Raw genomic sequence first — 144,179 nt, forward strand, 5'->3', positions numbered from 1 at the left:
GTAGCAAAATGCCAGATCAAAATATTCCAACATGCTCATGGATAAAGGTTGCATTTGATTCCCAACTCTTTCTGACACCTCTCCCTGTTCTGTGTATAAATGACTAACAGTCAAAATGTGTTTTATTGGCAAGAGCCTGTAAATAGTTAATGTAAAAACATTTTTTTAAACTTAACTCTTGGTTAAATAAAATGATTTCTATTAAATGATTAACTGAGGTTGAGGTCAATCCACCCCAAGAAGCCATAGCAATAAAACACCCAGGGGATGGTATTAAGCATGGCACCACAGAACTTTCCTTCTTCACTACAATGCCATCAAGGTTAATAATACCCCAAAACATAAATGGGGTATTAATTCATTGTTGAATTAACCCCAGAGTTATTAAAGCTTAAACAACTATATTGTTCCATAATATAAAGGTAAAAAAGGTAAAGTTTCCCCTTTGACAAAGTTGTCAAGTTGTGTCTGATTGCAGAGGTGTTGCTCATCTCTGTTACTAAGCTGAAGATCAAAAGACAACTTTGTGATCATGTGGCTAATGTGACTGTACAGAATGCTGTTATCTTCCCACTGAAATGGTACCTATTTACCCACTTGTACTTTTGCATGCTTTCAAACTGCTATGTTGGCAGAAGCTGGACTCATTCTGTCATACAACACTTGGGTCTCAAACCGCCGATCTGCTGATCTTGCAGTCATCAGAGTCAGGTTCTTAACTGCTGAGCCACCATGTCCTTTAATGTATGCAAGTCACATGCTCTCAGCCTCAGGGGAAGGCAATGGCAAACCTCCTCTGAACAAATCTTGCCAAGAAAACCCCACAATAGATTCACTTTGGAATCGTCATATGTTGGAAACAACTCGAAGGCACACAACAACAACAAGAACACATGAATGCATTACTAATGATTAAAACATTAATGATCAACACATCTATTTTTGAACTAAGATAAGTTTCTCAGTCTCTGAGGCTAGGAAAGGCAAACCCCTTCTGAAGAAACTTGTCAAGAAAACCCTGTGGTAGGGTTGCCTTAGGGTCACTGTAAACTGGAAACAACTTGAAGGCATACAACAACAACAACAATAACAACAATAACAACAGGTAACACATTAGCGTGAACATTTCTAAATTCTAAATGATCAGTTATTGTTTTCTCTCCAGAACTCTGCAAATGTGTTAGTTTATCAACCATTCTCTGTTCTGAGTTTTGAGCTTGGATATTTCTTTCTTCTTTTCATATGTGTCTGCTTCATAAAAATATGATTTTGGAATCACAACTGCTGGGATCTTACACCATCATTGCCAGTTGGATCATACATACTACCTTATTTTGCAATTTCTGAATGGCACTAACAGTTCATCAATTTTTATTACATAAATTAGTATTTGTATTACTCTGGGTTGGTTACAGAGCTGCCTGAGGACTACTCAAAAACATTTTTTGCAATGTTCTTTCTGTAAGCAGCAGGGAGAGTTTGTCAAAAGTCCTTGATGGAAGAAAGCCATTAAGTTTTGCCACCTGCTGAGGTAAAGGTGAAGCAGCTGCATGCATTCTGAAAATTACTATGATGATAAAAACCAATTTTGCTTAGTCACAAGGAACCCAGGGAATAAGGTAAAATTAATATGGGTTTGTAAAAAGGGCTGCATATCTGTGGGGTACTGTTGATTCTAAAATGGTTTACAATGATATTAATTAACATGAGTAATTTGACCCAGTGTATTGTAGTGGCTTGAGCATTGGGCTGCAACTCTGGAGACCAGGGCTTGAATCCCTGCTTGGCCAAGGAAACCCACTAGGTGACCTTGGACAAGTTGCACTGTCTTGGCATCAGAGGAAGACAAAGACAAACCCCTCTGAAAAAGAACTTGCTAAGAAAACTTTACAATATGCTTGCCTTTGGATCGCCATAAATAGGAAATTAGTTGACAGGACACAACAACAACAACAACAACAACAACAACAACGATTTGTCTAATATGGCCATAACAAAATAATGTATTGTCATCGTTTCTCGCTGGAAAGGGAAAGAAAAAAATTGCTTTAAGCATTCTACAGATTAAGTAGAAAATTAAACAGTCATCTTGACCCATAGCATCTTATGCCTCTGTTCATTTTCTCAGTTATTCCAACACAGAGAACACCAAAAACTTTAAGAGCAATTAAAAAAAAGGTTTCACTGGCTTTGGGAAGACAACCCCTACACCATGTTTCAATGTACCCTTAGTTCTGCTGGTGAAGTATCTGGAGCATGGAATTTTTATTGTATTAACACAGACGTTTAATGAATTTTGTCAGTGGCCCTGATCCTTACCATTAGGTCATATCCAGAAAGCACTGCTGGGGTGCAGTCCCTCTTGGAAGTTTGAGGTCCCATTCTATTCTGTTCCTTATTTTTTCCAATATCTATATGTAGCCAAAGGAATTGGTCATATTAAGTCTGGTGAAGTATCACAATATGAAGTGAAGTGTCACCAAAATGGTAACAATATCCAATTTTATTTCTTCTTGTCATCTAAGACCAAGGAAATAGTCAATAACCCTGAATGCTGGTTGATGTTGAATAAGAGGGGACAAGGTTCAAACATGACAAGAGAAAGACATTGTTGCTCAGTAGAAAGTCTGGGCAAAAAAATGGAATTCAATCCAAAACAGCTCAGGATAGTGTTTACAATGGCCAGAATACTCTGGGACCTGACTGGAATATTCTGGGCCCAGAGATGTCCTTTCATTATGAGGCTCGCCTTTGCACCACCAGGCAGTCATTCAGTTCCACCCCATGGCTGCTGCCATAGTAAGTCTTTCACTCTTGGGTCAGAACAACATATCCAGCATGGTTGGGTGCCTTGTTCTTACCTCAAACTAGGTACTACTAACCATAGTAGTGCCTGGGGGCTACCACATGCATACATGAACAGCTACCCAGCATCTCAATGGAAAGCTCTGGATCTTCCAGGAAGATATGGAGCAAAAGGTAAATTTTTAAAATCCACTATAAGGGGGTATACCCTGGTTCTGGTACCAAACTGGCCAGACATTTATGGACTGTACACATTGAAACCAGGGTTTGGATCATGCATCATCTGGACTCCTCACTGAGAGGACAGGGAAGGATGATATTTTTGGTCAATGCAGGGAAGGCCTAGGTTTGCACTACAATGAAATACATGCCCTGAAGAAGTAACTGCAACACATTTACAGTGCTAAGAAAAATCTGCAGGCAATGGTGTGAGTGTATAGAAGTAGCTACTCATTACTTCAGATGTATCTGTGCATTATGTGAATAGATAATTTAAATGTAGGAACACCATGTCAGGCATACTTAATATCACATTCACCCCATTTGGAATCACTCAGAGGAAAGAGATTATAGTCTTCTGTTTACTGCACTAAAAACAAGTATTGGCATTTCTGCTGCCTCTCCACATGTCTGAGTCAATCAGATGGCACTACAGGGTGAGGAGTGTGAATTGGAGAGTTATGCAAGGCTTGTAACTATGAAGGAAGCCCAGGGGAAGAGTGCCAATAGTGAAATGAAGCTGAAAAATCCTAGCTAGAGTTGGTCCCCGAAGGATGAGTGGGTAGAATGCACTGTTTACCTAACAGTTTACTATACCAAAGCATCTTGGTGAGCAATTACTGCAGTATGGTGTGTTTGCATGTACATGACAAAACACAACAATGTGGGCTACGTGTGGAAGTCTGTGTGTGTGTGTGTGTGTGTGTGTGTGAGAGAGAGAGAGAGAGAGAGAGAGAGAGAGAGGGGGGGGACTTGTACTTTGCTGACCACTCTCTTATCCAAAAGACTTGTGAGAAACTCAACATTATGTCAAGCTTCCAAATGTAAGCAGTTTTGTTAGAACTTGGGAACTGTGCAACAAAATCACAATGCCATCCAGCTAATGAGTTCTAAACATACACATGGATAAGTAAGAGTCAAAGTGCTGCTAATTGTTTTATGCCGATGCATATTGTTGTTACAACTTTCTACCAGATTGGAAGTTTAATGGAACAATCAGTTGGATACAGATGTACCAAATAAAAGCAAAGTTGTGGACTTTTTTGCTGGTTCATATTGTGGGACATCTAGGCTGCTGTTAGTTTTGCATTCTACCTTATAAGTCAATGTGTTTATCCCTGTGCAGTCAGTGATCGAATCATGCCACTATCCCAAAAGGCCTAATTATAATTTGGACATAATATTGTGCCACCCTTATTTACTCAACAGAGTAAAGCCATGGATCATAATCATACCAGAGTTTTTAATGCATTGTGTATGCATGCTTGATAGTGCATGCTTGATAGTGGATATTTTAACTTGTTTTATATGATGTTTTTAATTTGTTGCTTTAACTTTTAGATTGTACGCCATAGGCAGGCTTTTATATTCTTGATTTTACTTGGTTTTGTACAGCGCCGTGTAGATTTATGGCGCTTTATAAATAAATATAATAATAATAATAATAATAATAATAATAATAATAATAATAAGTATCTAATAATTAGGAACTAACAAGTGCAAACATGATGATAATGATGGGATTTCAAAGAGATTGGAAAAGTCCGGGAATACATGCATGAACTCCCTCTATCCTCCATCCAAATAACACAGTTGATTTTACAAAATTGGATTAATCCTTATAATGCATGCACAGCTGTTTTCCTCTATTGATTTCCTGCTGTTTTGCTTGTACATTGTTGGTTTAGAATATTGCTGTGCTTTGTACAATGTTGTAACCTTTCTGTGTAATGATTACTGCCCTCATCTGCATAAGGAGGAGTGGGAATCATGTGGGCCAAATGATGTTGTTGAACTGCACTTCTATTCAACCCTAGCTAGCATAGCCAAGGGTGAGGAATGCTGGGATTCTGGGAGTTGTAGTTCAAAAAAAGGAACATTTTCAAACTCCAAGGAACACACAACCACACTAAATAAGAGATGATTGTTAGCCATCAACAAGAAAGCCTAGCAACCCCCAAGAGCCCTCCTTCAATTACCTTTCTGGAGCACTTTCTGAGCATCCAAGGTGGAATATTACAAAAAATCACTGGATCTATCCTTGTAAGGAAAAGAACACAGATGAGGAATAGTTCCTTGCTATAATGTACTGGCTGCTTTTCCCTCCCCCTACTTATAGTAGTTTATAATGTTGACCAATTATCCCACTAATGGAAACCAAATGTTAAAAGACAGCATAGCACTGAAAAACCACCTCCAAGAGATGTGGCCAGCCAGTGCTTCCTTGCCCATTTCTATTCTTTTTTTATACACTGGCATTTAAAATCACTTAGACAGATGGGACAGAAGTGTCTAATAAAATGTGACATTTCATTTTATTATCTGTATTTGTTAAAGTGAATTCTTACAATCTATCTCATTGCCATCAATGCTGTGAAACGTTCTGATTCTGACAGGCGACAGTTTATACCATTTCAAGATCATTTCCATGGGTCAAAATTGGAAACAGATAAGTATTAATTTTCACACTGTAATGAGGTTTTATGGGTACAGGCAGAGAGCATGCCATGAAGATGCAATCGTGAAAATCTTAACATTGAGATGACTCATTCTTGCCAAGCTGATCTCTAATCCAATTTAATTAAAATAATAATAATCCAATGACTGTTTTCTTGCTCAAACTGATGAAGTTGATTTTCCATAATACCTCCCCTCTAAAAAAAGAAATTCATTGACTGTAAAGAAAGGAAGGGAAGGGAAGGGAAGGGAGGGAGGAAAAGAATAAATGGGATGCTGTGTATGAAGTACTGAACTTCAAATGAAAAAAAACCTCAACTTAAATCCTGGCTGCAACATGAGTTATTATTTACTTAATTATTTAATTTATATCCCACCTTTCCCCTTGTACAGGATCAAGATGGCTTACAAGCATTTTGGAAACAAACAAACAGAGTGCAACTAAAACAGTATTTATACAAATGTTTTTTTTAAAAAAATTAAATGACAGTTCAGTTAAAAACAGAAGATTAAAACAATATAAAATGCAAAGAAGACATAATTAAAAAGATAAAAACACAACTCCATTAAAAATGGCTAAATTATAAGCCAAAAGCCTACCAGCACAAAGAGGTCTTTGTCTGCTGGCAAAAGAAAAGAGAGAGAAGGGTACAACAGAAGTGACTTCGAAGACTCTCTCCTGTTTCCTCACCAAAAGTGCATGCTATGTGTATCACAGAGACCTGTATGGAAGAGCTTGGAGGAGTTGCTTTCACCCAGCTTTGTCAATGTAGGTGATAATTGTACCTCCAATTCCTGCCTGGATAGATATGAGTTATAACTGTAACAGACGGATCTTATCAGACAGCCTCGTGGCTGGCAGTAGGCAGCCCATATCCAATCTGGACTTCTCCCACAGAAAATCTGATGCTTGAAAAGCTGCAAGAGAAGCCCGGATTGGATATGGGTTGCCTACTGCCTGGGCTCAGGGCTGTTATGGTTACAACCTGCATCTATCCTGGCAGGAACTAGTGGTGCGATAATCTCCATGGATAGTGCATCACCAGCCTAGGTTGGAGGACTAAAGGTAAGGATTTGCCATCATCCATAAGTATTCCATTCTTATCATGAGAAAACCCATCCACGAAGACAATAGAGTTTGTATATTGTTTGTGTTGGGCCAGAGACAGAACAGGGATACTGTTGTTGTACTGCTCATCCTACTGTCCAGCACTCTGTTTACCTGAGCTGTCTGAGGTGCTGGAGACCCTAGGACTGTGATCCTGAGTGATTTCAACATACACACCGAGGCTGTCTTGATGGGGCCCAGGACTTTATGGCTACCATGATAGTCATGAGGCTGTCTCAGTACATTGTTGAACTATGTTGTTGTATGTTGTTGTTGTTCCTGGCATCATCTCTTAATTCGATATGGTGATCAAAAAAAGAAGGAAACACATCCACAGATAGATGCAATTTCACTTTTTAAACCAAAAACAGACATTGAAATCCTCCAAAGAGCATTCTGAAATCCTGAAGTATGGACTTTATCGCACAGGGGAAATTGGGGGGTTCAAAAGGCATTATCCAGGGAATGTCACATGATTGCAGCAAAGATTATCATATGACATTGAGATTAGAGAGGGCTTATCCCAGGAATAACCAGCAACAAATCATTCATGGGGAAATCCTGTGAATGATTTGTTGCTGGTTATTCCCGGGATAAGCCCTCTCTAATCACGATGTGTGTGATAATCTTAGCTGCAATCACGCGACTTTCCCTCGATAATTCCTTTTGAATCCCCTGTGTAATAGTCCTATGTTGAGATTATATATTTATGTACAAAACTGGCTGTCAAATGTTATCATTCCTGCCCTCTACCATTTTCCAGATCTGTCATGGTTGGGCTAGGTAGCAATCATACCACTTGGTAGTCGTTTATGAACTAAATTGGGAGACTAGGAGCAGCATATTATTAGCCTTTTAATAAGAAACTTAATTGAAACCAGCCTATCCAATGGCTAAAGTATTACTGAAAACATAATCCACATTAAGCAAGACTGCTTTTTGATGAAGGATGAATGTATGAAATCTCATTAGATGGGATATCAGCACACTAATTCAGTTTCAGGGCATTTCACATTACACAATTATAACACTATGATTCCACTTTAACTGCCATGACATCATCCTATGGAATTCTGGGATCTGCAGTATAGGAAGGAGTATTTGAAATTCTCAGCAAGAGAGCTCTAGTGCTTCAACAGACTACAAACTATAGGATGCAGCCATGGCAGTTAAAGTGGAGTCACAGTGCTATAACTGTGTAGTTTGAAAGGGCCCTTAGTAATTATCTGTACTTGTTTTTCTTTCCTTTTCTCTTAACTATTTTTATATTTTATTATCTGTGGGCTGGAACAACCTAATGTATGTTTTCATTACCAAGGCACAAATACAGTTTCAAGAAAGAACATGAGAGCAGAAACACATTTATTCTTCTTTAATGTGTATGTGTGTGTGTGATTAAAAAGCAAACTAATAGCACTTCTCCCATGTTGGTCCTGGAGGTACTATCTTCTTCTGGCATCTTGGACAAAAGGTTGAATTTCTGGATTTATAGATTTAAGACTCTTAACACCATAAGATCTCAGTCTAGACTAGAGGACACTACCATGATCCACTGAAGAAGGCTGAAAATTGACTTTTCTGAATTGCCACTTGAGATGCAGCTAAGTTTCATTTTTAACAACCGAAGAAGGTGGAAGCCAAACATTATCTATCTATCTATCTATCTATCTATCTATCTATCTATCTATGAAATCTTACCCTCACTTTCCCAATTTTTTCCATAGAGTAAGTCCATTTGTAAGTCCTTTCACCTGTATGCAGCACTAAGTAACATGAGGGGGAGAGGAGAATATTGTGTATTACAGGTATTGATTGATTGATTACATACAAGAGTATTAATAAAGTGAGTCCTCTTTGTAACAATCCGGATCCATCTTTGCCCCCCTGTTATGCTTCAGTCTTTTCCAGTGATCCTCTGCACTGAAGAGACTGTCCAAAAATAGTGGGATCTGGGATGACAACTCAATGACTTCTTGGTTATTACACAATGCCACATTCTATAGTTGAGTAACAACACCTACAAGGAATAGTTGGGCCACTGCAGTCATTTTGCAGTCATGTCTTCACTATGCTCCATCAAGCTAATAGCCACAGAACATGTCAAATGAATCCTCATGAGAATTATGCTTTCTGTAGTATCCAGATCAGCCATAGGGCAGCGGTGAAAAACTCCACTAAGTGAAAAAAGTGAGTGAGCTACATTAGGTATGCTTATCCACTGAATGTGGAGAAATTCAGCATTCATTCAGAAATGTCATTTTCATTTCATCTCTCATTGCCAGTGCCTGGATGTCAAAGTTTAATAACTATGCTCTTTCCTGGCATACTTTAAAATTGCTAACATTTTCTCCTTCCAGTAGGAGGGCTGAGCTGAAGCCATTGTACCTCCCCAATTTCCCTTCTAGGTTTGACTGAGGGAGGGGGGCAATGATGAATGAGACAATCTCTTTAATTATAGCAATTGGTCTTTCTTTATAAAAATGGAAGTTCTTTTTACAAGATCACCATCTAAAATGTCATTTAAAAAAGTGTGAATTCCTTACATCTCCTGGGGAAACATCTAGACATAGAACATGCATTTGTAGCTGTTAAGCTGCCCTGTAATTAAAACATTGTTACTTCCTTTCTGTGCGTGTTGCTATGGGAGGTAGAACAACTGAGATATTCATTTTAACCACAACAACACAACGCCTTTTTAACAGACATCACCAGCTAGAAAATGAAACTAGCATGCTTAGAATCCATACTGACCAAGCATAGATTTTTAATTGGCAACTTTAACTACTCAGTGATGATCTCTGTTCAAAGTGGCAACTGCTGACCACAGCTGAGTAACATCTGGCCAATGGGACACATTAATTGCAGGCCTCCTCATCTGGACTGTAAATTCCTAGGTGGAGGTCTGTTTCCAAAGCCTCCCTATTCCACCTCTCTCAGGATTAAACTAGAGACTTTTGCCAGATACCCCCTAAAATGGTGGAAGACATGTGATTGTCATGGCACATTATTTTCTTCACCTACTTGTCTTGCATTTAGCAGGCACTATTTTATGACTGATCAATAAATAGACATAATTGGATTAAGTTCCTAATTTCTTAATTTGTCCACCCCTATTTCTTAATTTGCAAGTCTGATTGTCGAGGCACCTCTCATTGTTGAATACCTTCCCCTTAATGTCACATTTCCCTTAATGCCTGTTGATGAAGGGGATTCCATATTCTCTCTGAGCATGGAGAAAATGGCTTGTGTGCTTACCAGAGGGCTACTGGAGAAAGAGAAGGAGAGCTATCTAAGGTCCAAAATACACTGCAGCAATAATCCAGTTTGAGACCTCTTTAACTGCCCTGGCTCAGTGTTAGGGAATCCTGGGAATTGTAGTTTATTGTGGCACCAGAGCTCTCTGACAGAGAAAGGTAAATGTCCCACAAAAATGACAGTTCCCAGAATTCCCTAGCATTGAGTCAGCAATGTTAAAGTGTTTGTTAGTTTTTTGGGTTAGAATTGTGTGTGGGAGGATCGTACTTTTTTGTATTTTAGTCGTATATATGAACTGTATTTGGGTTTGTTGTTGTTTTTAATAAAAATTAGTTATATATAAAAAAGAACTCAATCAATTATAGTAAAAAAAAGTTTTATCTTTGTTTGACATAGAAACCTCAAAGGGTTAAGTCTCTCTCCTTGGTTCCCTCTTTTTTAGGATTTGTGTGTGCAACACAAACCTATCTTTTATAGACACGCTTTGGAGCCTAACACTCATGCACTCAAAATTTACATACATATAACAAGCAAATTTACTGCTGCTGATTGTTAGATCAGTCTTGAGAAGGACATGTTTGAATGGACTTGAGTTATAAAATAAGGGGAAATGAGCTTCTCTTGGTTTTACCATATTCCAAAAGGTCATAGTACTAAGCTGGATGTACATACCAATCATTTTTATTGTCTCTGCCAACTAAAAGCACTGGCTCTCAAGAAACAGGACCTGTGAATTCCCCTTAGCAACCTTAACTCTTCCAGATAAAGCAACAACCCAATTTCCTTCCATGAAGCAACACAGAAAAAATGAGGACCAGCTCCCAAGTGGTTAAGAAATAAGAGCTCTGCATATGAACATTCAACTTGAAAACAAATAGTAATTCTAAAATGAAAAGTTCCTTAATGGTAAAATATAGATATTATCATAGTGGCTTGCTCCTTCCTTTCTTCCTTTTTCCTCCCTCCCTTCCTCACGTGTTTTGATGTAATGTTTTATTATATCTCTTCTGAAACTGCAGAGTTCTTTGTGTCTCAAAAATCTGAGCTGGTTGTTTTTAACTGGTGATTTCTGGCCACTATTTGCCACCCCTCACCTCCTCTCATCCTCTCCAATAGTGTAACTAGCAAATACAACAGACAGATGGTTCAGCTGCAGCAACTAATTCTGGTTCAAAGCCCAGGAGTGATAAATCAAAGGAAAAGGAAGGAAGTGGGACAGTGTGAATCTGTGACGTAGGTGTCAGAACCAGCAATGCCAAGGAACAGAGGTGCTCTTTCAATGTTTCTATGAAGAGGGTGCTCAAAATGTACCACGACAAGCTCATTCTCCGAGGGTTCTTTTTTTTGAGTGCTTCATCGTACTGCTGCTTACCATGCATTTTTAATGGGATATCCCTATGGAAGCATCTCAGATTTGCACTACTAGAACTGGAAGCGAGAGGGTAAATGTCCTTCTTCTTCCCTTACCTCAGGCACTCATATAAGTAAACATAATTCAATATTAAGAGACATTCTAAGAGATTTTGCTGCTTGAAGCAAAGGATGAGATGCTAGCCATTCCATGTTGAACTACCACCCTCCTAAACATCGGAAGCCACCACATGTTCAAGCATCTTGCCCAAATACAAGAGTGCTTGAACATGTGGTGGCTGTGCAGCTTCAGATGTTTAGGAGGAAATAGATTATTTGGGCTCATTTCAATATGGTTTCAGGCCAGGTCATAATACAATAGTCTTGGTTACTCTGACTGATGACCTATTCTGGAAGAAAGATACAAGGAGAGCTACCTTGTTGATCCTCCTGGATCTCTCAGCAGCTTTTCATACCACTGATCATGATATCTGGACTAGCTGTGGCAGATGGGAGTAGGAGGCATTGTTTTACAATGGTTCCACTCTTATCTGCAAGATTGTTTCCAGAGAGTGTCACTGGGGGACCGCTGTTCAGTCCTATGGCCATTGTGCTATGGGGGTGCCATAGGGTTCAGTCTTGTCTCCCATGCTATTTAATGGCTGTATGAGGTTGCTGGGAGATGTCAGTTTTGGGGTTGGGTGCCAGAATTGGAACTGAGTAGGTTACCTGCCCTGGATGGGGCTGCACTCCCCTTGAAGAAGCAGGTGAGCAGTCTGGGATCAATTCTAGATTCTTTCTTGTCACTGGAGGCCCGGATAGACTTGGTGGCTCTGAGTGTTTGAGGCCAGTTTTGACAGATCTGTGAGCTATACCCTTTCTTGTACAGGGATAACTTAACAGTAGTCCATCCACTGGTAACTTCCTGCATGGATTACTGCAATACACTCTACATTGAGCTGCCCTTGAAGACGGCTAGCGTAAAATTCAGCAGCTAGACTGAGCAATTCTTCTCATTCCCTAGCAACTCCCATGAACCTCTCAATCTCTCATTCCAGCAACTGTCTTTCTATCATAGTAGTTACATCATATCATATATCACAGTAGTTAGACCACACCATACTATCTTTTATTGTATCGTATCTATTTTCTGTGCATGTTTTATGATTAGCTTTTGGAGTGCCTTTGTATATAAAGATGGTGAACCTCAAAATATAAGCCCATTGATTTTTGTCAGAATTACATGCGCCACCTAAAGCTAACTTTGGCGGGTTATAGACCGCCGCTTTGAGGTGGTCTGCCACCGCCGCTGTTTGCTCCGTAAGGGAGCCGCTGCAGCCAAACCGCGCGGCTCCGTTACGGAGCAAAAAAGAAGCTCCAAAATGGAGCTTCTTTAAGCGGCGCCTCTATGACGTCGCGAGGCACCAGGGGCGGACTCGCGACGTCATAGACGCCGCGACATGTGCGGACGCACAGCGTCCGATACGTAAATATGGCGGCGGCCGTGTGGAACGGCCGCCGCCATATTGTACATACAGAATACGTACTAGGGTTAGGGGGGTGCGGAAGCACCGCCCCTTCCTAACCCTAGTATGTATTCTGTATGTACTAAATGGCGGTCTGTAACCCGCCTTTCTTACCTTTCATTAAAACTCTCCTGGTTTATTATTACCTTCTAACTTCAATATCTCTAGTAGTAGAAGACATCTATCTCTATTGGTTAATCCTTCAGGAGGTGAGACTTCATTTGTCTTAAGAAAATATGCATTAGACAACAGCTCACTGGATAAAGATGCACATTTTAAAAAACTGCAAATAGAACACAGCTACTGCCCTCAGTTACAAAATGAATGAGGACATAATTATTGTTGTATGTCTTCAAGTCATTTCCAACTTATGGTGGCCCTAAAGTGAGCCTATCATGGGGTTTTCTTGGCAAGATTTGTTCAGATGAGGTTTTCCATTGCCTTCCTCTGAGGCTGAGAGCATGTGACTTGCAAAAGGTCATGCAGTGATTTCATGGATGAGCTGGGAATTGAACCCTCCTCTTCAGATTCCTCAACCACTACAACCACACTGGCTCACTAGGAAATAACTAGACATTACCAAAATAGAAATGATAACAAAAATACTATTGAAAGTGGACATAATGTTAAGAGTGTTTCATATATAAATTTAACTCCGTTTGTTCATTATGGTAATAAATGAAGCCATTAGAAAAATGTGTTTTTTGGTCATTTTGTAATTCAGATTTATTTATTCGTTTTCTTTTTTTAAAGAAGTGTGTGGAGGTGGAATTTCACTGCCAAGCTTTCCCATCTGTGATTTGGCCTGATCTATTCTGGCATGCAGACTGCCATTATGCCCCCGTTTTCAAAAGAAAGAGGTGAAAATGTCCCGTTTTTAGCTTGTTTGAATAATCATTTGTGAATATGAAATTCCAAAGCTTTCAACTTGTTGAGGAAGTTCCAGAACTATATCCCGACCAGTCAAAAGCAATTTCATATAGACTGTATAGTTCAGCCCCTTGCTTGAGATAAGAAACCTGGAGTTGGAAGATCAATTGCTGCCCAGCCTTTCTTTCAAAGCCTCTAGGCAAAACAAGCAAAACAAAACCCTCTAATTCGTTAGCTAACTAGTTCCATTATCAAACTGCACCCTATCACAGGAGTTTCTTGGCAAGATTTGCTCCCTCTGAAGCTGAGTGTGACTTGCCTTAGGTCACTCAGTAGGTTTCTGTGGCCAAGCAGGGCTTTCACACCCTGGTCTTCAGAGTTGTACCCTAGCACTAAAACCTCTACACCATGCTGGTTCTCATAATCTCCATATCTTCAATCTCTCTCTCTCTACAGGCTCCTTCCCTTTGGACTTCAAACATGCTCTCATTTCCCCAATTCTGAAAAAAAACCTTCTCTTGATCCCTCCTCTTTGTCTAGCTATCGTCCGATTTCTCTTCTTCCCCTTCTTTCTAAGGTTTTGGAACAGGTTCTTTATTCGCGCTGTCTTGAGTTTCTTGAAGCCAACTCCATCCTCGATCCCTTTCAGTCTGGTTTCCGCCCAAGGCATTCTACTGAGACAGCTCACTAAGATTTCGAATGACCTTTTACAGGCCAAGGCTAATGGCCTTTACTCTGTACTCATCCTTGATTTGTCTGCTGCCTTTGACACTGTTGATCACTGTCTTCTAGTTGATATACTTTCTGACCTTGGGTTCTCAGACTCTGTTCTCGACTGGTTTAGATCTTATTTGTCAGACAGATCTTTTGCAGTAGTTGCAGGTGGTCAGACTTCTTCTCCTGCTCCCTTATCTGTTGGAGTTCCCCAGGGCTCTGTTCTGGGTCCCCTTCTGTTTTCTCTCTACACACTGTCCTTAGGAAAACTCATTAACTCTCTTGGCTTTTCCTACCATCTGTACGCCGATGACACCCAGTTGTATCTTTCCGCCCCTGACCTTTCTCCAAGGCTTGAACAGCAAGTTTTGTCTTGCCTCACAGCTGTCTTGCAGTGGATGCGCCATTGGCGTTTGAAGCTCAACATGTCCAAGACAGAGCTTCTTGTCTTTCCTCCTAAGCCCACCCTTCAACACTCCTTTTATGTCTCTGTGGACAACATTTCCATTCAACCCGTCCAGCAAGCCCGCAGTCTTGGTTTTATCTTTGACTCTTTTCTGTCGTGTATCCCTCAGATCCAGACCACAGCCAAGGCTTGTAGATTCTTTTTGTACAATATTGCCAAAATCCGACCATTTCTCTCCACCTCTACTGCCAAGATCCTGGTCCACGCCCTAGTGATCTCACGACTTGATTACTGTAACGTCCTCCTGGCTGGGCTTCCTCTTTCTCACCTCCGCCCTTTAATCTCTGTCCAGCATTCAGCTGCACGCACTATCACTTCCACCCACCGCTCTGACCACATCTCTCCTGTGTTGGCATCCCTTCACTGGCTCCCCCTCCCTTTCCACATTCAGTATAAGCTCCTGCTGTCAACATTTAAAGCCCTCCGTGGACTGCCCCCTCCTTACTTATCAGACCTTCTTTCTCCTCACCTTCCCACCAGGGCCCTCTGTTCTGGTAGTCAAGGTCTACTGTCTCAGCCCAGGATTTCCTCTGCCCCATCCCGGATTCGCCCCTTTTCACTTGCTGCCCCTCACTCCTGGAACCTTCTCCCCCACAAGCAAGAGCCATCACTTCTTTAACCAGCTTCAAAACGGAGTTGAAAACCATCCTGTTCAGAGAAGCCTTCCCAGGCATTGCATAATTGTCGCTTACTACTTGATGTTCTTTTGGTGCCTGTTTATCAAACCATTTCCTGTATTGCTATGTACTGTATATGCATTATCCTACTTGAGAGTATGTATTTTCCCTGGAAAATGATTAACCATCCATTATGAAGCCAAGCCCTCCCTCCAGTCCATCTGCCTTGGTCCAGGCCTTGGAGGTAGAGAGGAATTGCTGGACCTCTTACCCTTTCCCTCCACCACTCCCTTCTCCTTCTGTGTCATGTCTTTTTAGATTGTAAGCCCAAGGGCAGGGAACTGTCTAACTAAAAAGATTGCATGTACAGCGCTGTGTAAATTTACAGCGCTTCATAAATAAAGGTTAATAATAATAATAATAATAATAATAATAATAATAATAATAAATGTCTTTCTGTTACAACAGTTACGGTAGTCTCTGCCAAACCAGTTCCTTTTCTTTCTATAGCACTCTTAAGGATCAGATAATATAGAACATGAATAAGGGCCCACAGAGACAGGGTGAAATAAAGCTGCTTCGGGTCACTATGGAGGTATGCTGTTTAAATGATGCATGCATCCTAAGAGGCTGGAAGCTGCACCAATGCCATGCTCCAGTCTTAAGATACATGCATCATTTAAACAACATACCTCCAGAGTGACCCGAAACTGCTTTATTTTGGCCTGTCTGTTCAGGCCTAACTGTTGCAGAATTCTTCAGTGTTTCCTTTCTGGATCAGGTTTCCCTTGGAGGGGGCTGGATCTGGAAAATCATGTATAGTTATGAGGTATAAATATACACTAAATTCATGCTGCTTCTGCAGGTTGACAGGTGACTTGAAGGCACATATATACACAGATCAAAACTGAAAGGGAGTAAAAACAAAAAAGGAGGCACTAATAAGTAACTGCAGCGATTCCTTTTTTGGTTGCGTATGCAAATACAAACCTGAGCCCAAACAAGAACACATTAGCTTGTCATAATAATAGGCTGATAAAAGGGAACTGTATAGTACTCAAACACTCAATTCGTGACACCGTCTTTTGTGCATCTTATGTCTCAGGAGCAATTCTGGAATAGTCTGTAGACATGATCCAGTACATGTAAAGCAGAAGAGCCTTCAAGTATGATATTGAATTCATGGAAGTTTATGGCAACCCTAAGATGTCCCTATCATGAAATTTTATTTTTTCAATATTTGTTTTAACTTATTGTACTGTATATTATATTGTATTATATTATATTGTATATATTGTAATTTTAAATATATACATAAAAACTATGAGGAAGTGAGTGAAAAGGGAAAAAGAGGGAGAGGAAAAAATATAAAGGGGGGGGGGGGAAGGAAAGAAGGTAAAAAAAATTAAGAGCATGAATTGTGCATTTCTATTTTACATATATCATTCCACAACTTAACTGCTTCTTAAAATTACTTCACACTTAGTTTCCTTAAGGTATATAAACAGTTATTCTATATAACTGACATTTTTTATTACAAAAATAGGAAGTGTTAACGACTTACTTAAGCTGATTTGCTATTATTATATTCCAATTATCTATTTATATCTTTTATACATATTCTCTGTGCATTATTTACAATATATTAGGATATTAAATATTTGTGTTTTCTTACTTCCATAATTTCAATATATTCTACCATTTCTCTTCATATTATTGTTTAGTCTTAACATTAATGTACATGGATAGCGTGTCCCTTATTGCTAAATCATTTAAATTAATTATCCACTCTTCTTTAGAAGGTATTATATTGCTTTTCCACCATTTTGCATAAATCAAACATGCAGCTGTGATCATATACAGTATAATACTTATTTCTTCCTTAGTTAATTTATCTTTGATCACATCAGTAATATTTAATAAGAGTTCAGATTTTAATGGAATGTTCTTCTGTAATAATTCTTCCATGGTTTTATGTATTTCTTTCCTGAAATTTTTAACATTGCTACACTGCCACCATAGATGAAATAATGTGCCTGGTTGGTTATTACATTTCCAACAATTGATTTTATTTCCTTTCTGAATCTTTGTTAATATGGATGGTGTCATGTACCATCTCAAGAAAACCTTGTAGTAGTTTTTAAGCTGTTGCATATTTTAAATTTTAACTTGTTTTTCCATACTTTCTCCCAACTTGCTAAGGGTATTGCTTCTCCTATATTCTGCAATATAGGAGAATTGGTTTTGTTTCTTCACTTAATTCCATGCTTAACAAAAAACTGTAGATCGTCTTTATCATATGTTTTTCTCCTGCATTTATTATTTGGTGGAATACCCTCATTTCATATTCTATTCCTTGTGTCTCCAGATCTTTCTTATAATCCTCAAATATTTGTTGGTATGTGAACAAGAGTCTTTCTTTCTGTATTTCTTCTTTGAAAACTAGATCCGAGTATAAATACAGAAAAGACAAAAAGCATGAACAGAGAAAGCAAAAAGACCCAGAAGAATCAGAAGAACAACTTATTGATAACGGAGAAACAGAAGAAGAAACAGGAAAAGATACAGAGGAGGAATCTGATGAGGAGGAATCACAAGAACAAGAAGAGGAAGGAAACAAAGAAAAACTTATAGAGACAAAAAAATGCAGAGGGGAAAATAGAAAAATAAAAAAAGTATATACAAGTAACTAAAAGAACAGGGAAAGAGAAAAGAATTCATTTTAAGATGCAAATAAAACAACAAACTTAACCACCAAACAAAATATCAAATAAAATTATATCATAGAATGTTAATGGACTGAACTCCAAATTTAAGAGAAGGAAAGTATTTCATTATCTCAACAAACAGAAAGAGGTTTTCTTGACAAGATTTGTTAAGTGGGGGGTTGTGAGGCTGAGAGAGTGTGACTTGCTTAAGGCACCCACTGAATTTCTGTTCTGAACGGGGATTCGAACCTTGGCCTCCCAGACTTCTAGTCTACCACTCAAACCACTACAAAATGCTTGCTCTATGCTTTTAGTATGCAACAGATATTTTCTTTTTAAAAGAATTAAAGCCATCAGCCTGCTGTTACCAAAATAAAACAGGTAGAACATAAGGACATTTCCATGGAAATAAGTTGGCAGCTAGGGTGTTAAAAGGCCATTTGAAATGTGTGAGCTGTGGACTAAGAAAAAAACAAAACAAATGTTGACACCCAAAAACACATAAAGGAAATGAATCTCCAGAATGAGTAATAAATTGACAGATAAAGTACTCCAGAAAAGCCATAAATATAAACACACCATATTAAAAAGAAATGTTAGTGGCAGTCTGGTGACAAAAACCTTCTCCATACCATATAATAACCGCTATAAATGAATCAAGAGAACAAGAACTGACTGGTATAATTTATGCACAAGTATTAGAAGGAAGGAAGGTTATAGAACAGACAGTGTTGTGATGTGGAAGAGCTTCATGTTTGCGGGTTGCTAATGAGATTCTCCTTTCCCTAATTTACAGCTTTGTTGAATAAATGAAAACAGAAATGTGAATTAGAAGAAGATAAGAAGACACACATTTTTCAAAGAAACAATAGTGTAGGAAAAGAATTTTCCACAGCAAACCTTGAACTTGAAAGAAATGAATGTTACAAACATTATGCATTTTTATCAAGGTTGCTTATTTTTTGGCTTGAAGCCTGAATTGCATTTAAGCAATGAGAACTCCTCAACACTGTATAAAGGCTGCAAAGTGTGATGTGTACTTGCCCGGATCCAGGTTGCTGAGGAGGGAAGTGGCCAGACTAGCAGAGAGAAAAGGGAGATTTTATAGGACATGCTCTAGCCAAGCAGTGGGTGCATCTCTGTTGTTGTTGTTGTTTGCCCCCAAGTCATTTTTGACTTGTGGCAATCTAAGGTGAACCTATCATAGGATTTTCTTTGTGAGTTCCTTCAGAAGGGGTTTGCTATTGCCATCCTCTGAAGCTGAGAGTGTGTGACTTGCCCAAGGTCATCCCGTGGATTTCTATGCCTGAGTGGGAAACTGAGCTCTGATCTCCAGAGCCATAATCCAATGCTGTAGGAATAATACAGTTTGACACCACTTTAACTGCCATGCTTCCATTCTATAGAATCCTGGGACTGGTAGTTTTGTGAGGCACCAGTACTGTTTGGCAATGAAGGTGAAAGACCTTGTAAAACTACAAATCCCAGCCTTCAAGGAACTATAGCACTTAAAGCGGTGCCAAACTGCATTATTTCTGCAGTGCCAATTAGACTGCACCCATTGTCTTTTGAAGGATGCAGAGGTTTGCTTGGGCACTACCTGGTAGCTGCTGCACTGACAAGCAATATTCTTGTATAATGAGCCTTGATTCCTTACACATTATTGTTAAAAGCAGATCTACTAGTGTAAAGCCCCAATGAGATTCTGACCTAGCCCTGAAGGAGTCTGCTTTCTGACAGGTAAACTTGTCTGTCAGGTCATCAGCCCATGACTACTGATGCTTTAGCCTTAGTAAGACTCCAGCTAATTCAATGTGCAAAGATCTGGTTGATGTCAAACCATCTTAAGCATATGCCATTACTTGCAGGATTGCACCATTTAGAGGAGTTGTCAAAATATTATGTTATTTTTAGTGATTGATTAGAGTGCAATTCTATGGTCCCAGGGAAGACTTTTGAGGGACCATAAGATACTATGGATGTCCCAGGTTGGAGAGAAGATTGGAAGGGGAAATCACATGACAAAAATCTCTTTTCAGATGCTGTGGAAACCTGTACTGTCATATCTCATCAGACTAGGTTAAAAACTAGTCATTTTACAGATTTTGGGGAAGGTCTGGACTCAAAGTTCTCAAATTATTTCTAGCTTTTTCCAGCATACTTTCTTAAACCAACAGCAATTCTATACCAGTCCTAGAGCTGGCACAGTCTGATTCCTTTCCACTGGAATTAGTGCTCCAGATTCAGAAGTGGTGGAGAATAGGTCCCAAATGGGGAAAACCCTCTAGATGAAACACTGCTCCTCACTGTTTTTCATCCTGCTTTGGTGAGTTTGACAGCCCTTCACTCTTGCAAATTCTCCGTTGTTGCTTCCCTTTTTCCCACCTATGGGACTTGATTGTTAATTGGAGAAAAGACAGATTAGAAATTCAGCAAAATACTACAAAAACTAATTTATATAGGCATATTTTTGAGATGTAACTGATCCTACAATTTAATCACTAGAACTGTCACCCATTTTTAAAAGCAATATATATATATATATTTTAAAAAGTTCCCAATTTAAAAACCAGAAAAAGGAGCCTTAAAATTTACCAGTCAAATGTATAATTGACTAATGTACTGATAAATCAATGAAAGCTTGTAATGCTTGTTTCTAACAGTTCAGCATTATTTGAAAGAGGAAAGAAGGACATTCCTCTCAGAACAACACATTCTGGCCTAAATACCATTGTCTGCCCAAACTACAATGGAACTATTAAATTGAAATAGATTTGCTTATGTGTTGACACAATTGATTAAATGGGTCTACTCATCTACTCAGATTGACCAACAGAAATCCAGCCTTTGTGTGCATATGTGTGCATGCATGTACACGTACACACACATGCAGACAATGAAGAAATAAAGTTTGAATAATGTTTGCCAGGAAGATTTCTAATTTCCAAACATAAAACTATCTCCTAGACTGCACCTAAACTTTAGAAATAATCCAGTTTCACATCACTTTAACTGCTATGGCTCGATACTATGGAGTTCTGGGAACTGTAGCTTGTTGTGGTACTAGAGCTCTTTGACAGAGAAGGCTAAATATCTAAGAAATATATACAATTCTCAAAATTCCATAGTACTGAGCCATGGCAGTTAAAGTGGTGTGAAACTAGATTATATCAGCAGTGCAGATGCAGCACTAGGGTCAGACTAATTGGCATAGAATCTACAGCTAGCAATATCTATATCCTCTCTAGTGTAAATCTGTCATTATGAAACATTTGCTAGTAAATACTTCCTCTTCAGTGTTATTATAAAGTTTTTATAAATCTCAAAATTAAATTAGAATGCATCAATGACTACAAAAAACTTGAAGTGGAAAAATTCTGTTAATTTTTTTATTATTAAAATGGAGATATTTTTACATATTTAAAATATTTTATATTCAAATTACAGAGTATTTAAAAAACACACATCAAATATATGCAGAAAAATGATAAGAGTCTCTCTCTCTCTCTGTTACTCATTGTCCAGTCTGAACATAATAGTACCGCAGTGTAAAATTACAAGAAAAAACACAGATCAGCCACACACACACTCACTGCCTTTCCTTTCTAGTGTGGCTATAAGGGGTTTAGAAGCTTCTGTTTATGTCTGATAAATGTCATGCCATGTTATCCAAACATAGGGTCACAAAATCACAGAGCTAGAAGAGACAGTCTTTCCAACTCCATCTTGCACTAATACACAATGGAAGTACACCTGAGAGGCGGACACTGAACCTCTGTTTAAAGATCTCCAATGAAGGAGAGTTCAAATCCCCACACCTGCCCCTGCATCAGTCTTTTTTGCTGGCAAATAGCTCTTATTGTCAGAAAGTTCTTTATTATATTTAGTTAGAATATCTTTTCATGCAATCTGAAACCATGGCAAACTCTGGTTAATTTCAACTACAGTTTGTTAAAAGAAGCCAAGTTTAGGCTATAATTTAAGAAGATGGCTTGTTCTAAGAAACAGTAATGAATATTAACCATAACATAGGATTTGGAAATAATTTTGAACTCAGGCTAAATTAAGATGGAAAGATGTCTGACATACTTTTCATGGAGAAGAGAAAAGCTGGAAATAGGGATGGAGTGAGTGTGTGTAAAGTCCATCCTTATCATGCTAAACCAAAGTTGTGGTACCAGGTTTCCTCCTCAGAGGGTGCAGAGAGAGAGCCACCTTGATAGAATCATCTTGGAAGCCCATGCCTAGTTCCCACAGAAAGTTCTGCATCATTTAGTTTCCTAATATCAGTACTCCAACATTAAGACAGGCAAAAAGAATGGGAGTAGATGGGTGAATGAGAAAAACTTTGGATCTACTACCAAGCTTTGGCTGCAGTGTGCCCACCAGACCAGGGGAAATTTATTCCAGCCCTGAAGAATAAGAACACTCCAACTTCCACTCCTTGCTTTATTCCACCAGATGGTTCACATCAAAAAGGGGCTGATATACTCCAACACTGAAGACCTCTGAGGAACAAAGTAAGATTTCCTAATCTGTGTTACATCCGAACTTGGTGTCTTCCTCCTTTCCATGATTCAAATACAATCCAATACAGCAGAACACCTGAGATTTTAATACATTTGTTTTCCACATGCCAATGTACCTTAACAGTTATATTGAATATTTGAATTTGATCTCCTATACAGATCACTTCTTTGGCCAGTGACAATACCAAGGAAGAATGACGGATCCTTAAAAGAAGAAGTCAAGTTTGATCTTCAGATGGGTCTTCCGAGCAAACGTCTGCTGTTGCTTGAGATGTCAAGAAGGACTCCCAGGTAGCTAGGCACTTAACAAAAATGGAAATAATTAAGTTTAGATTTTGTAACGTCAATGTGCATATCACAAATTAATTAATCAAATGAAATTTTAAGACTCGCTTATTTTTCTAACAACAGCATGGATTTATGTTCATTTAACAACTAAAGCATAGTGAAGAAGGCTACAAGTTTTATACTGGCAAGTAGCTGTGTTGCCCATCCCATCTTGTGTTCATAAACTCCTATAAACTGGATTGCAAACATACATCTTATAAAAATAATATAGCTAACTAAGGTTGTAAAGATAATTTTTCACCATTCATTGTTCATTGATCAGAAGACCTTACTGCTTTATCCACAAATTAATGTATTCTACAGACATTCTAATACACATTCATAGACATCTAAACAAATATCTTTTAGAACTATGGTTAGGTCATGTTAATATACAGGCTTAGCTCACATTCATGTGCCAAATATACTGTATGTTATTCCTTTCCCACCTCTCTCCCCCCCCCCCCCCCCATTTTTCCTTTTGTTGTACTCATATTTTGAAAATCCATTAAAATCTTGTCTTTAAAAATTTTATAAATAGGCTGAGTATTTTCATTACCTTTCAAATCCTATGTTGGTTGTTACCATGAAAATTGATATTAACACATTAAAATAAAAGGTCAGTTAAAACAGCTTATTGGAGGAAGAAGAAGGAAGAAAGTTGGTTAGAAGAAAGGGAATTAGAAGAAATAAGTTAGAATTAAGTGTTTTTCATTGTGAATGAATGTTTTTATTTTTGTATGTATGTTTTGTTTGTGGTTTGGTATTTTATTTTTTGATACTGTGATATGTAATTTGGCTATTCTGTTTTTTGTTATATTTTTATTTAAAAAAAGCGTCTTGGAAAGGAAACTCCTTAGTGAAAGAATATTTAAAAGCCAGTCTGTTCTCCTCTCTGAACATGTACCTTCCCTTTCACCCAAACACATATTTTATGCCTACTGACATAACTTCATTGGATATTGAACCCTTGACTTTACCTCAGGGCTCTAGGCAACACATGGTCAGAATAACCCTCCACTGCCTTTGACTAGAATCATAGCATTATAAAACCTTAGAATTTGAAAGGCTTGCAAGGGCCATTTGGACAGACCTCCTGCCATGTAGAAATATACAGTGGGCCCTTGCCTTACATGGGGGATCTGTTCCAGACCCCCCCCCCCCCCAGTATAAGGCAAAAAGCGCGCATGTTTGAGCCCCACTGAATATAATGGGGCTCGTGTTCGCGCTGCGGCCGTGCGCATGCAGCGTGGATGTGTGTGCTATTCTCTGTTTTGGCGAGCAGCTTCAGCGTAAGCTGAAAGCTGCCTATAGCGAGTCCACATATAGTGCAGGCTCACTGTACAATTCAGGCACCCATGAAATATGACCATTTAAACTCTGTAGGACCTCCAAAGAAGGAGAATCCACCATGCTCTGAAGCAGTCTATTCCACTGTTAAAGAAATTCTCCCTAAGCTTTAGGTGGAATCTCTTATAATTTGAATCAATGAGTTCATGTTTTAGTCTTTAGAGCAGAAGAAAACAAGCTCGCTCTATCTTTTAAATGATATCCCTTCAGGTTTTTAAAGATGGCTGTCATATAACCCCTTCAGCTTCTCTTCTCTTCTCTAGGCTAAACATACCACCTCCCTATTCCTCACAGGGCTTGGCTTCCAGAACTTTGGTCACCTTGGTTGCCCTTTTCTGGACACATTCTGGTTTGTCAATACACTCTCTTTGAGCTGTGGTGCACAGAACTGGACATTATTCCAGATGAGCTCTCTCCAAAAGGAGAATATAGTGACATTACTACAGATCGTGTCCTCTGAGGGATCTTTTTTTTTAAGATTAATTTTTGAGCATGAACAACTTGTTTATGATCAAGGTAATATACAATCAAAGGTAGAGAAATGGAAAGGGGAAAAAAAGGAAAAATAAGAAAAGGAAAAAAGTCATATAACCAATACACACCTATAGTCAAAATTCTTACTGCTCAAAATATATATATATCCATAAATGGTTTCCAAACTTTCAAATAGTCTTCATTTGGTTTATCCTTTAAAACCCATGTTATTTGGCCATTTGAGCTAATTCAGCAAATTTAACAATCCACTCTTCCATTGTCAGTGCTTCCATCCATTTCTAAGTTTGAGCAAACAATACTCTTGTTGCTGTTGTTATGTATCAAAGATATAAACCACATTTACTCTCCAGTTGTTTGTCCACAATGCCCAACAGAAACATTTCTACTAACATTACAAAAACTACCTTTAGAAATTTTTGAATCGACACATACATTTCAGATGAGTAACTTTTTGCTTTCTTCCAAGTCTACCACATAAAATAAATGAATAAAAATGAAGCCCTCCTTACTTTGATATCCCCAACAATGATTTGAAACATCTTGGGACATTTTTGACAGGTTATTTAGGGTTAGATACCATCTATCCATAATATTATACCAACTTTCTTTTAAATTACTCCATGAAATAAATTTTATATGTTTGGACCACACTTTTCCCCACGCATCCATATGGATGTTATGCTCACATTTTTGGGACCACCTTATCATGTATTTTTTTACAGGATCATTTTCTGTCCCTACTTTCAGAAGCCATTTATACACTTTTTAACTTACATGGTTTGTCTTCTGGGGAAGCCTAATATGGTGTCATCTGCAAATTTGAGACGCATTCTATTCTATCATCTAAGTCATTTAAAAAGACCCCGAACAGTACCAGGCCCTGGATAAAACCCCAAGGCTACTCCTGTTAAGTGATTTCTTCCTCTTTCCATTTTCTATAGATGCCTCGTTTAAATTTCAGTTCACCTGAAAATTCCCTGTATATCCACCATGGTTTCTTTAAATACCTTCCAATTTCTTAGAGGGAGTTAACAACAAAATTGCTTGCAACTGTGCCTTCATTATCTCACCTTTAAGGCATTCTGATGAATCATGAATGGTTACAAAGATCATCATGTCCACTAACAGTGTCTTTCTATATATGTCTGCATTAAATTCCTAAGGGCTTGGAAATTTTTCTAGACCTGTTTAGATGATCAGCCTGGATTGAACGCTTTCTATGTAGGTTTTCCGATTTACATGAAAGTTATTTTAAGGGCACATCTCAGAGTTAAAATGGGAATTCCACAGATGCATTTGCAATCATACTTATGTACTGTACAGATATGCTCCAATTAGCTGTGGCTACGTTCTGGATGTACAATATAGTTGTGTTTTCTAAATTCTGGCCTGTTACAGACTGCCAAAATAAAGCTGCTTCGGGTCTCTTTGGAGGTATGCTGTTTAAATGATGCATGGGTCCTAAGAGTCCGGAGGTTGCGCCAAAGCCGCACTCCATTTCTAAGCACTGGAGTGCAGCTTTAGTGCAGCTTCCGGATTCTTAGGATGCATGCATCATTTAAACAGCATACCTCCAAAGAGACCCGAAGCAGCTTTATTTTGGCAGTCTGTAACAGGCCACTGTTCTACCTTATTTCCAATGCTTGCTAGTCAACTTATAAATAAGTGAGAAAAATTATTTCAGTTTTAAACTGCCTAAAAACAGCAGCAGAAAACCATAATGTGACAACTGTCAAAATTTCAAAATATTAAAAAAGAAAGATGAGTCAAATAAATGAATCAGAATTATATACTAAAAGCTGGATACAGATTTAGAGTAATCATGCTAACAATGTTGTGCTGAAACTGCCCCTTGTTCCCCCCAGTTTTTCATGCTCCCCCACAAACCATCTCCGCAATAGGTTTTGGAAATATGGAGGACTGTAATTGGGAGGGGAACAGCCCTCTCCATTTTTTTCCTGGCTTCTGCTTTGTTCTAGTAGAAGTCCAATACTGAATGAGGCCCAATGGGTCTCCTCAATGTATGACAATGTTTGGATGCAACCCTAAAAACTCTCCTAAAAGGTAAAGTCTTATTATTATTAGTAGTAGTATTATTACACTTTATTTATATAGAGCTGTAGATTTACACAGCGCTGTATATACTATCAATAAAATAGATAAAAATAGATAAAAATAAGCCTGCCTATGGCATGCATTCTACAAAATAATAAAATAATACATATTAACACAAAGGAGACAACAAATTAAAAACATCCAATAATAATCATGCAATGCCTGGGAACACTTCCCTGAACATTATAATCTTTAGCTCACCTTTGAAATTGGTTAAAGAAGTGATGACCTGTGCTCAAGGGGGAAGGAGGTTCCAGGAATGAGGGGCAGCAAGTGAAAAGAGACAGATCCAGGACAGAGCAGTAAAAATCCTAGGTTGAAATAGCAGACCTTAACTACCCAAACAGAGGGCACAAATGGGACAGTGAGGGGAAAGAAGCTCTGATAAATAAGGAGGGGCCATCCCATACAGGGCTTTAAAAGTCAACAAGAGAAGCTTATATTGAGTTTGGAAAGGGAGGGGAGCCAGTGAAGGGATGACAAATATGGAGAGATATGGTCGAAATGGTGAGCAGATGTGATAATGTATGCAGCTGAACGCTGGACTGAAATTAAAGGACGGAGGTGAGAAAGAGAAACCCCTGTCAGAAGGAGGTTACAAAAATCTAGTCGCGAGACTACTAGGGAATGGATCAAAATCTTGGCAGTATAGGCTGGGAGAAATGGTCAGATTTTAGCAATATTATACAAAAAGAATCTACATGCCTTGGCTGTGGTCTGAATCTGAGGGATACACGACAGAGAAGAATAAAAAAAATGAAACCATGACTGTGGGATTCCTGGACAGGTCGAATAGAAATGTCATCAACAGAAACAGAAAAGGAGTACTGAAGAGTGGGCATTGGTGGAAAAACAAGAAGCTCCGTTTTGGACATATTGAGCTTCAAATGCCAATAGCACATCCACTGAGAGACAGCTGTAAGACAAGATAAAACTTGCTGTTCAAGAACTGGGAAAAGGTCAGGGGTCGAAAGATACAGCTGAGTGTAATCAGCATACAGATGATAGGAAAAGCTAAAAGAACTGATGAGTTTTCCTAAGGACAACGTGTACAGAGAAAACAGTAGGGTACCCAAAACGGAACCCTGGGGAACTCCAACAGATAATGGAACAGAAGACAAAGCCTGACCACCTGTGACCACTGCAAAAGATCTATCTGACAGATAAGATTTAAACCAATCAAGGACAGAGTCTGAGAACCCAAGGTCAGAAACTATATTAACTAAAAGACAGTGATCAACGGTGTCAAAGGCCGCAGACAAATAGAGAAGAACGAGAACAGAAGGCCATTAGCCTTGGTCGACAAAAGATCATCTGAGATCTTTGTGAGAGCTGTCTTGGAGTTGGCTTCAAGAAACTCAAGACAACGAAAATAAATGACCTGTTCCAAAACCTTGGAAAGAAAAGGAAGAAGAGAAATAGGACGATAGCTAGACAGGGAAGAGGGGTCAAGAGAAGTGTTTTTCAGAATTGGGGAAACTAGAGCGTGTTTAAAGATTGAAGGGAAAGAGAGAGGGGGGGGGGGTGTTCTGAAGGCGAAGGTGAGACAACCTTCCTTTAGAAGGAAATTCCAGATCTTGGCACAGCCACTGACAGGGACAAAACAAGCTTAAATTTGCTGATACATAATGTGTGAAATTTCCCCCAGGGAGAGCTCTGAGTTCTGTCAGTTCTTTCATGCCAAGACAAACAAGGTTGGGCTTTCTGGTAATGAGAGATGGCACATATCAAATTCCTCCAGGAGAGAGAAAGAAGCCGTTTTTCCCATAGCCATAGTCAGTTTGATTTATTCCATCATCTGGCAGTCTTTTCCAGAAAAGGGCAATGAGCAAAATAAACAAGCAATCACAGAACCCAGCAAATGCTAAATATAGCAGGAATCCCTTTGGTGTGCTAGGCTAGCCTTTGCATTTTTCAAGGGCTGTTCACTGGTGGTGAGGAACAGCCGACAATATCTGTAGGCTCCAAGCATTCTATTTCTCTCATGTCTTCCTTCCTACATGGCCCCTGCTTCCATAGGTTTTTTCTTCTGCCAGTACCACCTATGCTGGTGAAGTGAAGTACAAAATTTCAGCCTGTGGATGTCATCAATCACCTAGAAGTGAGCCCCACTGGAGTCCATGAGTCTTAACTTTGAGTACACACATAATGAACTGTACAATAAATACGTAGCTCCAGGAAGATGAATGTAAAAAACAAACAAAAAAACAAACAAACAAAAAAATCCCAAAACTAATATAGGGGTCATTCCCACTGGCAGAAGGCATTGCTTCCTGATTCGACCTTGCCCCAGTTTGGAAAGTGATTCTAAAAGGTCCCCTGTCCCCACCATGAACGGGGATTTTTTCCTTACTGGAGTGGAATCCTTTTTTGTTGTCCCCACTGGGAGCGCTGCTTCAGAATCCCTTGTCAATCACATAAGCTGCTGCCAGGCTTGGAAATTGGGGGGGGGGGGAGTGTGTTTGGAGGCTGAGAGTGTGTGAGGCTCAGAGAGAGGGCCAGGGAGGACGCAGGCATGGCAGAGGGGAGGGGGACCTCCATGGGTCCCTTAGAGATCAATGCCATACCTGGATCGCTTGATCCAGGCATGGTAGAGGGGACGGGGACCCCATGGGTCCCATAGAGCCTAATGCCATTCCTGGATCGCTCGATGCAGGCATGGCAGAGGGGAGGGGGATCTCCAGAGGAGTGGCCGCCTCAGAGAATCAGGGCCGGGGGGTCTCTCCCTGGCTTCTCTCCTCTCTTCCTCCCTCCCTGAAGCAGGCTGCAGTGAGAAGGGGGGGTGATGCTGGCTGGCGTAAGACCCATGGCAGCAATGATGGGAAGAAGAAGAGGAGGAGGAGGAGGAGGAACCCTTAAACTTCCCTGATGTGGCTCTGGTGTTTCGCCAGCATCTGTGGCTGGCATCTTCAGAGAATGCTTCCAGGCATGGAAGAGAGTGGAGTGCTCAGAGTATCTGTGGAGCTCAGTCCAGGTGCTTCAATTCATCTTTCAGGAAGTGGGGTTCACAGACCTGTATACTATGCAACTGCAGTCAAGTCTACATAGGGACCATGGAACATCCAAACACAAATCAAGGAACATGAGAGATACTGCAGACTGGGTCAGCAAACAAAATCAGCAGTAGCAGAACATGTTATAAACCATCCAGGGCATAAAATGCTATTTGAAAATTCTGGACCATGCCAACAACTATCAGGTCAGAATGCACTGGGAAGCCATTAAAATCCATAAACACCTGGACAATTTCAACAGGAAAGAAGAAACCCTTAAAGTAAAAAAAGTTTGGCTATGAGTCCTGAAAAACACCAAAATCAAGACCCAACCCATACAGAGGAAAACCACCCAGTGTGAGGGTGGTTGCCATTCAACAACAGATCAACACAGAAATTAACATGTAAATCACTTCTTCTCCATCAAGGGTCACACAGTATAAATATACCCTACTCAATCCCATGCCAGCATTCTCTGAAGATGCCAGCCACAGATGCTGGTGAAACATCAGGAATAAACTCTTCGACAACACAACCACATAGCCTGAAAACCCCACAAAAATGTGGATTCCAGCCATGAAAGCCTTTGACTTCACATTATTTTATTTGGCTTTCCCCTTTTTACTTCTAGTAAAAACTGAAATAATAACAGTTTTCCCAGTCTAGCTCTGTCTCCATTCCCATTACTTCCACTGGGTTTTATTTAGCAATGGTACTTTCAGGTCTTATCTTTGGAAAACTTTGGCAGGTTACAGACCGTCCGTTTGGGGCGGCCTGCACCCGCCCCTTTCCCCGCTGCCAGAACGGCAGTCTCCGAGGCCCCTTCCCCGTGGCCTGGAAGGGGGTGTCCTTGGGGCTTCAAGCCCCAAGGACACCCAATGGCGGCGCCAGCGACGCAATCTGCAAAAGGAGCTCTGTTTTGGAGCTTCTTTTCGCGCCGCGGAAAGGGCGCTCTAGGCGCCCTCGCGTGGTGCGACGGCAGCGCATTCGTGACGTCGTAATGGCGGCGCCCTTGTGCTTAGGGCGCCGCCATTTTGTGCGTGCTCTGCATGTGCTAGGGTTGGGGGCGTCCGGAAAGGACGCCCCTTTCTAACCCTAGTATGCGCGGATCACGTACTTTTAGGCCCGTCTGTAACGGGCCTTTATGTCTGAGTTACGGATAATGTGATCATTCTCATAGTGTACCCATCAGCACAGCACAGCCAAATGATGATGGCAGCTGGGAGTTGCAATCCAACCAATATTTTTGGTAAAATCATGCCATAGCTGGACAGTTAAGAAAGTGGATAAGAAGAAAATAAATTCATTTGAGATACTCGTAGTGCTGGAGAAGAGTGCTAAGTATTCCATGGACAACCAAAGGGACAAATAAATGGGTCTTAGAACAGATAAAATCAGAAATCTCCCTGGAAGCTAAGATGACTAAACTGAGTCTATTGTACTTTGGTCACATCATGAGAAGGCACAATTCATTGAAAAAAAACACACAATAATGCTAGGAAAGGTGGAGAGAAGTAGAAAGAGAAGAACACAGCATGCTAAATGGCTGGACTCTATTAAGCAGCTCACAGGTATGAATTTGCAGGAACTAAGCAGAGCAGTAGAGGACAGAGCATCTTGGAGATGTCTTATCTTTGGAAAACTGTACGTCAGAGTTGGGGATAATATGACCATTGCCATGAGCTGAGATCCCAGTTAACAACAACAATAAACATTCCCTATCCCTCGTGCCCATGGTTAGCAAGTATGTAAATTACTAGGTCATTAATTAAATGATGATAAAGTAAATTCAAATCATTAGGTAAATCACCATCATCACTGCTAGCACCATCACTGTTATCATTATCATTGGTGGAACAATTACATGATAGGAGGAAAAATGTGGAGTAGACTTCTCAGTGGAAAGGCTGAGAGCTCCATTCAGTTCTGGTACTCAAAACAAAAGTATAAACATGTTTTGTTATGTTTTTTTATTCCTGCCTTTAATAAGTGGATTTTAGGGTTCCTGTAAAAAAGGAAAAGGAAAAGGAAAAAGAGATTGCATAGCAGTAGTCTCCATCATATTGTTGTTGTTATCCACCCTTAAGTTGATCTCGACACATGGTGGCCCTGTAGATGAGAGAGTTCCAAGGCTCCCTATGCTCCACTGCTCTTCTCAGGTCCTGCAAAAACTTCCATCAATTAAGCCATAAAGGATCACTGAATTTGATGTTTCTACAGTAAACACAACTGCAATGAAGGATGCAGCTGCAATGTTCTCCTTTACATATCACAAGCCAAGATAATGTTTTATTGATCTCAGCTCAGCATAGCATATCTGATATTCAGTACACAGGATCAGAAATTACTTCACATTCTTAAATACTTTATGGACCTTGCTTATGATCCCAACAGGATTATGGGGTAGTTATCACAGATGCTAATGAACTGAACCATGCAGCTGTCTGCAACACTGAAACACTGTCCAAGTTTCCCCCCACCCCTTAACCTGATTATGTACTTAATATATTGTAGCAATATTACAAACAGGATAATGTACTATTTCAAGCAAACTCCTGCCTTGTCATCGTTGTGTAGTTATCTTTTTTCTTGTGACCCACTACTACAGTATAAAAGTGCAATTAGATACAAAATTACATATCCAATCTTACATTTTTTAAATAAAATCTCTGCAATTTACTCTCTCTAGTTAGTTTGCTTTAATGAACCATTTTTAGCTGCAATGAACCTCCAAACTTCCTTTCTTTTCATGTTAAGGGACTGGAATAAAACAATTTCAGGGCCGCTCAAATGCATGCCTCAAAAGTAATGTCACTTCTGCAGCTGATGTTCTGTAGAAGAAAGGCCTGGAGCCTGAGGCACAGAGACCTACTTTTTGTATTGGTGTGGTTAATTATATATCTTGTCAGCTGGAGCAGCACTCTGATCACAGACAACAAAATAAGCTACTGAAGCATCTGAATTTTGGAACACACATTTGGTTACATAAATGAGGATAAGGTTTAAAAATTGAATAACTTATATAAGGGAAAAGAGGCTTTAAATGTTCCCTGTAAAAGGATGCACCATACAGTTGCTTCAAAGATAAGCCACTTACTCAGATTTTAATTTTAAAACCATTGTTTTGTCACTGATAAATGAATCATTTTAACATTGTTTTTCCACCCAATGCCACTTCATATTTTGCTCATGTCTTACAGAGTGCTCATTTTGGAGACTGCCGGTTCTTAAGCTGTTATGTCAGATTATTGTGACTGTTTCACATATGACCGTCAGTTTCTAAAGCATTATGTCCAGATAGCTATGTTATGACAATTGGGATACTACCACTAGCTGTTCAGTTTGCAGTGCCACATGACAATTACGTTTGTGATGTTCAGTAGCTCAGCTTTATATCATAGGCTTTCCTCCTTGTAAAAGGTGCCCACTTGAGTTCAGTAGATTATTTTCATAGAATCATAGAGCTGGATGAAACCTTAAGGGTCATCTAATCCACCCCATGCCATGCAGGAATAAACAACCAAAACACCCCTGAAAGATGCCTATCTGACTTCTATTTAAATACCTCCAAAGATGGAAAGCCCACCATCCTTCAAGGCAGTCCATCGCACTGTGGAACAGCTCTCAAAGTTTTTTTAAAAAGTTATTTCTAATGTTCAGGTGGAATCATGTTTTCTTGGAACAGAAAAAATATGTGACAAAGGGCCATGTGAGAGGAACACAGAATGACAAACATTGGGTGCCCTGTCTTAGCAAGGAAAGTGCTTTTCACTAGCACAGGCCACTGTGAGATACAATCCTTCTGCTAAGCTTCATTTCAAGGGACTGTACATTTCCTGCAGTGCCAACTCCCATATTAGTACACTCCCCCAGTGACACCATCTCCCAACGAAAGGAGGATTATATAAAGGTAAGTTTTTATGAATGTTACTGTTTCCATCTAGATTTAAACTGCTTAGTTCTATTTGGATGCAAACCCCTTCCAGCAAAATGATGTGATTGCTAATGAAGCCATCCAGGGAATGATGAATTAAACATTATAGATGTGAAGTGCTATGGAGAAGAACATAAAACTCATCTGTTCTCCTCACAGAGGAGGTCTTGCTGATAATGTGATACAAACACAATAGTGCTGGCTACCTGCTGTTTTGGGAGCAGTGTGCTCTTTTTTGATTGTCAAGCATGCTGTATTTATGTGTCCATGTTGTTGCAATTCCCACTATAGTTTCCTTTTTCCTTGGTTTTTATTTTATTTTATATTATATTTTTTCAGGGCTCAGTGAAAAGAAATGAGCACCTGGCACAAAGCCTCTGAAGGATGGATGCAGCACTTTCCTTTTCATCATGTGGATATTCAGTCCTTGGTAACTGGCATGCAAATATATGATAGCAAATATTGAAAGGCATTTTGTTTTGAGATGATATGGCAGTGCTGTCTGTGGAAGTGCATTTACAAAGGAAACACACAGTCATGTCATGAACATCTGACAACTCATGCCAACCTGCCTAATTCATTGTACCGGAAAGGCAACGTGATTTCCATGACTGACAAATATGTCATTGGCCATTGTTACATATGCAACAGGCAGTGATCAGCAACAACATTTTAGTTAGGGCTCTTTTCTGCAAATGCATTCTGTTTAACAGGGCTGAAAAACTGTGGCCCTCAAGATATTGTTGAACTCCCTTTCCCATCTGTCTGAATTTGACAGGGGCATTTTCATATGAGACAGTTACAGTGGTATGATTCCACTTTAACTACCATAATATCCTATGGAATCCTAGGATTTTGAGCTTGGTGGAGTACTTAGAATTATCTGCCAGAGAACTCTAACACTTCACCAAACTACAAACCATGCTTCCACAGTATGCAGCCATCAAAGTTAAAGTGGCATCATAGCACTACAATTGTTTAGTGTGAAAGGGCACCAGATCAGTTGTGAAGTGTGACTAGCATTCAACAACATCATAAGATTTGAAGGTTCCCTGAATCAAGTCATGATTTCACATGTCCTCTTCTCCCAAGCAATGTACAGTACGTGGTAAGGATCTAAGAAAAGAACTAGACAGATGAGGGTTGGTTTAACCTGAACTGTTTACTCAGATATAAATGGATCACTGGGACATTTGCAAAGGACATGAGTGACAGAACTATTTTATAATAAAGGCTCATTCATGCCAAAGCAGGGGGCAAGCTTATTCCTCAAAAACTGACAGTGAGATAATGAAAAATTGGTTATCAGTCTAATGTTATGGCAAAAAGGAACTGCTCTCATTTAAGACAAAATTCATTATATAGTAGGATAACAATACTCCTAGATACATTCTTCACTGTACCAGCAAAGTCTCAGTAGGCTTGTGGTCTTTCCCACTGTGTTTTGTTATGGTAGAGTGAATGAAATTTTAGAAAAACCTAAAAAGCAGAGCAAGAAAAACAGAATTTCAAATAATATCATTTGTGTATATAATACAAAGGGCAGATAAAAGTGATAAAATTATGACAAACAAAGACTCACTTCATACAAGATATGGTTGCCATTGTGGCATGGCCATCACTGCAGAGGACATGAAGCATGAGTGGCATTACATTGGCAGCAAAGTGGGTACTTGCAGGTACTTCTCACACCAGGAATAGGGCAGGGAAGCGTTTGGAATGCAGAAGTCTTCAGATTATTGGCTTTAATCATTTTTTAAAATCATGAACAAACTACAGGTTGAGTCTCCCTTATCCGGAATTCTGAAATCTGAAATACTCCAAAACTCCTTACCTTTCTTGTGGGTGGCTGAGATAATGACACCTTTTCTTTCTGATGGTTCAGTGTACACAGACTTGGTTTCGTGCACAAAACTACTTAAAATATTGTCTAAAATTACCTTCAAGCTATGTGTATAGGGGCTATATGAAACATAAATGAATTCTGTGTTTAGACTTGGGTCCCATCTCCAAGACAGCTCATTATATATGCAAATACAAGTATTCAAACATCCAAAATAGTTTTGGTCCCAAGCATTCTTGATAAGGGAGACTCAACCTTACTAGAATTTTAGCATTAGGATGCTATCACCAAGCGTTCTGTGAATTGATATTTAATTTTTACCTGATCTCAATGTCTACAATCTACTCCCAAACGTGGCCACTGTGTATCTACCAGAAATTCTGAATGGCTTTCCATGTCCATTTTAACTGACAAAGTAAGTTATTGTCCACAAAATCTCAGGCTATAATAAATCTGTAAGTCTTTAAGCTACCGCAAGTCTCTTGTTTGTATAGTATAGCCTAACATAGCTACTCCTGTGAAAATTATTGAATAATGGAAGTTATAGTTCTTTGATACCAAGGAGTGTCCCATTTTACTAGACCTTCTCTACTTTTTTCTCTTTAAGTAATTTTAGGGAAGCTCTCTATGGAAACTTTTTGAACCTGCTGTCAGTGAAGGATGGTGGCTTCCATTTCGCAGAGGCAAAGAAACTACAGTACTATAGGTTTCAGTCTGACGTTAAAGGAGTTATCCAAGGTGCTAAATCATTTACTTCACTAGCATACTTCACTAGCAGTGCTAAGATTATAGTTATTCTGATTTGCCTGCATAAAAATGGGATTTTCTTGGCAAGATTTGTTTAGAGGAGGTTTGCCATTGCCATTGCCTTCTCTAATGCTGAGCGCATGTGATTTGCTCAAAGTCACCCAGTGGGTTTTATGATCGAGCTGGGAATTGAACTCTGGTCTCCTGAGTCATACCTCAACACTCAAACCACTATGCCACGCTGGTCAGAGCTGCAAAGAAGATGCTTAGAATTGTAATTCTCTGCATACTTACTTAGGTCTGGAGTGAGACTCACTGATCTAAATAGATTCACCCTTCAAGGGAATACAGTGTAAAATAATATTAAATTCCTAAACTGGTTGATGGCTCTATTTAAAACTATAGGGCTCAATGGGAGGAAGGCAGTTCTCTGTTTCTGCAGGGCCCTTGAGACAAAATTGAGGGCACAATTGAAACAGTACCTTGGATAGTATCTCACTGGTTTAGGGCTGAAAGAAATTGTAGCTACCATCGGCAACAGAAAAGACAGCAAGCCACATAAAGCACTGCAGCTCATTTGAAACCATTCTGCTCAGTGTAGATCAATTCACAGGTGCGCTCTGAAGAAATACTTCACATAGTGACAGCATTAATCTGGCTTAAGGAGGATAAGACCTGTTCTTACATTCTAGCTAAATGGGGCTCGACAGATTGACAGCAAAAATCCGCAGGCAATGGTACCTAAGAAAGGAGGCGAACAACTCTAAGGTCACATCTTTACCCCACTCTTAACAAAGGAGAAATGACATTTTAGAAGTACTTGTATGTCTTGATAAGGAGCTTGTGATACAAAAGAACCCAAGGCAATAAAAGTAACTGAAGACGACACAAGAGGATCACCTGGTCCCTCAGTACATCTGTTGGCTAGATATGTACTGAGCACACAAGGACACCCAAATATCAGTGCCCAGAACAAATTAATTTTTTTTTGCACACATTCAGTTCAACACATAAGTGGAAATGTAGTGTAGTGATTAGAAAAGTGAGCTACAAGTTATAAAATTATTTCTTCAGTTCAAGGAAGAAATGGCCTCATCATTTTATTCATTTAATTCTTACTTTCATATATTCTGCCTTTTCTTCAGCGAGATGAAAGGCTCACCCCCCTTTTCACTTTACCTTCACAACAACCTCATGAAGTAAGACAGGCTGAAACAGAGAAAGAGTGATTGGCCTAGGATTTTCCAGCAGCGTAAAGGAACATGAATCTGGATCTCTCAAGTACGAGTTCAATATTCCAGACACTGGATACGCCGGCTTGTAAATAATTATAGGTTATTGTCTTTGCACTTAGCTGCTTGTCTGAAATATGAAGATTACAAACACTGGCCAACACTGCAAAACTGTTATATGGTAACTGAAATATTGTATATGTGAATTAGAGACCAACAAGTCTCATGTGGCTCTCTAAAAACTGACTTAGGTCTAATCTGCACTGTGGAAAAAATGTGGTTTGACTGCCCTGCCCCAATGCTACAGAATGCTTGAATTTGTAGTTTGCTGCGGCACCTGAACTTTCTGACAGAGAAGGCTACATATAAAAAAGGAAACCACTATTCCTCCCCCCCCCCCCGAAACAATGAATGATCAAAACCCATCCTATTCCTTTCCTAGCTCATGCTCAGAGATACATACTTCCTCCTCCCTTTGATGTAGTGATGGCCATCAATTTGGACAGTGCTACACAGAGACTGAACAAATTGACAAAGAATAAGGTTATCAGTAGCCACAATCCCTGAGAGAGATGCTACCACCAGTACTGAAGGCAGAATGCCTTTGTACACCAGTTTTTGAGAAGGACAAGCTGGGGATGGGGGTTGCCATTGCACTCATGGATTTCCCAGAAGAAAATAGTTGAACCTAGTATGAACAGAAAGATAGGCCAGATCAGAGCTTTGGTCTGATCTATCGTAACTCCTATGTTCTCTTCCTTTGACAACTATGACAAAGGTGTAAAAAAGTTAAAGAAAAGTTTGCTTTGCCATTCTCATCTCCATCATCCTGTTCAATTGGCAGTCACCATGTCAGGGTATGGAAAACCTTTAGAAGCCCTATCTAAGGGCTGCTGGTGATGGGAAAGCCAAGAATCTCTCCTTGGATTGAGTTTTGATAACTGAGAATAATTTCCCTTTAGCTTGAGGATACTTAATGAGTCCCTCACAGTTTGCTTTCGGGATTATGCTTGGTAAACTTTGATTGTTGCTGTGTGCCTTCAAGCCTTTTGGGAGTCACGTCAACCTTATTATATGGTTTTCTGAGGGTGAGAGTGTGTGATTTGCCTAAGGTCACTCAGTGGGTTTCCATGACTGAGTGGGTATTTGATCCCTGGTCTCCAGAGTCACAGTCCAACACTCAAACCACTATGTCATGCTAGACAATTTAAATGGGAATGGATTTGTATAAGAATAATGCTGCACTATACTAAAGCAGGATTTCCCAATGTTAATTTTGCATTATATTGCATGATGTAATTCTAAAGCAGAAATTGTATAAAATAATTGCACTTAGGAAGTGAAAGAGGACAAAGGCGAAATGTACTTCAAAATTAGCCACACAATAAGTGGCTGACAAAGTGGTTGCAATTCTGAAAACTGATGGTTTCTGGGTGGCTTTGCCAGCATTTCAGTTGTGGATGTGAGCTAGAAATCCTGAAAACTGCTCTAGTACAGCATCAGACAACATGAAAATCTGAGAATTCTGGGGATGTTATTCTAATAATGCAGGGAGGAGACTGAAAAGCAAACACTCAGGCTTGGGTTGCAAATCCTTCCTTTTCTCTTATAAGGGAAAGAAAAATAAAATGCCTCAAGGCCTCTCTGACAACAATCTAATATTTTTAGAGCACAACATTTGTCTGTCTAGCTTGGGGCACATATGTGATGCAAACCTCAGAAGCCACATGAGGATAGGGGGAAAAAAACAAGGAAATGTCAAGTAAGATCAAGCCTTCTGATCTCAGGAAACATTTTGATCTCGATCTACAACAGTAGACTGTCAATGACCGCATGCCCCCTTCAGACTAATTAAGTAGCTCTGTTATCAAGAGTCTTTCCAGTTACAATATACTGTAATGATTGGTAAATTCAGCAAAAAGGTGCTAGAGGAAAACAATCCTAATATCAGGGGAAACTGTGGCGGTTGGTAATTCTCATGTCCATGGGTCCCCATTAACGTGCTCCATATTTTAGTCCAAACTATAGAAGCTATCCAAAGTCATGAATCCTATTGAAAAAATAACTTCAGCAACTTGCATAGCTTCTTTAAAATTCAGCCTAAAACTCAGAGCAGATTCACTGCCCCAGTGATATGGAAGCTACAAACTTCCACAAGAGAAAAAAGTGGAAAGGTATGAAAATTACATTTTAAAAAACACAAGTTCCTAAGATATTGTCAATCATAAAATCCAATAAGGAAATTTTTCAATAAGGAACACTGTTCAGGATGAAAATGCACTGCACAGTGTGGAAAATTATTTCATTCAAAGGATCCATTCATTTATTTTCATTAGTCAAGAAAATAAGCAAACTCTATTTGGCTTTAGGATTTCAAATTTTTAACAAACAACTATAGCAGGGTAAAGAGGTGCCAATGGAAATTCCATTAATATTTAGATTTCACTGCCAATTAGCTGTCAATTGCTAAAGATGTTCACTGTTAGAAAATACGTATATTGATATTTTCTTTTTCAGTCATGATAATACACAAACTGCAAGTCCAGATTCTCTCTCACACACATACACACAACGCACAGAACTACAACATCCAAAATCCAAAAGATACCTTTATTTGATCAGGAGATGCAACATTTATCCTACTAGTTTTTGAAGCCTACTCGCTTTTCCAACATGCAAAGACTTTTTTAAAATATATTTTTTGAGTCACAGGTCTGCATTTTCTTTGCTTGTGATGTTACAGTGAGAGAGTCTATGCGGAATAAATGTTCAGGCCCTAGCCCCTGCCATGGCCATGAATTACCAGGAACAAAAGCAGTTAATGAAAGTACGAGTTGAGTCTTCCTTATCTGAAATGTTTGGGACCAGAAGTGCTTGGGATTTTCAATTTATTTCAGACTTTGGGATATTTTCATATATACATAAGATATATTGGAGATAGGAACCAAGTCTAAATATGGAAGTAATTTGTTTCACATATACCTTATACATATAGCCTGAAGTTAATTTAATATATATAATATTTTAAATAATTTTATGCAGGGGAAAAACTGTGTACAGCTGAAACTTCAGAAAGCAAAAGTGTCATTATCGCAAACAAACAGCTTCATTTAGATACCGCTTCATACTGAAGTAGCAGTGTCTAAGCGGTTTACAACTGTAAGCTAATTGCCCCCAACAATCTTAGTACTCATATTAGCCACCTCGGAAGGATGCAAGCCTGAGTCAAGCTTGAGCCCTTTTGCTGGTATTGAACTCACAACCTTATGGTTTTGAGTGAGTGGCTAGAGTACAGGCATTTAACCACTGCGCCACCAGGGCTCTCAGCTACCCATTTGGACAATTTTGAATTTTGGAATTCCAGATAAGAACGACTCAACCTGAATAACATTTCCTTTCTCCATTTGTTGATGCTAAGTGCTTTATTTTAGATCTGTGTTTGTCTGTGTTCTGCGTAAGGCTTCTATGTGAACAGACTTCTTTGATCATGGCCTGAAACGTATGGGCCAAATAAACTGGTTTCCGGGTGCATTTGGGATGTAGTGTTTAGATGATGGATGCCCTGAGCGTAGCCAGAAACCATGGCTTCTTTTACAAAGAACTGGACCAAAAAGCAGTGGACAAAAATGGCCTATTTTGCCAGCCTGGTTCAAAACCATGGTGGTGGCTCAGATCAAGACAACACCAGCGCAGCCCTGCCACCACTTTTTTTTTTTTTTTTTTGCCCACCTGTTTGAGGCCCATTTCAGGAAGCTGTCTTACTGATATGTCTAAAGATAAATTTAGATGTTGTAACAGACAAACCATGTCAATTGGTGCCAAATTAGATTGTTTTACCTTGTGCTGGAAGGAATGAACCCTCAGAAAATCAAGTTCTAGTGAAATATGATATATAGTCCATCCTTTCCAGGTTAAGATTCCCCTGTTCAGCAGCTAGCAGTGTTGGGCATATTGTGGTGATATCTTTATTAGACAAACCAAAAGGCACAAAAGTCATCACATTAGCTGTCAAAGCCCATCAGAGGAGAGAATTTAAAAGAAAACTCTTAAAAGACCAAAGTGAGAATGAACAGGTCATGTGGTCTGGAATCCTATCCTACAGTGCATCTACATTGTAGAAATGATGCAGTTTGACACTACTTTAAGTGTTGTAGTTCCATCCTATGGAATCCTGGGATTTGTGGTTTTGCAAGGTTTTTAGTCTTCCCTGCTGAAGTGTGCTAGTGCAAATCCCAGCATTCTGTAGGATGGAGCCACAGCAGTTAAGTGGTGTCCAACTGCATTATTTGTACAGTGCATACACACTCAAAGAATTCAATGCAAGCACAGCTATCAAGCCAACACAACCCGAGCAGCTTTGAGAGAATGTGAATGTATCCTTCAACTCATTTTCTTTCTTCCTGTGCTGCAATTAACATAGAACTTTATTGGCCAAGGAGAGAGGAACTTTTATTGGTTTGATTTCTGCATATCAGATTGCTGTCCAAGACATAGAACCACGGAGATAGAAAAACCCACAAGGGCCATCCAGTGAAACCCCCTGCCATGCAGCTACAAAACAGCAGCAAAATCAATTAAAAAGAGATGACATCTCTACACTGAATTTGCATCTAGCTTGCACCAGAGACATTCCAGTTAAACATTTTTATCCATTCATTAATGTTTGCCCCACTGATCAAATGTATCAGTCCTTTTTTACAAAGCCCTTGCAGGTAATGCTCTGCTATCTTTAAACACTAAAGCTCTCGCTGATTGTAGAAAGAAAGGGGGAAAACGCTTGGACGTCTGTCCTTTGTAAAACAATACTGCCCTCTGTTGACTATGAACTCAGAAACTGTTTGGATTTAACATATTTTAAATCCTGTATTGGAAAACAAGTAGCATTTGAACTTTTCAAGACAACATTAGTCTCTGAAGGTATTATTCCCCTTATAATAGCCCCTTATAAACAAGCTGTGCAGCAAGAGCAAACACCTGTATACAAGACACACACACACACAGAATATTTAACGTGTTTGTAGTAGCAGATGTTACCTGTTCATAATAGTGAATATTATTTTCTGCTACATTGCTAAATGCCAGCTTCATATCAAGACGCATACTCTGCTTCCATCTATCCCAGTCTGCCTGTAGAGCGTTACTGGCACACTCAACTTTGTCTTCAAGTCTTCCAATCTCTTCAGACAGCTAAGTAAAACAAACAAATATATAACTCGACTATGTTAAGAGATTTATCTTAATAAGTTATCTTAGAGAAACTTACCTTATGGAAAATATGTCCATTATGAACTGAGTATTGTAGTCTTTCCTACCTGGTGCCCTCCAAATATGTAAGCTAAAAGTCCCTTCATGCCCAGATAGCATGTCAATGTTGGGAATTGTAGTTGAAAATTTTAACCTTTCCAAGAGCTCTGGTAATGGGCTACATGTGTATTTGAAGCAGCTGCAGTGAGGTGCTAATTTTGGACTATTTTATGCTTTTAATTCATGATGGGCAACAGGGAGACCACAGATATTTTCTATCCTTCTGACAGGCTTTCTGTGCCTTTAGCTGCTACATGACAGATATAAATTTGTCAAGTGAGCCATTAAAAAACCCCCAACTATGGGGACTTAGAAAATCCAGGTTGACCAATAAATTCTACCAGGTGATCTTTGGCCAGTCATATTCTTCCAACCTAACCTACAGAGAGTTCATGTGAGGATAAAGTAGGTAGAAGAACCATTGTAAGATCACTAAAGGAAAGACATAAAGGTAGCTAACAAACAAATGATGTTAAGAAAACTCAGATTGCCAAAGTTCATTAATCTTCAGCTATATTTTCAGAATTTAAGAGGCTGCAAAAGAAGGGTTAGAGTTAGTGACTTCCTTCTACACTTTCACTTTATTTTCATGAAATGTTGCAGTTTTTCTAGATAAAGAATTGAGATAATCCAACTACACATGTATGTATGGCACACATAGGTTTATGCAGGCTAGGAATACTGCAATCAATTCCATCTTCACTTTGAAATTTGAACTATTATAAGATAGGACTGGGGACAGAATTGAGGGAACTGACTCATCCTAAGGACTATGCAAAAGCAAAGAAGTCATGCTGCATAGAAAACAACAACAATTTACATTGGCGTCAACTTTCCATGACAGATCCTGCAAGCTAATCATTATCCAACTAAAGTCACAGACATCACAGTTTGGCAAGCCTTACTTTATAACAGTTTCCATAGTAACCACCTCTGGGCACTTATTGCAGATAGGCCACAATTACATCCTGGCACATTCTTGTTTACTACAATTTAATTTGAACAGACATATAAAAAAGACAGGGCTGAAATATACTTTTAACTGTTGCTAACTGTCATGAAGTGGATGGCAACCTTTGAATGAGAGACCTCCAAGTCACCCTATCATACTAACAAATAATGTTAGCTCAAGGCTTGCAGGCAACTCAGAGCCCTGGCTTCCTTGACAGAGTTTATCCATCTGGAATGCAGTCTCTCTCTTTTCCTACTGCTTTCTACCTCACCAAGCATTATTGCCTTTTCTAGTGAGTCATGTCTTCTTATGATATGGCCAAAGTATAACAGTCTCATCTTAGTCATCTTGCCTCCTAGAGAGAGTTCAGGATTGATTTGCTCTAGGACACATTTATTGGTCTTCTTAAGGCTCCTCAGTATCCAAAGAATTCTTCTCCAGCACCACACTCCAAATCAGTTGGTTTTCTTCCTATCAGCTTTTTTCTCTGTCCAGCTTTCACAACCATATGTGGAAATGGGAACTACAATGGCATGGACATTTCTAGCTTTAATATTCAATGATATACCTTTACACTTCAGCATCCTGTCTAGTTCCTTCATAGCTGCCTTTCCAAATCCTAGTCTTCTGATTTCTTAATTGGAGTCTCAATTCTGATTAATGACTGAGTCAAGGTATAGAAAAACCTGTGTTATTTCAATGGAGATTATCACACGGAGGAAGCAAGCATCCTCCTCCCATGATTATTCTATTAATACCAAATGATGCCTCCATTTACAGACGGGACTAGAATGGGAGAGGCTTGCAGGAGTGTGATAGTCTTCTCCCTGATGACACTATTAACAGGATTTAATGGTGATTTAATCACGGGAGGAGGGTGCTTGCCTCCTGTGTGATAAAGTCCAATGTCTTCAATGGTCCAAAATACACTGCAGAAATAATCCAATTTGAGACTGCTTTAACTGCCCTGGCTCAGTGCTAGGGAATCCTGGAAATTGTAGTTTATTGTGGCACCAGAGTTCTGACAGAGAAGGCTAAATGTCTCACAAAACTACAGCTCCCAGAATTCCCTACCATTGAGCCAGGGCAGTTAAAGCAGTCCAAACGGGATTATTTCTGCAGCATGTTTTGGACCCTAGTCTACTTTAAAGTTATATAAATAATCTGTGGTTATTTTCTCTTCTTAATTTTCAACTGTAAACCTGCTTTTTCACTTTCCTCCTTGACTTTCTTCAGTAATTGTTCCAAGTCTTTGCTCTTTTCTATTAGTAGTATGGTGTTTTCTGTATTTCTTACATTCTTGATGTTCCTTCTTCCAATTTTTATGCGTCTTTTAGCAAAGTCTAATCTTGATTTACATATGATATGTTCAGCATACAATTTAAATAGATAGGGCGTAGTCTTGCATGACTCCCTTGCCAATTAGAAACTATTCAGTTTCTCTATATTTTTTCCTTACAGTAGCCTCTTGTCCTGAGTACCAGTTACGCATTCAGACAAATAAATGTTGAAATACTCCAATTTATTTAAGAGCAATCCATAGTTTTTCATGATCTACACAATTAAAGGCTTTGCTATAATCTATAAAGCACCGGCTGGTTTTCTTCTGAAATTCCTTGGTGAGTTTCATTATCCAATGTATGTTGCAATATGATCCCTAGTACCTCTTCCTTTCCTGACCCCACCTTGGACATCTGGCATTTCTTGCTCCACATACAGTCATCCCTTCTTATACACGGATTTTTTATACACGGATTCAAGCATACACGGTTTGAAAATGTTCCAAAAAAGTATAAATTTACCTTGATTTTCCATTTTTTCTAAGGGATACCATTTTGCTGTGTCATTATATTTAATGGGACTTGAGCATACACGGATTTTGTTATACACGGGGGATCTTGGAACCAAACACCAGCGTATAACAAGGGTCCACTGTATGTTCAAATTCTTTGTTGCCAAATTTTGAGCACTACTTTGCTTGCATGGGAAATTAATGCAATGTTCTTGTGGTTATTGCAATCCCTGGGGTCCTTCTTGGGAACTGGAATGTTTATTGAGCATTCCCAAACTTGGGCCATTCTTTTGAAGCAGTTCTACTGCTATGCCATCTGTTCCTTTTGATTTATTTCACCCAAGTGCTCCTAGGACAGCTTCCACTTCACTTTTTAAGACTGTATATTCATCTTCAAACAATTCTTCCTGGAATGACCATGTCATCCTTTCATCTCTTTTACAGAGTTCTTCAGTGTATTGTTTCCATTGTCTTTTTATTTCTACTTGGTGTACTTTCAACAGCTATGTAGAAATAGAAAATTTGGCATATGAAATTGATTTTTTCTTGGGATGAGAGATTTCATCAGTTTAGCATCGCAAGTTCTTTCCATCCCAAATTCTTCAAGAAGAAAGTAAAATTCTCCCCCATTTGCACCACCAAATTCAACAGGTACAGCTATCCCCAGCATGGAGGACCATATTGTCTCTGCTTGTCATAAAAGTGATAATGTTCAAGAGCCTCTCAGGAAAAAAAAGATGCAGCAACACAGGGATCTAAATCCAGTTTTTTAAAAAACAAAAAATGCCTTGGGTATGATTGGAATCAGTTTCTTCCACATTCATTAAAAACAAAGTTCTTTCCACATGGCATATGAAACATTTTTTTAAAAAATCATTTTGCAAATAATTATAAAAAGCAATCCCAGTAGGCACAAAAACCAGAATTATTATCCCTGTGGCTGCTCCCAAGCTATGGAGCTGTTTTCGAAGAAAGTATATGCTAGTCTTCTTCTTGTTGTTCTTGAAATGACAGAAAAATACCTTTTCATTCAAAGGAAAGATTTGGCAACAGAATGGCTGATGAAAATTAGGCTTCTAATGGGTGGGCATGACAATGTGTTTTAGAAGCTGTTTTAAATACAATTGTGTATTAATAGTATAATTTATTTAACTGTGTTTTAACATTATAATTTGGTGTGTATTATTACAACTTGCTCCTGCTTTCCTTTTGCCAGTAGGCAAAGAAATTTTTTATTAAAGGAAGCTTTTAATATGGAAACATTGTCAGGGAGGCTTTTATATGGGTGTGTGTGCTTTCTATTTATTTTTTTAAGTTTTGTATTTTTGAAATTAATTATATACTGTTTTAATGAGGTGATTTTAATTGTGAATTTTTATTAAGTTGTTAACAAATTTTATCTGCAAGCAGCATTGGGTCCCATGCCGGGAGAAGGCAGAATATTAAACAAACAAACAAACAAGCATTTATATCTCTTCTTTCACCTTACTGTGAACTGCTTTGCATCTCAGCTTTGGGAAATATGTGGGATATATATTAAATACATACATACATCAAGCCCCTATTAGACTACCATACATTTTGGATGACCACAACTTTTTTCTCTGTATTGCATTTTTAGCTTATCTGTCCTGAAAACTCCAGAACAAGGTTTACACTTGAGTGGGAGAGCATGCACTATGTTATTCCAAAGGACCGAGATTAAACCCAGAGACAATGGTTTGAGCACTGGGTTTGAGCCCTGCTTGGTCACACTCTCTCAGTCTCAGAGGATAGCAATGATAAATCCCCTCTTAATAAACATGCCAAGAAAGCCTCGTGATTTTGATTTGCCTTAGGGTCGCCGTAAGTTGGAAACAACTTGAAGGCACACAACATGCACATACATCTTCACATAACACAGGGAAGGAATTTTTAGTGAAGCCCTGTGTAACTACTGGCACTGTGTAGACTGGGGGTGGGAGCACTGATACTCCAGATAAAGCAACTACTACAATGTCTCACCAATTCCTCTGCTGGCTATGGCTTCTGGGATTTGGCAGTCCAACCACATTTGGAAGGCTGCAGAGCTCCCAGCCATGATGTAACAGAAATTGCTATACAGGCCAATGTTGTGACTTAACATAACACAACTTCCTAGATTCTTACCTGAAAGAACCATTTTTAATGTCATTCTCATTATATCCTTGTGATGTAAGCCAGAATTATCTCTTCACTCCTGTGACCAAAGTAGAATTTGAACTTGGATCTTCTTTATCCAAGCCTGACACCCTACTGCCTGTAGTACGCTGTCAGGCTTCTTAGAAAAAGGATGGTGAACCAGCAAAAGATCCTAAAAGGAAAACTTCATGCCTTGCAATACTTATGAGCTTTAGCTTGAAAGCTATTGAATTTATTCCATGACAACTCTAATCAAATCCATTTTCATTTTTAAAGCAGATATAATGGCCGCAAAAATATTCTCAGCCTCTCTTTATGCCTGTTTCTCAGGTGTCACAGCTGAATTCTCTACAGGGATGAACTGATGTCCCATTTAAAGACCATATACTGTAGCCTCTTCTCAGCACTAATGACATGTTTGTGACTCCATTTCTCTGTCAGAAATCCTCTTCATCTTATATTCATGTTCATGCCACTCAATGTCAACATCATTTTTGGATATCAGTTTTCAAAGAGGAGCTCAAATGGACAATTGTGTGGAGCTCATTAAGACCTATGAAAGGGCTGCCTAAGGGAGGGAAAGGCAATATTGCAAAACAGAGTTAGATTCTATTCTGCATAGCAACAAAATAAGGAATTGCCAGCAGGACTTCGCAGAGAAGGACCTCCTAGTCGTACATGTAGATTTTCTGGATTTCTCTTAGAACCTTTCAAATGCAAAGTATGTTTCAAAGCAGTTCTCAAATATCCCTAAAGAAGTATTTCACTGGTAGACTGAGCTCAGAGCTTAGAAATCTTACTTTTTTGAACTGTGATTTTTCTAGATTACAACTCTGAGAATTTCATGGTCAGCACAGTCGTTGGCCATACATGTTTTTTTTAAAAGGTTTTATTTATTTATAAAATATAAGATTCCAACATTCATCTCACACATAATACAAAAAACAGTACATACAATCTAACTAAACATAAATTCCTAATCTCAACCCTAAAAAAATACATCTTACAAACAAGCACCTTCCTTACTTTCCAAGTTTACTTGATTAATTTTATTTAAACCTTTCTCCCTATAAATTGACGTACTTAGAGTACATTTTTCCATATAATTTAAGTCAAACTTACATAGTAGTATTTTAGTTTTTCCCAAACCTATATCTATCTATATTGTACAATAATCTCTTAGTCCAGACTATTTTTTGTTGGCCATACATGTTGATTATCTCTTATCCAGAATTCCAAAATACTCCAAAATCCAAAATTGTTCATATAAATCACTAGGATAGTGACTCCTTTGTTTTCTGATGGTTCAATGTACACAAACTTTGCTTCATGCACAAAATTATTAAAAATATTGTTTCAAATTATCTTCAGGCTATGTATAGAAACAAAAATGAATTTTGTATTTAGACTTGGGTCCCATCGCCAAGATATCTCATTATGTATATGTAAGTATTTCAAAATCCTTCCTCCTCATCATCCAAAATTGAAATCAATTATGGCCCCAAGTATTTTGGATAAGGGAGATTCAACCTGTACTGACTGGGGAATTCTGGGTGCTATAGTTTGTAAAAAATAACTCTTCTAAGTTCCACTTGACTAGGAAAGAGCACATTTTGAATTCAAGAGTTGAGAAGATCAGGCAGCTGCAAAAAACTACCTCCCCTCACTTCTCAAAAATTATTTATTTATTTATTTATTTATTAAAAGAATCCTCTCTGGCTTTGTTAACCCTGATTTCATTGAGTCTTCCATGGCTGCTACCAGCATAGCTGTGGCCCTGCTGTTACTTAACAGGGATATAAATTATATGTTGCTGTAAGTAATACCCACAAACTTCCCATTCTTGACAAGAAAAGTTGCCCCAACATGCTGGGAAAACCTGTTGAAAACATGGTCACTCATCATGAAACATTTTGCATTAAAGGACTTTTTATGAAGAAAAAAAAGTGTGGTGCATTACTTTTGTGCATTAATGCTTTTGCACAAACTAATTGAAAAATAAAAATCCCAAAATGTAAACTATTATGGAAAAATGTGGTCTTGCTCTGTGGGGAGAAAATATTTGAAGTTCTTTCTCCTTCCATACAGAAAGAAACATGTGCATCCCTACTGCTTGCTGAACCAGCTACAGTCAGCTTACCCCAACCCACATCTTGACCCATTAGGTGGCAGCATTGGGTTAGCTCCATGCTATGTCCTGTGTTGGATGGCCCCAAATTGCAATGTGCTAAGGCGATGAGTAGCACACAGTAGCACACAGTAGCACACAATTTCACTGCCAGAAGTATTGGGGCATCATCAAAACTTAGCTGGCAGCCCAGAAGTCCATTAACATGCTGATGGCCCACTGAAACCTGACTCTGACCCTGTATGTATTTTGTGGCCTCAAGAAAGTTACTCTCAGCAATAGAATCCAACTTACAATATGGTGATAAAGAGAAAGCTTGGATTTTCTGAGCAGTTACAGTGGCTGTGCTAGCTTGGAGTTGTAGTCCAAAATAGTAACTTTTCCCAGCTCTGGATAAAGAATGGCCACCAATTTTGGTGGGAGGATGACTAAACATTTTGGGCACCTCAACACACCATAAAACATTAAATCAACGTTAAACATCCATGTAATTATTATACACCTCATATTTAGAGTTGCAGAGATTTAGTTTATTTTTCATAGGTCTCTGTTGCCTATTAAATTAGTAACAACTCAGTGATGGGAGGAGGGCCCACCTGCCAGCAACACAAAACTTCTTCACTTGGCATGGCAGTGTGGCTTTTACAATGGGGTTTAGGGGGCTGGATCATCATAGTTATGTGTCCCATGCAGGCTCTCCATGGGTTTTGCACCAAAAAACATGGGTTTCTGGAAATACTCTGTGTGAGTATATAAGTCTCACTGCAAAGTATTTGTCTGCTTCATACTGCTCCAGCACTCTATTCATACGTGTGTCCTGCCAATATGATTAAAACTCTTCTTTTCCCCTCCCAATTATTTGGGCATTTAGCACCATCAATAATCTTCCTACTTGAGACAAAATTCACAAGGTTTAGAGGTATGGGGAACATCCATGGACAAATGATTGTTTTAGTTAAACTATTTTGCTTTCCCAAATTTTTTTTAGATGTTTTATCCCAGCAGAAACCTCTAAAATTTACCAATGGCAACTCAGTTAGAAAGCTGTTTGATTTTTTTGTACATTTGAAATAGAAGCCCATCACTTTTTGAAATGAACTGGTGTACTGCACCAGTCAAATCATTTCCCCACATGATAGCAGCACAGTTTAGTAAACAGAGTGTTGAGTCTGACTGGGAAGACTCGGGTTCAAATGTCTATCAAGCTATCAAGCTCACTTTGTATCCTTGTCAATAGCCAGTCAACAGTTGCAGAATCTTGTAGCAGGGTTGTTAACTAACTCAGTTTTGTAGGTCTAGATTTCAGTTGTACCATAAGAGCAAAGCCCCTTTTTAGTCAAGGAAGCCCAATGTTGGCACATATATTTGAGCCCCATGCTTTAGTTCTATTTAACAAAGCTTTTGCTGCTTTGTAGGTTCTTCTGAGCACACACTAGGCTTCGTTCCTCCTTCATCTTCAAGGCAAGGATATGGTGAGGGAGGAGGAAAGTGGCTCAGCCCTTGAAACTGTAGTGTTGTTCTCCATTCTGGATGGGCCTTAGGCCGAGGAGTTGGGTCATCCTGGGGGGCTCTTTGGGACTGGGTTGAGAAACTTTTAAACTGGTATGGTTGTAACTGGAGGGAATATTTTATTGTTTTAAAATGACAAAATTGTTCTTTCATGTAAAAATGAGTGATGTTTTATTAAATGGTAAGTCTTCACACTTCCTTCAAAAACCTGTAAGAAACCTGTACAGTGGACCCTTGTTATACGCTGGGGTTTGGTTCCAAGATCCCCCGTGTATAACAAAATCCGTGTATGCTCAAGTCCCATTAAATATAATGACATAGCAAAATGGTGCCCCTTATAAGAAATGGAAAATCAAGGTAAATTTATACTTTTTTGGGACATTTTCAAACCGTGTATGCTAGAATCCGTGTATAAAAATCCGTGTATAAGAAGGGCCGACTGTATTTATGTTTTGATAATATTTAAGTATAATACTGAAATGTAATTAATTGATGAAGAATCTAGCTAGTATTTGTTTGCATCTAAAATCCAAGAAGCTATGGAAGACTTGTGAAAGAAGTTGAATGAATATGAAGTTATAAATGAATATTGTCTGTAACCTTTAACATAATGACTTTTCTTCATAATGACTTGGCTTTTTCTCTCTCTCTGCAATCTGATAATTTCTCTTTAAGATAACGTTAAGGGGCCACTAAAAGAGTAAAGGTGTATCCAAACTGCAGTAGTTTGACACCACTTTAACTGCTGTGACTCTAACTTACAGAATAATAATAATAATAATAATAATAATAAATTTTATTTATGTTTCCCCGCCTCTCCCAGTGGATTGAAGCGGGGTTACAGACTAAATAAAAGCACAAAATGTTTCCATAAAAATTCAATTACAAACAGCTAAAAACAATAAAATATCCAACATCACACAATAACAATAGCATCAACAAGCAAGGCAGGGATAATACACAAACAGGGGCATGTCATTCATATCAGGGGGGTATTCATATCAGGTGGGGTATGCTTGGCTAAAGAGCTCGGTTTTAACCGCTTTTCTAATCCTGGGATTTGTAGTTTGGTGAGGCACCAGAGCTCTCTGACATGCCAGGCTGAACACCTCACCAAACTGCATATCCCAGAATTCCACAGGATGAGGTCATGACAGTTAAAGTGGTGTCAAACTGCCTTATTTCTGCAGTGTAGAAGAGCTGTCAAACACAAAGAAAAAATATGACTGCAATTTTATATCTATTTAATGAGAAGTGAACTCCATTAAGTGCAATAGGCCTAACCCTAACCCTAATTCCAGGTAAGTAACACAAGGCTGCAGCTTATTTCAGTTTTGCAGAGGACTCTCTTAATTTTACATCAGCAGTTCCTAACTTTGGAGTCAGTGGAGCACATCAATGTAAAAACTTCAAAACTAAAATTAAGCAGATTACAATTTTTAGATCAGGAGTGGAACAGCTGCACTCACATTTCAGACAAATTACATACCCAGGCCCAAGGAAACAGCAGTGCTGCAGTTTGCATAATGGTTTGAAGCTGTACTACTAATTTGCATTCAACTGTAGTTCTTAAAAATATAACTGACACAGAAATGTTATCATTTCCCCCCCCTTATTTTTCTATTATGTGGGAATGAAGTAGACACTAGTGTACTAAATACCAGTTGGTAAGGTTTGGCTCCTTTACTGGTGTCAGAATTCAAACCCAAAGCAGAGCCTTTACTTGCAACTTGACAGATATATGGTGAGAACTCAGACGGATCACTGACCCTCAAGATCTTGTCAAAGAAGAAACCTAGAAACAAAGTTCTTGAATAGAAATAGGCCAGGACAGGTCATGCAATAATGCCTGACCTCTATAAAGGCATCCATGCCAGAAACATGGGAACTATATTTGCTTCATTTCCTATCCCTGATTCAGCCTAGTGCTGATCCCATAACTTTACCTCCTTAATTTATAACCCATTTGGACCCCTTCTTATAATCATACACAAGTGTGCCTTTGACATGCAATGGTTACAATAATATGTGTGTATGAACAAAGATGAAGTCTGATGGAGAGGCTAAGTGTTCATTTCCTGAACAATATGATGGTGACAAATAGCTCCAATACAGTTGGCCTTCTATATCCAAGGATTCTGTATCCATGGATTCAACCATCCACAGCTTGAAAATACTCCCCCCAACAAAACAAAACAAGACAAAATCAAAAAAGCAAGCCTTGATTTTATACAAGGGGCACCATTTTATATAATTATATGTCATTGTATATAATGGGACTTGAGTAAAAAAAATACTTGGACAGATGGACAAATACCCTGAGCTAGTATATGACAGTCTCTTGTGTTATAGGAAGTCAAAGCAGATACTGAAGTCCTGGCCTATATATTCTGTCATCTATCTTCATGAGCCACCTTATGTAACAATAAGTTTTGTGATGTGGTGGAATCTACTGTTCAATTACAGCAACAAATTCCCCATTACATTTTGCAATCATGTCTGCTTACCAGATCATTTTCTCTCTTTTTATTATATAAGGCATCAATTTTGGCATCCAGGTCAGCTTGGATTTGGTCTCTTCTTTTTAAGACTCCCTGAAATGTAAAACAGTACAGATAAAAGTATCTATTACATGTCAAAAATAGTCTGCAGATAAGTAATTCTGAGTAAGCAAGCTCCCTTTGAGGGAAAGTGAACAGACATAACCTCTCCCCCACAACTTCTCATATAACACTAAAAATTGATGCATGTAGGGGCTAGTTCTATCTGTCATTCTATATGTCATTTTCCTCTTCCTTGACAGGAAGAGCTAAAACTCTATCATGCTATACTGGCAAAAGTATGTTTGAGTGAGAAAAACACACACCCTAAACTGTTATGCTATTTTCAGTCCTTTGAAAAAGAGGATTTATTAAATAAGTGTTACTTCCCATGCCCCATTATGAGAGCAAACAGCCAGGTGAAGTATTGGTAGCTATCAAAGGAACAGAATGGGAAAAAACATGGCATCTGAGACTGTCACATAATGAAAGGATGAATGTAGGGGTGCATGTAAAGATTAATTAAACGTAGCCTAATTGTATGACTGACGAGGAATTTAGAGATCTAATCAATGCAATAACATTTTTAAGTCAAGAGACAGGAAACCTGTGTGGCCTTCCTGAAGTTGCTAGATTAAAACCCTCATTAAGCCCAGCTCAATGATATTTTGAGCCCAACATCTAGGTGAGACTGAGGTTTTCCACACTTAATGTAGTCTCTCAGGACACGGAAAAATGGATGCAAGATACAGGAAAAGAGATTCTACCTAAACATTAGGAGGAACTTCCTGACAGTAAGGGCTGTTCGACAGTGGAACACACTCCCTTGGAGTGTAGTGGAGTTTCCCTCCTTGGAGGTCTTTAAACAGAGGCTGGATGGCCATTTGTCGGGGATGCTTTGATTGAGAGTACCTGCATGGCAGGGGATTGGACTGGACTAATTTTCTGATTGCATCCTATATTGGTGTAGTCCTACATATTAATGCAAAAAAGCAAAACAAAAAACAAAAGAAATGTTCTGGGTTTGTTTGTTTTTAAACTGTTTTCTCCCAATCCTGTCTTGAGCTAATTTTTACCTTGTCCACTTCCCAAAGTGAATATTCTTGTAATTTCTCCTGCAAAACTGCTTATATTTATCAATGCAGGCTTAGAAAATGAAGTTCAGTATGTTCATCATGGTCACAATGCTGTTTCTGTTCTCCAATAATTTTGTCCCATGTTAGTCCAATCAAGTAGAAGGAAGAGAGACCCAGCCTAACTTCTGATGCTTACATGGCTCTTTCTACATGAATTAGTTTCTTCCCACTCTGCTTCTTATGTTCGTACATTATGACATTAGTGTGGGATAGAGTAATGAAGGAGTGGTACCCTCATAATTTCAGCAACATAAATACCAGATTCAAATTACTTCCAAGCACAGTAAATACCAACATTCATCACTAGAGGGAGGCTTTGCAAGCATTCTGAAATAGTGCTGAGGTAACATTTCAAAGGAAACATATTCAGGGGTAGCCATGTTGATCATATAGCAAAGTTCCATAACATCCAAAATCCAGAAAAATGTGATAATTTTAATTGGCCAGCCAAAATGAACAAAATGCACATGGTAAGCTTTCGATGCTCCACTGTCTTCTTCATCAGGCAAAGGAATTAATAATCATACAGCAGGAAGGAACTGGAAAAACAATCTCTGAGTATTTATTGCCTAAGAAAACCTTATGAAATTCATGGGGTTGCCGTAAGTCGACAGGCGACTTGAAGGCATGTAGACATGTACACAATCATTTGGGTGGCAAGTTTATTATAGCAAATGAAGGCCTATCACAAACAACACTTTTTCTTTTTCCTGTATGATTTTAATACCTTTTTCTGATAAAGATGCCAGCAGAGCTTCAAAAGTTTGCAACATGTATAATGTGCATTTTGGTTGGCCCTATAAAGGTACCACTGTTTTGTAGATTTTGGATGTTATTGTACTTTGCTACGTGGCCAACACAGCTACCCCTGGATATATTGCTGGTAAAAGTAGTAGTTTCCCCTCCCACACATTTAAAGATTTAAAATGAAATCTAAGGCCAAAGATCAGAAGTGCAAATCTTTTGGATGTGCATTGGGGTGGACAACTTCAGGAACCAATTTTGTCCCAATGGGATCCTCTCCAAATCATAGGCCTGCTGAAAATGTGTGTGTGGGAGGGGAGGTGAAAACACGTATATCTATATTTTTAAAATGTGAAACCCTATGCTTTGCCTTAAAAGAGGGAATACATCCAGGAGTTGTGATTGTATCTATTTTAAATATTCTTCTTCCTGGCAGTAGCAGTGGGAAGTTGGAGACTCTAAAAAAACTGATGGTGATGGTGGGAATGCAGCTTGCACACTGATCACCCCAATGTAGATGCATTTCCCTTTTACATGTATAGTGCTATGATTCCTCTTCCACTGTCATGGCAATATCCTATCAAAATGCTAGGATTTACAGCTCAGGGAGGAGTATTTAGAAATCTCAGCCAGAGCATTTTAGTGCCTCACTAAACTACAATCCCCAGGATTCCACAGACTGAAGCCATGACAGTTAAGGTGGAATCATATTCTATAACTCACACTACACAGTTAGCGTGTAATGTGAAAGGGCCTTCAATGTACAGATATCATACCATATATCAGAGTAGGTTAATTGGTCACATGCTAGCCATGTTTTATGTTATGGTGTTTTTAATTTAATTTTTTAATTTTATATTGTTAACCAAGATTTTATTTTTTATTTTCAATTAATATTAGCTACTCTGATTGCCCTTCTAGCATAAATATGCAATGTATGTTTGAAATTCCCCTGTTACAACTGTTTTAAAATTGTATTTCAGGATTGCTTTAAGACTGTTTTAAAAGTGTGTAAAGAGTTTCTTAACTTGTTTTAATATGCATTGTTTTAATTGCTTGCCTTTGTCCATCACTTTTGGTGCCTTTGTGGGCTGGGAGGCCACAAAAATACTGTAAATAAACAAATACCACATGTAGACAGACAAACTAACAAATAATTAAATCTCTCTGGAGCAATTTCCTGAAATGGCACCTATTGTACTCACATTTTGGTCTTGACAGCTGCAAAACCAGTTTGGTCACATGCATTATCACAGGGAGCAGTGGTACTATCAAATTCTCCCCTCCAATCTAAAAATACTTTCTCATTTTAATTCTGCTCATTCAAAGAAGAAGTTAGTTTGAAACACAAAAGCATGCTGGGTGAGATTCAGAATAAACTGGCACATCAGAGCTCTCTTCTTGCCGATGGTATTTAGGTGTGTCATGTTTATTTTGAGTTACACCTACTATGTGGGTGTTAAAATTCATAATATGAGGTAATAGGGGAGTTTTCCTTCCAGGGTGTCAACCACGACAACAGAAAACAGGTTCAAAATGCAGTGCAGAAATAATCCAGTTTGGGACCGCTTTAACTGCCCTAGCTCAGTGTTAGGGGATTCTGGGAACTACAGTTTTGTGAGACACTTAGCCTTCTCTATCAGAGAGCTCTGGTGCCACAATAAACTACAATTCCCAGAATTCCTTAGCACTGAGCCAGGGTAGTTAAAGCAGTGTCAAACTGGATTATTTCTGCATTGTGTTTTGGACCATAGTATCCTTCCAGTAAAAGGCAAGACTTTGTTCACAGGAAACTTTGTGATAGTGAAAACATGAAGTTGGGTATATTTATAGGATCATAAAGTTGGAAGAAATCTCATGTTCAATCCCCTGCCATGCAGGAATACTGATTATTGGTTACTCATGCAGTCTGCATGAGTAACTTTATAAGCTCAGTACCATTCAGTAGTAATCTACTGATTTTGAAGCTTCATATGCTGGTTTATCCTGGCAGGAAAACCCGACACGTTATGGATTTGAACTTAAATCCTAGATACACTATCACATTTGAAACAATCACATGCATGCTGCTTTAGGCTGCCTGTACAAAATGTTGGGGGGGGTATGAACAAATGCACCCTATGTACACAAAGACAATCAACTTGCTAGTTGACTTTGGGTGAGTCACTCTCAGCCTGGCCTCCCTCACAAGACTGTTGTGAGGATAAAGCACAGAGGAGTTGAGCCATATACCCCATCTTTAACTCAATGGAGTCAGAATATTCATGAAATTAATAAATATATCCAATGTATCAATAAAGTCCCACAGAGCTTTAATGCCAGAAAAACTATAACTAACATGTAATTCTCAAACTAAGTAACTCCCTACCCATGATTCTTTGTGCCATTTTGCAATTCCCTCATCTGCTCTTGAGATAGCAGTCATTAAAGCAGGTACATTATTAGTCCTACTGTGGATGAGAGAAGGCAGAAGTACTCTCGGCTGCAAACAATTAGTACACTGGACTTCCACTGACAAACATATCACACAGAAAAGAAAACTCCACAGTATTCTTACACTGGAGTAAATTTTCCCTCTCTTTAAGTACTGCATTAGACCAACTAAGAAAATGCACTGGTTACATATTATGCAATGAACATTTGCAGCAATGTATCAGATTGTGTTTTTGAGCACTCTACTTTATAGTCTAAGTTATGCAATACCTGTTCCAGCTTACCATTAATATTTCACTGTAAAGCAAATATTCTTGTAGAGCAGGAAAAAGGATTTCACAAAGTGCAGCCATCCGTTTCTCTGTAGCCTTGCAACACTGGTCAATGCAGCCAGTCAACCCTTTCAGTGTGTCTACCAGGTCTTCTTCAGAGGCTGACCAAAGCGTGTGTATTGGGCCATATTCTTTCATTTCATACAAATAGTCTTGAAATGTTGGAAACAAAACAAAATATATTAAGGATTTACATTCACGTCAATTTCCAAAACAATCAATACTAAATCCAAATGCATTTCCAACTACAGTAAGTTTGGATCAATTGAAAATACACAAGTGGTGTCTTATCAAATTCCCATTGATTCAGTGCATTTACTCTGGGACTAGCAATTGGATTTAGGCCTAACATGTACAGTTCAAGGAATCAAAACTGGCCAAGACAGGAAGGGATTCTGGCTCCCCTTCTTTTTCCTCCATAGTATCATTATTATTGTTGCTGTTGTTGTTGTAAAAATTCTAAGCACTTACAGTAAGAAATTATGCTTCAAACAGTGGCAGGCTGTTAATGAAAGCACATTGCATAAAAATAAAGAAAAGGATTGCATCAATTAGAAATATAATTGCATACAACCTATATATAATTAAGTATAACCCATAATATGGTAGTCAAGCCTGCCTCTTCTGTTGCACCAACCTTTTTCTTCTTTGTAAACTCGGTGGGAGATTTTGTCCAAGAGACTGATCTTCTGACTAAAAACGTCCACGTATTCAATCATTTCCGTAAATACCTCTGGACGGTTTTTCACAGCTCCTCCCCTCATGGAGGAGGCCACTGCTTTGACAGTTTGCCCCATTCTGCTGAACAAGCCAGGGCCCTGCTTCTTGTGAGATGAAAGTTCCTGAAAATTTAAGGGAGGAATTCTTAACACTGACATGGGAATGCACATCAATTAATTCCTAAATGGATTTCATGAAGGTAGAAATAAGGCAGAAATATTTTGCTTATGAAATGAACAGGATTTGTCTATTCAAGCGGGGGCTAATACTGCATTTAGCCAAGAATCTCTGTAAGTAAACACACATTCTTTCGGGTTCAAAGACATTTCTACAACAGAAGTAGATATAGGACTTTTAGGTGTGTCAGTCATGTCATGCCCCAGTTAGGCTTTATGGAAACTGAAATTACTTTATTGGCAATCTCTAGGATTCTGTATCTATTGTCTGAAGGGCCCTTAAAAACAAAAAGGAAGATGTAGCTTTGCTAAAATACCAGCTTGGTTTGAATGCAATACTAAATCATGGCTTGGATGATGATGCTGAGCCACACTGAGCTTTGAACTCACACAATCCCTACTTGATCCTCTTTTGCTGGCACTGTAAAGAGACTGGAAGTTCCTGCTTCTGTTTTAATTTAACTGGAAGTTTTAGTATTACATCTCAACCCTGAACCGTGACTGCAGTTTAGCATTATATGTAAATGCAGCCAAAGTTTTCCATTGGGATGGCATCCGGAAACAAAGAGAAGATCTTGTGAACTGCACTGTTAATGCAGAAACGACAAGTTCTCATACCTACTTGAACACATGATCTTCCTGACCACTTTTCTCCTATTCTGAAATCTTCTTTGGCATACTAGTCAGAATGGAGGGTTAAGAGTTTGTAAATCCAGATACATGTTCTCAGTGAGCCATGAAAGTCACTGGGCTGAACTTGGCTCAGTCCCTCACCCTCACCCTCATAACCCCAATCTGTCATGGTTATTATGAGGATAAAGTGTGGAAGAGGAGGGCCATAAATGCATTGTTGAACTTATTGGGTGAAAGGCAAGATATGTGAAAGAAAATGTGGAAAGCAAGAGGAAATAAACTATCCTGAAGCCAGTTTCCCATCTCAGTCCTCACAGAAGATTATAGTTAAAGGACCTATTCAAAGCTAGTTGGATACTTGTTTAAGCCCAACATGTCAAATGCTGCTTTACAACTATATCAACATTTTAATTTTTTACATATATATAAAAAGCTTCTTTACCCAGGCTTGTGCCGTGAGAAATATTTTAAAGTCCTCATTAAATGTTAAAGTGGGATGATCAGCAATCCGGTTTAAAAATTTATGTAGAGCTTTCTTTCTCGTCTCGATGAATTTGTCATTAAATCGCTCCACAACTCCTTTCATTATGAATTTTTCAGGCAATGGCTAAGGGAAAAATAAATAAATACAAGGAGGAAGATACATGAATAAACAGCACAATAGAATGTATTCTTAAAACACTAGCTCCAAAAATACAGTCCTTAGACAAAACAATGCCTCAAAGTAACATGGACAGCAGCTGTTTCATTATTAAAATAAATACAGTGAGAGGATATACTCAAGGAAAGAAATATTGTTCTGGGTCACTTAAAAGTCCAACAATGTCCATGTTTATAATTTTGAATATCGTTTCCTTCATCTGATTATAAGGGCAGGGGTTAATATTTGAACCAAGACTAAAAAGGAACATGAATGAAGAGGTATACCTCTTTCAAGTTACAAAGTTTCCATTCAAACCTAGATAGATATTGGACCTACAGGAATAATGAGTGTTGGATGTGCTTCTTCAAGTCTTCCCTTTAACCAAAGAAAATCTTGATATCGTCGTCTAACTTCATACTCACTGGAGTCAAATTCACCTCGGGTTGTCTGAAAATCATATAGACGACAAAGCTAGATGAGACACATATCAAAACCTTTTACGACAACTGGGGGAAAAGAACAAACAATTGATGGTCCGTTACAGACCGCTGCTTTGCGGTGGTCTGCTGGCGCTGCTGTTTGCTCCGTGAGGGAGCCGCAGCAGCCAAACTGCGCGGCTCCCGCGCGGAGCAAAAAAGAAGCTCCAAAATGGAGCTTCTTCTTGCGTCGCAGTTATGACGCCGCGAGGTGCCAAAGGTGCCCTCGCGACATCATAAGCGCCGCGTGACGTGCAGACGCACAGCGTCCGCTACGTCAAGATGGCGGCGACCATGTGGAATGGCCGCCGCCATTTGTTACGGACAGAGTCCGTAACAGGAGTAGGGGCGTCTAGAAGAGACGCCCCTTTTTTAAACTGGGACATCCTGGGGACGTCCCAAATGGCGGTATGTAACCCGCCGATGATACACTCATGCACACATACCCCAGACTTGCAAACTGATTACTCACACACACTCTTTCCTCATGATCTAACCATGAATATTTCATTTAGAATTCCTGCACGGCAAGGGGTTGGACTGGATGGCCCTTGTGGTCTCTTCCAATTCTACAGTTCTATGATTCTATGATTCTATATTTATTCATTCAAATATTAACATCCTGCTCTATCCCTGATGGTCTAAGGCTGGCATATTATAAAGTCAATTTAAGACAATACAGAAAAGTACGGTAATAGTAATTTAGAATTGTAAAAATATATAAACTCATTTGTCACTTAAAGCCAGATAATTTAAAACCAATGTATACAATTTAAAAATAATACCAATATAACACATGTGTGAGCCAGTGTGGTATAGTGCTTCAGCTGCTGGACTAGGACACTGAAAAACTCGGGTTCAAATCCCTGCTCAGCCATGGAAAACGTCTGGGTGACAAGTCACATTGTCTCATATTCTGAGACAAATTGTGCCAAGAACACCCCGTGATATGTTCTCCTTAAGGGCACCATGAGTCAGAAATGACTTGAAGGCACACAACCACAATAAGTAACAAAACATTATGTTTTGGTTTGTGGTCAATTTCCTGTTGGACTCCAGCATAGAATCTCTCTTCTACATCTGGCTCTGTAGTTGGACCTAAGTTGGACCTTAGGGTCAAGTGAGAAATGGCATAAAGATACCAACAACACATGTGCAAATTGATAGAATCAATTGGGTCCCGAAAGACTTAAGAAAAAGCAATGATTTCATTTGGTGTTGGAATGATACTGGAGGAATTGAGCCTCTGAGGGAAGGATATTACAAATCTGGGATGTTACACCAGAGAAAACTCTTGTCGATGTAATCCCACAATGTATGGCCCCCGTTTGGTTGAACACCGAGAAGGAGCACTCAAACAGACCTCAATTCTCAGATAGGCATATATATATATATATATATATATATATATATATAGAGAGAGAGAGAGAGAGAGAGAGAGAGAGAGAGAGGAGGTGCTCCTTTTTCTATCTATAGGGCAATATCCAAGGTTTTGAGCACAATCTGAAAATTTTGACAACTTTTTCTTCAGACCCTTAAAGAACATATTGCATAGAGGCTCCTGTGAAAGGAGCATAAGCTCCATTAGGTAAGCAGGGTTAGTTGTATGCTTCTCTGGATCGGTCTTTACTACCATGTAGCAATATCACTGTTGTTGTTGTGTGCCTTCAAATGGTTTTTGATTTATGGTGATCCTAAAGGCAGACCTAACAAGATTTGTTCAGAGAAGTCTTGCCATTGCCTTTCCCTGAAGCTGAGAGCACCTGACTTGCCAAGGTCATCCAGTGGCTTTCATGGCCAACCAGGTAATTGAAACCTAGTCTCCAGAGACACAGTCCAGCACACAAACCACTACACCACACTGTACTACTTTCTTTTTGAATTGTTCACTTCAATTGTTTTAGTCATTTATTCCTTATTTTGTTTAATATCTCATTGTGTAAAAAAATAAAAAATAAATCACTATACTAATCTGTATGTCTGTATAAACCATGGCCTGACACCTGCAAGAAGAGGACCAGCCCCAAAGTTTACATATCTGAAGCAGCCCTTTGAAGTAACCAAATGCTAACCTTTGTCACCACCCTGTATGTGATGAATGTCTCAATGGTAGTGATGTGGCTTTCTGGATCATCAACTGTAATGAAAAGGTCCTTTGATTCTGGTTCATCTTCAAATTTATATTGGTTTATCATAGAAGATGGAGAGGTTGGCATCAAAGGACTGAATGAATTTACTTCCGTTAGGGATGCATCCTGTGGATAAGCAAGACATTTGAAAGATTTGTCACTTGTGCCAAGAGAAATAGCTTACTGCCCTAAGAGTGAGTTATGACTGCTAAAATACACAACTGATGAACCATAGCATACAACCAAGTCTTTTCCTAGGACCCACAGGTACATATTGTATTTCTGAGACTCTCAACCCTAAATGAAACTATATGTAGAGTGATCTTGTAGCACCTTTGAGACTAACTGAAAGAAAGAAATAGGAAGCATGAGCTTTCATATACTTCAGCCTACTTCCGCAGATGTATTACAAAAGTTCATGCTGCCAATTTCTTTCTTTTGGTTACTCTCAAAGGTGCTACAAGATCTCTCTATGTACTGATTGTACAGACTAACACTGCTGTATCTTTGAATTCTACCACTAAATGAAATTATGGCCTGTTACAGACTGCCAAATAAAGCTGCTTTAGGTCTCTTTGGAGGTATGCTATTTAAATGATGCATGGGTCCTAAGAGTCCGGAGGTTGCACCAAAGCCACACTCCATTCCTTAGCACTGGAGTGCAGCTTTTGGTGCAGCTTCCAGATTCTTAGGATGCATGCATCATTTAAATAGCATACCTCCAAAGAGACCTAAAGCAGCTTTATTTTGGCAGTCTGTAACAGGCCTATGTTTCCAGACCTCAAAGCAAAACAGTGGCATCAACATTTACCATCAAAGGTGTGTGTGTGTGTGTGTGTGTGTGTGTGTGTGTGTGTCTACAGTTGGACCTCCACATTCACAGGGGTTAGGGGCACAAGACCCTCAAGAAAGTGGAAAACCTGCAAATAACTCTAGCCCCCCCGTTTTAAAACATCCATATTTAACACACATAACAGCATAATCTGCAAATTCAATCCACCATCAATGTCTTTGAGGAGGTGAAGATCCTTTGTAAGGCAGAAATGGGTGACTGGTGGGATTTGCCACCTCCTCCATTGCTGCCAATTTTAATAGGGACTTACAAGCCTTGTTTGCAGAATCTCAGTCTGGCAAGGTTCCCAGTCCCTATTAAAAATGGCATAGGGCAGCAGCAGAGATGGCAGTAAATAATCCATGAATAATCAAATACATAAAAGTCAAATCCACAAATATGGAGGGCTAACTGGACATACAAACACAATGGGGCAGACCAGAAATATTACAAGAAAGAACGAGCTTTATTTTATTGCCTCTTTTTCCTCTGAAGCAAAGAATGCTGCCAGCAACCCCATATATCTACACTTGTCCCTCCATATTCGCTGGGGTTAGGGGCACAAGACCCCCGTGAATGTGGAAAAACTGCAAATAACAAAATCACTTTGTTTTTATCTGAGAGAACACCTTTCTAGGAATCTCTAGGTCCTCCAGTACATCTCTGTGGTCAATATCTGCCACACACTGATCACAGAACTGCGGTGGAGGAGCTACAAATGCCTAGTAGAGTGTTTCCTCTAGGAATCTCTAGGTCCTTCAGTGTGACTTTTGGTTACAGTTGCCCATAGAGTTGCACTGGAGGACCTAGAGATTCCTAGAGAGAATATATTAATAAAATCCATCAATAATCAAATCCGCAGAAGTCAAAGCCTCAAATGTGGAGGGATGGGTGTATATATTTCTACCTGTATATGTTATTGTGGCTCTTGAAGGGCATCTTGCAAAAAAGAGAGAATTAAAGTATTGACTCACTTCTCAAGCACCAACTGTTTGATACCTAGCTAGAATTTATACTTCCAGACTTCTTTAAGACACTTCCCTAGCCTTCCTCCCCTGCTGGCACATTAGTCCCAACCAGCTGTTCTTTTATTGCCAGGCAATAGCTAGCTCCACAATGGCTATCTCCTTGAAAACCAGCCACTCAGTTATCACTGAAACAGAAAAGAGGGGAGAAAAAAAGGCATATCAATCACCCAAGAAGCCACAATTGCCTTTATTTTCTTGAAAATGGCCTTGGAATCTAGGCCTACTGCTTCGCTTTCCCTTGACCCCTAAAGGGCACACATCTCTGCTTTTGACTTCTTTTCAAGCACACAGAGCCCCTTTGTAGATAAAGAATATGATTTGCAAGGGAAATCACATTGCTTGTGATGGACTAAGTGCCAACAGTCTACCTATCTTTTCCTGACAGATTATTATATAAATTTCTAAGATACCATAGGAAAAAAGTGATTTTGCTTCTTGCAGGAACCCTTGGTATCAATTAACACTGTATGACAGAAAAGGTCTCTCATTTTCTCTGTTGCATGTGCACACACAAACACAAACACACAAATACGCCTGCCTCTCTAGGACAAGAAGCAGCATAGTACTACAGCTAATAGAACAAGCTGTAAATCAGGATGCCTCTAGTTGAATTCTTACCTTTGCCATGAACTCACTAGACGATGGTGATGATTATGATTACTATTATTTATTTATTTCATTTTTGTGCCGCCTGTCTCCCAGAAAGGGTCCCAAAAGGTAGTTCACAAGATAAAAATATTTAAAAACTTTACAATGAATAGAGAAGTTTAATACAGCCAAGATACAAAACTTTTAAGAAAGACCCCAAATGAACTCATACAAACAACATTACACATGTACACAAATCTCTGAGATAAAAAATATGACTTGGAAAACAGCTATGCAGAAAGGCTGATAGCATAATAATCTGCTAACAATGAATTGAGCTGAAATTAGTTGTGTTTCAAATTTATCAACTGTAACTGTATATTGGATTTTATTTCTCAATAAAAAAGTAAAAAAAAACTTTACAATAAAAATTAAAAACAATTAAAATCACTTAGTTAAAATAGGATAAAACAGTATAAAATTAACATTAAAACATGCAAAAGTTACAAACATGACTAAAACACACACACACCCCATATAAAAGCCATATAGATGTTTTCAAGTAAACCACCACAGTTGATAATAAACATTAAACCAGACACAACCTCAACTTCCAAAAATATGCAGACTGGTACATCTCACTGTTTACACAGTGCATCCCCAACCCTGCTCCCCAGTCTGGCCAGAAGTTTCTGCTTTAACCCTTTCTTTTTCTAGCATATCCTCACTCCCCACCCCCACCTCATTTGCTACCTACCTCCATTTAATATTAATATATTGCAGATTGGTTTTCCTTTTAGGGTGTGCAAAGAATGTATGAGAATTGCCTTGGCCCTGAAATTCTACTGGAAAAAAATCTCACCAGCTGTTAGATTTTTCTATTCTTTAGCAAGAGTTAAAAAGCACATTTTGTATTTTTTTTAGTGATTTTTCTCCATTTTTCTTTTCTCTGACAATGGTCCAAAACACACTGCAGAAATAATCCAGTTTAAGACCACTTTAACTGCCCTGGCTCAATGCTTGGGAATTCTGGGGACTGTAGTTTTGTGAGACATTTAGAGTTTTCTATCAGAGAGTTCTGGTGCCTTAATAAACTACAAATACCAGAATTTGCTTGCACTGAACCAGGGCAGTTATGTTGGTCTCAAAATTGATTATTTCTGCAGTGTGCTTTGGACAATGATATCTTTGTGTAAAAACACTTTTTGTTGACGAACCAATGTTTTCGGCACAAAATCTTGCAAAAAGCAATCTTTTCTGTGCAAATAAAATGTTTAAAAATAAAAGCCTCAAATTGTTTTTTAAAAAAAACATTGTAAAGTGGATTTAAACTTTTATAATCTCATCCAGTGAGCAAATGTTCTGAATTTTTACTCCATATCCCATCACTCACAAGCAAGGATTCTACACTGGAATGCTTCCACTATGCACAGGCACGTATGGAGACTGAGCTTTTGCTGAGTTTCTACTAGGCATGGACATTTATGGAGTGTGTGAGAGTGATTATTCTAATAATTCTGATAAATTATATGGAAAGTGACCATTCATATAGGAAGCTCTCCTGTGCAGATTCATTGCTCTCCATATGACAAAAGTCTTGGGTGATAGAGATGGGCAGTTAGCACTATTTTGTATTTTGTCAGCACACTTCCAAAACAAAGGAACAGAGATGGACTCAAAAGCTAGGCTAGATTTATCTTTTCTTCCCTCTCTGTGTGATGGCCTTTAGTAGCATATCTTCCAGTCTCCTTGTTAAACTACAAAGTAAATGTACTTGCTTACACACACACACGGTATAAAGTCTGTTTATATATGCAGCCACCTCTGCATATATTTAGACTTCGGGGCTGAGTGTGAACAAATGTGGCTTGTCTAACCAGCATGATGTAGTGGTTTGGGTGTTGGATGAGGAGTCTGGATATAAAGGTTTAAAATCCCCATTCAGCCACAAACAGCCACCTTGAGCAAGTCACATACTCTCAGCTTTAGAGGAAGGCAAAGGCAAACCTGCTCTGAAGAAATCTTGCCAAGGAAACCCCATGATAGTTTTGCCATATGGTCACCATAAATCGTGACTTCAAGGCACACAACAACATTTGACCTGGGCATTTCTCACTCATGGTTCATTCCCTTCACCAATGCACTGCACTGGTAATGTGGGTAAAAAAAGTAACTTTAAGACAAATTGTTCCCAAATGCCAGGTTGATTTTAACCTGTACCTCTAATGCAGACAAACTATAAGAACGGTTCTCTCCAGAATAGCTTTTTAACCTTTTAAAACGTTTGGCCATTGCTCTAGATAGAGAATATAAAGCTCCTGCATTTCTCATGCCCGTTAGGAACAGGTGATAGTCTACATTATTATCTTCTAAGGCTCCATGCAACCTTAGGGGCACCATTAGGCTACACAGCCAGCTATTTTCTAAAATGTATGTACTTCATGTTTATGTTTTGAGTAATAATCTGGATTATTAAACTTGACAGTTTTAAGATTCTCATTTTTCACCACTTAGGGAGCTGTTTTATTTCTATTGTGCACACTGCAAGGAATGATATATGAAGTCAATTTATTCCCAGGTACTCATGCACTAGAAAAATAATGTTTTGGTTAGGCAGCAAACTTTGCAGATGAATACATGGAAGGAGCATGGGAACAAGGGAATTTCCCTCATATTAATATTGATTTTGTAGGAAAGCTTCTATTAATGTCTCCAGAAACTGATTTTGCAATAATATGGATCTGAAAAGAAAGGTAAGCACCTCCTTTCTTTTCAAATCACCTGAACTTTTAAGGAGCTAGAGGCTAGGCTGGTTCACTCCCTGCTTACCGGCAGGCAAAAACTTTTCTCTTCAAGCAGGATTTTAAAATATAACTGCAGGATTTTATATTTTTAATTTGTTATATTAATGTGGTGGTTTTAATTTTTTTTTTAAATTGTACTGTATTTTTAAAGCATTTTTTGTGAGCTGCCTTGGGTCCCATTTAGGAGAAAGACGATATATGAAAGAAATAGGAAGGAAGGAAGGAAGATAAATAGATGCTGAACTCTATTCCTAAAACAGGATCAGTAAACTGGATATTTCAAAGTTCAGAATAAAAGCCAGAGTGCATTCACTGCCCCACTGACATGGAAGCCACCAGCTAAATGTATACATTTACTGCAGGATTTCTCAACCAGGATTTCCTGGAAGCCCAGAGTTCCACAAAAGGTCACTTGAGGATCCATGAAACTGCAATTAAAAAAAAAAAATCCCAATTCTTTTTGAGTTGCACTTATTTTCTCTCTCTATACACACACACACACAGTCGCTCCTCCTTTTTCACTGGGGATCCATTCCGGACCCCCTCACAAAAATGGAGTTTTGCTTATTCAAGCCCCATTGGCTTGAATATAGGCGTGGGTGCGTAGGCATGTGCATGTACATACTGTTTAATGTAGAGGTACTCTGAATCCTAAAAATTATTTCAAGGATTCCACCAGTATAAAAAGGTTGAGAAAGGCTGGTCTACTGATTTAAAATGAATGTACAAAGGTAGATCTGATCCTGAGAGGAAGTGTGGTGTAGTGGCTTGAATGCTGGACTACATGTTGACTTGGGGGGGGGGGGTGTTCTTAAATTGAGGTTTGTGGTGCTGTCTTCTTGTAAAGCAAATCTAGAGTGTTCCTGGAATGGAGAAAAAAAACTATTTGGGTCACATTTTTCACCTGGGTGAAGGATGGAAGTTGCAAATGAAAAAAGACTGTCTATGTCTGTGTGTACATGTAGTGGGCTAGACTTTGTCCGTTCCTGCTGTAAAGTAATGCTGCAGTTTATTTTAAAAATAATAACAAGCTGCCACACCCATATGTTGGTTTTCTTATCTTTGTCAGCATTCAACTTTGAAAAAAGCAGAGTAGAAAATGGAAATGGACTGACAGTGTCTGACCATTTCATCAGAATACAATCCTTGCCTCTTCTGTGGCAAAGAAGAGGCAGAGATTGTTTCTTATTTGGACTCAGATGCCATGTTATTGGCTGTGGAGGCCAAAGGTAATTAAATACAAAAGGGTTGATTACTTGACTACAGAGATTTTCTCTGAAGTCTCTGTGTAGGTACATTTGTAATGTTAAACCTCATCCCACTGCATCTTTGGTTCTGGTCCAGAGCTGTTATATTTAAATGTGACACATTGTGTCTTAAACATTTACTGCATTATGATTTTTATTATATGAATACTCCATATCCTCTGAATACTCTCAATCTTGTTTTACTTTCGGAAACTAAGCAGGGACATGCTTAGAGACCACCAGAGAAAATTAGGGATCTCCAGGTGGAGCCAGATGGAGCTAGGAAAGAATCTTGTTTGAGATGTGGAGAGCCACTGCTAGTAAAAGGCAACAATACTGGGCTAGATATAGATTCACTCAGTATAAGATAGCTTCCTATATGTTTAGTAGCAAGGGAATGAAAGAAAAGCCTGGTCTTAGATTGATCTCTACCTGATTGATCCCTAGTCTGTGTCGATATTCCAATAGAGAATTCTACTCTATTTTAGAAGTAGCATTAAGATGTTCAAGATTTCAATATGTCAAGTTACTGTCAGGCTTATGACTTGCAAAACCCCCCTCAGAAAACCTATTTGGAAAGAAATTGTGAACAAAGCACACTCTCTCTCTCTCACACACACACACGTAGTATTTAAATGAGAAGGATACTGATTAGCTGACCTTAAAGATGGAAGAGAAGGGGTTAGAAATCCCTTCCTCATTCTTACTCTTATGATCCCTCTGCCCTACTTAGTCCTCTGTGTACTGCCTACATGAAGCTCCTCTGCCTTTCTCAATGGGCCAATTTCTATTCCTGTTTCTCCCAACAGGAAAGGAAAATGCACCAGATGCAAAAAGGGTTACAAGAAAGGATAGTGTAAGGAAATGTCCAAGGAGAGAAAAGGAAGGGGAAAAGAGGAAAGTGTTAAGTGAGAGAAAAATGTAGGGAAGGAAGAAGGAACTAGCAAGTATATGGATTGGGAGATACAGCCAGATGGTTGTAGATGGGAATTGTACAGCCCTCTAGATGTTGATGAACTATATCTCCCTTGAGCCATTGCTAGCATAGCTAAAGGTGAGGGATGTGATGAGAGTACCAGTGGTGGAATTTGGGAGGTGGCAGCAAAGAAAAGAGGGAATGGGCAGTACAAATGGACCTGTCTCTTCACACCAGCTAACAGAAATTTATTATTTATTTCAAAAGAACATAGAAATGGTGTATTAAAATATTAAAATTTTGACTTACAAGTTTTACACACACCCCCTAAAAAAAGAAAATGATCCTATCCACAAGGCTAAAAGTGAAATATTATTTCTACATTTGCTAGATTTATTTTAAACATTAAACATTAAAGTGTACAATTCATAAATGATTCATTAATGCCTATTAGGCTTATATTCAGTAGCAAATCTAGCAGTCAATTCTAAGATGCTGACATTTGGATTTTTTGCTCCATAAATTTCTGTCATAAACAGATCTGTGAACATGGATTTCCGAGAATGAAAAATGTGCACTGCTTCCATTGCTGTTCTGTGAATATTCTTCTGCTATTTTTTTAAAAAGAAAAACAGCAGAACTGAATGTTTGTCATGCTGAACTGCTGATTTTGAACCAATAGCTAGTATACAGTACCAGTTATAATTGTAGTATAGTTCTACATTACTGATTTACCAATTTTCCCTGCATTTTCAGTTACTATAATCATATCGCTAAACCCTAAACTGCCATAAGCTTTAGTCATATATGAAAAACTATGTACTGTATAGTCTGGGCACCACAATTCAGATAGGATACTGACAAGCTAAAACACATCCAGGAAAGTGACCAAGATGGTTAAATGTCTGGAAACCAAGTCCTATGAGGAATGACTTAGGAAGTAGGGTATGTTCAATTTTGAGAAGAGATGTTTAATGGGTAAAATGATAGCCATCTTGAAATATCTAAAGGGATGTAATGCAGAAGATGGAGCAAGATGTTTTCTGCTGCTCGAGAGACCAGAACATGGATCAGTGGATTTAAATTTCAGGAAAAAAATCCACTTAAGCATTAGAAGAACTTCTTGACAGCAAGAGCAATTTAACAGTGGAATAGACCACCATTGATCATGGTGTACTCTCTTTCTTTTGACTTCGTTCAAGAGGTGAGATGGCCATTTCTCGAGAGTACTTTAGTTGTTGTATATTCCTGCATGGAAAGGGCTAGGGCTAGGTGGTCCTTGTGGTTTCTTCCAACTCTGCTGTTAAATGATTCAAAGCCCTCTTAAGTCCTCTGTTCACTACTGCTTACATTCTGGCCCTTTGGTTGATTAAAAGTCATATAAAATCGCCTGCCTTTGCAAAGCCTTCAGACATAGATATTCTGTCCATATTGAAATTGCTTCTGCTACATGGTTTTGTTTGGCTCCTTTCTCAATGGAAGAGCTTCACTTGACCCCACTGTCCAGGCCTTTGCCAATGTTTTGCCATACTCTGTATTTCTGCCCTAAGCTTACAGAGTGCTTCCTTAATTACTCCTCCTTGGCTTACCTAGGCCAACAACAATGCTATAGTGGAGTTTAGTCTCACAAGTGGCCCTCCACATTTGCGACTTTAACTTTTGCGGATGTAATTATTTGCGTTTTTGATTATTATGTTCTCTCTAGGTCAGGGGTCGGCAACCTCCGGCCCACGGGCCGGATGCAGCCCGCGGGCGCCTTTCTGCCGGCTGCCGCTCCCTCCTGCCGCCGAAATCGCCGCCGATTTCGGCCGCTCCGGCCGCCATTTTGCCTTTCAAAATGGCGGCAAAGTCTCGCGCGACCTTCGCCGCCATTTTGAAGGGCAAAATGGCCGCGCCCATTGGGAGGCCCAATGCGGCCTCTGGTGCCCTGAAACGGGGCTCCAGGAGCCGCACCGGGCCTCTGGGAGGCCCGATGCGGCAGCCGAAGCCCTGAAACGGGGCTTCAGCAGCCTCACCGGGCCCCTGGGAGGCCCAATGCGGCCTCTGGAGCCCTGAAATGGGGCTCCAGGAGCCGCACCGGGCCTCTGGGAGACCCGATGCGGCAGCCGAAGCCTTGAAACGGGGCTTCAGCAGCCTCACCGGGCCCCTGGGAGGCCCGATGCGGCCTCTGGAGCCCTGAATCGGGGCTCCAGGAACCACACCGGGCCTCTGGGAGGCCCGATGCGGCAGCCGAAGCCCTGAAACGGGGCTTCAGCAGCCTCACCGGGCCCCTGGGAGGCCCGATGCGGCCTCTGGAGCCCTGAATCGGGGCTCCAGGAGCCGCACCGGGCCTTCAAATGGGCCCCGCCCAACTCCCTCCTGGCCCCGCCCTCCTATAAATGGAGGGCGGGGGGGAAGGAGGAGGAGGCAGAGAGAGAGAGAGGGAGGGAGGGGAGGAGGAGAGAGAGAGAGAGTGGGAGGGAGAGAAGAGAGAGGGAGGGAGGGGACGAGGAGAGAGAGAGAGAGAGAGTGGGAGGGAGAGAAGAGAGAGGGAGGGAGGGGAGGAGGAGAGAGAGAGAGAGTGGGAGGAAGAGAAGAGGGAGGGGAGGAGAGAGAGAGAGAGAAAGGGTGGGAGGGAGAGGAGAGGGAGGGAGGGAGAGGAGAAGAGAGAGAGAGAAAAGGTGAGAAGGTGGGAGTGATGGGGGGGAGGAAGGGAGAGAAAGAAAGTGGGTTGAGACAGTGGCATGCATTTTTTGCTGTTTTGTGGCCTTGCCTAGTTGCTTCCATTCTTGCAAATATTGCTCTTATTATTGTTGTTGTTCTCCTTTGGTATTCTCTTTGCAAAATCCCTCCACATGGACTTGCTTGCTCTTTTGTGGGTTGAGACAGTGGCATGCATTTTTTGCTGTTTTGTGGCCTTGCCTAGTTGCTTCCATTCTTGCAAATATTGCTCTTATTATTGTTGTTGTTCTCCTTTGGTATTCTCTTTGCAAAATCCCTCCACATGGACTTGCTTGCTCTTTTGTGGGTTGAGACAGTGGCATGCATTTTTCCTGTGTTATGGCATTGCCGGCCCTAGTAACTTCTTGCAAATATTATGCGGCTCCGCCCCTGGAGGGTGGAAACTCCACCCCCATGTGCGGCTCCGCCCCCGGAGGGTGGAGGCTCCGCCCCCAGAGGGTGGAAGCTCCACCCTCCGGCTTCGGCCCCCCAGTTGTCTGAGGGACAGCAACCCGGCCCCCGACTCAAAAAGGTTGCCTACCCCTGCTCTAGGTCTTCCAGCACAACTGTCAAAAGTTGACCACAGAGTTGTGCTAGAAAACCTAGAAGTTTCTAGAGAAACACTTCTCTAGGCATTTGTAGGTCCTCCAGCATGACTCTATGATGAACTTCTGGCAAATGTTACCACAAAGTTGTACTGGAGGACCTACAGATTCCTAGAGTGGTGTTCTCTTAGGTAAAAAGAACTGTGTTCTTTTATTTGAGATTTTTCCACATTCACAGGGGGCCCTGTGCCCCTAACCCCAGCGAATGTCAACAGACCACTCTAGCTGTGTTAGTATGCATCTGAGGAAGCATACCTAGGGTCAGGATACTTTGGGGGAAGCCTGGAATATCCTGGCCCTGCACCTTCCCTCATTGCCTTGGTCTCCATTTCAGGGACCTACTCCCTTTACAGAAGACCTACTCCTCCTAGACAAGAAAACTGCTAGAATTAGCTGGTTGGCTTTGAGATAACATGTTTCTGTTTGGAGCTGGAAAAAGCAGTTACTTAGAATCACAGAATCACAAAGTACAAAGAGACCTCAGGGGCCATCAAGTCAACCCCCTACCATGCAGGAACTCACAATCAAAGCACACCGGACTGATGGCCATCCAGCCTCTGTTTAAAAACCTCCAAAGAAAGAGACTCCAAAACTCTCTGGGGCAGCATATTCTACTGTCGAGCCACTCTTACTGTCAGGATGTTCTTCCTAACATTGAAGTGGAGTCTCTTTTCCTGTAGTATGTACAGGGTCATACTCTCTGGAGCTGCAGAAAATAAACTTGCTCCATCCTCAGTATGACATGCTTTCAAATATTTTAGCAGGGCTTTCATATCATCTCTTAACCATCTCTTCCCCAGGCTAAACATACACAGCTCCTTGCTCATCATAGGGCATGGTTTACAAATCCTTCATCATTTTGGTCACCCTCTTCTGGACATACTCCAGCTTGTCAATGTCCTTTTTGAAAAACTGGACACAGTATTCCAGGTGAGGCCTGACCAAAGCAAAATAGAGTGGTATTATTACTTCTCTCAATCTAGACACTATACAGTCAGCCCTCGGTATCCATTGGGGATCTGCAAGTCCATGGATACCAAGATCCACTGTACTTCTGTTGATGTAGCCTGGAATCACAATGTCTTTTTTAGCTGCTGCATTACACTGTTGACTCCTGTTCAACTTGCAGTCTACTAGGACTCCTAAATTTCATGAAAATCTACAGCTTGTTGTCTTATACAGTTTAGAGATAACATCAGTCATACCATCTACATCTTTAATGTTTCATTATTAAGCAATTGTTAAGTTTCTAATCAGCTGTACATGCCTTTTACGTATGTCAACTTCAGTCAGCCTTATATACCTTGAATATATGTTTTTGTCATGCAACTAATTGTTTTGTTTCACCTTCGACATGTTATTGATAGACATGTGATTATTTGTGTTCACTCATGTATTACCAGATATTTACTATATTAATCCAGCTCCTATCTAACCTTTTTTTCTTTTTTTCTTTGCAGTCTGGTGCCTATTGGCACTCCTTTTGTATTTATAGATCAATTCAAGACAAACCTGTCCACATATTTGGACTTTACCTCTGGGTGTGGCTATGGGAATTGCCATGATGAGAGCCTTCCCTTCAGTAATTTAGTCACTATACCATTTGTACCAATAAATATAATTAAGATATTGGACAGATAAGAGAAAAGCCTCTCCAAAAGATCCAAGTGATTGGACAAGCCACTGGGTCTTGGCCAGTGATGCAATGGTATATTTTGAACTTCCATAACCATACTATGGAAAGTGAATCAAAAAATTGTAGACAGAAGTGTTGACCCATAGCACGAAAACTGTTCTTAACCATTTTGATTCAAAGTAGGGTCTTTTGTAATGCTGATGATTTTTAGTTTCTCACTGAAGACAAAGCCAATAGGGACAGCTCCAAACAATAACAATATAGCTTGATAACAATATACTGTGTCTGGGAAAATCCATCATCCCCTCCTACTGAAAAGACCCCAGATATACTCATAGGAAATGGGTCTGCCCAAGGAGGATGGCAGATGGTATCACCATGTGTGTTGTTTGTCTTCAAGTCTTTTCCAACTTATGGCAACACTATCACAGGATTTTCTTGGCATGTTTCTTCAGAGGAGGTTTGCCACTGCCATCCTCTGAGGATGAGAGACTGTGACTTGCCCAAGGTCATCCAGGTTTTTACGAATAAGTGGAGATTCGAATCCTGTTCTCCAGAGTCATAGTCCAATGCTCAAAACGCTACGGTTCCAGTTGTAATATCATACTTGCTGTTTATTCTTTTTGAAAGGTTGTGGATCTTTAACTCTAGGAACCCTGGCTTCTGACTTCATCAGACAATGATTTGGGACACAAAAGAAGACTATGGCCTGTTACAGACTGCCAAAATAAAGCTGCTTCGGGTCTCTTTGGAGGTATGCTGTTTAAATGATGCATGCATCCTAAGAATCCGGAAGCTACACCAAAGCTGCACTCCAGTGCTTAGGAATGGAGTGTGGCTTTGGCGCGACCTCCGGACTCTTAGGACCCATGCATCATTTAAATAGCATACCTCCAAAGAGACCCAAAGCAGCTTTATTTTGGCAGTCTGTAACAGGCCTATGCCTAGGCTTTGGAACTCTCTCGCTAGGTAGGATACTTCATTCCCTATTTATTGACTTCTGATGATATGTAAAATCATTTCTTTTACACACATTTGATGTCTTGATCTGTTATAATTACTAAGCTTTCTATATTTTACATAAATTATACACACTTTTTATTTCACATTTTTATTGTATTCATTGTTTTATTTTTATTCTATTTATGATGCTCACTTTATTTTCTCTTTCTTTCCTTAGCCACCTGAAGAACTTATTTCAAGGAAGGAAAGGATACTTTATTGAAACATAACTAAAACAGCATAATTTATACACTGACTTGATCTGAAACAGATCCATGTCCTAGGCAACCCAATTTAGCAACAAGGATTCTGACATTATGATCAGAAAAACAGTTTCAAACATATAAGAGATAGATTAAGAAACTTCAGAAATGCCCAGTTACGTTTAATCTGTGCTTTCTCCTGTGCAGAAGAGCTTTGCTGTTGGCATCCTGAGGCTGAGAGAGTGTGACTCACCCAAGGTCATCCACTGGGTTTCACAGCCAAAGCAGAGTCATAGTCCAACACTCAAACCACTACCACGCACTGGCTCCTAACTTGCACTAACTAAATTAAATTCCCCCAAAAACATATCTCTCAAAATTAAATTGATAGGACTCGTATTGTTAATCCAACCGCCAACAACTACAGCTCACAAATTGGCTTCAACTGAATTTCTTACATTGTGTACCAGAGAAAACTGATCTCCAGCTTTGGTGATATAAAGGCTGCCATGTGATATCCCATCTCAGGAACCAGAGTGTTTAGCCCAAGACATTGAACAGATCTTCAAATTAAAATCCAGTAGTATGTCTTCACAAATGGAGAGCAAACATTGATCCATCATCCCAGTGGTGTATGGCTAGGTGTAACCTGACGCTTGTAGATCTACCAGCAAAACATTTGCATCCTCAATCTCTAAAGCAAGCCTACCTGCACAAGATATGGATAAATGTATGAACTTTTTGGTTTCTTCCTCCATTCCTCAATTTTGGTACCACTTACTCTAATGGGGAGAGCCAGTGTGCTGTGGTGGTTTGAGAGTTGCATTACGACTCTGGAGAACAGCCACGGAAACCCACTAAGTGATCTTGGGCAAGTCACACTTTCTCAGCCACAGAGGAAGGCAAAAGCAAAGACAAATGCCTTCTGAACAAATCTTGCCAATAAAGATACATGATAAGTTCACATTAGGGTCACCATAAGTCAGAACTGTCTTGAAAACATACCACAACTGATGGAAGAGTTCAGAAGAACTCAAAAGTCTGCAGTTTGATGGCACTTCAGGGTGGTCCTAATAAAAATATTAGCCAACTACTTATTTGCTTCTCATTTATACTGCAAATGTAGATGCCTCAGGCCCTTTTTGCATATCACATGATGTAGCTCCATTATTTTTTGTGATGATTTGCAGAAAAGTCAGCTGTACCAGGTTATAGTGAGTATCAGTGATGAGAGAAGGTAAGGAGAGGAAAAGAAATGGTGAGAAAAGGTTTTCAACTCAAGAACAAGTGGAATGATGCAAGGACCCATATCTTTGTTTGGGCCAGAGCATGGAAGTTACTTTTTGGACTGTAACTGCCAGTATCGCCTAGACAGCATGGCCAACCACAAGAAGTGCTTGGCTCTGTCCTTCTGAGTTATTTTCATAGTGTTTCATTCCTTGTTCAGCTTACTATTTTGCACTTATTTCTTATTAGTGGATCTCTGGTTTCTAGCTGAAAGAAAATGACTATTCTACAAGTTGGATGTCTGATTCCTGGAACTAAATAATCCAGTCCCAGATTTATACTGGTTCAGGATATCATAGATAAGAAAGGGAGATACTCACAGTTCAGTTACTTCCCATTTCAATGGGAGTTTTCAGAACATTCACCCCTGTCATGGTGCACTGTGTTCTCCTGGTTTTATGACTTTCTTTACTTACAATAGCTGGTTAGCAGAGGACACATAGCTTTCCTGAACACAAAGTTTCTCTTTCCTCTCTGTAAATATTCCAAAACTATTTAAAACAATTAAAGTCCTGCCTAGACCCCTGAACCCAATGCCTTTCCAGATAGCAAAGCAATATCAATCTACTGGGACTATCTAACCATGCATTTTTATTTCTCCACTGAGCAAATATATCATGTGTATGTGTGTATGTGCCTTCAGGTTGCCTCTTGACTCATGGTAAACCCATTAATTTGATAAGCTTTCATAGCCAAGGAACGGTCAAAGGTGGTTTTACCAATTTCTCCTAGTACTAACCAGGGCAAACCCTGCTTAGCTTCCATGATCAGACATAATCTAATACCTTTAAAGTATTTACATAGCTAAAACATTATTTCTGAGAGATAAGTTAGACTAACACTGTGACAGCACAATGCTGCTCATGGCTGAATATCATGGCTCAGATATCATGGCTGAACAAGAATTTCTGTATCGCCACAGACAAGCCCAGAGCAGTTCTCTGATCACAAATGTAAGCACTTCTCAGTTCAATACTCAATTCTGCTTTGCATCAAATATGGGGCAGAAAATATCTGTTATCTCTAGACTCCTAGAGGGGTTTTCTGAAATCTGAAGACCAAAGATGCAAACTGGTTTGAGTTCAGCTGAACCCTTCTGTTCTTATGCTTCCCTCCCTCCTGTTTGACTAAAAACCTAGTGTGAGTTTGAACATTGGACTATGGCTCTGGAGACCAGAGTTCGAATCCCCACTTGGCCATGGAACCCTACTGGATGACTTTGGGAAAAATCACACTTGACAAGTCAGCCTTATATCACCTCTATTGCATAAATGTCAGGGACACACTGGTCAATTTTATAGTCCTCTGTAGCTTTCAAACATCAACCTTGATACAACATATAATGTTGCCAGATTCTGTGCAGCTGCAGTTAAAATTCACCAGGTAATAACCTCAATAGACTAGTACCAATCTTGTCTTGCCGAAGTTGTGTAATCTGGAAGGATAGTTTAAATATTATTTTTAACCTGTGTTTTGAACTTCTTTTATTCTGTATCCCTTTTTTTTTTATCTGTGCTGGTCTATGACCATAATAAAAGATTCTGTTACTATTCTATTCTTAAACCCTGTGATAGGTTCACCTTAGGATCATTGTAAGTCGGAAACTATTTCAAGGCACACAGCTACTACAACTCTGCTTTCTAATAGCAAACTCAAATGAAAAGGAGTGATGTTAATTTCTGCCATCACATTGAAGCTGCTAGTACTAACATACTAGGCAGAAACATCAAGCCGTCAACAACTTATGGGATGGGCAACAGGAGGTCAGGACATAGTGGAAGTGCTGGGCCACTTTTATAGCACTGATCAAGATAGGGCATTCTCACATGCTTTTCCCCCCAGCCCAGAAGAAGAAGGGTGCTCTTGCTCCTCTGAAACACAAAGAAAGGATGTGGGTGGATAGCAAGACAGCAGGTTCACAAGGAATGCATTTCCACGGGGAATAGCACTGTTCCCTAATTCCCTTGAATCACAACAAATCTGGCTTATAGGAAAGACACTGAATACCTATTTACAGTGCACACACGTTAATTTTTGTGTAACCACCATGATGCATACAGTTGCCATATTCAGTGATGTCCCCAAATGTGAAAACATTAAATTTTGGAAAGATCAAATATGCCAAAAACCCTTGTAGTTTTTAGGGGAGCAGAAGATACAAGATTTGGCTAAATGCATGCACATTTTCTCTAGATTTCTGCACTCAGTATCAAGCTACTTTGATGAGAAAGTGTGAGGAAGAATCACCCTGCCCAAGATAAGCCTGTGCAGACATACTGACCTCTCGATATTCAGATGTGGCCAGAGCTAAAGCCCTTTCACACTATGCAGTTGAGCTATGATTCAACTTTAATTGCCATGGCAGTATCCAACAGAACCCTGGATTTCTAGTTTTATTTAATTTATTTGGTGAGGTGCTAGGTAAATTCTTTGGCTTAAAATTCTAAATGCCCCTCCCTAAAATGCAAGCCCCAGGATTCCATAGACTGAACCATTGCAGGATCCCTGGAGTCTTCCCGAGTTGGAATCCTCATGAAAGGAATGGCTTGAATGGTAACTCAAGCAAAAGGGCTTAAGTCACTTTTTGACACTGCTTCTTCTCACAAGAAGATGGCAGGGAACCATTCTTGACACTGGAAGCTCACAAAGTGTCAACTGCTTTTGAAATTGGACACTGTTCTATCTACAGTACGACAAGGACTTGGAGAAGGGATGGGGCAAGTTTGTCCTTCTAGATGATGTTGGATTGCACTTTCCACATCCCTCACCACTGGCTACATAGTGGGCCTTTGGTTTCTGCTGTGGTTTGTTTCCAGGACCCCCAGTGGATACAAAAACCCATGGATACTCAGAACACATTAAAAACTATGACATATATAGTAACATATATAGAATGGAGAGCCAATGTGGTGTAGTGGTTTGAGTACTGAACTATGACTCTGGAGACCAGGATTCGATTCTGTATTCACCCATGGAAACACAATTGGTGACCTTGGGTGAGTCACACACTCTCACATTGGGTGAGTCACACACTCTATAAAATCCCATAATAGGCTTGCCTTAGGGTCACCATAAGTCAGAAACAACTTGAAGGCACTCCACAGCAACATATACAATGGCAAAAATCAAGGTTTGCTTTTTGGAGTTTTTTGTTTAAATATTAAATATTTTCAAGCTACAGATGGATTGAATCCATGCATAAAGCAAAGGCTAATGCAGCCCAATAACATATGGAGAGCCACATATGCTCTACCCCACCTTAGTGCACCCAATTTTCACAGTCCAAAAAGCTACTATTTGCAAAGAAAATGACATGTCTTGGAAGTCCATGCTAAAGATCAAGTGCTGCTTAAGTAGTAGGACTGTTATTATGCTAGTACAATTTATGTCGTTTTACAAATTCTGCAGAGCAGAGGACCTCAGGTTAGGTGTCTCAGGTCATGTGGTTATAAACTGCATAAACACAAAACTTGTATCAACCTACCATGCCAACCCCAAGGGAGATTCTTCCATCAACAGGACTTAATACTCAGCCAAGAAAGAGTGTATTTATATAAACAACAGGAGGTGAAGACTGCTGCCTGATTTGGTATTTATATACATTATTGATAAAGGTACTGAGGATGACTAATTAAAATCCATCTTGTGTATGACAATCAGCTGGGGCACCATTCCCAATAATAATCCATTAGCCATCTTTTAAAACCCTGGATTTTGGCCAGTCTCTTCACAATGAGCTTCTGGACAGAGGCAAATATCTAACAGTGCTCACAAACTGTGCTGCACATTTCTTTTCTCCAACTTTCTAGCCTGCCCAGAGAAAACTGTGCACCAGTCTGGTGCCTTCCACCTTATGCACAGTGATCACACTCACAACAATGAGAAGAGGAATAAAAAAATGGCCCCTTGTACACGGATTACTTGACAATGTAGTTGCCAACCAATGGTGTAAACACTCTGAAGCACTATAGTAAAGAAATATGGTGGTACAAATGGAATGATGGTCAAAGCAGATCTTGGTATTATGTTTTTGTATTAAAATTCTCAGAATCACTAAGCAAAGATGTCTATTGGCTGGGCGATTCTGAGAATTTTCATACAAAGAAGTAGTGATTCCACACTGGATCCAAAGTGTAAACTATCACATAAATACCCACCTTGTTGTTGTGTGCCTCCAAGTCCTTTTTTGAATTATGGTGACCCTATGGCCAACCTATCATAGGGTTTTCTTGGAAAGTTTCTTCAGAAGGGGTTTGCCCTTGCCATCCCGAGGCTGTGTGTGTGTGACATGCCCAAGGTCACCCAGTGGTTTTCTATGCTTGAGCAAGGATTTGAACCCTGGCCTCCAGAGTCACCGTCCAATGTTCAAACCACTATACCACACTGGCCTTCAATACCCACCTTATGCTTCCCCAAAATCATTTGCCATCTCTGGGAAAGTGGAATATGAGTGAGCACATCTCTTAATCATTCGGGCATGGGGCATGGAGGGCTCTCTACATTACACTTGAGACGCTTCTGCTGTTTCCAAAGTACAGCAAGACATAAGATGTAAACTCTCCCTTAAGGCTGCTGAGGGAGGTGGAAGGCAGATATTGCATGGTGCCCTATTTAGCTGTGAAGCAAGTGAGAGCAGCATCAAACATTTGCAGTGTTTTTCAACTGCTCCAGAGCCAAACACAACATGAGGTATCCTTCCCATGCACTAGTCTGCTGCCTGAAAAGCAGTGTTGTGAGAGAAGGAAGTCACCAATACTGATCACAAATTATAGCTTGCTTGTGAATCAAGCCAACATGTTTGAGGTTTTGCTTTCAATTATTTTTATTGTATTAAACTGTTTCAGCCTCACTTTATTCCAAAGGTTGGGGCTCTAGTCTTCTCCACAACAACATCTGACGCAACATCTGTGGCTGATGGCTTCCTTGCCAATGGAGTGGTGAATTCACACAGGGTTTTACATCAGACTTTAAAGGCACTATTCAGTGGATTGAACTTATGTATGGGGTACAGTTGAGCTCCGTAAATAGGTATCTGAAAATATGGACTATGTCCCACTGACGCAGAAGCCACAGCTGCACTAAATGTGATCAAGAATGATGGACTTGGAATGAGAAAAGGTGGGTTCAAATACCTATTCAGATCACATAGGTCACAAAAGAGCCTCTAGCAAATCATTACTACTTAGAAAGAGTTTGTTGAGCCAGACCAAAGTCTTAATGAGTCCAGCAATCAGTTCACAGTGTCTAATTGGAAACCCCACAAGTAAGACATGACTGCAATACTTTCCACCACTCATGTTCCCCATTATCTGATAGAAAAAGAGACATTGGGGCTGTACAGACAGCCCCAAAGGGGTGGCATGCAGACAGCCCCAAAGGGGTGGCATGCAGACAGCCCCAAAGGGGTGGCATGCAGCCACCCCTGTTTCAGCCAGATTGGGGCCATGGCAACTGCATGCCACAGCCCTGATCTGGCCTTTGCAGAGCACAAAAAGGAGCCACAAAAAAAAAAAAAAAATGGATATACACAGTGCCAGAGAAGCGCCACGATGCCTTGCGCCATGCGGTGCATGGCATCACACCACCCTGGGTGTGGAGCCAGGGCATGCATCGTGGAAACACTACGTCCTGACTCCGCCCCCAAGTCGCCCCAAACAGCCGGTCTGAACAGCCCCATTGTCCCTAATAGTGGAAATGCTTCTGCATTTGTTATAGGATGTCTGTGGTAGGATAAAATTAAATAACCCAATTAATTTCACACTTTTGTATGTATGTGTGCCTTCAAGTTGCCTGTCAATTGATGGCAACCCCATAGATTTCATAATGTTTTTTTTCAGGTAAGGAATACGGAGGTGGTTTGCTATTGCCTTCCTCTGGCCTACAGCTGGCAGTACTTTGTGTTCCCCATGCAAGTACTAACCAGGCTTGACCATTTTTAGCTTCCAAGATCAGATGTGATTGTGTATCTTTCTGAGTATGTAGCTCCTAGGAAAGAGTACAAGGCAGATGTTGTAACACTGGAAGTGATCAACTTGTAAACTGGGGTAACAGCAAGATGCCTAATTCACCTTGAAATCTACTATTCCCACTGAAAATATAAAGCATTATTTAGGCCTGTGCCATCAATGGTAAACTAAACCTGCACCACTCTTCTGGGCCATGGTGGTTTAGCAGCAGAGCTTGTAACAATAACAGTTGAACTCCCAGAACCCCCAGCTAGTGTCTTCTACAAAAGAGGGGACTAATCATACAGGCAGGGGATTCTGAGAGTTACAGCTTAAAATAAGGTTGGCTGAGCTTCCATGTCAACCCTAACAGGACAGATAAGAAAAAGAGGAAATCCCAGCAGTTCCCATCCTCCTGGCCCCTAGATCTCACTAGACTTTAATGCCACAACCCTTTCCCCAGCTCACTGACCCATACTGCCTGAGTCTTCTGGGAAGTGAATCATAATAATCTTTGAGGTGTCAAGACTGGGCATCAGTCACAGAACAGTGCATCTCAGGCAATCTGGTGCTAGCAAAGTTTTTCTCAGTGGGCTAGGGACTGCTACATTTATGCCTACTACCACCGTGTTTCCCCAAAAATAAGACACTGTCTTATAATTACTTTCCCTCAAGAAGACACACTATGGCTTATTTTCAAGAGATGTCTTTTTTAAATTAAGTATGGTACAACAATCTACATTTATTCAAATATAGTTAAGTTGTCTTCTTCTGGAACATTGTCACAACTCTCCTAACCTGGAATTCCATCCTGAATTTCTTGTGATTCCATTTCCTTTAGAACCATTGGCCCCAATCTTTCTGTCCCCTTCCCTCCCAGGCCTATCACTATATCTTATTTTAAGGTATGGGTTATATTGCACAAATGCTTAGAAATCCTGCTATGGCTTATTTTATGGGTATGTCTTATTTTGGGGAAAACAGGGTAGCTCCACTTGTTTCTTTCTTTCTTGTGCTGCATCTGCACTGAAGAAATAATGCAGTTAAGATCACTTTAACTGCCATAGCTCAATGCTAGGGAATTCTGGCATTTGTAGTTTCTCTGAGACATTTAGCCTTTGCTGTCAGAAAGCTCTGGTGCCACAACAGACTCCAAATCTCAGGAGCCCAGAGGATTGAGCCACAGCAGTTAAAGGGGTGTCAAACTGCATTATTTCTACGGTGCAGATGCAGCCTTGGAAACTTGTCCAGGGACTACAGCAGCACTGGTTCACTCACAGTTTGCTTCGCTGTCTCAGTCCAAAATCCATCCCCAAACTCTTTTGTAATTATCAAGTTCCAACAGCACAAAACAGAGCTAAATGAAACCTGGAATGGTGGATAGAAAGAAGGCAAATGCCACCTCCAAAACCACTGTCCACCCATGTCCTACATCCTTGTTGTTGTGGTGGTGTGCTTTCAAATTGTTTCCAATTGATGGCAACCCTGAGGCGAACTATCATGGGGTTTTCTTGGCAAGAGGGGATTTGCCACTGCCTTCCCCTGAGGCTAAGAGAATGTGACTTGCTGAAGGTCACCCAGTGGAAACTGAACCCTGGTCTCCAGGGTTGTAATCCAGTGCTCAAACCACCATGCTGGCATCATGACGCCTTAAATTGGCTTTGTCAACCAGAGACCCAACTGTGTTGGATTTCAGCTCTCATCAACAAGTGGCATGGGGATGATGGGACTGCTGTCCCAGAGGATGCTGAAGTGGGGACGCCTGCAGGGCTTGCTATCAAATTAAGCAGCAGCTGGTTTGAAGGTATGGATCAGGGCTGCTGCCCACATACATGCCAACCTTTTCCTGCTGAGGATGGCAGATTTTTCCCCAGTGCTTTGCAAACTTCTGCTGGCAAAAAGAGGCTGAATTGGGACAGGAACCCAATTGTGGAAGGAAGGACCAGGAAACAGTCTCTTCCTCTCCAGTCCCATCATCCTGACCACCCTGGAAAAAAGGAGAGATGGACACATGGGCAAAGGGGACAAATGGCCCCACACCACCCTTCCCTCCCTCTGAAAAGCCCAAAGATGGTTGGAAAGGATTGGACACATGTGCTTTCGATCAATGAATGTGCACAGGGTTTCCTTATCCAAGGCATCCTCAGAGGTGCTTTTGCCAGTGCCTCCCTCTGAAACATACCCTATAGTGCCAGGTATTCCTTGGCAGTCTCCCTTCCAGGTACAAACCCTGCTTAGCTGTCAGAGAACCATGGCAGGGTGGGTTTTAGTTACATGTGTTTTGATTACATTTTGTGCGTTTTCATTGTTAACTTTATACCATTTAAACAAAATGGTCTTGATCGCCTTTTTAGTTTTTTTGAATGGGTGGGGTTTTGTTGTTGCTGTCATCTTGTGAGCCGCCTTGGGTCCCTTGCTGGGAGAAAGGCGGCCTAAGCAAGGAAATAAATGTAAAACAAATTTAAAATAAAAGACCTTCCTTAAAAAACACACACACAGAGAGAAAGAATGCTCCCAATAGAAAAGCCAAGAAGGGCTGCCAGAGTCTCCCCCATCGTCCCCAGGGTGGCCACTGCCTCTCCCATCATCCCCAGCAGCAGGGCTACCTTGCTGAAGACCTCCAGGTCCTCGTCCTCCTCGTCGAAGCCCAGGAGCTCCGGTGCAGAAGGCAGAGGGAGGGGGGCAGGAGCTGGGTCCTCCTCGCCTCCAGCCACGTCGGCGCCCAGAGAAGGAGGAGGAGAAGCCAGAGGCAGAGGAGGGGCGCCTGGGCCAGAGGGCTCCATCCCTGGGTCTCTCTCAGGGCAAAGAGGGGGCTCAGCCCCAGCCTTGAATCAGGAGCCCAAAGAAGGCGACCCAGAGAGGAAGGGAGAGGAAAGGGGGAAGGAAAGGAGTGGCCACTGGGAGGGCTGGCAAGGAAGGAAGGAGGGAGGGAGGGAGGGGCTCCCCCAGGCCCCGCCTTCGCCCCCTCCCCTCCCCTCCCTCCTTCCTCCTGGGGGAGGACGCTTAATGGAGGGGGGCAGAGCAAAGCCAAGGTAAAAGACGACGAGGCTCTCTCCCCAAAGCATCCAGAGGGGACCGACTGGAGCCCCTCCAAGAGGAAGGCACTCCTATAGACCTCCTCTTCTGGCTTCTTGGGCTCAGAGTGGAGGAGCTGCTGGGGGAAGTCTTCCAGGGCAGGAGGCTGAAGGGAGGACGCCTCAGGGGCCTGTCCTCCATTCCTCCCTTCTGCCCCAGCTGACCTGTGTCCTCCTTTGCCACACCTGTCCTCCATTCCTCCCTTCTGCCCCAGGTGACCTGTGTCCTCCTTTGCCAGGACTTGTCCTCCATTCCTCCCTTCTGTCCCAGGTGACCTGTATCCTCCTTTGCCAGGACTTGTCCTCCATTCCTCCCTTCTGTCCCAGGTGACCTGTGTCCTCCTTTGCCAGAACTTGTCCTCCATTCCTACCTTCTGTCCCTTTACCAGGAAATGTCCTCCATTTCAGCCTTCTGTCCTGGAAGAATTTGAAAAGGTCCTCCATTTCGAGCAGGACCGAGAAGCATGAATTTCTATTTTTGTGAGTGTTTTTTTAGCGTTCATTTGGTCACGTCGTACATATTCTGGCAATGTCCTATGGCGCCTTGTCATCCTTTGCGGTGAGGGCACCTGGTCCCCCTGAGGACATGTCCTGGAAAAGGAGGACGTCTGGTCACACTGTCTCTGCAACAATTGTTCAGAACTTTAAAAACTTAGCTTTTTAGTGGGGCTCATCTTTTTTGAAATGATAAGCTGCCCTGAGTCCCAATTTTTGTGGGGAAAGAGGGACATGACGAAGGAGGAGGAGGACCTGGCATCCACACTGCAGAAATAACGCAGTTTGGCCCTGCTTTAATTGCCATGGGAATCTGGGGATTTGTAGTTTGTTGTGGCCACAATGCTTTCTGGCAGAGAGGTTTAAATAGCTCATAGGACCTCAGTGTCCAGGATTCCATAGTATTGAAGTGGTGTCACTCTGGATTATTTCTGCACTGTGGCTGCACCGTGAGATAAATTTCATGCATACCCTTCACCTTTCTGGGTTCAGGCCAAACTGTCCCCATTAATCCTCTGCAATTCCACTTTCTTTGCTTCTTTTAAAATGTCCTCTTAATTTCGAATGAAAAGAAAGTGGGGCCAGAACGCATTAATGTGAATTCACTAGTTCAGCGAATTTACGTGAATTTGAATTAAGTTCGAACTGACTTCCCATTGCCCAAAAATATCTTGCCATTACCCGAAATTGCGTGTGATCACCTCTCACGCAATAACGTGAAACCCCATGATTGCGTTCGGACTGACTTCTCATTGCCCAAAATTGTGTGTGGTAGTCTATCACGCAATAACGTTAAACCCCATGATTGCATTCGGATTGCCATTGGATTATACTTCCAATTTCCCTTGTCTGATAACATCCTTACTTCAAACTGAATTTAAAATCAAGAAGTCATTTGCACTCAACACAGCAGGAGGGAGAGAAGTAGAGCAGGCAGCCTTTTCCTTCCCAAACTCAGTACATAAGTACCAGGATTTCTCTGCTTGAAATTGTAGTTTTGTGTATTCTTCCTCATTAATAACTTTTGTCACCTTCTTGCCAGGCCACAACCTTTTGACCACACTGAGATGTGACTCAGTCACAAGTGTCATCTGCGAAATGCTGGAGAGTGTGCATTATGGCCTGGAGGCGAGACTTTGGAAAGGAATAGGAATTTATGACCGCATGGAGCCCCAGGGGAGTAGTTCTCCTCCCATTTGCCTTCAATCTCCAGATTTCTATCAATGTAGATAGTTAAGTCATTCAAAATCCTTAGAGCTCTTCTATTTGCTATGTTCACCTTTCCTTGATCATTTTGACTGGCCCTTTTCACCGGATGCTGAAACTATATTTCTAAATCCTCAACTAAAGTTTTACATTACTGCAGTGCTATAGATTTGACAACTGAAGAACCTTTTTATGAGCATCAGGATTCTTATTGGAAGTTCAATGCCTTCACTTTGCACACACTCCCATGGACACACCATTGCAGAGCACTCAGAAACCCTTGCAAAAGCTTTAAAACATTTTTGTGGACCTAGAAAAGAAAATGGATAAAAGACCATGGGGGGGGGGGGGGGAGGTGGAGAGGATAAATGACCATAAATGATAAATGTTTTGAGAGGTATCCATTTTGGCAGCAGAGGTTTAAGAAAGAAAGTGCTAACTTTGTTAGAGAACCAGGGCAGAGTCATAAATGAAGTGTCACTATATAATAAATAAAATGTATTGAATCCTATGTAGAGATCACCACAGATGCCAGTTGTAGTTAGGGGGCAAAGTGTGCCTTGTGATCAGTTTTTCTAAAAAAAACAGCCTGAAACACATAAACAGATAAAAGTTTGTTGGAGTTTGCTGCAGTGTTGCACATACAGCTTTGAACAGTTTTAAAGAAGTCTCCAAATGCCTTCCCTATTTAAAAATGGTTTCTGTCGAACTTTCCCAACAATTCAACTGAGGAAAGGCCCTGATAGTATTTCATGTTAAATCCAGCTTTTCTGTAAGGCAGAGAGTGGAAGGTGAATGCCCCAAACACAGGGCTGGATGATTTCTGCATTGTTTTTGCACGGTTCCTTCTATGTACTAAATTGGAGATTAGCCTTCCTGACAGAAGCGCAGCTTTACCCAACCAAAATGTATGGCCAATACACGAATGCTTGTGTCTCCATGTTTCCAAGTGATTAGCTGGGAACTAAAGGGCGCAGCATTGCATTTTTGGAGTGCCGATGGCAACATTTCTAAATCCTCTCTGCATCACTCAGCCCTCAGTTGATGCTATCTGCGGCATCTTTGAATAAACAAAGCACTGACTTTAGGATTTAAAATCCATAATCCTGCAGTCAGAAAGATGGCTGATACAAACTTTCCAAGCTTCTTATTGGAATGCTGTACACTCAGTTTAAAACACAGGTCCTTTTTTAACTGTCAGAGCCAAATTTACCATGAGGTATCTTTGTAGCTATGTCATAATCATTGTTTTGGAGATAGCACTTGCCACCAAATATGAATTCCCTGCCAAATAGGGTAAGTACAGCATGAGGGTTTTCTTGATGGTGGAAGCTCTATTCATAAGAAGACTAGGCCTTTATTATTATTATTATTATTATTATTATTATTTATATACCACCTTCTTCCCAAGATTGGGAGTCAAGGCAACTTGCAAATTAAACTCACTACAATAGAGTTAAAACAAAATGTCAACATTAAAATATAATTGAACATTAATTATATTAAAAACCATTTAAAATAAACTTTAAAATGGTTAAAAGCTATTTTAAATTGTTTGTTGTTGTGCACCTTCAAGTCATTTCCAACTTAAGGCAACCCTCAGGTGACCCTATCATGGGCTTTCCTTGGCACATTTCTTCAGAGGGGTTTTGCCATTGCCATCTTCTGAGGCTGACAGGATGTGACTTGTCCAAGGTTGCCCTGTGTACTGTACAATGTTATTATTGGTTTTATTTATCCTGTCTCTCCTTACTGTTCTTCTTTCAGTAAGTGATCTCCTCTCCCCGCCCATAGAGTTGTGTAAGATGACTGCAGAGGCTTTCAACAACATGCTATTGTATAGATTTTATTAATTTAATATGTATTTATTAATTATTAGAGATAGAAGATTAAAATATACTAAAGAAAGGAAAGTAGAAGCTTGGAATTTGGGTTGGAAAATCCTGCTAGAGAAGGTTAAAGGGAATACGGAGTACAATGAAGTCAATAATGTAATTAAATCCCACATATTGAATGTTAGGTATTAATTGTAAACAGTGTATTGATCTGAAGTTGAAGGCTTTCATGGGTGGCATCCATGGTTTTTTGTGGGTTTTTCGGGCTATGTGGCCATGTTCTAGAAAATTTTCTTCCTGATGTTTCGCCAGCATCTTTGGCTGGCATCTTCAGAGAATGCTTTGCCTGGTAAAAGTTGGGTGTATGTATACTGTGTGAGCCTGGGAATACAGGAGTGATTTGCACGTGTATTGTTTTGTGCTGATGGCCAACCTCAGGCTGGGAGGGTATAAATAAATTATTATTATTATTAAGTAATCTTAACTTCTCTGGGAAGGGAGTTGCAGAGATCCTGGGAGCGTCCCCCCCCCCCCAAAAGGTCCTGCATCTTTCATGTTCCCACCAGACGTATCAACATTTTGCCAGATGCATCACCAGACCATCAACATTTCAGATCTTGCTATCCATAGCTAACACTTGTCCATGAACATTAGTTTCCACCATAGAATTAATGTCCCCCAATATCTCTGCTCCTGAAATATCCAAGAGGTCCTTCCTTCCTTCTTTCCTTCCTTTGCTGATCTGAGAAGAAAAGGAGCTCAAGACACCAGCAGCTCGGCAGCAGAAAGTCAGAAGGCGCTGTTGGAAAGAGGAAAATCGCCACAGCTTTTATACAGTTCCTGTCAAGGCCTGCATACCAATATTGATTTTGTAAAATATAGGCCACCTGATTTTTTTTCTTCTGTATTTCTCTTGCCCTGTTTATTCTAATTAAATTACATGGCCTGGAGGTGTTCTTGGCGTACTTGGGATGCTCTTTGTGTTCCTCTAATTGCCGTCTGGGTATTTTTGCTGATGAACCCAAACTCCATAGGGGCAGGTGGCCACATAAGTCATCCTCGTCTGCCTGGTTTGTACCGGAAGCAAAGACGCATGTGCCATGCATCAAAGTCTGCAGCGTCGCTCTGGATCTAGGCACCAAGGAATAAACCCCACAAAAGGACCAACCAAGTGAAGTGCCAAGTACTGTAGTTTCCAAGAAGAAGGGTGACTTGAAGTCAACTCAAGACCATTTTCCTTGCGTTCCTCTTTGGCAATAAAGTTTCTCTGCAGCATGCCATGGCCGCCTCTGACTTTATTTTGACATTTAGTTTTTACAATCCATAACATGGGCATGTTCTTGGGCCGTTGTCATATGAGGGAAATGTACCCCCATCCCGAAGGAAAGGGAAAGTAGACCCAATTCAGAAGTAAGCCAATTCATATGATTAATTATCACACGTGAAGACCAAAATTGTGGCCATTCCAAAGGCAAAGCACCACATAGAATTACTTGTGATGGAGGGAAACAGTAGGGAGGTTTGGAAGTTGGGAAGAATATGGGATCATTATTTTGGCTTATAGTAAGGAAAGACTGATGATTTTTGTAGTCCTCTGATGACCCATTTCAGTTGGAGCTCATGGGAGTTGTAGTTCAGCAACATCTGGAGGGCCACAAATTCCCACCCTTGTAGTCAGCCATACTAGAGCACCTCTTTGGAGTTTGTAAGCAAATCTAGTAGAAATACCAGTAAAGGAAGCTTTTAATATATATTGAGGCATCACACCTAGAGTCTTGCCTTTCTAAGTACAGTAGCCAACAAATTCTAGTCTACATATTACCCAGTCAGTTCATCTAAACTTTCTAGCCTTCACAGGGGCATTACAAGGAAAGCAATCATGATTGGGATAATATAGGTTGTATTCCATTCTACTGGCAACAATGAAATCAGTCTTCCAGCCATCATTGCTTCTGTCTTCAAATGTTATTCATGTAACATCCTAAAAGGTATTCTGGCTGCAGTGACTCATGATACTGCTTGGAAAGAACAAGTTACAAATAACTAGTTACCCTTTAATCAATCCATTTTTCTAATAACAAAAGTACGGTTATATTTTATTCCACTTGTAAATTAATTTTTTTCTATGATGTAAGTAACGTATAGTTACCCTTAGAGTTGGGGCTTCACTAAATGGTGAAACAGGAAAATTATGTGGTTCAAATTTTGGCGTTTGTTGTTGGCTCATCTTCTGTTGAAGATACTGATGTGACAACAATGTGTTTCGTACTGCAGGCTAGCACTTTGTAGCATTTAGCCTTTTAAAAAGGTAGTTAAAAAGTTACTTTTCAGAAGTGTGACTTTGGAGTGACAACTATAATGGTAACTAGCTGAAGGAGGTAGCCTTGGAATTATAGTGGTAACTATTTACCTTTTTAAAGCAGCTGATCAAGTTCTGATAACTCCCACCCTTTCCAGATAATCTAAAAATCAGGCCATAGTTGGTGATCGCTAAAGTGCTTGATGTTTCAGTATCGTTATCAGGGTGGCAAAGCTATTAATTTTTGGTTAGTCAGCTCTCTTCATTATAATTCAGTGGACTAATTAAAATGGATAGTAAAGGATACTTACTAAAGATAACTTTTGGACACTGGGAGGCCCTGGGAACAACATGTGATCATTGCACTACATTTCCCTCACCCTGCTTTTCACTGACAGACCACTTCTCTCTCATTTTAAACAACAATCTTTCTCAGTCATAGCTGGAAATATCAGGGACAGAACCTAGGACCTTTGCCATGCAAAATATTTGCCATGGTTTTCTCCATGTTCCGACATGTCTACCAAAACAATATGCCAGGGTATTTTCCCAGGAGCTTTGCAAGATGTTCCACTGAACCTGTCTGGGATAAGCACCAAGGGATCACAGCTGGAGAACTATAGTTTTACATGTATCCATGGCACTGCACATATGTTCCAGTGTACCCCACATCCTGGAGCTGGGATAAAAAAAGCATTTACTCTTGTGTGATAAGCAATCTATAAATACTATTATAGTACATTCATTTTTGTAAAAAAACCAAACAAACCCAAAATCCTTTGTAATGATAGAGACCCTCTTGAGGTTTGCAATATGTTTTATTCATCTAGGTACAAATTGTTTCAGTTACATAGGCGGGATACAGACGGGCAGGGGAAGATGTCTTGGAGGTGTATTCTGCTGAATACGGAGCCTCCAGACCGCCCGCCCCGGGGACGTGCTTCAGGTGTCGGGGCTTCCACACGGGGGGCAGTGAAGACGCCTCACCTGGGTCCGTTTCGGACCCGTAGCTTCTATACCGCCGCCTCGGAGGACGCCGCAAAGAAAGGGGCAGCTTCCGCACGGGCGGCCCAAACCGCGGCTTTTTTTTTCTTTTGCCGCATGAGAAGTGCGCAGCTGTGGCACTCCAGCAGCAGCCGGCAATTTGCCTTTTGCCGGCTGCGGAATGCGCATGTGCACATTTAAAGCGCCAGGCCCCTTTAAACTTTTTCCCCCGCCCTGCCCAAGAACAAAGGTGGCCTCCTGCCAGCTGGTGATCAGCTGGTGTTGGCATCCTTGCCCGCTTGCGCATTGCGAGTGCCACCACTGGCATCATGGATGCCTCCTCTCCTTTGTTCCCTGTGGTCTTCCTGAAGCTGCAATCCACAGCCACAGCTGTCGCCGGTGCCACCGCCGTCTTCTCCGACTCCTCTGCCCCCTCCGCCGCCTCCGGCCCCTCCGGCCCCTCCGGCCCCTCCGCCTCCATTGCCGCTGCATTGGAGGTCCCATCATCCACCACCATAACAGCTGTAGACTTGAATGACAGCAGTAGTGATGATGATGATGACACAGAACAGCGCACGGCAGTGGCTGCCATAGCACTTCATCAGGCTACTGTTGGCGGTGCCATGGCCCTGGCCAGAGTGGCACGCCTCCGCCGATGCTGGAAGGTCCCTGCATCCCAAGACTTGTGGGACAACTTTGTCTCAACCATATGGTCTGATGAGCAATGGAGGCATTTCTTCCGAATGCCCCGTGCCCTCTTCCACAGGCTAGTGGGCATCCTGCGCCCAGAACTGGAGAAGGCAGACACAGTGATGAGGAAAGCCATCCTGGTGGAGAAGAGAGTGGCCATTGGTGTCTTTTCACTGGCACACAAGTCCAGCTACATTGTGACAGGGGCGCTGTTTGGGACTGGCGTTGCCACCGTGGGGGAGATCGTGGTGGAGTTTGCCCTGGCCATGGAGAAGCTGCTGCTGTCACGGACCGTGTACCTGGGGAACGCACGTGACGTAGGGACAGCCAGACCACCTTCCCTTTAATCTTTGGCAGCTCTGTGATATTCTGTCAAGTGTCACCCCCTCACTGTACATTTGCTGTTCTTGCTATGGTGCAGTTGCGCATGTGTAAAAGAGTTGTCATCTCAATTCCTCTGTTTCTCTCCCTTTCTTTCCCCCATAGATTATGGATGCCTTTGGTCGGCGCGGCTTCCCACAAGTGGTTGGCCTCATGGACGGGTGCCACTGCCTGATCATACCACCCTTGGGGCTGAGGAATGCCTATGTCAACAGAAGGGGCTCCTATTCTGTCATCCTGCAAGGGACATGTGACCACACAGGAAGGTTCGTGGACGTGGAGCTCAGATGACATGGGTCAGCCCACGATGCCAGGGTGGCACGGAATTCTCTCATCTATGAGGCCATGGAGGCTGGCATCTATGTGCAAGGGAACCCCAGCATCAACATCAGAGGCCAGCAGATCGGGCCCCTGATACTGGCTGACTGTGCCTACCCCATTCGGAAGTGGCTCAAGACACCGTTTAAGACCCCCCGCACTCCCAAACAGAAGCTCTTCAACAAGAAGTTGAATCGCGTGAGGGGGGCCGTGGAGAGATCGTTTGGCAGATTGAAGGCGAGATGGCGCTGTCTCACTGCCCCACTGCTGGTGGCAGAGGAGAACATGGTGCCCATCCTGGCATCATGCGTCATTCTGCACAACATCTGTGAGACCAAGGGCAAGGTCCTGGATGAGGGGATGCGATATAGGCGCCGTTTTGTGCTGCCCACCCTGGCACCAATCACAGAGGCTCAAGAGAAAGAGAAGAAGAAAGCAGGGGAGACTGTGAGGAATGCCCTGGCAGATTTTTTTCTGACAAGGAGAATCTGAAGGATGGCTCCTATGCCATCATCTGTGATGTCAGAGTGCAATGTTCTGTAATAGCATAAGCACATGAATAAATGTATCCCATTATCCACAGTTTGAGTCTGCCTATCATTCCTGATCTGTGCTGTGGGCATGTTTTGCCACGTGCCTGAGGGGGACACACACAAACACACACACACAAAAGGTCTCCTGGCGCCTGTTTTCCTGGGTGAAAAAGATACATCAGCTCCAACTGCCAATTGCCCCTTTGACAATGTATCAATCCCCCTCAAATTCAAGCTTTCCTAATGGCTCATTTGAATGTATCAATAGGGCACCCAGAGGGCATCTATTGGGGGAGAGATTCAAACTGCTCCTCTGAAAGCTATCATTGGCCTAGGACCACCTTGGCCTAACGGCCCTGAGCCGCAGGTGCCCATATATACCCGTGCGCAACTGTGCAAGACCCCAGGACGGCGATCAACATGGCAGCGCCACGCAGGAGGGTCCCGGTCCGATTCGCCTATTGGACCGATGAGGAGGTCGGGATCCTCCTGGACACCCTGATGCCACAGGCAGCTGCGAGGAGGGTGATGGCCAGCACCAACAAGCCCAACCGGGGGCATTTTCTCGAGTCATCTCGTGCCCTCCGAAACCAAGGGTTTCAAAGAACGCTGCACCAATGTAGAGTTAAGTTTAAAACTCTCAAGGCAGCGTTCTTTGAAACCCTTGAGGATTTCGGAGAGGAGCCCCCGGTTGACAGGCGGCCACCATTCTTCTCATGGCTGAAGGACCTGTGGGTCAGGGGAGATAGGCCCAGACCGGAAGATCGCCGTCCTCCAGGTAAGTCAGAGCTCTTGCCATGCCCTGTCCTACCCTCCTTGACCCTTCCCTTGCCCTCCTCTCCTTCCTGCATGGTGCCAATGCCATCCCTCCTCTTCCCTTCTGCAGGCGTGTGGCCGAGGCGGAGGCGGAGGGAGGGAAGGCACCGTGCCAGGTCGCCCTCTCCACCATCCTCGGGGGACGAGGATGTCCCCGAGGGTGGGCCACAGCCAGGACCAGCTGCTGTGGCCCCTCCGCAGCCAGAGCAGGCTCCTCTGGCGGCAGGTACGTCCCCAGGGTGAGGGGTGGGGGTTGCCTGACTGCAGCCCCCACGACACTTGTGCCCTTCTCTGCCATGCCAGCATGGTAACTTGGGCCTTTTTTCCCCCTTTGGCAGGGCTTCATGTCCTTGCTGCTGTCGCCGCCGCTGAGGAGCCTGGCCTGAGCCGCCGCCTGCCAGGGGAGCCAGGGGACTTGGCCCTTGATGCCAGGACCCTGGATCGAGTCCTCCAAACCCGGCAGCAAGGTAAGTGTGGAGGTGAACCCAGGGAAGGGAGCGGGGGCACCCAGAAACCCTGCCTGTGGGAGTGGGTGATGGGCTCCACAGGCTGACCCTAACCATCCTCTTTCTTTTCCCCCCACAGAGAACCGGACGGAGAGGAGGTTCGCTGCCCTGGAGGAGAAGGTGGACAAGCTGGCGGAGAGAGTCTCCTCCATGGAAGAGACCCTCCGGGAACTCCTCCGCCAGCTGCCCGCCCTACCGCCTCCTCCCCCTCCCTGAAGCAGCTTCCCTCCCCTGCCCCCTCTGCCATCCCCCCTTCACCACCACCCCCTTCACCCTCCCCCTTCCCTATGTATATATTGTAAATATGTAAATACAAAAGTTTTTAATTATTGTAAATAAAAAAGTTTATTTTTTAAAAAAATGTGTGTGGTTCATTATGCGCAACTGCGGCAGTGTGGCTGTGTGTGTGAATGTGACAGGTAGCAATGTCCAAACTCTGTCCTTCCAGGCGTTTGGGCAAGGTGTCTGGGGATTCTAGGAGATGAAGTCCAAACACCTGGAAGGACAGAGTTTGGACATTGCTGGTTTGTGGACCAGTGAGCCAGGCATGGTGGGAGGAGGGAACAGGAAGGGTAGACTAGAGTAGATAGGGCTGGGAGGGAACACATGCCCTGGGAGGCGAAAGGTCTTGGGCACATTCAAGGTCCGGGGTCTCATCCTCGTCCTCCTCCTCCACCGCCACAGGCTCCGCTCTGGCTGGCTGGCCCGCCGGGACCCTCACACGCTCCGCATGAGACCAAGACGTCCCCCTGCCTTTTTTCAGGGTGCTGGTGGATGGCTGTGCCATCCTGCCTGGTGCCAAAGGGGAGCCGCCGCACAGCTGTGCCAGGAGCAGCCGAACTGTGCCCGTTCCCAGGTGAAAATGGCGCAGGAATGTGTGTAGGGGGTCACTTTAAATTCCAAACTTTCCCTTATCACTTTCTACAACCAAAACATCCGCCGGCAAAACTTACAACTTCCCGCGATTCCAGCAACGCATGCGCACATGGAGCTCTAGGGTTAGGGTTACGAGACTTAAAATGCGCCGCAGCTATGCTGCAGCTTCCACAGCTGCATGGCAGCGGACGCTGCAATTAAAGCCTGACTGCAAACCACACATGTCCCGGACCCCGACCCAATATGCGACGCAGCTGACACGGAGCTTTTAAATGGGCAACTTAAATTAGCGGCGTAGCAATTCTGACATACCGGTGCAGCAGCTTACAGACAGAGCTGCGCAGCTGCGCATCAAACGGAAAAGAAGCGGAGAAAAGCAGCACCTTTTTAATGCCACTTCTTCCCGCTTGGGGCGTGCGGGGGGCGTGTTCATGGCGGCATTCAGGTAAGGCCCGTCTGAAGGCTCTACCTTCATGACGTCATGAATACACCCCTTTTTGCCCATCTGTATCCCGCCACCGTGTGGCAAAACAATCTCTATCCTCCTTGATTTGAATGGGCTATTTGATGGGATGATTTTGCTGCACTTGCATAAAATACCTCAGAAAGTTTTTTTCTTTTAAAAAAACAACAACCAAGAAAGAGAAGGAAGCAAGCAAGCAGATCAAGGACTAAAAGTTGAGGATCTTCGGGTTAAACTCTGTATTCCTTACTGAGGCAAAAGCAAAACACTTTTCCCAACAATTTCTCATTCTCTCGTTGCTGGCAATTTATACTAACTAGAAAATATCGGCGGACATTTAACCTGCCAGTTCTCATTTCAGTCACTTTTAACCCACTAACCCAGCTTCACGCTTTAATGGTGTCAGCTGTTTTTCTAGCTGCACTGCACTTTCCCCCTCCCAGCAAATGGAGTGCAGGCAGCCTGCAAGTCTTTTCAGAACACTGAAACAAAACATATTCAGGCTACTCATGGAGAGCCAAACTATGGGCCCACATAGGCTTACCATTTATTTTCTTTTTCTTTTCACAGCTTTTTGGGCACAGTAACATTTGATGTCACCTCTGGCTCAGACCATCAAAGATTAGCAGTTAAATCTCCAACAGCAAATTCAATGAAACTAGCCATTTCATACTCTCCAACATTTCACAGATGAAAACCAGACACGTATGGCCAAGCACCATCACAGTGTAGTCAAGATAGAAAATGTTATTAATGACAAGGAACAACACACAAGCTGGGGACTTTTTCACACGGGGAAAATTGGAAGGTTATACTGGTGCCAATACAGGGTCATCCAGGGCATTAGGGACAAGTTCGCAGCTGCTTTTCACATGACACTGCCTGCAACCAGGACAGACTCCAGAGAGAATGTGAGGTGAATCAGGAAATAAGCAAATTTGCAAAACTCCCGTATTTGCATGTCAATTTTGCTTGCGAATTCACTCTCTTCACGTAATGGCAGGGGGAGAGGATGTTTTGAAATTCCTTCTGAAAAGAAAGGGAGGACATGTCCTGGAAAAGGAGAGCATCTGGGAGTATCAGCGCTCTGTGGAATCAGGCAGGCATATAGACCCAGCACCCTCCTTTCTCTCTTGTGTGTGTGTCATTGTGTGTGGTTTTACAGAGTTTGCAAAGGGAAGCCTCATCCTGCCTTCCTTTGAAACACCTTCTGAAGCAAAGAGGATTCCTCTCCCTCCCTGGAGCATGTGGAGAGCCCTTGTGGAAATGATAGTTAGGAGCATGTGCAGAAAAGGTATTTCTAAGCTGGCAATGGGGGTTTGTCCTCCTCCACTTGATACCCAAATTTGCATTGGACCCTAATGTGCCTTTAACCCCTTGTTGTGCTTTGTGTGTGATAAGCAAATGGGTTTGCTTTTCTGGGATGCCACCACCTTAACCATTTTTGGGATGGAAACACATAGGTTCCCGTGTGAAAAAGTCCTAGGAGAGGTTGCAGCAGTTTGCTTTTATCTGAGCCTCCTGGAAAGGTAAGATTCTGCTCCCTCCACACTTCAACTTCCAGCTCAGTTTAAGTGAGTACAAGCTGCTTTTGCATTTTGAACACAATTGGAGTAAGCCAAGGACAAAGGAGGGTAGTCGGAGAGGAAGAGAGAAACTGGAATATTTTAAAACCAGTTGGGCAAATCTGTAAAATATTTGGGTGTTACTATAACCACAAAAAATACAGAACTATTTGGAAACAATTATGAGAAAATTTGGGAAACTCTTTAAAAAGATTTAGAAAGATGGGCGAAATTAAATATTTCTTGGGCAAAATCGCAACAATTAATTACCAAAGATGATTTTCTGTTCCATGACCTTCTCATTATTATTAATGATTCACCTTTTAACAAGTGGGAAAAAGATTTGTCCCGATTTATATGGAATAACAAAAAACTGAGAGTGAAAATGAAGGTTTTACAAGATTCCTCTGATAAAGGAGGATTAGCCCTACCAAACTTTAATAATAATAATAATAATAATAATAAACAAACAGCTGAAAAGAATGGAATAATTAACTGGTACTATACAGAGGCAGCATAATGTTGGTCCAAGACTCTGGAGACGAGAGTTCAATTCTCCACTTGGCTATGAAACCTATTGGGTGACCTTGGGCAAGTTACACTCTCTCAGCCTTACGAGAAGACAATGGCAAACCTCCTCTGAACAAATCCTGCCAAGAAAACCCCATGATAGGTCATTATGGTCTTAGCATCACCATGAGTCAGAAATAACTTGAAGGTGCAGAACAACAATTTTACTATCCCTGGCAAACTGTGACAGTTTGAGAATATCCCATTTATTCTTTTTTGAAAACCATCTCCTCTGAACACACTCATGCCACCTCTTGTTGTATGAGCTTGGCTCAACACTGAAACTACTGTAGTGAATTAAAACTAATGTACCATTGTTTTCAAAATATAGGCAAAAAGATAGGAAGATGATCCAGCCTGCTTTAGAAATGCCTCTTAGAGTTGGTATGTTGTGACTGCATTTTTTTTTTATTTTTTTTTTGGTTCCTAGTGAAGCTCTGGTTCTGAATATACAGCAAATGTGGAACAGTCTCATAACTGTGTTTTAACTGATGTTGTTTTAATTAATGTGTTTTAAGTGATGTTGTTTCATTCTTGATTTGTTGTTGTTCCCTGCCTTGATCCATGGGGGGAGATGGGTAAGAATCATCATCATCATCATCATCATCATCATCATCATCATCATCATCATCCACATAAGAATGATGAGCCTAGTTTTGTAGCTGTTTTCCCAGATTTAGCCACTACCCTAATATATCATTGTTGACTTTGAAAAACAGAGAAGCACAATGAATCTTTCTCTGCTCACTGATCAAGGAGAGAGCAAAATTGTTGTGTCTGACTCATTTTTAGTAGTCCCAGAACCTGCAGATGTTCCCCAGGAAAACTTTTCTACTCAGGAGGTGACAGAGAAATAGTGCTCAATTATTTTTTTCCAGTAGATTAATAATATAATGTGGATTAATTTTGCTGCTGTTATTAAGGTCTTTATTGCACAAGCCCAGTTCATGTCACAATTGCACATGTCAATGAAAACAGCATTACACCTGTTTGTATTCACCACATCAGTGCACGTCTTCATAGTTACACAACTGCCACCATCATGCTCTCTTCATCACTCCCTGTTAACTCCATCTCCCAGCCCTACTCAGCATGCCTTCTGTTTTTAAAATTTATTTTCACTTTTTTGTGCAATTCCAGAGTTCTGCAACTATGATTTAAGGCAGTGGTCCCCAAACTGTGTCCTTTAAGAGATTTTGGCCTTCAGCTCCCAGGAGCCTCAGCCATGTTGGCCAACAGTGTGGGATTCTGGGAGCTAAAAGTCCAAAATCCCTTAAAGAGCACAGTTTGGGGACCACTGATTTAAGTAAATAATAAATAAATAAATAAATAAATAAAGGCAACCAGGGTGTTTGGGAATAGTGAGGGGAAGGGGACTAGGGGGAGAGGAGGGGACACTGACAGCACATAACTGCCATAGCACAACTGCCTTGTCAGCCACATGTTGCACCTGGAGACTTGTGTGACTGTGGGCTCATTGAAAGATTTCCCCCGCCAATGAAAAGGAATGCCCTGACTGTGCTTGTAAAATGGAGCAGCTGTAGGTCGGAAGTGACATTATGTGATAGGTATTGCCAAAACTGCCTTTTTCTGCATCTAATTTTGGTTTAAAAGCTGTGTGTAGTAATCTCCTAAATGTTTGAAGTAGGAAATGTTGAAAAAGCTATTTCAGTGAGTCTGGCACCTTTTTAATCAAATGGTGAATGTGTGGATAGATGGACCAATAAAATAAGTGATAAGTAGTTAACTGCTATTGCAGAACTATTTGGACTTCAAACAAGCGGGCCAAACACAAAACTTCTGTAAATCTTATTCTTTACAACTAATTTCAGTGGACCATCCTCTAAAGCAGGGATGATGTTTCACTGCAACACCTATCATGCCAAGCCAGGATATTCAATAGTGATGGATACTGGGAGGTGCAGTACAGGAACAGATTTTATGTCTTTCTACTCTGCAAAATAAAGGGACCATTCATATTCCTCTCTAAAAGGACAAGACAGTGATGCATTGATAAATGTCCTCTGGAAGGTTGTTTTACACACTTGACTGAAGGTAATATGTATTCAAGAACTTTCTTTCAGATCATTTCTCTCTCTTAGCTTTACTCCTTGCTCTTTTGTCTTTAGCTAGAAAAGCTGAGGTGTTTTCTAGCAATAACAAAGCCCCATCAAAAGTTGGCTGAGATGAGCTTCCCAAATATATTTCTTTTAATGCCTCCTATTGAGATGCAGTACATGAAATAAGACAAGTTGGAACAAGCCGTTGATTCTTTTGACTGAAAGAGATGTAGGTCAGAGGGAAGATGGTGTAGTCTGTAGTTGTGATGTAATTAATTCTGAAATTACATCTACCTCCAAACCGGTCCCAGTAGTTTTGATGTCAAGAATTCTGTAAAGATCTTAAGGACGATTTTTTTTAGTCCAAGAGGCAATAACACTATGTGCATTTCCCAGGAATTAAAGTCTTATTAATTTAGTATTTGGTTCTGTGCAGGAAAACCTGTGCAGGAAAAAGTTATAAAGAATATCCAAGCTGAGCAGATCCAGATCATTTCTGCACTGGCCAAATAACATGTCCATCCCACCCCAACCATTCTCACAATGATCACTCCAGACAATATAGGGCCTATTCCACAATTCTGGTGCAAACTGTCCTGATGACATATGGCTGTTTCAGAACTGACTCAATATTATACCATGTTTACAATGAATTTTGAAAAACTCGCTTTTTGCTCTGGATCATCCCAGAAAATCTGGAACTCTCTAGAGCAATGCCAGGTGGCTGTTTGCAAGAATGTCTTGCCATGCTGCCCTCTGCAGCTACATCTGGTACGATTTGCTCCATCTGAGGTCAGACGATATGCCCAGGCATGTGATTGATGCTGGGCACCTCATTTTTGCCCTCTGAGGTAGTGACTCCTGGCAGCTGTGGTGGCAGGCATAGCAGTGGGATGTGTGTGTAAACAGCCACCTGGTGTCACTCCAGAATGCCCAGGTAATGGGGGGAATACAGGGCAACTGTGGGGCCAGAATACTTTGGGCTGCTCCTGGAGTGTTCTGGCCTGTGCAGACATGGCCCAAAGTGCAGCTTAAAACATTAAGTATTAAAACTACAGCCTCTACTGTTCAGTCCTATTCAGATTTTCCCTAGTGTCACACTGTATTCACTGGAGATTATTCCTAGACAAGTGTTCATAGGATTGCAGCATCAATTAATAAATTCATGTATCCCAGAGTATCTACTCTGCACAATTATAGCAGTTTTATACCACTTTCACTGCTAGAGCTCTGTCCTGTAAAATTCAGGGATTCATTGTTTTATAATAAAATTCTCTAGTCTTCTTCAAGGTAGAGCATTCAAGCTCTCTGTGAAAGAATATTAAGTACATTTCCAAACTACAGATTACAGGATTCCATAGGATGGAACTGGGAAAATTTTCATACCAGCTCAGAAGGGGCACCAAAGTGCTTTAATTGGCTAGTGTGGATACCTGGAAATATGTTGTTCTTCCTCTTGATCTGGACTATTCCTCAAAGTGTTTCTATATTGGATTGGTATCCTTGGCTTCTGACTGATTTTTCAGCTTTTTGACTTTGAACTGTTAACACATTCTTATAAGTGGGTAGAACTCTATGAGTCATGGCCAGTACCAGCTGGTGGCTGTGAAAACCCACTGTGTGGCGTTGGTTAAAAAAACCAACATGATAGGTTTGACTTAGGATTGCCATAAACTGGAAATGACTTGAAGGCACACATTATCAACAACAAAGTGTTAACAGTTCAAAGTCAAAAAGCTGAAAAATCAGTCAGAAGCCAAGGATACCAATCCAATATAGAAACACTTTGAGGAATAGATTATTGCACCATCAGTTTTCCACTGGGATAGAAATGAGTTGTAACCGTATGGAGAATTCAAGTATGGAAAATTCAAGAAAAAAATGTACAGAAAATTCAAGGAGGGAAAATCCTTTCCTTGAAAAGCTGCAGGAGGATTGGATGTGGGATGCCTCCTGCCAGTCGCAGGGTTGTCTGATGAAATCCATCTGTTACGGTTATAACCTGCATCTATCCTGTGAAATTGGTAGTGTGATAATCTCCATAGTTAGGGTAATTTATTGCTAACTTTTTTATCCAAGGATGAAACAACTGCCTGGAAGCCAATACGATCAAACAGAGGTGGTTGTGCTTTGGCCATATTATGAGAAGGCACAACTCATTAGAAAAGAAACTAATGCTAGGAAAGTTAGTGGGTAGTAGAAAGAGAGGAAGGCACAATGCCAGATGGTTGGACTCAGTCACAGAGGACACAGGATTGAATTTGCAGGAGTACAACTTCTACATTTCCCACTAATGTCTATGCTAGCTAGGGCCTGCTAGAAGCGATGGTTTTAATTCTCCGCTGCCTTTTTGTTGCTTGCATTAGGAATGTTCAGGTTTCCATTCAGAGATTGAGCCAGTGTATGAATGACTGCTGAACAACAGAACAGAGTGGAATGGACTGCCTAACTCATTTCAAGGACCAGCGCTAGTCTAGAGCTGCAGAGCTTTCTTCAATCCTGCATTCGTCTTCATGCATTTCATATCTTTAATATATCCTTTTGCTCACAACGAAGGCTCTTGTCCTCCATTATATCTACAATCCACTTCAACCCTCTCAAAGTCTTCTCCTCCCACCTTTTCTTCTGATACTGTTCCACTAACTACAGCAGCAGAAGAACATGCAGAAATTGGATTGTTTGTAATCCCTAAAGAGTTCGCTTAATAAGAACATAAGAAGAGACACACTTGGGTTGATGATACCCAAGGCCCATTGAATCCAGATTTCTGTTCACACAGTGGCACAGGAGGCTCATGGATGAGGCCCCTTGTGCAGTTCATGAAGCACCATCACACTGTCTATTGGAAGCTCCAAGCATAAGCAAACTTTCCCATTTTTGTTGCCCACCAAATGCTATTCAGTACGTGGCCTCCAGTGCTAGGGTAAATATATATGCACCATTCATGACTGGTAGCAACAAATAGCCTCTTCTTCCACATAGGTGTCAAGTCCCTTTTTATTGCTAATAATATCCATTCTTTTTTTCTCCTCACAGGAGCAATGCCAACTTGCAATGGAGAAAATGTTCCCTCATCTACAATATGTTGCATAATTTAAACTTAAACCCAGCTTTTTCAGACATGATACAGCATAAAGCCTAGATTTCCTTTAAAAGCATGTATAGGTGTTACTGTCAAAGGGCAGAAATAAAGGCTGAACAATCACGATTTCTAGTATATAAGCCCATATACCTAGCTAGCTGGCACAGCAAGCCATGTTGTCCCAGAATCCATGCAACAGCAGGTAATAGCAGTGTGTTTAACAGATAAGTGAAAAAGGCAAAGGAAACAAGAACTAGTTTTTTATCAATAAATTTATTTTTTCTTTTATTAGCTTATTTCTGTTTATGTTGGGTTTAATATTTTTATTTATCATGATTTTTTAAAATGGATTTGAATGTGCCAACTAACCTGGCAAGTGACTCCTGCTCAGTGCCCAGGGGAAGGCGAAAAACCTCCAGGATCTCAGGCCAATCCGCCCTGGAGGAAAATTCCTTCCCGACTCCAAAAGTGGCAGCCAGCACTAGCCTGGGCATGCCATGAGCAAGAGCCATGCGCAAGCGCCCCACTGGTATTCCCTCTTCCCTCCCTCCATGCTTCCTATTGTTGCACTGTAGTGCAAAGGCCAGCCCTGCAGGCTCTGTTGCTCTCTTCCATAGAAAGAAACAACCTAAATGGACAAAGAACATTCCTTATTCATAAACCTATGATTGCTGATGTTTCTTCTTCCTCAGCTAGGGACTGAACTGATTTCTTGAACAAGCATCAACATTGACTCCTTGAAGATCTGGATAATTTCTTCACAACCAACTGTTAGTAAGGATCCTTCCTATTTTTGATCTTTTCGGATGTTTCTTCACCAGTGATGGCTGATTTTGCTTTTCTTTCTTTGCAATCCTTCTGGGGTTTTATCTTCTGCATTCATCACTACCTGTCAATTTTACTCCATTTCTCAAATTGCTAAGGAGTTCCAGATTGGCTTTAAAAGCAACATGCATGCTTCCTTCTTTTGAAAAAAAGATATACCATTGAGTTTGGGGTGTTTCCAAGATTACTTCCCTCTTTGCTAAAGACATTATGCTATAACATACACATTTAGTAAGTGGACTAAGAGATTGATTGACTGGAGGAATTAATTCCTTACCATTCATCTGTCTCCAGTTTGTCTTGCTCTGGATGGCTTCTGTAATCAAAATAGTTGTACTGTTAAATTCCTATATATGCTTTCCCCAATTTGCTTCAATATAAAGCTGGACTGATTTTCTGGATTCTATTCAACTTCTCTTTTCTATTAGGGCTAGAAGCAGAATAACTATTACTGAATGCAAAATGGATGGAGTACATTTCAGTTCAATTCCCCAAATTCCCTTCAAATTTGCAAAAGAAATAAAAAATCAGGGAGAAAAAAAGTTAAAACGTTGCTGATGCTTTCAGTGCTTGGTTTGAAGAGTAAGGAAAAATATCTAGAACTTCTTTCCTTTTCAATCAAGGACTTACCTTTTAAGAAACTACTGTGATGCTTGTGTTGTTTTTTGCACCAAAGTTGATGGCTTTCTTGGCCCAACATTAAATATGAATTTTAAAGATTTTCTAGCCAGTTCCTAAAGAGAAGGTCACATAGAAGGTTCCTTTAATTTTCAATATGCCCTTCAAACCTGCTAAAAGGGGAAAAATCAAAACAACATTATTGTAAAGACCAAGGAGAAAAAACTCCAGGAAAAGTAATAAAAACTTTGGTTTTGACATTCAACATAAATTTGTGATTTTTAAATATTTATTCTCTTTGATGAAGCAGCAATATAAGAAGTAATGTTTCTTACCTTGTGAGACTTTTTGTGATGATATTCTCTCTTGATCTTACCAAATGATTTATGCAATTACTCTCCTCACCCATCTTCAAAGAATGGGTCAACTGCAGATATCCTCTTTCATAGGACAGTCCCATCCAGACCTGCAAAGAAGTCACTAAAGACGTATCAGAAAAATGTGGAATCATGACAATGACATCTCCACTCAGCCAACTGGTCAACAAGGAAAAATAATCAAAGCTCTTTCTCTGCAATAAAGGATAGCATCTGAAGACCTACCTTGACATTGTTGATGTGTATTGTGACATTTTCACACCTCTCTCTTCTTGAATCATGTCAATTACTTTTCTGAACAAGCATGAACATAGACTTCTCAAGATCTGAATAATTTCTCCATTACCAGCCCTCAGTAAGGTTCCTTCCTATTTTTGACCTTTTTGGGATGTTTTTTCACCAGTCACAGCTGATTCTGCTTTCCTGTCATTGCTTCAAAATGGATCAATTTACCCCTAACAAAATGGATTGATTGGCAGTTCTTTTAAAATGAGAAAGTTCCTTGTGATTAGGCGGGCTATAAATAAATCATCATCATCATCATATGCAAAATTAAGAAATAAACTTTAACTCTATTTAACCACCTTATTTTTCAGTATATGATATTTCCCCATTAAGAAACATACCTGATAAAGACTTACCATCACATTGATAAAGTTCAGCTGAGAGGCTTTTTACTTTGCTCTTCTTGAAGCATGTCTTCTTCTTTACCTTATATCACAATTTTGTTACATGTTTACTGGGTTTTGAAGCTTGAAATCTAGGGGAATTTTAAATATGAATGTTTAAATATGAATTTTAAAGATTTTCTAGCCAGTTCCTAAAGAGAAGGTCACATAGAAGGCTCCTTTAATTTTCAATATGCCCTTCAAACCTGCTAAAAGGGGAAAAATCAAAACAACATTATTGTAAAGACCAAGGAGAAAAAACTCCAGGAAAAGTAATAAAAACTTTGGTTTTGACATTCAACATAAATTTGTGATTTTTAAATATTTATTCTCTTTGATGAAGCAGCAATATAAGAAGTAATGTTTCTTACCTTGTGAGACTTTTTGTGATGATTTGCTCTCTTGATCTTACCAAATGATTTATGCAATTACTCTCCTCACCCATCTTCAAAGAATGGGTCAACTGCAGATATCCTCTTTCATAGGACAGTCCCATCCAGACCTGCAAAGAAGTCACTAAAGACGTATCAGAAAAATGTGGAATCATGACAATGACATCTCCACTCAGCCAACTGGTCAACAAGGAAAAATAATCAAAGCTCTTTCTCTGCAATAAAGGATAGCATCTGAGGACCTACCTTGACATTGTTGATGTGTATTGTGACATTTTCACACCTCTCTCTTCTTGAATCATGTCAATTACTTTTCTGAACAAGCATGAACATAGATTTCTCAAGGTCTGTATAATTTCTCCATTATCAGCCCTTAGTAAGGTTCCTTCCTATTTTTGGTCTTTTGGGATGTTTCTTCACCAGTCACGGCTGATTATGCTTTCCTGTCATTGCTTCAAAATGGATCAATTTACCCCTAACAAAATTGATTGATTGGCAGTTCTTTTAAAATGAGAAAGTTCCTTGTGATTAGGTGGGCTATGAATAAATCATCATCATCATCATATGCAAAATTAAGAAATAAACCTTTAACTCTATTTAACCACCTTATTTTTCAGTATATGATATTTCCCCATTAAGAAACATACCTGATAAAGACTTACCACCACGTTGATAAAGTTCAGCTGAGAGGCTTTTCACTTTGCTCTTCTTGAAGCATGTCTTGTTTTCTACCTTATATCAGAATTTTGTTACATGTTTGCTGGGTTTTGAAGCTTGAAATCTAGGGGATAGACTTTGGCAAATGGAAATACTGAAATACCTCATCTCATCTGCTGAATTGCTTTGTTCCCTTCCTTTTCAAAAATGTCAGACTCACTGTTCTAGAATGGAAGGTTGTTTCTTACCTTTCAACTCTCTGTAGAGTAGACAGAGTACAAATTCTTTATTTACTGGTATTCCATATATCCTTTACATAATTTATCCTAAGTTCTTGGACTGGTGTGAGTAACAGGGCCATTCAAACTTAACCATTCTTTCCTTTCCTTTTCTCTCATATGAAGTAAATAAATGAGAAATATGGAAAGCTCCCCTGGAAAGCTGAAGTTTTGAAGTCTTGGCAGGAACATAAGCTGTTTTTGCTATATCTTTTAAGATTACATATTATTATATAACATACCTGATTTACCTTTTCTTCTTTCCCACTTTTCCCCCCTTCCATCAGAGGAACTAAGCTGTTTCTATGAAATTCCTCCACCTCTCTCTGACTCCTGAGTTTGACCCACCACTTAAAGAATTATGAGCGCATCATAGCAGAAACATCACAGGTTGCATCACAATCACCAGATCCATGTGAGGTGAATAAGGGAGTGGGAGGAAACCAGGTTTCATTATAATCGTCACATTGTAGTGGTATAGGAGGCAAACTAGGTTTCCTCATAATCACCACATCCACATAGTAGGGAGTGAGGTGGGAGGTATAGAGGACAATGCATCATTAGGAAAGGCAGTTTGCCAAAGCTTAATAGGATCTTTCCAGCCTGTAAATATAAATCAGATTTACACTGGTCTAGTTTTGAGAGTGTTTCTTTGATAAGCGAGTGAATTGTTTGATTGGGTTGACTCTTTTTGCTTTGGATGAGGACTAAGGACATTATGACACAAGCCACACTCTCTGAGCAATTGCATCACTTTTTATAAAAATGGTAACATACAAGTTGCAGAGCAACCATTAACTCATGTCTTTGCAAGCGCTGGATGTGGGCTACCATCACCATCGAACTCTTTTCCTGACTTCCTCATAATATCATCTCCCCTCTCCCTCCCTCCCTTCCTACCCAGCATGCTTTTTGGTTATTTTATTTTTATTTTAACTTTTCATGCAATTTCCAGAGCAATTCTACTGCAATTGAAGTTTAGTTAAAAATAGAGTGGGCCCTTGTTATCTGCTGGGGCTTGGTTCCAGGACCCCTGTGGATAAGAAAATCCATGGATGCTCAAGTCCCATTAAATACAATGGAAAAGGAAAATAGTGTCTTTTATCTAAAATAGAAAATCAAGGTTTGCTATTTGGAATGTATACTTTTTAAAAATATATATTTTCAAGCCATGGATGCTTCAATCCATGGATATAAAATCCATAGATAAGAAGGGCCAACTGTACTGCAAATAAATAAAGGCAGTCAGCCTGCTTGGGAATAATGAGGCAGAGGGAGGACAGAAGGAGTGGAAGGGACACTAAACTCACATGACTGCTAATATCACTGCCCTGGCTGTGAGTGCATCTCATTTTGTACCCAGGGACTAGTGTGATTAGGAGACCATTAACAGATTTCCCTGCCAATGAAAAGTTCCTGCATTTCAGGAACTCAGCAGCTATGGCTCAGATTCATCATTGTATGATAAGTATAATCAAAGCTGCTATTTTGCACATAAAATAGTATTTTCTGTGCAAGTAAAGTGTTTTAAACTCTGCAAAGAAATGCTATTTTCAATCACAGACATATTTTGTATAGAATAAGTCCTGAACTGTGAAGATTCTCATTGGTCTATGTTTTTTTTTCCATTAGCATTTCTCGACACTGAAGAATATTTGATCATTTTTCCAAATGTCATTATCCTTAAGAACATTCAAGTATGCAGAGTCCTTATCCTAGTGAGATTCAATACTTTGACCATAGCAGTACTCCAAGGTAGATTTTTGAGATTCCCTTCCCAGCACAGGCTGTTCTCATATAAGATGTTACTCTATGAAACACTGACTCACAGACATAGGTACTATATCTTACATTATGATTTGAAATGTCATTATGCTTATTCTTTTTTTGGTCACCTATCATGGCACTCAGACAAGAGAGTGGTAATATATTTACCACACAAGGGTCTGAAGTTACTGGGCAAGTAACTGGGTAGTTCCCCCCCTCATTGCCCCTCTTTTCTACAACTATGTCAAGAATGAGCTGAGTGGACTAGTTTTATTTTATTTTTTATTTTCTTATCCCTGCTGTAGCCACTTGATCACACTTGCTTAATTTTACTACTTGCTCGTTTTATTTATCAGTTATTTTTGTTAGACATTTTTTGTTTCTTCAAAACCTAGTTGTGCTAGGACAGTTGCCACCTTCATTGTACATCATGTTTGATTTATTCCAAAGGCACCTTAATGATCATTTTGTGCTGAAAATTTCTGGGTGTACGAATATGTTTTAATTATTAGTAATCTACCACAACACAGAGCTTGCTTCTGAATTTCTCCATAGTTTTGCCTGAAACAGCTGTGCAGCCACATCAAATGAATGGTGTTAAATCAAGATTGTTTCCTTGTCTCTTTTCATCAATTTGTCATACAGATAAGCACTACCTCCTCCAACCGCAATGTTCCATTATCCACAGTTCTGGTTGTTTCCTTCCACAGACTTTCATCAACTCCCACAGAGGTTCTTTTCCCCAAGACATGTTCTGTCAGTCTCCTTGGCACTTTTTCACTCTGTGGCTTGTGGAGATGCTCTCAAACAACTTATCATTCTGAAAATGTGCCTCTACTTTGCCTGTGATGCAGGACTAGAGACCTAGAGCTTTGTTTACTATGAACCTTGACATTTAGACTCACCTCCAAATGTTTTGCAATTGTTTTGCAACAAAAACCCCCCTCACATTTTGCAACAGCCTAGAAACTGAGACACATCAACTTGGGGTTCCTAGTAAATGTTTATTGTATACATTTTTGGAATTGCCTCCAAAACTGTGCCAAAACTTTGCAATCAAACCCCTATCTTTTGCAACAGCCTCAAAACTGAGATACAGACACTTCAACCTGGGGTTCCAAGGAAACAAAACACTTGGATATGTAAATATTTCATCCATCACAGGAGAGAAAATGAAAAAGATGTTCCAAAAGGTGAAAGAAACGAAATGCCAAAGCTGGTGTAGCACAGTGTCCAAGAATATAGGTCAGGGTAGTCCTGAAACATGATCCCTACCTCCAATGCCACTATCCTGATCTTAAAGTGCTTCTATACATGTACAAATAATAATAATAATAATAATAATAATAATAATAATAATAATAATAATAGTAACAACAACAACAACAACAAAACCTGGGCAACTCTTCAGACATGTTTTTTGAATCTCCAATGAATATAGTTAATGATGTTAAGTTTACAACTGTTTTTTAAATGATATTGAAGAGGTCTGTGGCTTTACTAAATAGTAGAGAAGGGGTGTCTCACAGGGACACTGAGAGTTGTAGCTCTGGACCCAGGGAAGGAAGGATAGTTAGCTACCCCCAGGGGTGGAATTATGGGGAACCAAGTGAGACTATTAGCACCACAGTTCTTCACCAGTGAAAGAATTCTATCACCAATGAAAAGTTCCCTCACTCCTATGGTACCATGGGTGTGTGTGTGTGTGTGTGGGGGTGCAGGCCACATTGGGTGACACCTCAGATATTGGGTCCTCCTGCTGCTGCAGGGTGGTGATGTGTGATGCTGCTGCTGGTGCCCGCCTCTCCTTTGCTGCTGCCTTGGCTCTCTCAGCTGAGGAACTAAGGCACAGGAGAACGAGGGACAAGCATGGGTCCCTCCCAGCTTCTCTGCTGCCCTGGATCTCTCTGCTGAGGGAGCTAAGACAATGGAGAAGGAAGACCAGTGCACCCCTCTTGGCTTCCCCATTGCCCTGGCTCTTACTGTTGAGTGAACGAAGGCATCATGTGTCCCTTCCAGCTTCTTTGTTGCGCTGGCTCTCTCTGCCATGGAAGCAATGGCACTGGAAAAGGAGGGGTGAGCACACGCCCCTTCTATTCCTCCTACTGCCTCACTTGCCCACTTCCTGGCAGCCCTTTCTGGGTCTGGGTGGCAGCAGGTGGCAGCAAGGTGGCCAGGAAAGTGAACAAGGTGGCAGGAGGGGAGTGCAGAAGGCAGAATAGGCTGCCAGCGCCACCACCCAGCCTTTCTGGATATGGCCAGATGGCGGGTGGCTGGGCTGTCGGGTGGGGAGGTGAGCAAGGCAGTGAAAAGGACCAGCTTGGTGGCAGTCTTTTCTGCCGGATGCCTGCACTGGGTGACAACAACCCTAGTCCATCATTCCCTCAAATTCCTAGCATAGCATAGCATAGCATAGCATAGAATAGAATAGCAGCAGCTTAAAACATCACATGATCATTACAAAAATTAGTTAGGCACCCAAAGAGCAGGGGTAAACAAAATTACCAGGAGAATGGGAGCACAGCAAACAGAAGAGTTCTAGAGGGGAATGATTTTCAATGTCTCTCCCTCTGCAATGCCAGAAATTTGGGGCGTGAAGGGAAATTTCATGGGGTGGCCCCTACAGCCCTGGAGCTACACCCATGCCCCCTCCCTAAATCTTCCTTCAGATCAAAGGCCACTACATTCTTTATATGACTTTGGTTTAATGTAGGGTAAGAAAGACTAAAAAAAATGAAATACAGAAAAGAATAGTTGATAGGTTTATTAAAAATAACATTGTTTACAAACTCAAGTGAAAATAAATGAACATTTTAATAGTACAGATTACTACTTAATTAGTAGCGCAAATACATTTGAATGAAAGCACACTGTTTATGATCTTTTTTGCACTGTCTTAGGTCCCCAGAGCAAGGTCCCATCAGAGGTCTGGTCCCTAGACTGCTGGTGCACACAGTAGAACAGCTAACCAGCAACTGAACAATCAAAGTAATATGTGTTCAAAAATAAGAAAAAGAAGAAGAAGAAGAGGAGGAGGAGGAGGAGGAGACATGAAAAGAGAAAGATACAGTTATGCCAACTCTCTTTGGGTTACTATTGAAGAAGGTGATTGTACATAGTGTATGATGGTTGTAAAACTGTAAGAAAGTGTACTCAACAAATGTGCTATATTTGTGTTAATTATTACTATTCCTAACAAAAATATAAGGCTGTGTTATACCATTATTTGCTGGTTGTTGCAGCAACAGCCATTTCTGGAAAAGGATCATCTGGCCACATTGACCCGTGCATTCATAAGATCAAGACTGAACTATTGCAATGTGCTATATCTGGAGCTGTTTGTGGTGTGGTTCAGAATGCAGCTGCCAAGCTTCTTGGTGAGACCTCTTACCATCTATATATAACTTCTTTGTTAAAAGATCTGTGCTGTTGACCAATAAGATAGTGTACTAGTTCAAGGTTTTCTGGATGTACCTGCTCACGTACCTGCTACTTAGTTATTATGATTATTATCTGTTACATTTTTATTCTACATGTCTTCCAATGAGCTTGAGGTGATGCATGTGATTCTCTTCTTCCCCATTTTTGACTTTGTGACAACATTTTGAAGTGGGATAAGATGAGCAACAATGAGTAGCCCAAGGTCACCTAGTGGCTGGCATTCTCTAAGTTTTCTCTTATGAGTTTCCTTTATGCACATCATTCCCTTTTTTTTGGGGGGGGGGGGTGTGTGCTGTGAAAGTTAGCATTCCCTTCTTCTCTTTCAGGTTCCCTCGGCAGGCTACAGTGCTCAAAAGCCCTCCCACCCAGGGAGTCTAAAGCTCCCTGCATAGCAATACTGTGCCTTGTGGGAGCAGGCAAGATTGAAAAAGCATTTGGCTGTGTTTCTGTAGCCACATGCAAAATGATGGCATCCCTGCTGAGATCAGCTGGGTTCCTCTAGATGTCTCAGTGCTGCTGTAATTATTTCATGTCTGGCTACAGGAATGCAGCCAGACACTTCTGGGATGCTTCCTGTTCCCCACAAGGCATGGCATGGCCATATTTTATTTATTTATTCATGGTATTTATACCCCGCCCTTCAGCCCTAAAGGCTATCATATGTGTGGGGACAGGAAGATGGTTGCAGAAATTGTTCAGTATGTCAGGGGGTGATATATGGCTCAACTTAGTGTAGGTGGATGTACTGCACTACACTGAGCCATACTGGATTGCGGCTAGTGAGTTTCATGGCACAGCAGATACATAAACTCAGATCTCTTAAGCCCCAACCACTTGCTGGAAGAAAAACGAAAGCTTAGATTAGAAAGAGTGGAAGATTTTGTTCTAATAGAAATAGCGGATGCAGTGCTCCTGTTCTGGACTGCGGCCACTGCAGGGAAAGATGTTAAAACCCTTCTGCCCTCCCCCAATAGGTCATATAACTGATGATTTCATGAATGGAAGCATACTTAGCTTGCCCCTGAAGCAGGACTGATTTTTTTTCCCGCCAGAGCATCCAAAGGCAAATATGTTTGCAAAATGAGGTATTACCATACTCCACTTTGCTTTTGCTAATTAAAACAAAAACAAAAACAAACGTCTCATTTTGGGGAGATATTCCAACTCCACAGTAATTTTGAATCTCTTTTCTTCATTTTTTTTTCAAGCTCGGCATTATTCTTTTTTGGATAAGAAATTAACCAGAATTATATGCAGCTATGAAAAATGGGTCTGTCCCAGATCTGAACAAAGAAAATCAATTTTTCAACATCTTTTTAAAAGTTCTCTTTGTTTAGGCAGAACTGCTCTTCTTCTTCTTCTATAAAACTGAAGACACTCTTCAAGCATTGTTGGAAATTGTATCAGCATTCTTTGTTTCTACTAACCAATGTGGAAAACCCTTCAGCAATTAAAAATAAACAAGAGAGAGCAAGCCAGATGCAGTGAAACAAACCCAAGGGTGTTTATAGCTATGTTGAAATGCTTGCAAATACATTTTCCCTCTTTTTAAAGATTATTTTTCTTTGCAATTTTTTCCTCTCTTCAGAAAAACACAAGATGCCGATTCCCTCAGCTTTCCCACTGCTGCCGCCCAAGGCTTTTTTGCTATGTTGCAGCTGTGATCTGATAAAATAAATGATACTTCTAGGAGCCCATGTCCTTAGTAACAGTTATAATAGAGATTCCAACATGCAATAATATTCAAATGAATATTAAAACACCACAAAGCAATAATAAAATCACAGCTGTGCCACTCGAGGAAGCCATGGATTCTAAAGAAAACAGAATTCAATCCAGCACAGAGTTATGCCTGGGTACCTGCAGGGAAGTGCAGCCAAGGTTGTCTAATGCTGGGAGGAATTCTACTTACAAGAAACCAAACAATTGCCCTCAAGGAGCCAACCAAGGGAAAGAAAAGAGTGAGACCCAGCTGGTTATTTACTTCCCCATTCCATCTTTCCCTCTTATGGTTTCAAGCTGTAAACTTCTAAGCATGCATATTTGGGGCCAAAGGAGTCATTACTCTAAGTTTGGGCTAGACAAAGTGCAAACCTCTTAATGTTGTTGGACTGCCAATTCCATCTTCCCTAGCTAGAAAAACCAAAGATAAGGAAAGCTAAGAGTTACAGTCAAACATCTGAGGACTGCATTTTACTCTACTGAAAGCTGTGGTTCAAAATAGCAGCTGTGTGTAAGGTTCCTTCCTGATCCTTCCTATAGTGTTTACTGGAAGAGAGGCAGAGAATGTGTGACCTTCCAGCCATCATTGCATTGCAGCTTCTCTTAACTCTAGCCAACAGTCCAAGTGAGTTGCTGTCCAACAATGCCCAACAATAGTGGCCAAAACCTTTCAAAGTCAAGCATAGCGTAAGAGTTCCACATAAAGGGCTCTATTATGGCTCCTGTCACCAGCCCAGGACTTACCTTCAGAGGGAGCTTGCCATTGTCATCCTTTGGGGCTGAGAGAATGTGACTCGTCCAAGGTCACCCAGCAGGTTTTTATGCTTAAGCAGGGAATATACTGTAATAGAAAACATGTCCACATTCTGATGTTATCGTATTCCACGTTTGCCTTTCACCAGCCAATTTAAAATCATGAGATTAGGATTGAGGTGAGGTTCACAAAATGCTACTGAGGAACACTTCATATGTACACTTGGTGTTTTTAGGCAACTGTAGATTTCAGTGCATTGAACTACCCAGAGGTAAACTTTTATTGAACTGAAAGTTTAGGATCTTAAATCAGCAGCCTCTTGATGGAGCATGCAGAAATGCTCCTCTAGACTAACAGTTCTCACCATATAGAAAAATTCTTTCCCTGCATGAAAGCTATACAGATCCTTTCTCACCAGCATATACAGTTTTGGACAGTGCAATATTTGTGAGATTTTCTGGCAGTACAGGATTAGGATTAGGCATAAACCCCTTTTGCCATAAAATTTGATCACGGAATTCAGTGAAAGCCATGGACAATCCTTTATCTACACTAGGGATGGGAATTGTGTAATCTTCCAGACGTTCTTGAACGGCAACTTCCAGTATTTCCCCCCCATTGTTAAGACTGTTGATATAGCTTGCAAGCAGGAGGGAGTTGGATATGTTACACTTCAGCATCCCACCCACCAGTTCTGCACAACTCATTCACCTGGTGCAGCTGCCTGAGTTTTACCGTAGATTTTAGGTGGTCAGATTGGGAGACAGAGCATAGCTACCACACTGCAGCTACGTGTCCCTTACAGGAACTTGGGCAAGATATTACAAATCCAGATTTATATGTAAAATGTAAAGGGGCCCTTGGTATCCACTGTGTTTTGGTTCTAGGTAGATACCAAAATCTCTGTATGCTCAGATCCCATTTTATACACTGGCATAATAGGATGGTGTTCTTTACATAAAATGGCAAAATCAAGGTTTGCTTTTTGGAATATATATATATATATATATATATATATATATATATATAATATTTTCAAGCTGTAGATGGTTGAATCTGTGATAAAGAATCTGTGGATATGGAGAGCCAACTGTATTTGAATAAAGAGTGAAATATTACTTAAGACTGTAATTATTTTCTTACATATAAAAAAGAAAATGTAACATTGATTAAGATTTGGTAGGACCATTGGGAGTTAGGTAGAATTACAACTGGGGTGCAATTTGAGGAAGCAGGATATGACTCAGAACCCCTCTGTCAGCTGTCTCTATTCTAAATTCTATTCTATTCTAAACTATTGTTACAACTACTCATTGTAAACCAGGAGCCTAATTTTCTGGAAATGTGGAAAATAAGTTTTTGAGAAAGTAACCATTTCTGTTTGTACAGTTGTTGAGAATCTGTGTGTCAAATTACACCTTTTATAATACTTAACGGGATAGGCTAAAGTGTTCTTCAGAGTTAGAACTGCACCCACTTGGAGAACAAGTACAAATGGTACTATCTGCACAGGATCAAACTTTTATGGCAAATCTAAAGTGTTGCCATGGCAATTGCAATTGTTGCAATTTTTATTTTTATTTTTTGACTTTGTGCTTTACGCTGACATTCTGTTGTAAAGTAGCGATTATGAGAAGTACACAAACCAGAAGAGGATTTCCCCCCTTACATTTGAAGGATGGGAAAAATATCTTTCCATTATTATGAAATCTGATTTTCATTAGTTGTTATATGTTGCTCGGTACTTGGTTCTTCTAATAGCTTTTGTACTATTGTCTGCACTATGTAAGCCTGACCTTCACTGACAACGAAGAGCCTGAATGAGAAATTAGTAGATACATTTAATGCATGCATTTGCCATGTCTGATTTTGTTATTTAAATAGCATATTTGGAAGAAGTGCAATTGGAATAAGACTAAGGCAGAGGCAGGGGGAGGAACTCATTTCTCTTTCAGTCATAGCACCACTGATTGGGAGTGGGTGAGAATTTTGGATGTTTCATTAGAACTTCTCCAAACTGGGAATGTTCTTTGTAAGTGGAAGGGAAATAACTTGAGATTTGAGCACACAAACCCCTTGGAAAAACCAAAATTGAGAAAACATTTTCACATTGAGATAGAGCTTCAAGTGCTTAGCTTTTTAAAAAAGTCTGGGCACTTTTTCTCCAGGGGAAAACTGGAAGGTTAACCTGGTCACAATGCAGGGTCATCCAGGGCATTAGGGACAATTTCATAATTGCTTTTCAGATGACGCTGTGCACAAAAATCCAAACAGAAGGTGAGATGAATCGGGTAATAAGCAATTTCACAAAAATACAGTGTTTTCATTTCCAGTTCATTCACAAATTCACTTTCTTCATGTAATTGCAGCAGTCTGAAAACCATGATACTCCCTGTTCCCAGATTTCCCATGGCTCCTTGATGTGCCAAGGAGAGGTGGTGCCTTGTTCTTAAAGGGATACACACACAATTGACACACCTCTTTCTCTCACGCGGCTGGTCTCCTCCTCCTGCAGCAGCGAACACCTGGTGGAAGAGCAAGAGAGAGGACATTTTGGAATTCCTCTGGTATAGGAGGGAGAAATGGAGGATATGTCCTGGTAAAGGAGGGCATCCGGGAGTTTCAGCCCTCACTGAAATCAGGCAGGTTTATGGACCAGCCCCGTCCCTTTCTCTCTAGTGTACGTGTGCGTGTGTGTGTGTGTGGTTTTACAGGAGTTTGCAAAGGGAAACCTCAGCCTGCCTTCCTCAGAAACAGCTTCTGGGGCAAAGCGAATTTTCCTCCCTCTTTTTCCTTCCCTCTCTGGAGCATATGTGTGTTTACACTTGTGGAACTGAAAGTTTAGAGCATGCACAAAAAAGTTCTAAGCTAGCAACAGGATTTTTCCTCAACTGTCTGAAACTCAAATTTGCTTTTCACCCACTTTCTTGACTAAGTAACGTGCTTTTAACTCCTTGTTGTGCTCTATGTGTGATAAGCATTAATGAATTTGGTTGCTTTTCCGGGATGCCAACACTTTAACCATTTTTGGGATGGAAGCACATAGGTCCCCGTGTGAAAAAGTCCTGGATCTGAATCCCTGTATATGCAAAGACATTTCCACTGCTGAATCATGTTTGCCAATAGGTGATAAATTGTATCGCAATATGGGTGTGCTGTTTAAAAAACATGTGGGTGACCCTGTGTGAAACTTAATTTGGGATAACTCATCACACACGTAAATGACTGATTAATATTGCAGTCATCAAGGTATTAAACATACATGCAACTTGTGAGGCATGCCCTTGTGTAACAAACCCTCAGGGCTGTCACCCTTTCTCAATATAGTACATTACTGAGGAAGGTATTAGGGATGTTTGATCTAAAAGAGCGAACTGGCAAAAATAACCCCTGTAAATGTGGGTAAAATCTGTGTTGTTCACATCAATATTGAATGCACCTGAGTAAGGTGTTTTTTTTGCAAGTGGGATGGCAAAAAAAGAGAGAAAAGAAAGCACAAAACCTGAGATAATTGATTGGGGGGATGTGTTTTTCAAGTTTTTTTGTTTTTTGTTTAGTTTTCTGAAGGATTGACATTGTCAGCTGTGTGAATAACTGATGCAGATGGAGCCACGTTGCCAGGTATTATGCAGAAAGGGGGTATTTCTGTGCAGCAATTTCTTCTAAAAATATTTTTCCAAAGTAGGAAGAACAACAGAAGGCTACATCCTCTAAGACATTCACCATATTACAGTGGTTGTGGTATCAACAGCAAGAACCTTTGCTTCCCATGCTGCACCTGGAAGGCAGAGAATCTTCTCCCATAGTTGTAATTCTTAGAGTTATAGAATCATAGAGTTGGAAGACACCTCAAGGACCATCAGGTCCAACTCCCTGCCATGCAGGGATGTACAAAGCACCCTTTACAGATGGTCATCCAACTTCTGATTATATACCTCCAAAGAAAGAGGCTCCCACACATTAGTGTTCCACTGTTGAACAGTTCTTACTGTCAGGAAGTTCTTCCTAATGTTGAGGTGGGATTTCTTTTCTTGTAGTTTGTATCAACTGCTCTGGATCCTATTTTCTGGAGCTGCAAAAAACAACCTTGCTTTATCTTTAGTTTGACATCCTTTCAAATATTTAAACAGGGCTATCATACCACCTCTTAACCTTCTCTTCTCTAAGCTAAACATGCCCAGCTCCCTAAGTCACTCCTCATAGGGCATGGTTTCCAGACTTTTCACCATTTTGGTTATCCTCCTCCCGGCCCACTTCAGCTTGTCAACATCCTTTTTGAATTGTGGTGTCCAAAACTGGACACAGTATTCCAGGCAAAAGAGAATAGAGTGGTGCTTAAATTGCCATGGGTAATATCTCATATATTTTACTTCATACTGGAAAACCTGATCGTCAATAATGCTGAAGAACGTGGATGTGGATAGCAGACAAGAGGGACAGAGAAATGTCTGTAGAAGAAATGGCCATTTTGCACACAGGTTCAACATACTATGAATAATGCTAGTTCAGTTGAAGTGTGAGGATTAATATAGATCTCATGAAAATGAAGTGGCTATGCAATAAAAGATTCTTCTGCCTCTTTCCCTGAATAATATACCACTGACACCTCTAAAACTCACCTTACCAGTTTTTCTTTGGGTATCTGAAATGAATGAGCAGCATAGCTCTTCATGATCCACTCCACACATGTGGAGTGTGACGTCATAGCTGTACAGCAATATCAGGTTGCCCAAAGTAAGAGGTTCTTTCCTGTGGTTGACTTAATAGCTCAGATACTATAACATTTAGTTAGGAAAGAAAAGAGGGCTCAAAGCCTGGGAAGAGAGTCTCTGCATACACCTAACTTCATCTTCCATTCCCAACATCTCCAATTTGCAAGCAGCCAAGCTTTCTGACCAGGGCCAGTCCCACCATTGGCCAGAGTCAGTCAATCACCTTAGATGGCAGATGCTTAAGGGGAATAGTGGCACTCCCACAAATATACTTCCAAGATCCAGGGACGTAGCCAAGGGGGGGGGGTCCTTGGGGTCCGGACCCCCCCTTCCATTAGAAAAATGAATGGTGCGTGCTGCTGTGCCGCCGCACCCAAGCCCCATTATAATGGTGGCACTTAGTCTGGAACCCCCCTTCCTAAAATCCTGGCTACGTCCCTGCAAGATCCCATGACTCTCCCCACTGGTGAAGGAGGGAGCTTGTGCCTGCTACATGGCCTTACCTATACCCCCTTAAACTAGCATGTGGTTCTTGGGATGGTGGAGGATGTCAACCCATTGCTGTGAGACTCCACTGCCCAATTCACTTTTGTATATAAAATAAGTTTTTGTGTAAGAAAGACTATGTAAGCCACTGTGTCCTTTGTTGCAAAATAATGCCTTGGACCAGTCTTATTTTTGAGACATGGGTGGGGAGGCACTGCAATTCTGTCATTTAGGGCCGATACACACTGCCAGGAAGCGGTGTCTTGGCAGTGATAGTAGAGCTTGGGACCGTGCACCAACTGCATGCTCCTGAGCCCTATGATGTTTGGGCAGCCCTTATCATGTCACAAAAAGGAGCCACTCTAGATGGCTCCTTTTTTGCTGTGGCAACATGGCACAGCAAAGAGGGCCAACGTTTCTCCACCAGTATGTACCAGCCCTTAAAATGGCCACTAAAAGGGGAAGCAAAGGGCCAGACTCACTGGAAGGTGATGGTAAAAGTAGCATCCCAGTATGAATATACAAGGCCTTGTGGAATACATGTCAGCCACAGTACAGAAAGCCATGGCAGTTCTGCTTGAGATATCACCTAAAGAACGAGCCAGAAGTGAATGTGCTCTGTAATAGGATCATTCTTAATCACATAGGTTGGGAGAGAAAGGATTAGAGAGAGGAGACTAGCTACAGGGTGTGTTTTAAAGGCACAAAGAAGCTGACTGACATCCTCTGGGAACCCAGTTCTCCTTCTCTGCCAAGCTCTCCCAGTCATCATCCATTTTGAATTAGCGGCTCAGCCAACAGCCCAAACTAACAGCAGGAGTGTAGAAAATGGATGCCATTGTCAGTCTCTAAAGCCATTTCCACAGGAAAAAAAATCCACAACACACAGAGAAGGGGGGTGGGAATGATTGAAGTTGAACCTTCATTTATTTGGAATCAAGGGCTTACAAGCTGCTTGGCACAATGCCTGGCTCTTCCTCCCCAAGCCCACTCATTCCTGAAACATGCCATTGGTTTCAGAAGGAACAGATTTCAAAGGCCTGTTAGAAGGTGTAATGCGGCACAGCTTTCCAAACAATTATTTTAAATCATTTTGTTTTGTGGAATGGGCTCCCCCGCCACCCCCAAACCCCATATTTATACCACCTGGTTTAATTCCAGTCTTGTGCCTTCCAATATTTATTGCCTTCCAATAAAGGCAAACCATCCCAATCGTGCCCACTAGATGGAAGTGTTGTATAAGGACGGCAAGCCTAACACACCAACTGGCTCTCACAGCAACTAATTTGCTCCCAAACATATATGTGTATAATTAGACACTGTCAGTGTCTTTCTTTTAAAATAAGTTTAACATTCCTAATTGGCTATATCTGATAAGCTGAAAATCACTTTAATTGGGTAAAGTTATGCTACCAGTTATTGGGGGAGGGGTAAGGGACAGACTGATATGTACTTATTCTCACACAGTTTATTCTTATCTTGTTTGCGGTTTATTTTATTAAAAGTTTTTTTTTTTTTTTTTTTAAAAACCAAAGCATAAAAAATGATAGATCAGATTACCAGTTTAAAACTGACATTCTTTCCAGTAGGAATAGCCTAAATTATTGTGTTGTGCAGATCCTAGGAACGAAACACTGGAGAGGAGGAGTGAAATCTGACATCAGCCCCATAGAAATGAGTAGGGTTTGGTTTTGAGCAACAGCTCTGTTCTACTTTTTTGTTCTGCAGATCTTGTTCATTTCAGTGTAGTTTGGATAGAAGACCTCCCCAACTGGACTAAATCTCGTGTCAATAATCTCAGCCCCATCCTTTGTTCCCCCTCCCTATCACTATGCCTCTCATTCTGCAGTTAAATCTGTATATACTCTCCGCATCAACAATGTAAGCAGTCTTTTTGAAAGAAAAACATCAGCTTTCCTTCCGTCGCCCTGAACAGACAGCACAGTCCCCCAAATAGTTTTTAACATCATTAATTCCTGTCTAAAATGATTCATAATAGATAATCCATTTGGGAGGTTCTAAGTTGCCTGAATTCAAAACAAAACAAACACACTCCAAGTTTCCACACCCCGAGGCCTTTGCAGAAGATTTGCCCTGCCTTCCAAATGTATTATCTCTATGCCGAATTAGGGTATTTCAAAGAATCAAAACAAAAGTCCCAGGCAGACTCCAATAAAGCAGTATATTTTATAATTAAAAGAAAGCAGTGCTGTGTTTGTGTTGTGTGTGTGTAGATAGTTATGCTGGTATATTTCACAAATATATCACACAAGAGGCTAAATAAATAGATAATCCCTCCATTGCCTGCTTCATGAAGCTGATGGGAAATGCTTCTGAAAGTGAATTGATGATTGTCCCTTGAAAGCAACAGGAATTCTGTCTGTTTGTGGCAAGATCATGGTCCACCATGAGGCAAAGAGACAAAAAACAAAACAAAAACAACCCTCTCTCCTATAGGGCAGCAGCAAGAAAAAAGAAGAAAACTGCTGCTAGCTAAAGATCTGAAAGGTGGAGAACAAGGCAACTCCTTTCTCTTTCTTCAGCAAGATTGGGCATGAGAATCAAAGAGGAATATCTGCCTTTTCAAGCAAGAGGTACACTCTTGGACCCCTTAGCCTGAAAGGTGGCTCTCTTGCCATTCAGTTTTCTTCTTCCATTTCTAAACATTGCCACAAACTCAGAAAGGTGTACAGGCAATTGCATTAGAACCTGTACAGCCATACAGTTAGGTTTGACAGCATAGTCCTCTTTGCTACCTAATCGTGCTGAAATTCATAGTTGTGTGACTGGAATCTGACAACCTCAAATTCCATTGTGCAAATTCAGAATATTGTGGAAAGAGACAAATGCTCTCTGTTTATCAGTACAGAAACCACTATAATCTAGTGATTATAGAAAATAGAAATACTAGGTTGCAAACAAAGCGACAGAGTTGAAAAGGGTCAAAATGTAGATAAAACAGCAAGAGTGACAATACGCTGAGGTGGATGGACAAGGCTGTAAGTGAAAATGAGAAGTGGGTAAAGTTGCAAGAAAGAAGCAGAAGACTGGTAAGATTTCATATATACAGGGTCTGCTCCAAACCCCTGCAAGCATCTGGCAAACAGGCAGCAAAGATGGTTGAGGTAAATAAAACCCTTTGTGTTCAATATACCTTGTTTTGTTATTGTTGAGTGCCTTGAGGTTGTTTCCGATTTATGGAGACTCTAAGGCAAGCCTATCATGAGAGTTTCTTGGCAAGATTTGTTCAGAGAAGGTTTAGCATTGCCTTCCCATGAGGCTGAGAGCATGTGAGTTGCCCAGGGTCATCTAATCAGTTTCATAGCCAAACTGGGAATCAAACCCTCGTCTCCCGAGTTGTAGTCTAACATACCCAGGTAAATGTGTGTAGGATTACAGCTGAGATTGTCAACCCTATGCCATGATGAAGATGAGGATTTTCTGAATGGTAAACAAGCTGCTGGACTGCTAGCTTTGCTTCTTAAACCCACTCTTAAGAATAAAAGGAAGGCTAGATAATGTTGCCCCTCCTGGGCTGTGACTCCCATAATCCCTCACCATTATGGTGGCTAGGGCTCATGGGAGTTATAGGACAAAAACAGCTGGACGGACACTGTTGGTTGGCTATCTCTGCTCTAGAGGAATTGACCAGTCTTGCCATGTTACTGATAACGTTGCAATAGGAATAGAGGACTAGAGAAAGAACATGAAGGTAACTACTCCCCTGAGTAGCAATATAAGATCCATCATATTTTGCCTGTCATCCAGTTGTGATCATTCCATCAAACTGTAGAAGAGGTAAGAAGCAGTGGCTCTCCATCAGCTTAGCTGAGAGATCAGCTATTTTTGGTGCTTTAGCCCTCCCCATCTACCTCTGATGTTGCTTCAATTGCAGCTTTAACCTGAGGGCAAGACTGGTCCCTAGTTTTATTAATCTGTAAATTGCTCCAGAGGTTACTCTGGGTATAAATAGCCTATACCAAAAATATATTAGAATACTTGAGATAAAGATGTCCCACCTTTTGGGTCTTCACCTAATGATTTTCTATCTCCTCTGGCAAGATGTCATTCATGGTGCTGCTTCTGTGAAATAGGGAGTGGAACTCTCTGGTTTTAGAATGGCTAAACATGTGTTTTTCATTCTTCTTGCAAATTCCAGACCAGTGCACTTCTGTGTTACACAACTATTCTACTCTGGATGCATTCTTCTTATGTCCTTATTGCCTTTTGGTGTCTCTCTCAGCTACGAATGAGCTCTGCTCACCTGGAACAGTTTGAAACTCTTGATTTGACTCAGAAGACATCCAGTCATAACAAAAAGAATCATTGTAAAATATAAGTGAGGCCTGAGACAGATGGGCTGAAAGGGGTGTGGCGGCGGCAACCACACGGTCCGGAACCCTAGTATGTAATGGCGGTGGCCTGATGGCAGCATCCCATCCACACAGGTACCGCCATCTTGATGTAAGGGATGCGCAGAATCTGCACATCGCTGCGCATCTGTTATGTCACAAGTGCCCCAATGACCAATGGCGCACTCGTGACATAACCCAGGTGCCACTAAAAGAACCTTGAAAAACTGGGTTCTTTTTACTCTGGAGGGACACCACACCATTTGGCTGCTGCGACATCCCTCCAGAGGGAAACAGGCCGTCACCAGTCCTCCCTTTTGGGGTGATATGTCCCGCGCCTAACGTAGCAATAGGATAATAAGGTGGTGCTGGGAGATTCCTGTTCAACTCCTTGGCCATTGGCCTGTGGGGTCTCGCAGGGTTCAGTCCTATCCCCTATGCTTTTTAACATCTACATGAAAGGATAGGTTTTCTGAGTTTTAGAACAAGGTGTCACCTATATGCTGATGATACCCAGCTCTATCACTCTTTTTCACCTAATTTCAAGGAAGCTGTTCTGTCCTAAACTGGTGTCTGACCACTGTAATGGACTGTGTGAGGGCAAACAAACTGAAGCTTAAACCAAAGAAGACAGAGGTGCTTCTGGTCTGCAGATAGATCCAGGAATAGGGATTCAGCCTGTGTTAGATGGGGTTATGCTCTCGCTGAAAACTCAGGTTCGTAGTTTGGGGGCACTTCTGGATTCAGTGTTGAGCCTGGAAGCCCAGGTATCGGTGGTGACCAGGAGTGCTTTTTCACAGCTAAAACTTGTGTGCCCACTGTGCCTGTTCCTTGAGAAGTCAGATCTGGCAATGGTAGTACATGCCTTGATTACATCCCGTTTGGATTACTGTAATGAACTCTATGTGGGGTTGCCTTTGAAAAGTGCTTAGAAACTTCAGCTGGCTCAAAGAGCTGCAGCCAAGCTGTTAACTGGAGCTGGGTACAGGGAGCATACAACTCCCTTGTTGTGACAGCGCTGTTGGCTGCCAGTCCATTTCTGGGCACAATTAAAAGTGATGGTTTCGACTTATAAATCCCTATAGGCTTGAAGGACCATATCTCCCTGTATGAGCCCACCAGAGTATTGAGATCATCAGGAGAGGCCCTTCTCTCTGTCCCACCACCCTCTCAGGCTTGTTTGGTGGGAACAAGTGAGCGGGCCTTTTCAGTGGCTACTCCCAAGCTTTGGACCTCCATCCTTGCTATCCTTCTGGTGGCAGATAAAGACATTCTTGTGCTGGCAGGCCTTTGCAAATTGATAAGGGCTGGGAATGTTGTACTATTTAATTGTTTTTTAAAATTAAATAGCACAACATTTAATTGTTTTTTAAATTTTATATTTATACATTTTAATGTTGTACTGTTTTTAAAACTGTATTGTTTTAAATCTGCTGTTCACCACCTTGAGTCCCTATATTGGGAGAAAGGCAGGATATAAGAAAATAAAATAATAATAAATAATAATTAAAAAAGAGTTTGGGTTGGTTCATGAATGATAACATTGGCCCCTGGCAGCCTACTATGGTGAAGGCATATCACAAGTAGGGTTCCACACTATTTCTCTGGTCACTGTCACTGTACAGCAGATTATAGCTTTGAGCATATGAAGGAAAAGATCAGCACTCTGTCTTGACCTCTGAGAAGGCCGATATTGAGGGATCCATGTGCTTGTGAATATTAAAAGTCAGCAACATAGTACCTTGAACTGGGTTTACATTGGCTGCTGCCAGTGACATTTGTTTAGTGTCCAAGACACATCCATAGCAAGCAGTCTAGTTTACAAATCTTGCACCCTGTTCCTGTGTTAGCTGCAGTTTCCCAACCAGTTTTCAAGGGTAGATTTTACATATAATGCAGTGCAGATCCCATTTAAATAAGACTGAATGTGATGTGGGACAGAAGCCTAATGTGTGAGGATTGAAGGCTTCACACATTACATGTTCACAATGAATAGGATGCACCCATCATTTAGAAATGTTGACTGATGTTCGTCTAGAATGCAATAACAATTTAGGGGAAAGAGCAGTGTATACTATGCTAGCATAACTCATGGAAGAAGTAGGAAAAAGCTCAGTGGGACTATGGCTTTCAGAGAAGTCAGACATTAGAGAAGTTAGGCATTGGGGCCAGCAGATTTTGTCTTCCTTTCCCCAGCACTGCAGCACGAACCTGGAAAAAGTGCAACCAATTGAATAGTACACTAACAGGATTCTGCCCAATTTGTCTTTCAAAAACTATGAAATACAAATTGCTAGCATAGTGTATTGGTTTTCAGGTTGGACTAGGACTCTGGGAGACCAGGGTTCCAATATCTGCACCATCATGGAAATCCACTGAGTGAATTTGTCACACTCTCTCAGTCTTAAAGAAAGACAATGGCCTGCGTCTTCTAAATAAATCTTGAAAAGAAAATCCTAGGATAGGGTCACCATAAGTTGGAGTTGATGTGAAGGCACATAACAACAAACAAATAATTCAGTTACATCTTGTCTGAGAATAGAAAATCAAACTGGCACAAGGGCATCGAGAGCAGAGGGTCTAATCTTTTATGTAAAATCTATGCAATATGATAATGCAGTAGTATTGAATATTCAGTTTTGATAGGTAACCTTTGAAATAAATTGGAATATTCGTTTCTCCTATTCTGCCACATACCAAGAAAGCATAAACAATAATCTTATAAAGGTCACTGTACAGTAAGCACTCAGAAGTTAAGGTAACGAGAGTGTAGGAATATGAAAAGACATTTCCCCCCTGGGTTGGGGAGAGGTTAAGTCTGTTTCTCCCGCTTCTATTGCTGTCTTTCAGTTGTATTGACTCAACACAAGCCCATCTCAATGCAAGTTGACTTTGAAGGCTTTATATACATTGACTCAAGACCTTCACCATTTATTTAGGAAATGCACACCCTTCCTTTCCCATGCAATTCCTAGCTTTTATTCAGTAGACATGGGACCCTTGAAATGCCCCATCCAGTTACTAATGCAGCAAAGCATCATTCTTCACCTATAAGGTGGCTGTTTAGCTCTCTAAAAAAGAAAGGCATCATATGAGAATTAATATGAAATCCACAATATATTAACAATATATTAACTTCAACAGCCACTGCTAAGGTAAAGAAAACTGTATCCAAAGGATGAACACAACCCCTTTTGAATCCTGTCTTTTATTTAGTTTTTTTTATTTGCACTCAGCACTTATGGCAGGGAAATGGAAACCCATTATTTTCACCCACAGGCCTTTGTCTTTCTTTTGCATTAGAACAAACTCCTCTTTAAAATGATTTTTTAAAAAAAGAAATGTTTCTAGAAAAAGATGTTTTAGCTGCTGCTGTGGAAGAAAGATTTTTCCTTCCTCTTTTTCATACCTCACACTGTTTTAATAGTGTCTTACAGCATTCTGCAACAGCCCAGATTTCTCTTCTGTTGCACTTGCACCCCACTTCTGGACTACTTCCCCACACGATCTTTCTCTGGGTCTCAAAGCATCATTCCACAAGTGCTAAATTATGGAAGGCTTTGGCATGTCATTATATTTATTCTTCTTAAAAGTAATTTTCTAAGATTCTTCCTCCCTCCACATGAATATTTTGAAAACAATTAGCTATGCATTGAACATACTGTACATCCAGCCTCTGCAGCACGCAGATAAATAATGTGTGCACTAACTGGTCTCATTTGTATTCCTGTATTTCAGGGGTTTGGATTTGATGGCCCTTGTGGTCTGTTCCAACTCTATCATTCTATGATCTTAGGAGTGGCATCCTAGTACTGCTCAAAAGAGATACTCAAATAGCCAGTATATCAGGCAAAGGAATATAGTGGCCAAAGGAATGCAGTGTATCACAAACAGTTAAGGTCAGATTAAGATTAAGGAGCCCTGGTAGCGCAGAGGTTAAATGCCTGTACTGCAGCCATTCACTCAAAACCACAAGGTTGTGAGTTCAAGACCAGCAAAAGGGCCCAAGCTCGACTCAGGCTTGCATCCTTCCAAGGTCGCTAAACTGAGTACCCAGACTGTTGGGGACAAATTAGCTTACTTGCTAATTAGCTTACTTGCTGTTCACCGCTATGATCTTTGGAATAGCAGTATATAAATAAAACAAATTATTATTATTATTATTATTTATTAATTAAGGTTAAGGTCAGACGCTCCCACTCTCTTCCACCTATAGTTTATATACTCAGAGTTACTCCAAACACTACTGTCTGTTACTATACACATTTCAGAGAAAGAAAGAGAGGGAGAGAAATAATATGAAACAACTTTGAGGTGATTTCAGAATACACCTGGGGAAATCTCATGTAGGACAAGGAGGGCCTCCCTCCCTGTGAAGAACTTACATTTCATGGTGAAAGTTTCTGAAACAGACTTCTCCCTTAGGTAAGTTTCTACCTAAAGATATTTTCAAACAAGGAGTTTTCCGAGGTAAAAACTCCCAGAGGAAAGACCTGCGGATAAAGAAAAGGCATCAAAATAGAATAATTGATTTGGCTGTGGGTTTTATTTTTAAAATGGTAGTCACCCTATTCCCCCAGATATACCCATCTATGGGAAAGCTATGGCACTTTGGGAGTCTGTTATTGCTGATTTTAGTTGAAACCCTATATGGAGAGGTTTCTTCAGTACTGTTCCCCCTCCCCCTTTCTTTTGCAAACTACTCTTGTATTCTACCTGCTGGGCCTTTTTTGCTTTTCAGTTATAGGCAAGAGAGTCTCGATCAATACTCTTTCTATTTTCAGTCTTCTATTACTTTAAGGAAATCCACAGCTGCCTTGCTGACAGTCAGCGTTGGGGAAAATTCATTCCTTCTTGTAATGACATCAGAGGACAACCCTCAGCAGGCTAAGTGAGGTCTACCTAATGCCATTAATACTTGCCGTACACTGTGTGTGTGCATGGCATTCAGAGAGAACCTGCAAACTCTTGGTTTTCTTTCAAACAGACAAAGAGAAATGGCTCATTTGTGTGGGTCCATACCACTAGCAAAAACCTATGCTCATCCAACTGCAGAAGAGACATTTTAAAAGGCAAAAAAGATCCCCCCCCCCCCATCCCCAGCTATTGATAGTACAAGCTGAGTCTGGCTTATCCAGAATTCTGAACTCTGAAATACTCCAAAACCTTTTTTTCATGGGTGGCTGAGACAGTGTCCCCTTTGATTACTGTTAGTCCAGTGTACACAAACTTTATTTCATGCACAAAATTATCAAAAATACACTTGTCCCTCCACATTTAGGTTAGGGGTATAGGATGCCCTTGAATGTGGAAAAATTGCAAATAACCCAAACCCTGGTGGACAGTGGTTAAATGCCTGCACTGCAGCCACTCACTCACAAACCATAAGGTTGCGAGTTCAATACCAGCCAGGGCTCAAGCGTGACTCAGGCTTGCATCCTTCTAAGGTCGCTAAAATGAGTACCCAGATTGTTGGGGGCAATTAGCTTACAGTTGTAAATTGCTTAGACACTGCTTAGGTAGTATGAAGTGGTATCTAAATGAAGCTGCTATTGCTATTGCTATTTACCTGAGAGAATACCTCTCTAGGAATCTCTAGGTCCTCCAGTGCAACTCTGTGGTGAACATCTGCCAGACACTGACCACAGAATCGCACTGGAGGAGCTACAAACGCCTAGTGGACTGTTCTCTTTAGGAATCTCTAGGTCCTTCAGTATGATGTTTGGTTAAGGTTGGCCATAGAGTTGCACTGGAGGTCCTAGAGATTCCTAGAGAGAACATATCAATAAAATCCATGAATAGTCAAATCCGCAAAAGTCAAAGCCACAAATGTGGAGGGACATGTGTAGAGTAAAAATTACCTTCAGCCTATGTGTATAAGATATATATGAAACATAAATGAATTTTGTGTATAGACTTGGGTCCTATCTCAAAGATATCTCATTATATATGTATATGCAAATACAAGTATTCATTTTTTTAAAATCCCAAATTGAAAACACTTCTGGACACAAACATTTTGGATAAGGGAGACTTGTTTAGGTGAACTGCATGCCATATTTAAACTGTGGAATGTCCCTGAGAAGTACTGTGATGGTGGTAAATAAATTAGATACTTTAAAGGGACAAATTGGGGATAAGATACTAGTTATGGGAGTTACTTATTTTATTTATTTACTGGATTGCTTTCTTACATTTCTCCCAAAGACATGACCCAAGGCAGTTCATAGTAATATTAAGTAGGAGGTGGAAAAAAGTACTAAGTAGGGGGGAAATTAAAACAGAAAGCAAGATCAAAATTAAAGCCAGAATCAAATTAAAAGCATACCTTAAAATAATTAAAAACAAAGTTTATATATACTATACCATGATCTTCACCAAAAAAGTCTGCATCACAGATGATGGCAAATAAGACAAGCAGAAGGCCCTTATTGTCTGCCCTGGCATCTATAACATGTCCTGTATAATGGGATGACAGTTCGACTATTTTAAAACAGGAAACAATTAGGCTTTAATTTTTAAAAAAGCCATGTTTTTTATGTGTCACTAAAATGAAATTACAATTGATGTATAAAAAGAGGAATGTGGCATAGTTTGAGTGTGGACTGAGAACACTGGGATACCAGGGTTTGAGTCCCTGTTTGGCCATGGAAACCCATTGGGTGAGCTTGGGAAATTACAATTGATGTATAAAAAGAGGAATGTGGCATAGTTTGAGTGTGGACTGAGAACACTGGGATACCAGGGTTTGAGTCCCTGTTTGGCCATGGAAACCCATTGGGTGAGCTTGGGAAAGTCATGCTCAGCCTCAGACGAAGAGAAGGGTACCTTCCTCTAAACAAATTCTGCCAAGAAAAACTTGTTCACCTTAGGGTTGCCATATGTCAGAAATAACTTAAAGACATGCAACAACAAGAAGTATGATTAGAAGGTATACTACAATTAGGGCATCACACCAGAGAAGGGCCATCTTGGAGCATCAGGGACAGAAAGACAATGTGAAAGAAAATTAAAAAATAACAAATAAAAATAAAGATGATTTCTGATCTTCATTATGATGGTTGCAAAATACAGTTATTTGTTGCTTTCTGTTTACAAATACAAGTTGCCTCTTCTTTCTGTAACCTATTCTCACTAATTATCAAAACCAAAGATTACCATGTTTGTTTGTTTTTTGCAAAAGGTTAGTAAGGGGTTTCAGGTCTTTAAGAACTATCATTAATAATATTACCCCAATCAAATCAAACATTTTATCTGTTTCTACTAAATTTATCAACTCCAACGTCCATTTCTCCATAGTGGATAATGTTGAATTCATTCATCTGTCATATAATCTAATACTAAAATAATCTTCCATGGGTCTTTTCCAACAGTACGCCCATCATTCTAAAAAGGCCAAGTTCCAATTTTAATTCCATATTAATCTTTGCAATGCTCTACATCAACATGTGTATTTAAATCCGCATGTCTACTACATACAATAAAACATTTCTACACACATTTATTGCATAAACCGAAAATCTCTTTATTGATCCATCTGTGTATTATAGCCATAATCCTTAACTCAGTCTAACACACACTCTTTAATACTGTATTCATCACTTTATATTTGACTCTTGTTTTTTTCCCCATGCCTTAAAAATTTGGGAACTTCCCCCGTTGTTGTTAAGCGTTCTTAAATTCAATTCCAACTCATGGTGACCCTGTGAATGAGACGTCTCCCAAGATTCCCTATCATCCACTTCTCTGCTTAGGTCCTGTGAATTCATACCTCCTTAATAGAGTCCATCCATCTAGAATGCCATCTTCATTCTACATCTTACAGGGTTAAACACAAAACACAAGTCTCTCAAGAATGTCATAATGTGATCTCCATAATTTCAAAACCACAGCCTGGTTGTAGTTAATCTTATTTTCTTTTAAAGTAAACAATTCACATACCCATGGAGTAACAGCCTCTTTGCTGAATTATATATAGTATTCTGAAGACATATTCATCAATGGCAAAATGACAAATCTTGTATCTTTTAAAAATTACTGTTCCCTTTATCTGCTATATAACTTTGTTGAGTCACCTCCTTTGTTATGCTTTTTTCTTTTTAATGTTAGAATCTTACAAGTAGCCACTATTGTCTCAGATCTTGTTTACTAAAAGAAGGCGACTTATAGAGGCTTTAATTTCACCACCAACGAGAAGAACTCGCTTGTAAATTAGAAAGTAAAATGTAGTTAAGAAAGTGAGGATTTCACATGTCCAGTGTCCCTTAGGGCTCGCATAAACATCTTGAGTTTGATTTTTATCCCAGGGCTCCCTGGTGCTCAGAACTTGCTTCTGACCACTGTAAATTCAATGGTTTCCTAGTGACAAGGGGATTCTGGAGCATGTGTAGGCGATCTCATGCTCTCTTCCTTGTCCAGAGAGAATGTCTGGTGGCTATTGGCAATTTAATTTATGAGGACCAATGTTGTTTCAGCTTAATTTCAGGCCTGATTAACTGTTAGTATAGTTTAACAAAAAACATTAGGCAATGGCCCTAAAAACAGAAGTTTAATCCTTCTTATAAACCAAGGGGTGTTTAGAACACCAAGAACAGCTAATTCTTACGACTGAAGTTAAAATCCTCAGACCTCTTACTTTTAAAGGATAAAAGTAACCCACTGGTCTTAGGAGCCAAAAACCTTGGTGCAACTCCAAGTAAAAGTACATGCACACTACCCTATCTACCACCACCATATTAACTGCCATAATTTAAAAACACTCAAACATAGTTGAAAAATATATTTCTTGAGTGAAACCCTGATGAGAAGAACCCTACATTTTGCAGCTCAGGATGTATTCTGCAAAAACTTTGTGTGTGTGTGTGTGTCTTCCCACAGAAAACAGCATTTTCTATGCAAAAAGTAAGTTTCTGCCCAGAAAATAATATTTATGCAATAAAATATTATCTGGGCAGAAAATACATTTTCTGTGCATGCCTTGTGAGAATTTTGTACAGATTAAGTTCCAAACTGTAAAGCAACAAATGGGGGGAAATGGCTAAAATTCCTTGTTGCTTTCCTTGAGAATGGCAATCCCAGCGCCCTCCACAATGGAGGTTGTAGAGCTGGGATTCACAGTTTGCTGGCCTCCCACTGGTGGAGACCAGGGTTTAAATTACGCCATGGCAGTGTTGCCATGGCCTTTGGGCTGGCTAGTTATGTCGCCCCCGGTATCCCTCGTTCTGGAGCAATAACCCATACATTTGAGTCTGGTCTCTTTATTCCAGGGGCAGGATAGCAATGACATGATCAAAAAATTAAAATTTCAACCTTAGGCTGCAGTCCTGTACACTAAGCCCAGGAATCATGTGATCCTCCATTTGTTCCTGGACTGAAACTCCCAGCAGCTCCAACCAGCATAGTCAATGAAGAGAAATTCTGGGAATTGCAGGCCATCAACATCTGGAGGAAAACAGTTTTCACCCCTGCTATACTATACACAGAGCCAACATGGCATAGTAGTTACTTTAAAAGTAACTCATTACTTAATACTTACTACATATTGGAAGTAACATTTAGGTACTTGCTACAAAGGAAAAACTAACCTTTTATTTTGCTTGTTTACACTAATATTTATTTTTAATTACAGTACAGTACTCAATTACACATTTAAATATTTTCAAAAGACACAAGTGCCCACTAATTGCCCAAACAATGCTTAAGACTAACAGGTAAATGTTACTTGTCTACTAAAAAAGATTAATTACAATACTAATGAATATATTACTTTATTTAAAGTAGCACCATTCACAACATTGGTCCTAAGAGGAATGTGTCACAGGTAATGTTACCTGCAACCTTTTCCTCATTACATCCATCCAGTTTATAATTCAGAATGTGCCTTAAGGATGTTACAATAAAATATCACTTTCAAAGGTTGAGGTGGAGCTGGAAGGAGAATATCCATCTTCTGGATGATGCAAGAGAAATCCCTTGGCACTCGTAAATGCAAAGAGACTTGGGCAACATGGAAATAATAATTTCAGTCAAGGCTGAACTGGGCAGCTGCTTAGATGAACTTGCTTCATAAGAAATGGATGGACAACCATTAGAGGAAGTTAAATGTTTATGGCCAGAATCTTCTTGATGCTTTATACTTGATGCTTTTGGTTGCATTTTTTTTTAATCCAAAGCCTGAGCAGGTGTGGGAAGGCAGACAAAATCTGCCAGCTCTGAGAAGCCTATTTCTTCAGTTCCTTATTTCCTTTATGGCCTTTTGATCCATGGACCTTTCCCTCCAGCTGTTATGCCAGTGTAAGTTCATTGACAGGTTTCAGGTCTATGGCTTTTGTCAATAAAGCCTGTGGAAAATTTATGAGGTGGTCACTGCTATCCGTGTATTCTTTCTGAAACGTTACAGAGCAAAGATACTTCTAAAAGAATGTTGCTCTACAAAACAAAAAGCAAAACAACAAGGCGAGTAACTTGGAAGTCACCAAAGCAGGAAAGAAAAAAAAGCATTAAAACAATAGCCCTGACTGTTAGGCCTCACCCCCTACGTAGTTTGATGGGTGCATGCTACCTACTTACATCTCTATAGATATCAGAAGTGTTTGCTGTGTGGTTTTTTCCCCCCTGTCTTCTTCCACCAGGTTTCATCTAATGATACATGTATCAGGCTTTCTAGGAAAAGAGGAAGACCGTACTACAGGCGGATTGATTCAGGCAGGGAAGCCAGGTTTTGAGTTTGCAAGAGATGAGCAAGGCAGTTGATGACCTCTTGGAAGCCTCTTCTTCAAAAGGTCAACATATGTCAAAGTTGACGTGATGGCAAATAATAACAACTACTAAGTAGACTTCCAATTTAGAATTGATTTTTGCTCTTTTCACTATACTTTGCCAGCACCTTCACACACACACAATACTGTATAAACTGCTATGAGATGGGTGTGTGAATGTGATCTCCAGCATTTGCTAAAAACAGGAAGAATCTGCTCCACCTAGAATCATAGAATTAGAAGAGACCACAAGCGCCATCCAGTCCAACCCTGTGCCATACAGGAACACATCATGAAAGCACCCCCAATAGATGACCACCCATCCTCTGCTAAAATTTCCAGTGGAGAAGACTCCAGCACATTCTGATGCTGTGTAGATCCAAACTATCCTCTGAGCAGGGAGTATTCACTTGTTAACACTCTATGTGTTCAGGGAATAACTGAATAGTAGAAAAAGGTCATAATCAATACTGTGATACAATTATGCCCACCAGCTTCACCCCTGCCACTTACATGTTTAGTGTAACACCTGAAAAATGTCATCAGGGCATCAAAAAGGTAATTTCTGGAAGACAACACCCAGAATATCCCAACCAGCATAGCCACTTCTGAAGCTCTGTGTGTGACTGCACACATACAACGAAGCACACATAAGGGCTTCGCCTCAGAGGGTTTACTAAGTGTATGAGCAGAGTGCATTTCATATCTATCTATATCACACATTTATTTAATTTCAAGATAAAAATACCTGCATACCATGTACAACCGAGAATGCTGCTGACAAAAGATTGCAATTTAATACCAAGCCTGAGATGGATCATGCTGTAATAAATGCAGCCTGCCATTTGATGTGGCGGGGGGAGGAGGAGCGGAGGGGAAATGATTGTGCAAGACATTTCTGACTCTTACCCCAAGAGCGGAAATTCACTGTCAATGGCTCTCTTATTTTCCTCTTAATCTGTCTAAGCCAATTAGGCACTTAAATGGTGGCAGTGAATTTCCAGGACACTTTTGTTGCATTCTATTTGACTCATGACAAAAATAAACAATCCTTTTGGAAATCATAGAGGAAAAATACATCCCACTAAGCTGATGCTGAGCACGTGCCAGGCACAGAAGCATGTATGAGCTGGAACGGGAGAAATTATGGATCAAATAATGATGTGGAAGCCACTTTTGCTAACAATAGATAACAGTTTGGATGTGTTCCAAATATTATGGGCATTGTTTAATTTCAGCTCCACTCCTGAGCCTGTCCAGCCTCGTGTCAAAGATAATAATCTTTGCAGACAGAAACAAAATACACAACTAAAATTACATAGCTCAATTATTCTGTTTACCAGTGGTGTTAAACCCCTGTTTTCCATTTGAATCGAGAAGGCTGAAACTTGTACTCTTTGACCTCAAACATTCTACAGAGCTCAGTTTCAATACTTGATTTGGGTCTCTTTTTTTCATGGTGGGGTGGAGATGTTGTCAGGGCTACTTGGTAGAAAAAGAAAGCTCTAGGAAAGAGCTATACATAGGGAGCATGTTCCTTTAGATAGTGGTTTCATAGGCGCACAAAATATATATGGATCTTTGGAACACAATGCAGAAATGTGCCAGTTTTAACAACACCCACACAGGTTAGACAATTTCACAGCAGGTAGTCCCAAATCTAGAAATGCAAGAGAATGAGGTGGGACTGAATGAGGTGGTCATTTTTGAATGTTTTGCCCTATTTTAAAAATGAAATACTGTCTTACACGTAAAAAGTTAGTATAAGTATGAAAGCTGGAGAAAGGGGTTTAGTTAAGCCTTGTGCTTGCTATGCTGTTTTTAAGTGGCACTATGAAGTGTTTCCATTCACTCTTGTATCACCCCATTCTGCTGGATGTGTGGATCAGGTCTTAACACACAAGAAAGAAGGAAAGCTATTAAATCACAATGTTCTGGTTTGTATGTTAGAGAAGGTAAAAAGAGAGCAGGCATTTAACAACAAATCAGGTCTATTCAGCTCTCAGAATGCTGACTCTATAGGTAATCTGAGGCTGTGGCCCCAAGAAAATCTGCCATGGTCTCCCACTGGGAGATACAAAGGCCAGTAGTATGAAAAGGAAGCTGTCGGTTCTGTTTTCCTGAGCTTCTATCCTTAGGTAGAGTGAGGCAGCCATCTCAGGCAGAAGATTTGGGGTGTTGAGAAAAGGCAGCATAAAGTTAGTTATTCATTTGCTACTGTATTTTTTGCTGTCAAGAATGGGGCGAGCTATTTATGGGGTTTTCTGCCTCATGTGCAAAGAGAACTTGGCTGACAGTGGATATTACACACCTTGACTTGGATTGGTAGGTTCTGTGCCATTTGCTGCCAGGGAGAAAATGTCTTGGGGTGGCTCTTCAGTAGGGTTTCCAGATCTCAGTGTATGGTGTGGAGTCCTGGGGTTTAAATTCTCATCTTGTTCTCAGAGTAAGGGGGAGGAAAGTCAGGGAGAGAGTACTGACCTGAAAAATGTGGCGTGTATGTGTACTTAAACTTACTTTTAAAAAGAAAGAAGAAAAGAATGATACACTGTCTATAACTGTGGTTGCCGTTTAATGTATCATCCTGAATGGCACCAGGTCAAGGTAATGGAGTGTGTGGTAACCTCCCAGCTTCAGGCATCCCTGGATGAAACAAATTATCTAGATCAGTTCAGTCTAGCTTCAGGCCAGATGCTGATGCTGTTGAGGGGCATGTCCTAGAGCTCTCTAATAGAGACTGTGACGTTTTTCACCAAATTAATGCCCCTGGATTATGAAGGAGGGAGCCATTGCAACTAAAGTGGTATCCAAACATCTGCTAAATGTGTAGTGTGGATAAGCTCTTGAGGAGGAAAATTCCACTGTAAAGATAAAGTCAGGCTTAAGATCATAGTCTTCTTGCTAAGAGCTGAAGTGAACTGAGTGACTTGGAGGCTTCACAATGGGCAATTGTAATTCTGGCTCCATCAGATGTAACAATTGCATGTATTTTCAAGGCTGGATAGCAATCATGATAACAATTCTGGCATTTATTTCAGGGAGACATCACAGACATTACATCATAAGTTCTTCCCTGATGGCCTGTGCCATTTCTATTCCTACCCACTCGCACTGGCTTTATTTCTGGTCCTCCTGCCCCCATACTTCCTGCTTCTTTAGAAGCTGTATAGTCCACATGTTCACTGCTTGCCATGAACATTTTATAAAAGGATATCACAGCCTGCAAAAATCTCTTATCATCAAGGCTAAACAGGCAAATAAACTTATTTAAACCACATGTAGATGAACTCTTCTTTGGGTCCATGTAAATGGGCATGAACATGAAAGGAAATTTCCTTGCATACTATTGCATGTACATTTATGGTAGCAGAAGCAGCAGTAATAACAACAACAATAATAAGAGATATAGCCATGTTAGTCTGAAAATTGGTATGCAAAGGGATCTTATAGCACCTTTGAAACTAACTGAAAGAACAAAGTTGGTAGCACGAGCTTTCCTAGACTTGAGTCTACTCCCTTAGATGCATGCTACCACTTCTTTCTGTCATTTAGCCTCAAATGTGACACAAGATCCTTTTGCACAGTAACAATAAGGAAGAGGAGAGGTGTATCTCACATTTAAGGGATAGAGGATATATTGAGCCATACCTTTTTTCACAACACCCTTGCGAGGTAGGCTGAGTGATAGCATAAGGCAGCCTTCTCAAACCTGATGCCTTTCAAAGGGCTCTGTACTGCCCAATCATCACAGGATAGTTTAATAGAAACAATGGTGATAATAAAAACAAGGATTATTCTGGCTATGGATGATGGGAGTTGTATTCCAACACATTTGGAGGGCACTGCATGGAGAAGCCTAGCACATAATGACTTCAAGGTTCACCAGGAATTTGAAATAAATGCTGTCCTTGTCTGAGCTCACTAAGTTCCACATATTAGAAATATTCCATCCCTACCAACCCATCCCCCCAAAAAACATCTGAAGGTTTAGTCAGGGTTATCAAGAGTAGAATCAAGAAACTAAAGCAGAACTAAAGCTGGGTCTGCCTCTCCATCACTGGCAGTTAATAATTAAATCAAATATTATATTCGGCAATAGAACATAGGCATCAGCTTCTTTCAAATTGCATTTCCTTCCTGTTAGGGCCATTAGTGTAAACCAGACTGCCTTTAGAAAACCCCTTATTGCTGCTGTCTTTCAGCTGAGTTCCTGAAACGGATAATGTGGTGCATATTATGGGCAATTACACAGAACTCCCTAGCGATAGGGTTTTTAGAGTTTCAGAATAAAACAGCTGGAACCACAGGGTTGTAAACTAATCAGAAACCAAAAGAGAGAAGAGGAGGAGACCTTTTGTTCCATGCTGGTAGAATGTGGATAAAAGGCCAGCATGAAACACTACAGCCCCTTTAAATATGGTTAGTCTTGACCATACTGAGTACCTTAGGAGCTCACATTGCTCTTACAGAAACACTTGACAGCTGTCATTCACATGGAACTGAGCATGCATATTGCCAAGTCATTTTAAGAAGATTGAAATGCCACCACCACCACCACCACCACCATTTTCTTCTTCTTTTGCAGTTTAGTAGTAGTCAAGGCAGGGATATATTTAGAAAATAATCCCAATCCTGTTTCACTGGAAACAGTATTTCTTTTGTATAAAATTGCAGCTTCATTGTAACAAGTAGGTGGTGTCTTGCATTTAGATAAGAAGGATCTTATTATATGAAGTGTTATGGCAGCCATTGTGGCCATCCAGACTGCTAAGCTTTTTATTATCCTTTAGGTTACTGCCTTTATGTCAGGGTTTTAATGTGCATTTTTGGTATGTATGATGCTCCTTTCATTTCCGTTGGATTACTGTGAAGTAGTTTGGGTTTGAACAGAAACAGATTAATAGGGTCCAGGTTTGATAACAGCCCTTTCTGTTCACATGTTTTGGATTAAGCGCGTCATCAGGGTAATTCCTGGCTAGTGGTCCAGTATGGCTAGCTCTTTTTTACAGTATCCTCTGTCAAGCTTCTTCTTCTTGAAATGACAAAGGGCCGAAACAGAGCCTGCTTCTGGGCATCTTGGGAACATGGCATTTGCACATGCTCCAAAGCCTCATAGAAGCTGCCCAGAAGCCGTCTGGCTGGCCAGATGTGAGCAGCTTCAAGACACTCCAGTGGCATGGCATGGCGTTTACATGCCACACTCTGCCAGAGTGTTTTGAAGCCACCCTGGGGCTGCAGCAGGGCTGGAAAAGATGGCCCTTTCCCAGCCCAAATAGGAGTAGATCTTTTCTGCTCCTATTTGGGTTGGGTTCAGAATAGATTGGGGGTGGCAACATGTGTTTGGCATGGTCCCAATGCGACTTTGATGGGGGCAGCTTCATGCCACCCCTTCCTGGCCATCTGTTTTAGCCCAAAGACAAAAAATTAGGTGGACTGATTTGTACACCCCTAGGCTAAATGTGGAAGAATGTATATTCAGACCTAACCATTCTAAGCCTCCTACCTAGATGGATGAATCTGTCAGTTTTCCTTTTTTGCGCATTCATTTTTTTTTAACATTTCAAGTTCCCCCGCCCATTTTGTTAATGAAGAAATGTTCATGTTTCAGGTTCCTTTTTTTAAAAGGAACAAAACGAAATTCTCACCCATCTGTAATGTGTACTCGTACACCCTTATGCTCAGGAATGGGGTGAAATGCACCAGTGATCTCTTATCCCCCTAGTAGTGAAAATTCTCAGCTTTGGGTTAGAAACACATTAGTCCCACCCTCACCAGGGTACTCTCTCAGTCTGCTGTTCTTTCTTTATATCACTATTGTCTTTAGTCTTTCTGTCTGCCTCAGCACATAGTCAGCCCCTGTCAGTTTCATCTGCATTACAAACCCCTCTACCCCAGTGTTTTTCTCTTCTCTGCTCCCCCTCTTTTTCTTTCTCATTGTTCTTCCTCTGCCTTCCTATGCTCACTTGGCTTTTCCTATTATTAGCTTGCTTCCTGGGACTTTGCAAGCACTAGGAATTTCTCTCCTCTTCTCTCTCTTAGGCTTGCCATATTCTAGTTTTCCAAATCCAGGTAGTCACATGCACATAGGAAACAGGCTTTGTGCTCATCATGCAATTCATTGCTTATTATGCAAATCACATCCTCTTTGCATAGGGTTGCCATAATTCTCTTCCACAAAACTAGGACAAAATGTAGGACATTCAAGAAAAATGGAGGAACATTTATATAAATCCATGCTTCTTAGTCAGGCTCAAAATAGAAGACCTTGACTCTTTATTCTTCTTATCTCTACCTCTATTTCAGGATCCTGCCCCCTCCCCCCACATCCCTGGCTACTATGGCCCTGTACAGACCAGAGAA

The 144,179-nt window shown here is 40.6% G+C and overlaps 1 protein-coding gene across 4 annotated transcripts; it reads right to left on the reverse strand.

Annotated features, from left to right (window-relative positions):
- Positions 1 to 21,470: 21,470 nt before the first annotated feature.
- On the reverse strand, positions 21,471 to 87,129 carry LOC149316490 (sorting nexin-7-like). Of its 4 annotated transcripts, none has more exons than XM_089515654.1 (9): positions 86,867 to 87,129; positions 63,411 to 63,593; positions 61,199 to 61,309; positions 60,662 to 60,826; positions 59,328 to 59,532; positions 58,643 to 58,842; positions 54,013 to 54,099; positions 42,695 to 42,847; positions 21,471 to 22,926 (listed from the first exon to the last, which is right to left on the reverse strand). In XM_089515654.1, the coding sequence occupies exons 1-9, from the start codon at positions 87,041 to 87,043 to the stop codon at positions 22,843 to 22,845; spliced, it is 1,365 nt and encodes a 454-aa protein (XP_089371780.1). In that variant the 5' UTR covers positions 87,044 to 87,129; the 3' UTR covers positions 21,471 to 22,842. The 4 variants fall into 4 exon arrangements, with proteins under 4 accessions (XP_089371780.1, XP_089371783.1, XP_089371782.1 ...); XM_089515657.1 differs by lacking the exon at positions 86,867 to 87,129 and adding an exon at positions 74,443 to 74,493; XM_089515656.1 differs by lacking the exon at positions 86,867 to 87,129 and adding an exon at positions 65,274 to 66,193.
- Positions 87,130 to 144,179: the final 57,050 nt, after the last annotated feature.

The sequence above is a fragment of the Sceloporus occidentalis genome, unplaced genomic scaffold (assembly GCF_023333645.1).
Source record: "Sceloporus occidentalis isolate IW3139 unplaced genomic scaffold, rSceOcc1.0.p SCAF_3, whole genome shotgun sequence".
Taxonomy (NCBI): domain Eukaryota; kingdom Metazoa; phylum Chordata; class Lepidosauria; order Squamata; family Phrynosomatidae; genus Sceloporus; species Sceloporus occidentalis.

What these genes read in the sequence shown, in the direction of transcription:
- LOC149316490 (XM_089515654.1), bottom strand. Translation starts at nt 87,043, where the DNA reads ATGGAGCCCTCTGGCCCAGGCGCCCCTCCTCTGCCTCTGGCTTCTCCT. An exon ending in TTTACAGTGAAATATTAATG is followed by an intron (nt 54,100 to 58,642) that starts GTAAGCTGGAAC and finishes TTTACATTTCAG; the next exon opens with GGAGTCTTAAAAAGAAGAGA. An exon ending in ATATTCACTATTATGAACAG is followed by an intron (nt 22,927 to 42,694) that starts GTAACATCTGCT and finishes ATTTTTGTTAAG; the next exon opens with TGCCTAGCTACCTGGGAGTC.